Raw genomic sequence first — 144,179 nt, 5'->3', positions numbered from 1 at the left:
TGATCCTGGAGTTAGTTTGTATAATTAGGGGGGGGGGTGTGGGGGGGTGTAGCTCCCCACCTAGTTTGGATGTACATTGTCCCTTTTCTGTTAAGAGGGAAAATAAGTAGTTTTTTAAGTTCTGGAAATGGTTAGTTATTGGTGTTCTTAGTGTCTATGCTTTAAGATTTAGTATGTTGAGATTTAGCACTGTAAGCTTTCTGTGAAATGGGAGTCAATCCAATGAGTTGTCAGTCAAATGGAATTTAGGTCATTTGGGTGTTGGTCAAATGGGTGTCAGTCAAATGAGTTTTAGGTCATGTGAAGTAGATCCATATATATATATATATGTGTGTGTGTGTGTGTGTGTGTGCGTGTGTGTGTGTGTGTGTGTGTGTGTGTGTGTGTGTGTGTGTGTGTGTGTATTATATATATATATATATATATATATATATATATATATATATATATATATATATATCTAAGTTCAGGGAGTGTATGTAGGGCTACCCACCACTTGAGGTGGGGGTGCATGGGACCTTCACCCCTGTGAAAAACAAGAATAAGGTAGTATTTTATCCTTTTCATTTTGGGGGATTTGTTTTGTTCTGTTGAAGTGTTGACTTTTTGGAAGTTGATGTTTCATAGTAGAACCCTGCAGCATTTAAAGATTTGTTAAGCCAGTATTGATAAATAGTTTACTGGCTTAAACTGTTAATTTTATCTTCAGACATCCATTAAAAATGTTTAGAAAAAAAACAATATTATAGAAAGCATAGAAATTGTAAAATTCAAAATTATAGAAGCCATAGGACATTTTCTAGTGCAAAATGGTGTACACATCATGTCACTAGAAATCCAACTTATCAAACTTTAATGAAAATGGTATTGGTGTAAGAGAAAGAGATTGGTAGTGAACCTGGCATGCAAAATTTAACCAGGACTAGTAAATATATCATAGGCTTGAATGTCTCTTATAATTAGACTCTTGTGTCTCTCCGTCTGTTTTACATTTTTCAAGAAGGCATATGTCAGCATGTTACTCTGTCCTCATACATCATATACTAATCAGTGGCAGATTATAACAGGTGTTAACAATTCAGACAGCTGCCTGTTGCCCACAGCTACAGGAACCATGGATAGCTGCCAAATACACTATCTTTCTATGTAAAATGAAAAAAAAAAAATATATATATATATATATATATATATATATATATATATATATATATATTTTTTTTTTTTTTTTTTTTTTTTATGAAAAAGGCAACTTTAATACTAGGAACTGCTCAATACTAGAAACTGATCAATGCCAAAGGAAGGAGGTTGTCTCCAGTGAGACCCTATGTCAGGTACCACTCATCAGGAGGCCCAAATACTGCCTCTTTGTTCTGCTCATATCAGCAGGGTAATGACAGGCACTGCCAGTGATAGGTACAGCATGCATTTGCTATTTATTCTCAATTAGTAGTTTCCTGTGCATAAAGTGCTGAACTCTATTGAGTAGTGGTTCTCTGCTCCATGATTGTCATTAGTTGAAGAAAAGAAAACTGGACATTTTTTTCTCCATGGCAGGTGAGTTCAGAAGAGGAAGGACTTATTTCCAACAAATAAAAATGTGGAAATCCAAGCACATTTTGAGGAAATTCATATATCCTTTACCATCTAATTTTTAATTTTATAATGCCAGTGGAAATTCATGTAACAGCTTTCAATCAGAAAGTGAGCTAAGACCATTGTTGCTATTTATAAATCAAAAAAAGTCCTGAAATATTACTTGAAAAATCAAAACATAGTTAATCTATACTTCTGCAAAATGAACATGGCAAATTAATAGCACAGTCTCCAGAAGCATTATAAAAAGTAAATGTTTTAACAGTAATAGAATAATGATGATACATAGGAAAGCAGAATGTAAGAAAATACCGGTGCTGTTTGTGGGGTCTTGATGCAAAGAAATTATTTGACAGTGTAAGCTCGGATTTTATGAGTAGGGCAGTGTAAGCATTTGTATTCCCCAATAGAGTAATAAGGTTCTTTAGGAGGATATATGAATGATCAGAGGCAAAAATGAATATGAGAAGGTTTCTCTCTGATAAGTTATGTGCCTCACAGCAAGAGGTTCTCCGGTTCGATTCTCAGCTGGGGTGCCTTCTGTGCGGAGTCTGCATGTCCTCCCTGTGGTCGCATGGGTTTCCTCCGGGTGCTCCAGTTTCCTCCCACATCCCAAAGACATGCAGTAGGTGGATTGGACACTCTAAATTGGCCCTAGGTGTGAGTGTGTGCATGTGTGTGCCTTCTGTGGAAGGTTGGGTGCCGTGCTGGCAACTCAACACTGTAAAACTCCACTGCCAATCATGAGCAGACAGATGATCCGATGTGGCGACCCCTAACTGGGAAAAGCCGAAAGAAGAAGAAGATGTGCATTAAATTTAGAGCCACAGGGAAAGAAAATAAGGGACTCAGAAATTCAAGGATATAACTGGTATGGTAATTAAGAAAAGTTGGCTTTATCTGCAGACAATATTATTTTGTATTTGATAAAAAACAGAAAAGGGCATCTCAGTATTTCAAGCCTTTTCAGGATATAAAATTAATGAAGACAAAATAATGGCTATAGCTGTAATCTATGTAAACACATATGAATTGGTTCAGCAATAACCATATTTATGGGGACATGATGAAATGTAGTATTTAGAAATATGTTTTAAAAAGGATTCTGTTATGGCAGGTAAGGATATGTGGGAAGAGACTAAACAAAAGATAATGCTATAATGCAAAACTGGAAGCTCTTGTTTATAGATATGGATAGCAAGATACAAACAGTGAAAATGTTTATGGTCTCTTTAGTTTTATATACAGGTCAGGCAAATTTTTATCAACCAGAAAAGTTGTGGACAGTAATTAACAATGAGTCGAAGGATTTTGTCTAGGAGGAGAAGTGGACAGAGGGTTAAGTGGGATACGTCAATCCTTCCAATAGGGCAAGGTAGTTTTGGATTACCTGATCTGAAGAGACATTTTAGAGTTACACAGTTAAGGCTCATATACATAACACAAACAGAAAGATATAATTCAAAGTGGAAAGGGATAATGATGAATCAGGGGAAATTCAAAAATTAAGGAGAGAGTAGAATTCTGGATGCAGATTCTTCAGGAGAATAACAACAGCCATGAAGAATATTATATTTATAAAGTGACAGAATTTTAAGAGCTACACCAATGGATAAATGAGATTCTGCCAAGAGGGATGCCTGCAATTAAGGGTATAGAGATCAAATGACAAGAGACAGAAAGATAATAGAATGGGAATAGGGCAACAAGACTTTTGGACTGCAGGCTAGAGACTACCTTCCCTATCAGGGATTGATAACAGAGTAATGGCAAAGAGAAAGGTATAAGGGAGTCCTAAATGAAATAACTGCTCTGGTGAAAATTTTAGTTGAATCCAGAACAGAACCTGCTGTTAAAAGGGGGATAATTAGTAGGGCATATAAAATATTGCACAATAACTATAGGAATCAATCAGAGGAGCTTAGAGAAGATTGGGAAAAAAAGACCGGATAAGCAATTCACAAGGAAACCATGGGAGGGTGTATGTATGACTCCCAAATATGCAACAAAGTCTAGAAGATTCAGGATTTTTGCTTAGAAGTGTTTGCATACGTATTTGTATACCCCAAAGCAGATTCTAAAGGATTTTTCCTCAGGTAGATAGTAAATGTTGGAAGTGTGATGGGGAAGAAAGTGGTTACTGGAACCATATGTTTTTGGAATGTAATGAGTTGGCAGACTTCAAAAATTCTGTACAGAGGATTCTTTCAGATATTTTAGGTATGCAAATGGGTTTAACTAAGGAATTTTTTTTAAAACCTGGGATACAGGATCTGAATTGCCTAGACATTTAAGGCCTTTTTTCAGTTTACTTCTGGTGGCTGCAAAAAAAAAAAAAACAATTATCATCAAATGGAAATCAAAGTCTAAACCAACTGTATTTGAAGTAGAGAAGACTGTAAAAGAGATAAAAGAACTGGAAGTGGGATCTTCAGAAAAGGGTAGGAGCAAATGACATAGAAAATGGAAATTGTGGGAACAAGACATGCAGAATAATGTTTAGGAGGAGGAATGAGATTTAAGGAAAGGCAGGCACCGATTATTTTATTTAATGTTGTATTGACGATAATTGTAATAGTGTGAACTTGTTAACATGGTTTGTTTTCTTGTATAGAAATGTATGTTTGCCTGTGTCCTAAGTGATAATTCAGTAATGGTGTTAAAACATAGAAAGTAAACGTCCTTTATAAGACACTAATATGTTTAAGCTTGAACAATATGAGTTTACACTGGATAGCAAAAAATACACAGAAATCTAAAGTTGTCAGACTTGCTAACAGAATACTCAAAAGATATTCTAGGAATGAACTGCACTCTAAAGATTTAGCCCTGATATTTGTAACCTTCAACTGTACAGGTTGCATCACTGTGTAAATTGTTTGACTGGCGTGAAGCTCATAGATTAGACATAAAAACTAGATTGTTTTCTTCATTTTTTTTTCTCTAGCTGTTTCTGTGTCTTGTTAAAATGTCTGTCCCCTTTTGCCTACTTTTCTGTTCTTCCAATTACATTTATTTAATTTATAAACCTTTTAATGCAAAAAAGTGTATTATATGCACAAGTGTTTCCATTGTCCATCCCCAGGCTAATTTCTACAAGGGAAGTTATTTTATTATTTTTCACTACTTCCCTTAATTTAGCTGAAGTTTCTTCTTGACTCCACTTGAAGTAAATGGAACTATTGTCACAGGATCCTAATACCTAACTTTGCGATCTATGATTTCTCAAGAGTATCACATCAAAGAAAGCTTCTGTATAAAGAGCTTCACTTCTCCACTGCATTGAAGAAACACATATCCTACCTCTGTGTCATACATTACTGGCAGCTTGGATTAGAAGCTTAAGGGATGACCTACAAACTTCTGATTCCCAAGGCAGCAGTATGAATTTTTGTCAATAGACTGCTAGGATTGTCCAATTATATGTGAGAACACAAATTCTTAGCTTATTCCAGTTGGAAAAACTTCCCATTGCATGAATACTGCATCTGCATCTTTCAGCAATTCCTGAGGTGGGAGGTGAACTCATCCCACACAGAAGCATTGGATAGGTCTTCTCATGATACCCTCACTACAAGTCTGGGCTTCCAGTGTGTTTCCAACTAATGACCTGCCATCAAATATATGTAATCACCAACTGGTCATCTTGAAATCTGCAGAAAATATGGCCTCAGCTCTAATGATGGGACTGCAAGGTCAGTGGTTGTCATTTGACCTAAGATACTCCAGCACTAAGAACACTCACAAATATCCTTATGAATAACATTATGGCTGTTATGGACAATCCAGTAGTGGTACATCTTGTACCAATTCAGTTTACCACTCAAGTTTGGATCAGAAAAGCCATTCTTCCCACTCCTATTCTGGCAGGTATTACTCTCATTCCAATCATGATCCTTGAAGCCTCCAAACTGAATTGTGCAATAAGTGGGATGTGCTCTGTTGAATGTTGCACTTGCAATCTCTGACAATGCCAGATATATCAGTTGTTACATGCACATGATTAAACAGTGGAAAGTGTTTTTCCTTCTGCAACTTGTGACTCTTTGGAGTGAACCTCTTGCCTGCTGGTGCAACTCTAACTGTACATCATGCGGCCAGACACTTGTGAGCATCACTATACCCACTCTGGGGTCCCTTTAAGAATCAACTCTACATTACAAGATGTACTACCCCTGTTTGAGCAATGTATACCAAACAAAATCTATTTGTTACTTTTTACTTCCTCCCAAATGAGCTCCTGCTCGAAACAGTTGTGAGGTGCCATTCCATTTCCCATGAGTCAGCATACATTGCCAACATCAAGTCCATCTTAATTTATCCTGTTATGTCAGATCTACTTCAGAAGACCGAAAAACCAAAAGACTGAATCCCAAAAGACTGAAAATTCAAAATACTGAATGATGGAATTTGCTCCTTCTCCACTGTTGTGCTATCTTGGAGTTGGTATATATAGTTATCAGGGGCTATGGGGGGCACGGCCCCCCACATGAGGGGTGCAGGGGAGGCTTGCCCCCTCCATTAAAAATGTGTTCAGTATTTTGAATGTTCAATCTTTTGGGATTCAGTCTTTTGGTTTGTCAGTCTTCTGAAGTTGACCCATTATGTCCACCAGTTAATTGCCATTGCATCCACCCTCACCTTTCTATCTGCAGGTGCTGAACCCACACAGCACTCTTCACATGTTTGTTCGGTGGAGCCCAAGCCAAGATAAATAGGTTATACAGGCATCAGGCTCTTGATGGCAATTACCACCCTTTAGCTTGGTGTTGTGCTGCTGAGGTTGAGTCTCAGTATGCCAAATTCAAATTCCACTGAACTCCAAACACAAAAGCCAAAACAAAACAATCAAGCACAAACAAACAAAACAAAACACAAACAGGAAAAAAGGCCTTTATCAAAAAGTTAATGTATAAAGTTATTTATTTAAAAGTAATAAAACCAGACAAGCTTTCAGATAACACCACCAGAGATATGAGGATTACATATTTTAGTAACATAAAAATTGTCCCCTAGGTATATACATAGGATTACTCAGCTTTGTCATTCAGCGACAAACAGCAATAAAGTTGACCAATGAGATCAGTCAAATTCATTATTCCATATCTCCATTGACGTAGTTTCACAATGATAGCATCACTTCATACAAATATATGTAACATCTACTACATCTTGCATGCTGTTTTCAGAGTATAATAAGTCAATGTTACAATCTCCTTCCCTGTTATTTTTAATGACTGTTGTTGTTGTTGTTTGTCTTTTGGCTTTTCCTGGTTAGGGGTTGCCACAGCGGAACTCCAGTCTGCTAACGATTGGCAGTAGATTTTCACGAACGCCGAGGTGCCAGCTCAACGATCAACCTTCAACGAAGGCACACCCATTTACGCATGTCTTTCGAATGCCCACCCAACCGTAGAACATGAAATTATAGGAAGTTATACATTGCCTATCTCACATTTTTTCTAATCAAAGCACTGCTCATTTTATGATATTTTATATCACATAAATATTCTCATCAAAATGTTATTTATTTTTGCTTATATATAATGTTTTACATACACACCTTGCCAAATAAGCAACAGTCAGCATAACTAATAAAATGGTAACTGTTAAATGGTTCAGGATATACAAACCTGTTGGTTTCTGAGAAACTGTTATAGCTACTACAAAATGTACACCTAAATGTTCCATGTCTTAAAGAATGGGGAAGAATATTTGTACAATTATTTTAATAGCTGCAAAGATACAGCTGTATCTACCAGGAATAAGCACAGAACAAACTCAAAATACAAGCCACCCTGCTGGAATCCCAGTATCAACAGATTGTATAACAAAAGGAAGAAAACATGGAAAAATTAGGAAGTACAATGCCTAGAAAAATAAAAACTCTCTCATAAATCTAAACAAACAACTGAGAAAGTTAATCAAGACTACCAAAACCAAATTTGAGTTAAAAATAGCTTCCCAGGTCAAGGACAATTACAAGGCTTTCTTCAGCTATATCTGCAACCTCAAAGAGCCAATTAATATAGCAAATCTACTCGTCACCAAATTTAGCTTGAATTTTTACCTCCCTGCCCCCCAAGACTTCTCTCAGGAAATACCATTGAACACCATTCTTCTAACTAACACAAGGGAATAGGTCCTCAATGCATTCCAAAAAGCCAAGAACATCACATTGATTGGCACCAATAATATCTTAGGATGCCTCCTATATAGCATGAAACATGATGTATCTATTTAACGATGGTCTCCAGACAGCTGAGGACTGCAACCATCATCCCCTTGCACAAGGGCATTCCATCTACTGACCCCAGTAACTACAGACCCATACATCTGACTAGTGTCTTATGCAAAGCCATGGAAAAATTTATCATTGAATTGATAAACAATGACATAGGAAATGTTCTGACACTGGATCCAACCTAGTTTGATTTTGTCAAGGGCAGGTCATGACTAGTCATCTTAGTGGGCTTCTTCAAGAAGGTCACCAAAGCAATGGACAAGGACAAAATGATGCATGCCGCCTGCCTTGACCTGACCTCGGCCTTTGACACACTAACTCACTCAGATATTGTAGACAAACTAATGAAATTTGGTATAAGTCCTTATGTTACCTGTTGGACAGCCAGCTGTCTCACATGTATGATCGAAGAAGCTAGGTTAGGGAGTTCACCTCAAAAAGAGTCTGATCACCAATGGAATCCCTAAAGAACCCGTGCTGGGGCCACTCCTTTTTGGCATCTACTTCTCTGAAGTCAAGTCCAATGTCAGTGGCCTCTGGCTGACAAAGATTGCAGATAATTGCAAAGTAGGTAATTTATGGAATCCCTCTAAAATACTACTAACCGCCAAGAGGGCCTGACAGGCAAATAACACTTTCCAGAGCCACAGTCTAAAACTCAGTGCCAAGAAATTCACAATGCATCTTTTGAGAAGTAAGCTACTCATGGAAACTACCACATTGATAACACATCCCTGAGAGTAGAGGCCATAGTAAGGTTTTTGGGAATGTATGTAGGCAGTAACCTGGCATTCCACCATCATTTGTCTAAAGTAACAAGAAAATCATTCTATGCTGCACAACATATAAGCAAGGGCATGGTATCTAGGTACAAGGAAGTCATAGTTCTTCTCTACTCAGCCCTCATCAGACTAGTAATTGAGTAAAGCCCCCATTCAGTATATACCTGATCGGGCACATGCAACAACAGGAATGCCCACACAGGTGACTTACAAAAAGAAATTAGGGCATAAGCAACATGTCCTACATGGATCACCTCAAAGCTCTATCCCTGTACTCAGTCTCCTACAGACCACTGAGGAGGTGATGAATGCCTGCCCCAAAAGTCATCCTCAGATCCCAGTCTGATGGATCTTATACATATCTTCAAAACAAATAGCATCAGAATTAAACCTTGTCTGCGACATAAATAGGACATGAGGAGGGGCAAGTATGTATCTCAGAGGCTTCTACTTCCCTGGAACAGGCTTCATATCCATATGAAGCACAATTCTTCCCTAACCCTGTTCAAGCATAATTTGGACCAGTGGATAGGGAATCAGACATTCTCCTCTGGTATGGCACCTATGTGTTTAATAGACAGAGGCAGTGTATAAATGCTTGATGAACCAAGCGCTAGCCTTCATATACCTCATAAAATAACCATAGAGTACCAAAACTTGTGAGATATACTTGAGAGGCATGGCTATGTTTAAAAAGGCCCCTGGGGTCAATATCCTAGTGTATACCTATGAAGCTATGAACATAATTTAATCTATTTAAAATATCCTTTATATTTTAATTCCTTTAAAAAAAAAACTTAAAGTTGTCATCCACAATACTAGACACAGCAATAATGGATAACAAAACATTACAGTTCTTCTATATAACTTGTTTGATCATCGAATTAGTATATTTAAGTAAGTGGGTGTATGCAGCACATAGTCTCCCTGCAAAACTACTTACTGTATTTAGTTTTTCTGCAAATACAATGCAATGCAATGTAATGTCATTTAGTCAGTCTGGCAATTAGTGCAGAGAAGTAAGGCAATGAGCTGCTTCACGGAGTGCAGAAAGACTAGAGTTTGATTCCCTCCACCTTTATTTGCCTACTGTGTGACTTTGAGTAACTTACTTAACTAGACAGTATTCTGGGGAAATTGGACAAGGCTCCTCACTGGTCTTTTGTACTGCATGCCAAGTAAAATACTGGATGAGCAAGACTATCTCACAAAATCTATAAATAATAAATGTCAGTTTCATTTCCTTTTCTATTGTTATATGTCACTAACTATATCATTATTTTGTTAAAAAATAAGTATTTTCCCTTCATCTAGCTCGTTAAATACTCTTCTGCGAAATTTGAATTATGGCTGAAATATAATGTTTATACGTGAATTTTACTGTTTCTGCAAAAGGACCTGCTTGACTGTCATTGGTAGATTAGTTGTCACATAGGCATGTTAAGTTTAGTATGTCTTAGTTGATAAACAGTAAAGTGCAATAAATTATTCACACTCTAACTGCTTTTCTAAATAGCTTCATGTGTAATGTAACGGCATCAGTCATTGCAAAAATAACATCCAAGAACTGTATGTTCATTTCTTAATGGTGAATACCATCCTTTTAAGCTATTTATCAGTTCTATTAATTGAATCACCATTGCCATGCCATCTAAAAATGTAATTAGCTATATGTCTTTTAAAGAAGCAACTTTTGTTCAGAATTTAATTTAGAACTATTTATGACAAGTTTAAACTTGATTAGTGAAGAATTAAAATTCACATACAAAGTGGAATTAAATGAAATAGCTTATCTGGACACTCTCATTACTATAGACAATGGAAGTATTAAAAGTAAAATATACAGAAAGGAGACGTTTAGTAATAGCTATTTAGAATATAATAGTTCTCATCCCACAAAACAGAAAAGGAGTATAATTAAGGGACAGTGCATTAGGGCTGCAAGGATGACCTCCGAATATGAAGACTTTATCAGGGAACTGAAAATTATCGGGGACATGTTTATACAAAGAGGATACCCCAAATGGCTGGTGAATGATGTGACTAGGTATGTATCAAAGGAATGGGGCAACAAATTTGTACCCCTATTAGGTAAAGGACCCTTGACTAACACACAAAAGTCACGAGGAGACACTAGGGAGACAGATATTGAATACACCAGAGCTTGTATCCTGCAGCATACACCTTGGACCACGGACATAAAAAGAATTTTGCAAGAGAATTGGAACATCTTAAAGATAGACAAAAATATTACTGAAATAGTAGGAGACATCCCCCATTTTGTATCTAGGAATGGAAATAATTTAAAGGGGGAATTGGAAAGGAAAATAAAAGTAGACAACAATGGAAGAGAAAGGAGGGGCACCACCAAGTGTGGCACATGTAATCAATGTAAGTACATAAGTCAAGACTGCACTAAAAAATTAGAGAATGTCATGAAGACAGAAATACACTTTAGGAGAGGAAATTGTAGAACTACCCATTTAGTATACTTAGCTATGTGTGCCAATTGTCAATGTTACTATGTTGGAAAAACAGATAGGAGCTTAAGGGAGAGGATATATGATCATTATCACTGTATAAAAAAGAAGGACGCAAAAAATGCCCTGTGGAGACATTTGCAAGATAGTATTAGTTGCAAAATGTTTTATTTCGCCATACTAGATATAGCTACAGTAAACCCCAGAGGAGGAAACATTAGGAAAAAACTGGGGGAATTGGAGACTAGGTGGCAAATAAAACTAAATGCATCTACGCCACCAGGACTAAATGATCATGTATCAGTAAAACCTATCTTGGTTAATGATGAGTAGACTGGCAGTCAATACATTATCACATTATTACATTTCACTATGTAGTATAGTGATTTTAGTAACCCAAACTAGGGGTAAGGTAAATGTTAAACATAAGGTACCAGATATTTCTCCAACTGATTTTCACCTTCACTATATTTGTTACACTTGACATCAAGTTTTACATACAGTGGAAGTGCAAGGGTTCCCCATTAGGTATAAGATTTCATTAGAAATGAGTACTTATCAGAAATGAGTACTATAGAGAATATTAATATGCACTCATTTATCAATTCTTTTTAGAAATTATATTTATCATTAGTAGAGTTTATATAAGTATTTGAAAATATATAAATTATAGTATGAGGAAATGGAATGAATTATTTATATAATGTTATTATTTTTTAATTCTGAGCATGTATTTTAAACTTTTTAACAATATTATTAACATTGTCACCAAGGTTTTTATTGCACTAGCACTTTAAATGATGTGAATTAAATTGGTCAATCAAATAATTATCTAATCACACACCCTATATATATTGTAAGCCTAAAGGCAGTCATTTGTTCTGAGGAAATCTAGTTACTGTTAGATGAAAGCACTCAACAAATTATAATAAAAGTTTTTTGTTGTAAAGTTTAAAATAGAGTTCTGATACTTTGATTCCATCACCAGGGAAATAGATTTTGTGTCTTGGTTTCGTTGATAAACAGTAAAGTGCAATAAATTATTCACACTCTAACTGCTTTTCTAAATAGCTTCATGTGTAATGTAACGGCATCAGTCATTGCAAAAATAACATCCAAGAACTGTATGTTCATTTCTTAATGGTGAATACCATCCTTTTAAGCTATTTATCAGTTCTATTAATTGAATCACCATTGCCATGCCATCTAAAAATGTAATTAGCTATATGTCTTTTAAAGAAGCAACTTTTGTTCAGAATTTAATTTAAGATGTATACAAAAATCAGGGCTTAAGCATATAATGGAACCATGTTTTTACCCACGTCTGGTATACATGGCATGCAAAAAGTATCTTCCCTGGTACTGAGAAAAACTGTTGTGTATCACATACTAAGGCTGGATCCAAGAATATAAAATGTGTTATTTTTCTTAGATTCAAATGATAATATTCTCCTCCTACATAAATAATTAGGTAGACCTTTACTATGGTCTGCATTATACAATGAGCAATTGATCCATGCAATAAACCTATTAATATCTTTTAGTCTTACATCACAAAACTTCAACAGCAAACCATTTGTGTCTCAGATATACATCCAAGGTTGTTTTGCTAATGGCTTCAGTTTATAATCAACAAGATGCAACATCTGTAACATATCAAGAGCTGGACACTATGTGATGAAAGAGAGGGTTGTGAAGACTTACATATTTTTGGAATGGTATAAAGATGGACACTTGGACTTCTTAATCTGTAAGCAATTGTATAGGAGTTTAGATCTTATGCCATCACAGATCAAGTCATCCAACATAATTAGTATATCTCATCAATCTACTATGCATGAAATTAGATGACTCTACTCTATATATGTTAATATCATGAATACTCTCTGATTAATTTATAATTTACTTGAAATTAATTTTAATTGAAGCAAAAAATCTACCACTACAAAATATCACATTCCATACCTACACAACATCAAAGATATCACAAAACACAGAAAATTATTATTATTGCATGGTGGCGTCAATACCCATGTAAGTCCCACATATCTGCTTTCCATACATACTAACTTTGAGGTTGAATAAGTAGTGTTAAAAGGGAAACAGTACACAACAAACAAAAAACTCACATTTTCCCTCTTCTTTGAGTCCTGTACGACATCTGCAACTCAGCTAATTATGATATTCCCACACCTCGGTTACAGGAACACAAGGGGGGGAATTTAATAAAGCCTACATGGACTTAGTTGCCGTGTAGGCATATTGGCACTGTGCTTACATGGAAGTAAGTAGATGTGCGATCCAGTAAAGGGAGCAGAGGGGCATGCATGAGCGTGCAAACACGGAAGAGTCTGTGGCATGCAAATCACCTCATAAGCTGGTGAAATGCATGCAAATGAGGCAGGCAGAGTGATCCAGCAAGCAGATAGGCAGTCGTGCAGACCCCGTGTTGGTATCCATAATGTACATGGAAAAATTTCATGTAGAGGGAGTAAAAATGACACACACCAGAGGCTGTAAAAGTGGAGTTACAGTGGCAGAAATAGCAGAGTGGACACAGATATGTGCAAATGTAACTATTGTGTGTCCAAAACCATATGGAAAATAATATAAAATATTTTTTTTCAAATTCTGGATATGTTTGAGTGGCACACCACAGTGTGCAAACATGATGTCATGGAAACAGAAATAAAAAAATATAAAAACCAGAATTTGTGAGTATGTAACAGTAATGCATTAGAGGATCCTGTGTGGAGTTTGTACAATGTAGGACTGCTGTGGTTGCTAATGAGGCAGCACTTGAATCCATGTAGTTACCAGGCACTTTCCACGGATCTGTATGCAAATGAGCTGGGGTTACTGAATAGCACAAATGGGTATCTGTGTCCGCAGATCCCATCCATGTAGGCATAGAACCATGTTGGTGTCCACAGAAGAGGTAGCTGACATCAAAAGCGGGTGTGTCTGCAAACTTTTAAGCTCATTGGAGCTCAGCGGCACCTGTTTGTGCAGTGTGCAACTTTGCTCAGCAGGTGGGGGGAGTCAGTGACTGCTAAGCTTTGTTTACCTGAGGAGTGCTTGATTCACCGGGTTTGAGCATATATGTGCATGTTTGTGCTGTGCGCAGCCATGCTGAGTGTGATCTGCCATGGGGTGTGTTTTCTGACTGCTGAGCTTTGTTTATCTTTGCGGTGCAGGTTTGTGTGGTGTGGCACAGAGCTCAGCAAGGAAGGCTGTCAAAAAAAAAATTGGCTAAGAAAGCCAATGAGATATTAATGACTAGGGAGTCCTGTTTCACTTAAACTAGGGCCATTTAACTCCTTAATGATGTATTTGGCTGGTGGAATGCATCATACCTAGGCAATCACACAGAGGATACCTACAGCAGAGCACTATAAAGTATGTATACATCCTACAAAGTGATTTCCCCCTTGCTCTGCACCATTGGAGTACAGACTTAGGAATGTTAACCTAGAGAATGCTTGGGGCTGCTGTAGGTCTGCTACATATGTATGTGCTAGATGCTGAGGTCAATGCAGCTGCTGCTGATGCTAACCATAGGCCTAGACAGAGAAGGAGAAGTGTTCAGGCCCAGGGTAACCTTCCAGGAGCTACATGAGCTAGAGATTATAGAGTGCTACAGGGTAGACATGGACATACTTCAACAACTCAGTGAACACTGCCGACCTCAACTCAGACCTAGAGCCAACAGAGGGTAACCCACCCCAGTGGAAACAAAGCTATGTGTAGCCCTTAGGATACTAGATGCAGGTACTTTCCCAAGACCAACTGGGGGCATGATGGGGGTCTTACAGGCATCAGTATCCAGGGTACTCCACCAGTTCCTGGATGCCATGCTACCACATGCCAGTGAGCACATTTATCTTCCCCACACCCCTGAGGAGAGGGCTGGCAGTATGCGACTCTTCTACCATGTAGCACACTACCCTGAGGTACTGGGTGCCATAGATTGCACTCATGTACACATCAAGGTAGCACCCAGTGAAGAAGGTAGAATCTACATCAACTGCAAGGGGTATCACTCCAGCAACTCCCAGGTCATGTGCAATGCCCAGGGAATTATCCTGAATGTGTGTGCTGGCAGCTCTGACAGTTATTACAACTCCCATATCTGGCACGCATCACAGATGTACCAAATGTTTGCAAGGGGAGACATCCTAAACTGCCATTTACTTGGGGATGCTGGCTACAAACTGGAACCGTGGAGGATGACACTCATCAGAAATGCACACACCGACTGAAGAACACCATAATGAGGCACACGTACAAACCAGGAACATCATAGAGCATGTGTTTGGGCTGTTGAAGTCACAGTTCTGGTGCCTCGATATATCTGGTGGAGCCTTGTAGTACTCTCCAGCCACACGTGCACAGATAGTCACAGTATCTGCCATGCTACACAATATGATCCTGTGGAAACAGCTGCAGCAGGATCAGCAAAGGGAAGGGATACACAGCCCTCCACCAGTGCCTAGGTACCCACAGATGCACCCACAGGGAGGTTCGGAGGAGGAAGCCCATGAGACTAACCCTGTAGGCAGACATAGGTGTGCCCAATATGCTCCAGCCTTGGCCAAGAGACAACTCATAGCACATGCACTGACAACCTAGGGCCCTAGTGACTAACACTGTATGCCAACTCACATATACATCAGTAAAAATGATGTCAGCCAGGCCAAACAACCTGTACCTCACCATGTATTGGCTCTGGACTGCCTGCATCAGACAGAGTCAGCCCTAAACTACAGGTCTGTCAAATGCTGCATTCGCAAGGTAAGTCCCTCTCCTATACACCACTTCTAATGGGTACTATAATATTGTAGCATATGTATGGACCTGCCACATGTATGCAAGGGAATATAGTGGGCTATATACAGTGTGCTATTGGGTTACCTGCAGAGATCTATAGTGAGATACTGGGCTAGTTGTACAGATCTAACAAATACTTGCGACAGCAGGTACTCTGTCCACCAGTATGTGCCCCATAATAGCCACTAGGCCACATGGTTGGAAACTCCATGACAGTAGTCCAGGGAGATGCCAAACAGTGGGGGTCACAGGACAGTTGCACGACTGTCTATGACAGCAGAACATAGACTGGTTGTCCCCCACCCCAAACACATCAGTATTGCCATACAACTGCTGTAACAGTAAGTCTGCAATGATATACCACCAGACCAGAAAATTCCCCTATCTTGTTGAGAGTGTGAGGTAGGAAACCTGTCTATCTGGCAGCCAGTGTGGCTCAGTGGGCCAGGGACAGTAACATGAGTAATGGTGTTCGTTCAAATCCGGCAGCATCCAACATCTTTTGCATGTGAAGTACACATATGCTGGTAGTCCCATAGACTGTCAGAACTCCTCAATCTGTTACTGCAAGATAGCTGGACAAAGCCACAGTGAATGGGGGCAAAAAGGGCCATACCTACAGACAGACATTATATATGCCCTGAGTAACCTTGTAGTTGGCAAGTTTAACAGTAGCAAACAAAAAACTGGAACTGGAAGCAAAGCAAGGAACCTCTTCCAAGATTTGTTGTAAACGTTTAATCCACAGTAAAAGTTTAACAGTAGGCTACAATAGGTCAGATTATCTGCAAGATGTAAAGATCATTAGTTAAAGGTTTCAGTAGGTACAAGTCAGCAACTGATGTGCAGTATAGCACCGGGAAACCACAAATGTATGAGGAACACAGCAGAGACATGGGGTGAAATGCTGGACATTCTGCAAAAACATATACAGGGAGAGGTATGCAGACTTTCACCCTGTGTGTGGTGTTTCACCATGTACCCCAGTCACATCATACCTCTCAACCTCTGACAGCAGGAAATATGTAGAAATAAAGTGACTAAAAGTGGAACCAAGGCCCACAACTTGGGACAGGTTTTAAATAATTGCTCCTACAAGAGTAGAATGTGGATAGATGAACAGGTCCTGCATTCGCATGACTGTCCTGCTGTGGATGGAGTCTGAAACTCAAATATCTGTCAATATAATTTTATGTCAATTTTGACTGATTTGTCACTAATTTGTCAGAAAACAATGTTATGTGAAATGGACAAAAAGTATACGGCAAGAGTGTGGACATTCTGTGAAGTTCTCTACAGTTCTGAAGTTTGGGTCACATATTAAGGTCAGCAAACAGCCGGGGAATGTCTTGGACAGTATCAGGCAACTGCAGAACTGTGGTACCAGGTGCAGCAGCCAAGGGCCTGCAGCACAGAATAATCCCAGACTGGAGTACAGGTAGCTCCTGCTTGGAGTCATTTTGTATGTACTGACAATCACACTGGCCATGCTCCTACACTTAGATAACTTTAACACAAATCTGTTGCCTCTACCACCCAAAGACCTGCTATGTGGAAATATGTCTGCACAGACATACAGCTACATATACATATCTGTCTCTCCCTATCCCCCTCACACTTGATTAGTGTCTCTATCAATATGTTGCACATATGTATATGATAACAAGATGTATATATAGCTATATAAAGTACAGTGATACATAGACTCCCCACATACTTCTATAGAACATATTTACGTTACTAACATGCACAACTACATATAAGGAGACAACCCTGTTATACACATTTATATAGATATGGGCAGGGATGTATGAATGCTCCCACATACCCCTGAATGCTGGGGTTATCTGCACATACATATCACAACAGCTGTCCGATGGCACCAGACCAAGGCCACAACAGTACATAATCCACTCACCCACAGACACCTGAGCTTACAGGCGGTCACCCTGCAGACAGACATAGGTACACAGGTGTTGTAATATAGAATGGATGCAATGCAGTCCTTGGACAGGCCATATTGTCCCTTTCCACATGTCTGCCTATCAAACTGCAAACAGCCACATATGGCCAGACTGGTAAGTGTACACACATAGCAGGGATATTAATAGGTATCCCACCCCTAGGACACTAGATACAATAACAGTAACAAGCAGTATCACTCTGCAGGGCACACATGCTAGCTAACACAAGGCCACTTTTTGTGCACAGACATAACCTGTAGTGCATGCAATAGGTACTGTGAGCTGTAGTGTATAATACTAGTAAGGTAAGAGCTCTAATCTCACATCCTCCAACTCTGCGCGTGTGTATCAATATATCTGCTCCCAGCACTATGAACATGCTCATACTGTATGAGTTATCTCCTTGCAATGATATGCATTTTATGGTCCTGTGACTGGCTGCTGGCCTCTAAATTCCTTCCTCTACAAGGCCTGCGAATGTCATCCACCTTAAGAGCACTGGCTGACTATTTAACAGCAGACAACCTTCATGGCACATACGATAAATACTGCAAGCTGTAGTGTGCAATACTAGATAAATTGGAGTTCCAACTGTGTGTGTGTGTGTGTGTGTGTGTGTGTGTGTGTGTGTGTGTGTGTGTGTGTGTGTGTGTGTATGTGTGTGTGCGTGTGTGTGTGTGTGTGTGTGTGTGTGTGTATGTGGGTGTGTGTGGGTGTGTGTGGGTGTGTGTGTGTATGTCCCCAAGCAGCACATCAGACAAGCCCCTACTCTTTGCAATGGTTATGCATTTTGTGCCCAGTGACTAGCTGCTGGACTCAACATTGGTCTCTGTTACAAGACCTGCTGATGTCATCCACCTTAACAGCACTGGCTGACAGTGCATTGCCAGGTAAACAGTGTGGCATATGCAGCAAATAATGTGAGCTGTAGTGTGTAACACTAGATAGGTAGGGGTTCTAATCTCACTGCATCCCTTGTGCGTGTGTGTGTGTGTGTTTGTGTGTGTGTGTGTGTGTGTGTGTGTGTGTGTGTGTGTGTGTGTTTGTGTGTGTGTGTGTGTGTGTGTGTGTGTGTGTGTGTGTGTGTGTGTGTGTGTGTGTGTGTGTGTGTGTGTGTGTGTGTGTAAATATATCCCCATGCAGCTTGTCAGACAAGCCCTTTTGGGTTATCTCTGTGCAACGGTTATGCATTTTATGCCCACTCACTACCTGCTGGCCTCAACATTAGCCTTCATTACAATGCCTGTTGCTATCATTCACCTTAAGAGCACTGGCTGAGAGCATGTTATTAGATAAGCAGAGTGGCACATGCAATAAGCACTGTTACCTATAATGTGTAATACTACAGAGGTAGGGGTTTTAATCCAACAGCATCCAACTTGTGTGTGCATCTAAATATGTTCCCTGACAGAATTAAAGACATGCCCATGTGGTTTACCCTTGTGCATTGGTTATGCATTTTATGGCCCTGTGACTTGCTGCTGGCCCTAAATTGCCCTCTTGTACATTAGCACAATTGACGTCCACCACCATCTACAGCTGTATGTGTAGACTACCTATGTGATGTGACAAGTCATTCAATAACCCGTTAGAAAACTGGTTTGTTGGTTCCACTTTTTAATGAAATAAAAATAAAAATAAAAAATACAATAATGCGACAACAATTCTCCGTACTAAGCGCTTTCACCCACAATCATATAGGGCATCTTCAGAGTACAAATTCTTCGCTAAAAAGCCATCCTTTATATAGTTGGAATTAAATGAATAATTAATTAATTGGTTAATGATGTAATTGTATAATAACATAATTACTAGTTAGACACTGGAGAAACAGTATAAAAGAAACATCTAGAAAAACAGTGTAAAAACATTGAAAATTTTTCGGAGTCCCAAAACGTGTGTCCAATACTGTAAACCTTAAATAAAACATAACTTTCATTTTCTAGTAATTATTTGATAAACACTAAATATAAATAAAGATTAATCAAAGTTAACAGTGTTTGCCAGTATTTAACAGATGAAAATTATTTGACAGATAAAAAAGTTTAACAGATAAAAGCATAAAACAGCAGACATAAAAGCCGAAATTATAACATGCTGTTGATCTCACAAGATATAGATCTCACAGGTTCTACACATATTGTACACATATTTAAAATATAAAATTCATATAGATATACTAAAAATATAAATTATTAAATATATATTATGAATTATGAATTGTGAATTGTGAAATAAGTAGTGTTTAATACTTCCACGATCCATCTACATCAATAATATCTTGAATAAATTATACTTGTATTTAATTTATTTATAATGGAATAAATAAATAAATAAATAAATAAATATATAAATGTATGTGTATAAGTCCATTCTTCAATAACATGTTTTTCCAGTAATAATCAATCGTTAAAAAATTAAAAAATGGTCATAGATCAAAATTTATAATATTAAAAATGTTTAAATCATACTTAAATAAAATATGATTTTAATTTAAGTACACTAGAAATAGAAACAGAATCGTTGATGTCTGGCAGCATACAGGCATTAAGCCTAAGTTGCCAAAGGCATTCTTTGGCTTCCAAAATGACTTTTTCATCACCCCCCTTCTGTACATTGTGTGGAGTTCTGTCAATAATAAAGAATAGAAATCTCTTAAAATTTGCACATTTGACGCTATGATTGTATAAGGCACTGTTATTTTTTTGTTTTTGAATATGTCTGACGTGTTCTGCTATACGTACTCTGAGCTTTCTAATTGTTTTACCAACATAGAAAGCTTGACATGTGGAGCAAGTAGCAACATAAACCACCATAGTTGAATTACAATTACCGTGGCCCGGACATCTGATTGTTTTTCCAAAATTCATTATAGCAACGTAAGGGCCATCATTAATGTATTTGCAAAACTGACATGCTCCACATTTACTCATTCTTGACCTTTTGAAATTGCCACTATAGGTACTAGTTTCAAAAATATCTTTCAGACTTCTACCTCTACTATATGTGATCTTAGGATATGTGCCCACCACTTCCAATACTTCTCCATTGTTACTAATAACACTATTCCAAATTTCATGTATAATGCTCGCAATTTCAGGAGATGTTTCATTGTAAGGTAATATAAAGGTGTCCTGTCTAGACTTAGCTTTTTTATCTTTGATTGTGTTACTGACACCAAATATAATAATGGGTCTGTATAATGAATGTCTTTTAACATTAATCTCTTTCTTAACATTAAAAACTAAGTCATTTGGATAACCCCTGTCCAAAAACATCTTAGATAGTTTTTCCATCTCCAAATTAAATGCTTCATCATTGCTAATAATTCTGGACAGCCTCACCATCTGACCCTTAACTAAGTTTTTCTTTTGGTAATATGGATGACAGCTGTCAAAGTGTAAAAATGAGTTTGAGAAAGTCTTTTTCCTAAATATATTAGATTCTATGTTGTTATTCTGGAATGAAAAAAACTATATCCAAAAATGCACAATCATTGTTGTATATTTGATTGGTAAATTTAAGAAAACTAGATGTCTTACCTAAATATTCTACAAATTCAACAAATTCTTCCTTACTACCCTTCCAAACAATCAGTATATCATCCAAATACCTTAAATAAACAACAATTTTATTCCAAAACACAGATGTAAAAACATTCTCTGTCTCCCAGTGTGTTAAAACCAGGTTTGCATATAATGGGGCACACCTTGCCCCCATGGCCACACCAGTTTTTGTCTGTAATATTCTTCGTTCATATATAAAAAATTGTTTTCAAGAACTATTTCCATCAGTTCTGTCAAGAATCTACATTTCGGTCCTTCCATCCCACTAAATTTTAATAGGGTGGCCTTAAACATTTCCAAACCTTCTGTGTGTGGAATTACTGTGAATACATTCACTACATCAATGGTCACCATAAAAAAATTAGGCCCTATTTTTTCCTTATTTTGTCTTATTAATTCCAGACAATGCCATGAATCCTTTAACACATGTGGTAGTTTATTCAATGTCTCCTTACAATGAAAATCTATATATGCCCCAATGGCCTCTGTCTTGGATCCTCTAGCTGAAACAATAGGACAAAATGGGGGGTTCTGTGGATTCTTATGAATTTTAGGAATTCCGAAAATGGATGGAATAACTGGAAACTCAACTGATAAATAAGAAAACTCATCCTTATTAATAATGCCATCCATTAAATATTCGTATAACAACCAATCAATTTTTGTGTATGCTCTATACATTTCACTTTTACTTACTTTTTCGTAGGTGTTACTGTCATCCAACATATTAGTCATCTTATTGTAGTAATCTGTATTTGTCATTATAACTACACCCCCTCCTTTGTCCGGTTTCATGATTCTATAATTGCCTGTCGTAGTGAATTCTATCAGACAAAATACTTCTGCTGAAGTCAAGTTTTGCATGTTGTATGTTTTTTTATTTAGTAGTCTCCTAATCTGGCTTTAACATAATGCTTCAAAAATGTGAATCATGAAATTCTGTGGGGGTATAAATATGCTGCTGCATTTTAAAGTGAAGTTGCCAGAATCAGAAGTGTGATTCATGCTGTTTGAAAAAAAGATTTTTAAATTCAAAATTCTAGTGTATAGTTTTAAATTAATTAGTAGTTTGCCTATATCTAATTTAAATGAAGGCACAAAGGTAAAACCTCTTCTAAATAAAGCTAAAAAATCCTTGTCAAACTTTTTGTCCGTAAAGTTGTATATACTAAAACCCCCCTCAGTAACAATGGAACAATAATTGTCACTGTCAATACTACCGGAAATTGCTGTTGTATCATAGTCTAATGCTCGGTGACCATGTGACGTGTATAGGGTAGTAGACTCTGTCACAGGGTATGAAAGCACGATGACACTGACTGCCCCCATTCTACACATATGCACCTAGGGAGCTATGCACATATACTGGCATTCCTTGTTGACATCATATCTTTGCTGAGCTGCTTTACCATCCCATGCCACTCTATTGCCACCATGTGTCCATAGTTACACCACTCAGACTCCTGGGACAAAAACATACACAGCTCTATGACACACCTGTTGTTCTGTAACACTACTGCCAGTGTACCGTCAGGCAACAAAGATGCACAACATGTGATGTATTATCCTGACACATGCCAGCATATAGTACCTGTTGTGACCCACAACAACTGTCATGGCATAACACTACTGTACTACAGAAACACATGTAAAGGTATATAATCACCCTGCGCATCAGGCACATATATGCAGGTTATATGCAGGTCCCCGCATCGATGGCATGAATGACAGGGATGTGGCACAGGTATCATAACATGCACAGGGTGTGGTGTGGAGTTGCCAGAGGCCTAGGCTGTGCCAGCCAGTTGATAGCATGCATGTGAGCCAGGAATGGGTGCTGGTAACATGAACTATGGAGAGGTGCTGTGTGTGTGTCTGTAGGTGACCTATATGTGACAGTGGTATTGGAGTTTGTGTATGTACACAGTCGAGCTCAGTGCTAGCCCTACATGTGCGTATGGTGGACAGCTGTGGACTGTACATGGTAGAGTGGGCACTTCACCATCTCTGGTCATGAACACAGGAACTGGCTTCTCCATGAGTAGCACTGGCAGCACCATGCCCAAGATAGATGTGGTGCTAGTCCCTGACAGTGACTGCTGTCTTCTGGGCCTGTGTCCCCATTGGGACCACCCAGGACCACATGCCCATGGCCTGCCACATCATGGTATGGACAGTGCACCTCCCTCTGTAGTGCTGGATGTACTGCCAGGAACGTGAGTGTGCATGGCCATGTGGACTCCCAGCCTATGTCCACATGTCTATCACCGAACCACAACTATATATTCCAGCACAGACAATGTGCACTCAAAGACAGACACTATCTGAGCCCACCATCTGTTCACTGCATTAGTGAAATGTTCCATGGCATTACCAATGTGGTGTCGGCAATCATGGATGTCAGACTGTGCTGCATCCCTAACCCTAAGCCTCCATCTGGTGTTGGATTCAGCTTGTGCCTGTACCTCCATGGCAGCCCAAAACATGTGGCGAGTGACCCACGATGTGACACCTGCCACAGGAAGTGGATGGACAGCAGTACTCCTTTGAACACCTCCTGTCAATCTGCCTGTATGGGACCTCACCAGCTCTCTGGCTATGGCCAGTGTCTACACCCACTGACACCATAGTTCTCACACTGTCCTGTGCTATGTCACCACATTTTGACTGCCCAATATCTGTGGCTTTTGGTGACTGGATATGTGTGGGCATACCGATTGTGTATGGGGACAATGGGGACAAAAGAGGGATGTCAACCTCTGGGACAGATTCAGCCACCAACAACCCCACCTGCACCTCACAATGGCCACGATCATCATCAGATTCCAATGAGACACTGACATCAGGTTGTGAGGGAGACTGACTGCAACCCCCCATTCACCTGTGAGAAGCAAGACAACAGCAGTAATTACCACCTGCACTATTACGTATGGTAATCTACACAGACTCATACAAATGTGGATGCACAACTGCATTACATGTCCCACATTTTCTCATCTCCGATCCCATTCACAACACACACACACTCACAACAACATACACAGATAACCCAGGTTCTGTATAACATGCACTTCACCTACATCCAGGTAACATTGCCAGTTCAATACACCTGTGAGGTGTGCAATATGATAGTGTATGTGACAGAACTACATCTAATGCACATACTCTCCAAAAACATCCTCAACGTCCAGCCTCTTCAAACCCCTCTACCTAAGTTTCATAATGCCAAAACAATAGGTTCCGTCCTATATTTAAACAACAAAAAATAAATAACTATTCTCTGTACCTACATCCCTCCAGGAATCAACTCTCCTATAATTGAAGAAATCCTGCATTGGACTAGAGATAACCTTCCACAAGAAACCATCTTACTAGGTGACCTAAATACTGACTGACTAGCCCCACAACCCATATTAACTTATATGGATACTCTCAACTTATTCAAGAACCCACTAGAGTGGATAAAAAAAACATAAACAATCCATTCTTGATTGGACATTAGTGAACTGCCCAAAACAAAATTACCAAACAGGCTGTCTACCAGATAGTCTTAGCGACCACCTCCCAAGATTCCTCCTAAGAAAATGTACCAACATACCCAAACCCATAGTTTATAGACAAATCAGGGATGACTGCAATTTAAACCCACAAGATCTCAACTTACTTTTAAAACAAAGTAACTGGGATGGACTGAAAAGCCCAGGATTAGACCAGGCAGTCAACTACTACAATGATACTTTTATCAATATCCTCAACATAGTTGCTCCCATCAGAAAAATTAGAACTAAAGCAAACTATGCCCCATGGCTAACCAGGAATACAAGGGCCTTGCTAAAGTCCAGAGATAATGCCTGGAAAACCTGGAAAAAGTACAATACCACCCTAGCCAAACAAAACTACCAACAACTTAGGAACGAGGCAAAAAAAACAAACAAAAAAAAAAAAACAAGCAAAACATGACAAACAGAACTATATCCTAGGTATCCAAAGCAAGCACTCTAAAGACCCTCAAACATTTTGGCAAGCTATCAACTCCCTTCTAAAACTTGGAAAAACTACCATTCCAGCTCCAACAACAGCAAATGGTAATACTGACATTGCCTCACAATTTAACCAACACTTCACAGAATCAATCCAGACATTATATGCCCATTTATCCAAAAATAATTACACATCTACCACAACCTCTAACCCAACTAACACACTTTCCTTTACACTTTCTCCAGTTCATAGGTTCATAGGTTCATAGGTTCGTACTAGGCTGTCTGCCCTAAGGCATTTATAAGCCTAGTCAGAGTGTATGTGGCTTACACCACCCCTTAGGATGAGAATACTACGCCCTTTTAGGGTTTAGTTTACTATGCTTCTGCCTAGTAGTGACACAGAGATGACCCCCGGGGTAAACCTACAATCTCCCATCCATTCATCGAGATTTCTCTTGAATAGAGTCAGTGAGGGGCTCTGCCTAACATGGACTGGGATTCTGTTCCAGAGTGTAGGGAGCCTCTGGGTTATGAATCTGTCCCTCCAGCACGTCCTATTTATTTCTGTGTTGAGGTTTAAGTCACTTGTTCTCGTGGCTCTGATGGATTTGGATTTTATGAGGTGGAGCATGTCCATTAATTCAGGATTGGACATGGCCTTGTACGTCAGGCACAGATCACCTCTGAGTAGGCGGTATGCGACTGAATAGAGCTGGAGTTTTTTCAGTCGGGCATATGGCATATGTTTAAGACCCTTTATCCTCTTGGTGAGGAACTTTTGGGGTCTTTCCAACTGCTGCAGGTGTCGGGTGAGATACATCCCAAATGGGGCATTGTACTCAATCATTGGCCTGATAAGAGAAGAGTACAGGGGCACAATGACCTCTCTTGATCTAGATGTGAAACCCTTCATAATAAGGTGGGCAATATAGAAGGTCTTCCTAACCACTTTGGCAATGTGAGTGTCAAATGAGAGGTTACTGTCAACCTGGGTCCCTAGGTCCCTGATTACCTCTTCCGTGCTAATGGATTACCGCCTATGTGGTAATTTGTCGGTACCTTGTTTTTCCCAAAGGGTATGACTATACATTTTTGGCGTTCAGCTTAAGGCCATGGCTCTGGCACCAATTATCCATTTCTATGAGGCCTCTCTGAAGGATGTTTGTGTCCGCTGGAGTATCAATTATGGCACCCAGTTTGCAGTCATCTGCGAACTTTGTCAGCCACAATCCTCCTATGTTTGCCTGTACCTCAGAAAAATAAATGCCGAACAAGAGGGGTCCCAGGACTGAGCCCTGTGGGACACCGCTTGTGACTGGCTTAGAGTCTGACATAGCTCCAGCAACTCTGACCCTGTGGGTTCTGTCCTTGAGCCAGTTTGCAACCCATCTTGTGACATATGGGTTTGCATTTAAGCTGGTGAGTTTGTCTATGATGCGTGAGTGGGGTATTGTGTCAAAGGCTTTTGCAAGGTCAAGGTAGGCTGTGTGAACTGCCTTACCCTCATCAATGGCCTTAGTGACTGTTTCAAAAAAGTAGACCAAGTTCAAAAGGCAGGATCTGCCCTTGACAAAGCCAAATTGGGTAGGATCCAATGTCTGTAGGTCCCCAATGTCTTTGTTTATGAGTTCCATAATGATCCTCTCCATAGCTTTGCAGACCAGGCTCGTCAACCTTATGGGCGGTAATTTCAGGGTCCGTAGAAGCACTGCCTTTGTGAAGTGGGACCACTGTTGCCGTACGCCACTCTTTGGGTACGTATCCTGTAGTAAGGCTAAGATTAAACAGCAGCCTTATGTGTGGGTTTAGTTCCTCTTGGAGTTCATGTAGCACACAGCCTGGGACACCATCCGTCCCAATGATGCTGTGTTTTTAGCTTTAGAGAGGCGGCTCTCACCTGGGCATCTGAGATGTGAGGGGGGCTACACTCTGCTGGGATAGTTTTTTCTCCTTTTGGGGGGGAGGGGGAGGAGAAATTTGCACTGAACCTGTCTGCCAGAATGTTGGCAATGTCAGTGGGTTCGGTGTATTTTGTGTCATTTTGGACTAACTCTGAGCATATCTGGGAGTTTCCACCCAGGTTTCTAACATAGCTAAAGAAGGCCTTGTGATTGTCTTTTGTGTCTTTTGCGATTTTTCTCTCAAAGTTGGCCTTGGATGATTTTATGCCATCAAAAAGCTCCTCTCAAAACTAAAACCCACCACTCTTGCAGCTGATGGCCTACCTGCTAACTTCCCAAAAATAACTGCTGAGTCTGTGTCTTACCCTGTCTCAATCCTTATCAACCATTCTACACTTGAATCCTACATCCCTGGACTATGGAAAGTGTCATATATTATTCCTCTTTATAAATGTGGCAACTCCTATGATTTCTCAAACTGTCACTCCATTGCCATTTTATCTCCCTTATCTAAGATACTTGAGAGATGTATTCACTCTCAAGTTATGAACACATATAATCTTTCCCCCACACAACATGGGTTCCACCCACACTACAGCACAATGACTGCCCTTCTCTCTTTCACCAGTATGGTTAATTATCACAGAAAAAATAACAATTCTGTATCTGTAACATTCTTAGATCTTTCCAAAACATTTGACATGGTCTCACATCCTATCCTACTAGACACTCTCACCTCCCTATCCTTTGCTGCTTCCACTATTGCCTGGTTCAAAAGCTATCTATCTGACAGGCAACAGTCTGTTCAATGGCAAGGTGTGCTATCACCACTTCTTTCAACTATAATAGGAGTACCACAAGGCTCAATACTGGGCCCTCTTCTCTTCTCTATCTTCACCAATAAGCTATACACCTCATCCTAACATGCCTCACTTATACAGTATGCAGATGATTCGACTCTAATCTGTTCAAAATGTTCAGCCCTAACAATAACCACCTTACAGCAACTCACCCAGCAATCTTTTAGCTCCATGGAAATATGGATCACTGATAACCAGCTTATCCTTAACCCCAATAAGACTAAATTACTCCTAAAAATGGCACTGTGATATCTCCTTCTGCCCATACCAAACTCCTTGGTGTAGAAATAGACAGAAATCTTCACTTTGATGTCCACATTTCACAAACCATCAAAAAGTTTCATAAAAAAACGGGAACTCTATATAGACTTAAAAGCTCCCTAACTGCACAAGCAAGGATTGCCTTAGCCCAGTCTCACCTATTGTCCAACTATTGTATGCAGCACCAATCCTGACCCAGGTCAGAAAACAGGACCTTGACAAGCTAGAATCTTGCTACAATAAAATTGCAAAATTTGCAAACAACTCCACATTCAGATCCCATCATTGTTTAGCTCTAAAAGAGCTACAATGGTTAGAACTCCCACATTTATTTAGCTATCACCAACTAATCATCACCTACAACACTCTAAAATATCCAAGCAAAACCCCAGCATTAAAACAACTTCTAATCTACTACATGGCAAATCGACCTCTCCACTCTACCAACAAATCCCTCATTTGTATCTCTAGGGCAAATAACACTGTTGAAAAAGAATTATTCTCTCACATCATAGCAAGTAAATTGAATAACCTCCCACAATCTGTGACTTCTTTACCCACTATCATACAATTCAAAAATTCTCTTAAGTCACATCTTATGAACCCCTGGCTATGCCCATGTATTACATACATTTTCTTCTACCACTTTATACCTCTAGAATCTTTCTTCCTACACTTTGTTACTGTAAATTAGACTTGATTGAATTTTTAGCATAATTTCTTATGTTAAAATATGTTTGCTTGCAGCATACCCACTGTTGAAATGCATCTCTATGTTATATTGCATCTGCCTTACAAAAGATTTACAATAGTTGATTTATTTCTATGTAATAGTTGTTTTTGTAACCTATTTATGTTAAACTATTATTGTAAGTGAATGTGAAGCTTTTCTCCCCGGGCCTCCACTGTAAATGGACCTCGTCCAGTCAGACTATCCCAGTTAACAAATGTAAAATAAAATAAAACAAAATAAAAAATAAAATAAAAATAAAATAAAACCCAGTACACCTATCTTGACTATGATATGACAATCGTAGCAGCACTGCCTCAGGTATGTACCTTCTCTCTATTGTGTTTCAATGGGCATCTTGGAGTAATTGCCTCATGTATAGCAGGCTGCATAGTTGCTCATAACTATAAGTGCAAACATGTTTATGTTTGTAAAAATACACCCCTGTCATTCCCTAGGCTATGCACTGTAGTTAACTGCTCTGAAATGGAACATGCAATTATTCTAATTTAGCTAAGCTCAACAGTTGTGCAAAAGGCAAAATGGTAGCCCTTAACATTCATAGGGTATATCTGATCTGGCAAAACAACAGTATCACACTTACCGGGTACAGGACCGTGAACTCTGGCCACATCTGACTTACCTGTGAAAATGTGAGGGAGAGATATTGTCTGCAACACCAAATGTTGTAGTGTTACAGGTAATATGTGTGTATTTCCACATGCACAGTAGGTAATCTGATACTGGCTATATTGGTGACATTCTGAGTATGTGTGCACAACTATGGGTAAAAGCCACCCCCCCAACCCTGCAGATAGACCTGGCACCCATATACTGCTCTGTAGAGTCTGCCACAATAATGCTTATGTATTGTACTGGTGAACACAGTCAGCATACCTGGATGTTCCTCTGATGTGGATGCTGTGATACCCACCTCCAGGATGTATGGTTTGATGGTTGGCTGGGAACTGTGGGTTGATCCTAGGTTCACCAGGAATTCCTCTGTGGCTGAGAGTGGTTGTTATGTTGCAAGCCCTCCACCAGTGGCAGCATGATCCCTGGCAACAGCAGCTGTCCTTTGATGTGCGGCATTGACTATGTCTGTGGCCCGGTGTTGAACCTGCTCATAGGTCCTGTCCTGTTGACCAATATTATTAACATCCCTCACAAGGTTGGCATACAATGCTGCCCGCTGTTCATGATTGTGGTGACCCCTTGACAGCAGGATGTGATGGTTGAGTCTGAGGGCATCCAGTATAGTGTCATTTTCTGCAGATGAAAATGGAGGATGTCTCCTTCAGTACATCATTCCTGCAAGACAACAAGAGGGGAACACATTACAGGACCAGATATGTGGTTGTCCTCTATGTACAGACCTTACACAACCATAATTGTCTGCACTATCCACTGCCCCTCACATGTCATACCCCACAGTTTGGCGACATGCTACATGTCTGGCTATCACCAAGTTAGTAGCACTACTGGGTAATGTCCCTATGTGCTGTGATAGATTCTGCTATATGTCTCTACAGCCATCACTGCCATGTACTGTGGTGTATCCCATACATGCAAATTCCCACTAATATGTGACACAGCCACTGTTGGACAACTAGCACCGTGGTATTCCAACAACAATATGGGGACAGTCCAGCCACACCAGCGTGTCACAATGACAGGCAACAATGCAAACCTGCTGTCGTATATGTTCCCTGTAGGCATCATACCCTCAACTATGCAGATGTTTGCAGAATGTCACCATGTTTGCCTCAAAGCTGTGGTCCTTCTTTCACAAACTTGTGCATGTCTGACAAATGGTTGCCCACTGATTGTTGGTTGCTGCCAGGAAATTGATACAGAATCTGTCACACATCAAACCCCTTAGACAACACTTATGCTACAGTAATATCTGTTAGTCTAATCACATTCTTACTTTGTATAGCCAATAGGTACTGTATACTCTGTCACTGAGTTTGGACCTTTGTCCACCATTACATATGGCTTTGTCCTAATTTCTTACTGTTGGAGATTTAGTGGTATGTTATGCATAGCTCTCAGGTAGACAGGGAAGAATGTTCATGAAACAGGAACTTAGCCAGAGTACATCAGGGACATTCAGTGACACTTCTACAATGTTAGTACTATTTATGTGTGACATTGACAGACTGAGAGGAGGTGAATTACAGTATATCATTTGATGTTATGGAGTGTACACCCTTAGCTATTATCATTATATGTCTTACCTGTAATCCACTATCTTTACTACAACAGCCGACTGTTGCAGGAGGGATTTACAGAGACACAGCTGAGATGTGATTCAAAGCAGGGACAATTGAGATGCACACCTGTAGGTGCTGGACATAAGAGCATCACCGACATGTCATTATCATAGATCTAATACAAGCCTACTGTTTTAATCCCTATCCCCCATACCTCCATCCTCCCATTTGCATCCCTTTTTATGGGGAAATGTAGTACATACCTTGTAGAGTGATGTATTCCTTTTATTGAAGCATTCCTCTGCAAATGCTTTGCACATATGCTGTCTGTGTGAGTAAAACCACATACAGATCTGTGCCCCATAAGCAGTTGCTTGCCTTTTCTAGGTAATGCTCATTAACAGGTAATTGCCTGTGCACCAATCTGTGGCTCAGAATTTCTAGTTGCATACAAAACAGCTGACTTGCACTATCATTATCCAATGACATGGCACCACCGTGCAATATATAAGGCCTTCATGCAGGCCTTGGCCCCATTCTTAGTTGTTGTGATGGACAATACTGAGGTGTGGAGACTACACCATCGCATAGGGTAAGTACAAATACTATCCACTGTAGAGATGTATGAAGTATGTCCACAGCTTTGCCTCATATGTTTGGTAAGTGTCCCATGACAGTGTAGTCATCTGGCACGTCACTGGCAAACATTGTTGGTTGAGGTCAGAAGGGGGAGAGAAACATGTGAGTGTCACAATTCATAACCATCAGAATATGCATAGTAATGCAGTAGCTGCTATTCTATCAAATTACTATATTTGTAGGGGCAAACTGTGAAACATGTGCCTATCTCTGGGCCTTTGACCCCTTTTATGTATGGCTGCATCCAGATCCCTTGTTATATGAGGTTGAGAGGTATGGTCAGTCTGTAGCAGCTACCTGAACATACAGTTGTGTATGCTACATGATACAACTGATGCTATAGTCTAGGATGCAATGGGGGGGAGTGTGAAGACTTTGGAGGCCTACAAGCAGTATGTGTAACTGTGGCAGCTGTGGCAGCCCTGTCATTGCAGCAGAGCCAGAGTAAGTGTACCGATTACTGTCCAATCAAGGCATGTGCTTAAGGTGCATATGTTATGCAACAGTGCCAATAGAAGAGTAGTAGGCGAGATATAGTTAGGCTATACAAATATGGCTTGCAAAACTAGGTAGCTGATAATTCAGTAGCAGTAACCTATTGGGATTAAAATTGCATGCGTCAGTCATTACTTGTGTTCACAACAAAGTAATTGAAGTGCAACACACTGGTTTCAAACCCAGGACTGTGTGTGGCAAAATGCTCTGAATGCAAGGCATTTAACAGACTTAGCTACTGAGGTGGTGCTGCAGCAGCTGTATTTGCCAGATATGTGTGCTGACATACATGCTGTGATACACATCTGCATCCATCAATACATGCATGGCTTTCAAAGGCAGTTGTTCTGTATCAGGATCCCATTTGAGCATATGTACTCTGCCACTGATGCCTTAACAGGTGTGTTTGAAGATGTTGCAGGTAAAAGGGAACATTTATCCCAGACCTCACGTACTGCCATTATAATTTATTTGGCTGCCTACTGGTGTATGCCTGCATCAGAGTCCCAGGTACACTCCCATTTGCCACATTAGGTTCGATTTCACTCTGTCAGTGGCAATCACCATGTATTGCTGGAAACACATGCTTTAATTAATAACTGTGTGGCCTAGTGGGTTAGTGCAGTAGGTTGTAGTCGATAGGGGCCTAGGTTTGTGACTTGGAAGGGGTGATTGTCTTGTACATGTTCCTAACACTGTGAGAAATACATAAAATCATTAAGGCACTTTTAAACAGGGTTGCATGGTGAGCCACTTAGCTCCGCACAAACCTGTACTAAAAATTTAAAAAGAAAAAGGGGGTGATAGAACAGCTGTGAAATGGGGCAAGCAAGGGGAAAAACATAGTAAAAGGCAGGTAAGGACATGTAGGATGAGTGTAGGGAAGGACCATAGCTTTTCATTTCTTATAAAGTAACAGCTGTGTAGTTTGACAGATTTTGTGCATGAATTTGGGCTCTCAATCCCCAGAGAAAGGGGTGAGGACAACATAAATGTGTTGCCAAGCCAATTGAACCAAATTAGTTGCGTCCAGTGGACATGTGCATAATGGAGAGCTATGTATGGGGTTATATTTTTTGTGGGAGAGGTGACCATTTTTTTTGTTATAAGGAGAGAGTAGAATGTTGTGAAAGGGATATAGGTACATGTGGTGAGGTAAGTTGAGTAGGGAAGGATGCAATTGTAGACAGACAAGACAGCAGATGGAGCAGTGTGTGACACATGAGGAGTAAACACCTTGGATGGGGAGGGTGTTGTGGAATCCAAAGTGCATGTGCCTCCAGATGGCAGCAGTGTGACTGAGGTCTCCACCCATGGTCAGTTCACACTGCTCCTTCATTGCCCTGAAGGTGGCTGTGCTGGAAGCTGGACACCAGGGCCAGTGGGCCCCACCAGGTTGTCGAGTCTGCCCACAATCCAGCATAGGCGATGTTCTTAGCTCCAATGAATTATCCTGCACACCATGGCTGGTAATTGATCCTGGGTGACTACTGCCCTTCTGCCACTGCTTCCAGGGGGGATGGGCCCCATTCCCTGAAGCAGTTCCACCAGAAGGTGGTGCATGATCAGAAGAGAGGACTTTGCTGGCTTGGATCCCAGATGTGCTGGTACCTGGTGCCACAGCCATCTGAGGTAGGGTAGGTGGATCAGCAGGAACTGGCCTACCCTGACATGCTGTGGTTACGAAGGTGAAGCAATACATTTAGGTTGGTTATGAACAAAACCATTGTTAGTAATAACAGCATGCCAGAACTTTGGAAATAACCCCATTACATTTCAATGCATATTATGTAAAGCACAGCAATGAGTAACAGAACAGTCAGTATATTAACAGCATGCCAGTAACAGTTACAGCATATGGCCAACAGGATAGGTAATTCAATAAGATATGTTAATGTGCAACCATAGTAATACATAACAATAATAAAACACATGCACCAAAATAAAGTTTGTGGAACAACGTATGTTAATAGTAAACCATAACCAATGGATAACAATAATAAATATTTGAAGATGAGGGGTGGGGAGAGACAGAAATACCATCCATTAATACCATTATAGACTATATAATTGACAACAGTAGTGCTATCTACTTGACAGGTCTGTCCTTTATTTATGTGTAAAAGTGCCCTATAGCTGCTGTAGCACATGCATACCTCTCAAGCTAACCACATGGGACAGTATGGGCCAAGCAGTAACAGCTGCAGGTACACAACTACACAGAACACTTGCACATCAGTTGGACCGATATAACTACCAAGGTGTATTGTGGGCTGAAATACTGTGACTTTTCTATTTACATATATATGTGGATAATATATCTTTGTCAAAGGGATTATGCAATGGTAATTACATTTCGTGGCAGCGTGACACTTGAGAGACATGTATGTGTATAGTACAGACAGTAAACAACTATTATGCCTTGCTTGGCAGGCATGGGGATAGAACCCAATAGCAGTGACTGCTGCAGACATCTGCATCAAATGTAGTAATTGATTGCAGCAACCTTTAACACACACTCCAGGCATGCAGCCATACCAGAGCTTACACATTTTATTTCTTTTATTTTATTATAATTGCACTTATTTCCTGATTTCATTCTATAGCTTCACATTCCTGGTAATGATTGCATCAGTCTTTGACATGTAAACACACAATAATGTACTCATAATATAAGCTACCTCACCCATGTACCTGTAGTTCCTCAAGCAGTAGACCCATAACAAGTGGCATACCCCACAGTTTGGTCTTGGGGCCTCTGTTATTTGGGATATACTTTTCTGAGGTCCAGGCCAAAACCAGTGGGCTATGGCTGACCAAGTTTGCAGATGATTGCAAGTTGGGTACTGTCATCAATTCCCCTAGTGATGTGGCCGTCCTCCAAGAGGGTCTCACTCAGACAAATGACTGGTGCCAGAAAAATGGCCTCAAGCTGAATACCAAAAAATGCATCATCATCCCCTTTGGGGAGAGTGACGTCCCCACAAATTATCACATTAAAAATAACATCCTAAGCACTCAAGCAGTCATGAGGTATTTGGACACCCAGGTTGATAGCAACCTGACTTTTGACCATCATGTTGCTTCTGTGGTATGGAAAGCCTTCTACATGGCCTACCTCATAAGTAAGGGTATCTCATCCAGGGACAAGGAGGTCATAACATCCCTGTATTCTTCCCTTATAAGGCTCATTATTGAGTACAATGCAATTTTCAGCATATACCTCGTAAAGCACATGCAACAGCTGGAGAGACCACAGAGGCTCCTCACCTGGATAATCCAGGGCCTCAAACATCTACCATACACAGGCTAAAAGCCCTATCCCTCTACTCAGTTTCATACAGACTCCTCAGAGGTGACCTCTGTCTGAAATACAAGGCGATCATGGACCCCACCTTGATGGGACTGCTGCATATCTGCAAGTCTAGCGCCACTCAAGTAACCTGCACAAGTAGCCTCAACCTGGTCTGTGACATCAACAAGACTTGTTAGCGGGACAGATTTGTGTCATCTATGGAATATACTCCTTCTCCACATCAAGCAGAATACCTATTTACCCCTTTTTAAGCACAACCTGGATAACTGTATGGGAAACAGAAAATATACCCCAGGGAGTCCACCCATGTCCCTGCTGGACAGGGGCATTGGATGATGATTTGTCTAAACATGGAAGAAACTCTTGGCTAAGCTTATAAGGGCCTCAGGGCCAATAGCCTAGTAATCTCCTATAATCCTATGGGAGACTATCTGTAAACATTACGTGACTGATACTGTAATATTTACATCTATATAGCACTGGATTTGGACCCTGGTCTGTGTGAGGCAAAAATGCACTTCATGCACAGCATTTTGCAAATGGAGCTACTGAGTCACCACTGATTAGTGACTGACTGATAATTGCCTAGAGCTCACCTGGCACCAGAGTATAACCTGCTAATAGTGGTACAGCTTTATACTTGACTTCAGTGACAGTTGAACACAAATGCATGACATTCAGGCATGACAGATATACTAGGTAAAGTATATATTACCACTTAGAATTCAGGTGTACACATTACAATGTTAGTGTGTTGAAATATCTGTGAAGTCAACAACCAATATCCGATCATGGGTTATTTGCAGTGTACAACTAGTACACTGTTATACCTGACTGCAGCACCATACCTCACAGTCTGAATGCTTGTAGCTGACATGCAATGGTAAAAACAAGACAATCCTGCTGCACACAATTTACCTTGGTGTTATTGTTATTGCTCCATGTGTCATTGCAGACCAATTGTCATAAGTGATTTCTTACAAAACAACTCTGAACCTATACTTATAGCACAACAGACTTTATTAGACACACCTTCGTGCAGGTACTAATCGTATTTCATGTTTTTATTACAGAACAGTTATGATAAATTATTTCTTGCAAAACAGCCCTATTGCACAACAGACCTTTGGACATACCTTCATGCAGGTACTGATAGTATTTCATGTTTTTTATTGCAGAATAGTTGTAATAAATTATTTATTGCAAAATAGCCCTATTGCACACCAGACTTTTAGACATGCCTACATGAAGGTACTGATAATATTTCATGTTTTTATTGCAGAAAAGTTGTGATAATTTATTTGAAATTAGGTCTATTGCACAACAACCTTTATTAGACATTCTTTCATGCAGGTACTGATACCATTTCATGTTTTTATTACAGAACAGTTTTAATAATTGCTTTCTTGCAAAACAGCCTTATTTCCACAAGCATTGCACAACAGGCTTTATTAGGGTAACCTTCAATCACTTACTGCTATAATTTCATATTTTTCTTGCACAACAGTTGCCATTATGCAGGTGTTGCAACACAGCTGTAATTCCACAGTTATTGCACTACAAACTTTTATTGCATATACTTTATTGCTGTTAATGCTTTAGTCTTCCCTGCTTATAGCACTACAGTTGGCAGTATGCGCTTCTTGCAGTATAGATGTAAGTCCACATTCATTGCAATACAATCTTTACTGTATATACCTAATCACAGTTACTGCTTTACTCTTCCTTGCTTATTTGACTATAGAGAGCAAAATACATCTGTACTCACCACACTCACGGTGCAACCTGGCCAAGCACCCGGCATACACCTTGATGTTGTCAGCCCTCTCCTCTGCAACTGTTGGGAGAGAAGTACACAATTATGCATACCAGTTTAGCAGACATTCAAGATTAGATATCGGTAAGCCCAAGTAATGGTACTTACATACATGTGGGACATTCCCAGCCCAGAATTCTTTTACTCAGGTGTCCAAGAGAGCCCCCTTCCATCTTTAAAGGTCATCATAGTGGTGATGGCAATGTTCACTTGTGCAGGAGATACCAGTTCATAGGTTCATAGGTGTGTACTAGGCTAATGCCCCTGGAGCCTTTACAAGCCCAGCCCATAAATTTACCCTGGCATCTTGACACCCAACATTAGTTCCCAGTTCCTCTTTTGAGTAGAGCCACTGGAGTGATCCCTGGGGTGATTTTTCTATTTTCCATCCACACATAAATATTTCTCTTGGAGGGCCAGTGAGGTGCTCTGTCTGACATGTATGGGAAGTCTATTCCATAGCATGGGCAGTCTCTGGGTTATTCACCTGTCCCTCCAGCATGTTCTGTTGATTGTGGTAATGATGTAGAGTTCTATGGAGCATGTGGTGTGGAGGGATTGGGATTTCTTTAGATGTAGCATTTCTAACAGAGCTGGGTCAGACATGGATTTGTAAGTCAAGCAGAGAGCACCGCTAAGTAGGTGATATGAGACAGAGAATAGTTGGAGTTTTTTGACTCTATCCATATAGGACAAGTTTTTAAGGCCTAGAAACCTCTTTGTGAGCTACTTTTGCAGCCTCTCCAGTTGCTGTAGGTGTCTAGGGAGGTACATGCCAAATGGGGCATTGTACTTGATGATTGGCCTAATGAGGGAAGAGTAGAGGGAGACATTGACCTCTTTCTTCCTGGATGCAAAACCCCTAGTAATGAGATGTGCCATATAGAAGGACTTTGTGACCACGGTGGTAATGTTGTGGTCAAAAAAGAGGTTTCTGTCAACCTGTGTTCCCAGATCTCTTATAACGTCTTCTGTGTTCAGTGGACTACCATTGATGTGATAATTCATGGGAACCAGGTTTTTCCCAAAGGGGATGATGACACATTTTTTGGCATTGAGCTTAAAGCGATGGTTCTGACAACAGTCATTGGTCTCTGTGAGGCCTTTCTGTAGGATGTCAACATCACTTGGGGAGTTAATAATAACTCCCAACTTGCAATCATCTGCAACCCTTGTCAGCCAGAGTCCCTTTGTGTTGGCCTGGACTTCAGAGAAGTAGATACCAAACAGGAGAAGACCCAGGACCGAACCCTGTGAGACTGCACTCATGATTCATCATCAGTCTGATTTAGAATCAGCTATTTTCACACTGTGGGGTCTATCTGTGAGCCAGTTTGCAACCCACCTAGTGATACATGGGTTAATGCCTAGCTTAGTGAGTTTTCCAATGATTTCTGAGTGGGGAATGGTATCAAAGGCCTTGGCCCGATTAAGGTAGGCTGTATGAACCACCTTGCCTTCATCCACAGCTCTGGTGACTAACTCAAAGAAGTCGACCAGGTTGAGCAGGCATGATCTACCCTTCATAAAACCAAACTGTGTGGGATCCAGAGTTTGGAGATTCCCTATATCCCTTGTTTATTAGGTCCATAATGATGCATTCCCTAGCTTTGCATACCAGACTCGTCAAGCTAATGGGGCAATAGTTCCCAGGGTCTGTAATCACTCCTCTTTTGTGGAGAGGAATGACTGTAGTAGTGCATCACTTGTTAGGGACAAAGCCTGAGCTGAGGCTGTGGTTGAACAGGGCACACAGGTGAGGTGCCAGTTCACTCTATAATTCATGTAGAATACAGCCAGGGATATTATCAGGTTCATAGAAGCTATACTTTTGACCTTAGATGGTACTGTTTTAACCTGTGCAGCAGTAATACTGGGTGTCTGGCAATTTACTGGTATTGTGATTGGTCCTTTGGGGGGGGAGAGGGATAAAATTGGCACTGAATTTGTTGCCAGTATATTGTCAATATCTATTGGCTCAGTATAGGAGGTACCATTGTGCAGTATTTTAGAGCAAATCTGGGTATTTCCATGGAGATTCTTTACATAACTATAGAGGGCCTTGTGGTTGTCTTTACTATCTGCTGCAATCCTGTTTTTATAGCTAGCTTTAGAGGATTTGATGAGGGATCTCAACTTTTTTTAGAAGCTGATAAGAGAGGTTTTTCCATTCTTGGGACTTCACTTTATTCCACATCAGTTTCCCCCTTCTGTTGTAGAGTTTGTTTATGGCAGGGGACCACCAGAGTGTTTTCCTTTATTTGGAGGAGAGTGGCTTGGTTCTACTGGGTATGGAGAGATCCATGCATTTGTATACGTGTTTCTACACTACATTAGTGTATGATTTAGTGGTCATGCAACTATTCTCCATTTGCTTGGGTGCCATGAAGTTAGCCACCTCTGTTTTTAGGAGCCCAAAGTTAGGTTTGGAGAAGTTTTACATGGTGGTTACCTTTGCAGGGGGTGGGGGGGTGGGAAGAATGTGTATTTCCAAGGTGATTAGTTTTAGTCAGATCTAACCAGGGAGGAGTTGACTATTGGTGTAAAGCAATGGTCAACAATGTTTGTAATGAACAGGTCAAGGATGTTGCTACCTCTAGTGAGGGTGAGGTCCCTTGCCAGCTGGTCCATGGCCTCCATCTTATACTCTGAGCCTCGGTAACCTCCCTGCATCATCTGGCCCTCATGATATTTTACAAGGAGTCTGACCATGATCCTGGACTCATGAATGCCCCATCGCTGTGCCTGAAAGTGCAAACCCTCTGCAACACCTGCCATTGTATTCTTCAGAGACAGAACTCCAATGGATTATGCTGTGTTCCCATCTATTGGGCTTATTATTGCCTGTTTTCTCACCCTTACACACCACTGGGCAATATTTAAAAATGTGACTCATCGGTTAATAGTGAACAAACCAGCACAACTGAGCTGTGATAAAACCCATATGCGTAGCAGTGCTTAGCAGTGCACAAACCAGCCAAGCAATGCCAAGCAGTGCATAAACAATTTCAGCCATTATTGTGTTCATTCGGTGCTTAGCAGGGCTTAACAGGTCTTAGCAGAGCTTAGCTGAGTGCAGCAGGCCAGTATTTAGAAATAATTTGCATAATTTCTATTTTGAACAAAAGTGTTTACTTGCCCTCCCATGTATGCATTTGTGTATGTGTTTGGATTCGGCAGTAATGCAACTATTTTCCATTTACATGGGTGCCGTGAAGTTAACCCCTTCTGTTTTTAGGTGCCCAAAGTTAGCTTTGGAGAAGTTTTTCATGGTGGTTCCCTTTGTGGTGGGGTGGGGGTGGGGGTTGGGAGGGATGTGTATTTCCAAGTTGATTAGCTTGTGGTCGAATCTAACCAGGGAGGATTTGACTATTAGTGTAGAGCAATGGTCACCCATGTTAGTAATGACCAGGTCAAGGATGTTGCTATCTCTAGAGAGGGTGAGGTCCCTTGCCAGCTGGTCCCAGGATTCTGTCTTATACTCTGAGCCTGGTAACCTCCCTGCATCAGGTGGCTCTCATGATTTTTTTACAAAGAGTGTGACCATGATCCTGGACTCCTGAATGCCCCTCCACTGTTCCTGAAAGCATGAACCCTCTCCAAGACCTGCCATTGTATCCTTCAGAGACATAACCCCAATGGATTATGCTGTATTCCCACCTACTGTGCTTAATATAGCCTGTTTTCCCACCCTTACACACCTGTGGGCAATATTCAAAAATGTGAAGCATCGCTTAGTAGTGCACAAACCAGCACAGCTGAGCTGTGCTAAAACCCATATGCTTAGCAATGCTTAGCAGTGCACAAACCACCCAAGCAATGCCAAGCAGTGCATACACAATTTCAGCCATTATTGTGTTTATGCGGTGCTTAGCAGGGTTCAACAGGTCTTAGTAGAGCTTACTTGAGAGCAGCAGGCCAGTATTTAAAAATAATTTACATAATTTCTGTTTTGAACAAAAATATTTACTTACCCTCCCATGTATTCAGACCCTCGACCTACTGTACATGAGGCTGTAACTCTACTCATTTAACTACATGGGATATCTAGAATTTTGCTGTACCTTTACATATACCTCTGAGCTACCTTTAGGCAGTGCTGAGCACCAAAGTGCACTGTGAAAACACACTCAGCTATGCTTAAACTTGACCTTTACATAAATAATTAAAGACATACAGTTTCTGTTTTAGAAAATATGATAAAGAACGGTTTTGGATTATTACATTAGGTGCTTTATTCACCCCCAGGTTAAATGATGTACTTTGATTGGTGTGTGGTAGGGGTGTGTCTCTGATTTTTTTTGGATATATTCACATGTTTGGATGGGGTATTTTATTCTTTTTAGCTTTCTTGTGATTGTAATCTGCACTGAAGAAGGCTTGGGCCAAAACCGGTTTGCAGTTATCCTGCATTTATTTTGTTCCTTAAATAGTTATTGGATTCACTGTTCTTTTTGTGCTGGACATTTTTATTTTTTTTTGCATTTGGTATTTTCGCCTTGCACTTTTACCGTACATGCATATCATACAAGCATCCATACCATAGCTGATAATTGTATATGCCCCTAATGAGAATAACTGGAATCATACCATAGATAATTTGAGAGAGCACATGTATGAGATATATCATTTTGGAGCTTCCATCCATTAGTAGTACAGGGGGCATTCCTAGGGTAAATTTTCTGTTTTCCATTCATGGATGTAAGCTGTGCTTGAATATGGATAGGGATGAACTTTGTTTTATGTAGTGGGGGGGTCTGTTCCATTGCAGTGGTGTCATCTGAAAGATATACCTGTCCCTCCAAACTGTTCCGATGATGTTGAAGAAGAGGTTTATATCCCTAGACCAAGTATTCCTGATGCCATTTGACTTTCAGATGTGCAATAAATTCATTCATTATTGGGTCGGAGGATGCCTTGCATGCCAAGCACGGGATCACCTCTTTACATTCTGCAGGATATGAGTATAGTGTCAGGACTTTGAGTCGGTCCTTGTATGTACATTATCACTCTTGTCATTTCAGTTGTTGCATGATCTGAACATATACATGCCAAAGGCAGCATTATATTCAATGACTGGTCTAATGAGGTCTGAGTAAAGGGTAACAATGACATCCCTACATCTTGACACAATTACTTTGTTTATAAGTTCTGCAATATAGAAGGACTTTCTTACAACAATGGACACATGTTGGTCAAAAGTTAGGTCACTGTCCATATGTTTCCAAATCCAAAACAACTGGGTCAGCTCTCAGGGGTGTATTGTTAATGTGGTAGTTCCATGGGATAGATGACTTCCCAAAAGATGCAATAATGCACTTTTGACGTGTATTTTCTGTCCATGATTTTGGCACCATTTAGTTATTCAGGACAAGCCTTCCTGCAGGACAGCAAAGTCAGTTGTTGAAGTAGTGAATTACTGTTGATGTCGACTTCCAAAAGAATCGTGGGAATCACCTGCTGAAGGGTTACATTTGGTGGACTAAATAAGTAGCAACTGAGGACTCCAGTGATGATGACGTGTGGGAGCTGGGGAGTAATAGCCTGATGCTAATTGGGGGGGGGCACTAAATAAACAACATTTCAGTGGAATGAGAAGGATGTACTGAGTTGGGATAGGGAGGGAATGAAATCTCATTACTACTATCACACTGGAAATTTAACTTCAGGGTTTTGTTTCTTAGAGACAACTGTAGATCTTTTACTATGTCAGACATCTGACTACCAAGTGTGCATGCAAAAGAAAGGCCTCATTCAGATAACGATATCTGTGCAGTAGGCAGAACAGCACCTATAGCTATCTAATTTCTAGATGCATTCAGTTGTATGTCCCACAAAACCTTTTGATGCTGTAATGTGTCTTATCTACATACGTCGTTGCTGACATCCCTCAGCTGTTGTATTGTTACTGTAATGTGTCTTGTTGACATACTTCCTTGCCAACATCCCTTAGGTGTTGTACTGTTGCTGTAATGTGTCTTGTTGACATACGTCTTTGCTGACATCCCTCAGCTGTTGTTGCATTGTTGCTGTAATGTGTCTTGTAGACATACTTCCTTGCTGACATCCCTCAGCTGTTGTATTGTTGCTGTAATATGTCTAGTTGACATGCTTCTTTGCTGACATCCTTCAGCTGTTGATGTATTGTTGCTGTAATGTGGCTTGACTTGTCGACATACTTCCTTGCTGACATCCCTGAACTGTTGTTGCATTGTTGTGTAATGTGTCTTGTCGACATACTTCCTTGCTGACATCCCTCAGCTGTTGTTGTATTGCTGTGTAATGTGTGCTGACATCCTTCAGCTGTTGTTGTGTTGAAGCAGTAGCAGCGTTTTCCACAATGTCAACATCGAACCTTTTCCATCCTGGCTGATGTGATACTATAATAGGTTGAGGGTGGTTAGGTACTAAAGCATCTTGCACTATAAAAGGGTCATGTGCATTACATTTCATGGCACTGATTAACTGAATAAGTTAGGCATCACAAAATCATGGCTAATATTACTACTGCTTGCGTTTGGTGCACCGCAACTTTTGTTTTTCCTACTGCTGTTTTCCTCCCCCATATAACTTATATCAATTGCTGAAGTCTTTATTAGAATCTGAACTAGGACTTCACTTTAAATGCAGAAGCCAACGCTGAATCATTTGACACTGATACAAATTAACTGTCTTTTTGCCCCATTACTCTCACAGGTGCATTTACTTTGCAATTTACTAGCTAGCTTACAGGTAGATATTCACATTCACAAATTGGCATGGCATAATGGACAGTAATTTGCAGATTTTGGTTATTTCTGCGTAGACTGCACTGCAATAATGCCCTCTCAGTCAGCTTTTTTTTATACACAAAATATAATAAGGCCATTTTGAAATCATTACAGTCAAAGAAGAGCGTAAATGAAACATAATCATTATTTTTGCTTGCTTCTGTTTGTTTGCTTATTAAACAGACAAGAAATTTCTCCTTATTGGGCATTGCTCAATCACAACTCAGTCCTCAGGGGCAAGGCTGGATGCAATGAATATGGACTATGTTGAATACAAACTCAGCCAACATATTTTCAGGGGAGTGAGAGAGAATCTTCAGCATGTCACACTAAAATCATAAAATTGTGTGACAAAAATCCTCAAAAAGTCTAAAGCGCAATATCTCCCAAAATTATGTTGGGGGCTATCAGATAATCCTACTACTTAATTACTGAAATGTATTTTTACTAAATAGACATACTATCTCAGAGATTAGTATAAATATCAGGCTTGCCTGAAACTGGATACTGTACTAAATGTATGAGGTTGTGTGACCTTGAACTGAGACTAATTCTGTCACAGATTTATAGAGATTCTTACCCTTCCCCAAGCATGAACATTGGCATAAGGTTTTTAGTAGTGACAAAGTTAATATTCTAACTGCTTCATGTGAATGTTTCAGACTTAAGTAGTAGTCCATTTTGAATATTATACCTTCAGTATCTTCAGAGTTCTCATTTATATTACAGGATTTTGTGATTCATTAAGGTATACTGAGAGATTTTGTAGTGCATCGTGTTTATAGGAGATGTGACAAAAATGGAACACATAGAGATAACTGACACAGACATAAGGAAGGAGCGTAATGTCCATAAAGTGACCATAAGCCTGAAATGAACCACAGACTCAGAAATCATGATGGAAAATCCTTAACCAGTAAGACACATACCAAAAGTGTATGCATGGTGCATAAGCACAAAATCCAGCAAATTATAGAAATAAATTGGGCATTAATCTTTACTCAATAACTGTTTCATGCAATTAACTACTGTTTGTTTTATACTATTGCCTTTAATAGAACAATGTTCTTTTCTTCATGAGAGCTTTGTGTCAGTTGAGTTTACAATATATTTATTTTAATTTATTGCACTTTAACATTTTGCAGGACATCAATGTTGAAAGGTTTCTCTACTGAGAACATTTATTTCCTCACTTATAATAAGTTTCTTAATGTTTTGCTTACTTGTGCTACACAGTTAAACTAGTAAAACAATAACATAATAAACCATTTCACAAATTCTTCTGAACTCTACAAGTAGAAAAATTTAATGTGCATAATTTATTATGCATGTGTGTTCTGGGAAGTAGAGAATGCTGTAAGAAAAATCACTTCAAAGGTATTACATATATAGCAACTTTTAACAATTAATCCCAAATGCAATTTATGAGTGGAACAGAGAACTTAACTAGTTATGTGATTTTATGTTCTGAAAGGTTTCCATTACACACTTCATAAATATAACCAATCACCTCCTAAAACTTGAAACAGCCTGGTTAAGCATACTTAATGCTAATAATGAGGCAGATTGTCTGAAAATGGAAAAGGAAGCCAATAAGGTTGTGTAGTCTACTACAGTTTTATGCTATTGCATTAAAAATTATCCTTAAGGTATGAATTTGAGCCTACATAATTATGTAACGTAAACAACAAAACAAATATGACAAAATATCCAGCAGAGGTGGCCATTTAATATTTATTTACACTGTCATGCTTCTCATCACATTAATATGTTCATTAAATATAAACTAAGCATAAACTAAGCATAAATTCACATTTAATTCCTCAGGTAGAGATGTTTTTTCAGTGATGCATTCAGTGATCTCGGAGGAGTACTAAATGTAGAAGAAGTCAATAAAGAATCACTCACAGATTATTTTATTACCAAGTCATATTAATTTAAAATTAGGAAAACACAGCTGTCAGCAACAAATATTTATATAACTTGTAATAATCGCATTGTGACACACCACATTAGTGGTTTAAAGAATTCAGTCGCACTTTCTGTAATTCCTGAGAAACCAGTGCAGTAGATTACATTAAAATTGTTGTGCTTATTTAAAAATGCATAGAAGTGAACTGCTTCTGATTGGTGATTAATACTTTTATTTAAATGGTGCTAGGCAAACAGAACTCTTAAGTAAGTTTCTCTGCTAAAAATAAGCACTGAATTCTAATGCAGTATGTAGGATGTAGTACTCTGTGGTCAACTAAAGAATAGATAAAAGTGCTAGTCATTTCCTCATAGAAACCAGTCTGTGCATGATCACAATTGATGATTTCGTCATTTCATTTTTTAATTTTATTTAGTAGATAGATCTGCCACATAACGCATGCACTCAGGTCCCTCAACAACAGGTACAAATATAATTCTGTCATTGTACATGTGGGTGTGAATGACCTGAGATGTACCTACCTGGACTACATAAAAAGAGACATGGAGGAAATCTCGGATTATGTAGCCCAGGCGGGTATGACCCTAGCCCTGAGCAACATCCTACCATCTCCTAGAATGATACTACAGTACAAGCAGAAAATGATGGATTGATTTCAACAATTGGCTAAGTTTCTGGTGTCATTCTAAGGGGATCCAGTATCTGTCTGCCTGGGATGATATGACTGACAGACCTCAATGCTTTGCCAGAGATAGCCTGCATCTGTCACCTCTGTGCTTCCTGAGACTGGCCAAGGCTCTTGCCACCCCTATAGTGCCTTTTTTAGGTGGTGTTCCAAAGACCAAATTACCACCATAACAGCTACAAACAAATGCAATCTGTGGGTCATGCTGCTCAATGCTACAAGTCTAAATCTCAAAATGCACTCACGCGAAGCACTCCTTAAAATGGAGAGCATCAACCTTTGTGCTGTAACAGAGACCTGGTTCAAGGCAGCAGAAAGCAATCCTGCACTACCAGGCTATAACTCATTCCACACCTTTTAGCCCCAGAACTTGGACCGAAGCTCCAAAGGCGGTGGGGTTTCCATATTCATAAAGGATACGCACACCTCCAAACTGGTAGCCCAACATAACGCATCAGGGATACTTCAGGTACAGCTAATATTGGGTAAGACAGCGATTCAGGTCATAGTCTGCTCTAGGTCCCCAATCATGTCCCAAGACTCACACTCCATGTTCCTAAGCACCCTGGAGAATATAAGGGTCAAACCTAACACTCTCATACTGGATGACTTCAACTACCCTTCCATTAACTGGGAAAACTACTCATGTACTGATACACTTGACCAACATTTCCAGGAATTCGTTAATTCCAATGCCCTGAACCAGCTCATTCTTACCTCTACTAGAGGTAGCAACATCCTTGACCTGGTCATTACTAACATGGGCGACCATTGCTCTACACCAATAGTCATCTCCTCCCTGGTTAGATCCGACCACAAACTAATCACTTTGGAAATCCACATCCCTCCTACCCCCCCCCCCCCACCCACAAAGGTAACCACCATGAAAAACTTCTCCTAAAAACAGAGGTGGCTAACTTCACGGCATCCATGCAAAATAGAGAATAGTTGCATGACTGCCAAATCATACACCATCTCACTTGTACGAATATGTACCCAAATGCATGGATCTCGCCATACCCAAAAGAACCAAGATACTCTCCTCCAAAAAAATGAAGCCAAGCTGTTGGTCGCCTTCCATAAACAAGCTCTACAACAGAAGGAGGAAACTGATGCAGAATAAGGTGAAGTCCCAAGACTGGGAAAATTCCTTTATCAGCTTCAACAAAAAGTTGATATCCCTCATCAAATCCTCTAAAGCTAGCTATGAAAACAGAATTGCAGCAGATAGTAAAAACAACCACAAAGCCTTCTATAGTTATGTAAAGAATATCCACAGCAATACCCAGATTTTCTTTGACCTACTGCACAATGGTACCTCCTATACCAAGTCAACATTTATTGTCAATATAGTGGCCGACAGATTCAGTGCCAACTTCACCTCCCGCTCAAAGGACCAATCACAATACCAGTACATTGCCAGATACCCAGTATTACTGCTGCACAGGTTAAAACAGCACTGTCCAAGGCCAAGAATACAACTTCTATGGGACCTGACAATATCCCTGGCTGTGTTCTACATGAACTACAGAGTGAACTGTCACCTCACCTGTGTGCTCTGTTCAATGACAGCCTCACCTCAGGCTTTGTCCCTACCAAATGGAGCACTGCTGCAGTCATCTCTCTCCACAAAGAAGGTGTGACTACAGACCCTGGAAACTATCCCCCCATTAGCCTGATGAGTCTGATATGCAAAGTTATGGAATGCATCATCATGGACCTAATAAACAAGGGATATAGGGAATCTCCAAAGTCTGCATCCCACAGTTTGGTTTTGTGAAGGGTAGATCATGTCTGCGCAACCTGATCTACTTCTTTGAGTCAGTCACCAGAGCTGTAGAGGAAGGCAAGGTGGTTCATACAGCCTACCTTGATCTGGCCAAGGACTTTGATACCATTCTCCACCCAGAAATCACAGGAAAACTTACTAAGCTAGGCATCAACCCTTATATCACTAGGTGGATTGCAAACTGGCTCACAGATAGAACTCACAGTGTGAAAGTAGCCAACTCCAAGTCAGACTGCTGACCAGTCACGAGTGGAGTCCCACAGGGTTCAGTCCTGGGTCCTCTCCTGTTTGGTATCTACTTCTCTGAAGTCCAGGCCAACAGAAAGGGACCCTGGCTGACAAAGTTCACAGATGATTGCAAGTTGGGAGCTATTATTAACTCCCCAAGTGATGTTGACATCCTACAAAAAGGCCTCACTGTGACCAACGACTGGTGTCAGAACCATGGCCTTAAGCTCAATGCCAAAAAATGTGTCATCATCCCCTTTAGGTTCATAGGTTCATAGGTAGGTACTAGGCATTTATAAGCCTAGCCAGAATGTGTTGGCTTTCACCATCCCCTTAGATTAGTTCCCTGTGCCTCTGTCCAGCAGACCCACTGAAGTGATCCCCAGGGTAAATTTTCTGTTTCCCATCCACTTGTGAAAATTTCTTTTGAAGAGTGTTAGCAAGGAGCTCTGCCTGATGTAGATTGGAATCTTGTTCCAAAGTATGGGAAGTCTCTGGGACAGGAATCTATCCCTCCAGCATGTCCTATTTATTGTTGTGGTGAGGTTTAGATCCCTAGAGCATTTGGCTGGAAGGGATAAGGTTTTTTTTAGGTGGAGCATGTCCATCAATTCTGGGTTGGACATGGCCTTGTATGTCAGGCAGAGATCACCTCTGAGTAGGCGGTATGCAACTGACTACAGCTGAAGTTTCTTCAGTCGAGCTGCATAGGGAATCTGTTTGAGGACAGTGATCCTCTTGGTGATGTACTTCTGTGGTCTTTCCAGCTGCTGCAGGTGTCTTGTAAGGTACATCCCAAATGGGGCATTGTACTCTATGTTGGGTCTGATGAGTGATGAGTAGAGGGGCACAATGACCTCTTTTGATCTGGATGTGAACCCTTTTGTGATTAGGTGGGCCACGTAGAAGGATTTTCTAACCACTTTGGCAATTGATTATCAAAGGTGAGATTACTATCTACTTGGGTCCCCATATCCCTTACTACATCTTCCATATTTAGGGGACTGCCACCTATGTGGGTAGTCTGTGGGTACTTTGTTTTTTACAAAGGGGATGACTATATACTTTTTGGCATTTAGCTTGAGGCCATGATTTTGACACCAGGTATCCGTCTCAGTGAGACCCTTTTGGAGGATGTCTGAGTCAATTATAGCCCCTAGTTTGCAGTTGTCTGTGAACTTGGTCAGCCATAGTCCTCCTGTGCTTGCCTGTACCTTTGAGAAGTATATGCCGAACAGGAGGGTTCTATTACTGAGCTCTGGGGAACGCCACTTGTAACCGATTTAGAGTTGGACCTAGGTCCCGCAACTCTCACTTTGTGGGTTCTGTCCATGAGCCAGTTGGCAACCCATCTTGTGACGTAGGGGTTTATGTTCAGGCTGGTGAGCTTGTCTATAATAACAGAATAGGGAATGGTGTCGAAGGCATTTGCGAGGTCTAGGTAGGCTGTGTGTACCACCTTTCGCTCATCTATAACCTTGGTAACTGTCTCAAAGAAGTCCACCAGGTTTAGGAGGCATGATCTGCCCTTAATAAAGCTGAACTGGGTAGGGTCCAGTGTTTGGAGTTTCCTAGTGTCTCTGTTAATGAGTTCCATGAAGATGCGCTCCATAGCCTTGCAGACCAAGCTAGTCAGGCTTATAGGGTGATAGTTTCTGGGGTCTGCTGTGGCTCCACCTTTGTGGAGTGGAATAACCATTGCTGTGCACCACACTATGGGTGCATAGCCTGTGGAGAGGCTGAGTTTTAACAGAGTGTTTAGGTGAGGGGTTAGTTCATCTTTGAGCTCATGTAGGACGCAGTCTGGGACACCGTCAAGTCCAATTGATGCTGTGATTTTGGCTTTAGAGAGGGCTGTTTTAACCTGAGTGTCTGTGATTTCAGGGACTCTACATTCTTCTGGTATGGTTGTTGGCCCTTTTGAGGGTGAGAGCGGGGTGAAGTTTGCACTGAACCTGTCTGCCAGGATTTTGGCGATATCAGTCGGTTCAGTGTATTTTGTGCCATTCTGCACTAACTCAGCAGATCTGAGCATTGCCACTTAGATTCTTGACATAGCTAAAGAATGCCTTGTGGTTGTCTTTGGACTCCTTGGCAATTTTTCTTTCGAAGCTCGCCATGGATGATTTTATGGGGGATCGTAGTTTCTTGTTAATACTGATCAGGGATATCTTCCCTTCTTGGGATTTTACTCTTTTCTGTACTAGTTTCCTCCTTCTATTGTATAGCTTGTTTATGGCAGGAGTCCACCAGACTGGTTCCCTTTTCTTGGAGGAGTGAGTCTTGGTTTTGCTTGGGATAGCATGATCCATGCATTCTTGTAGGTGCCCGTAGAATGCATTAGTAAAGGATTTTGCAGTTTGGACAGCGTTATATTTTAGCATGGGGGCTTTGAAACGTTCCACCTTGGTCTTAAGTAACGTGAAGTTTGCTGTTGAAAAGTTTTTCATGGTGGTTTCCTTGTCTGGGGGTGGGGGGCATTAGCCTAGTACACACCTATGAACCTATGAGATTGCTGCAGACACAGGTGATAATCATGAAAGCCTTTGTATTATACCCATGACTAATTTATGTAAAATGTTGTCAGGTGAGAAAAAAAACAAAGATGTTTAGGAGATGATAGAATGAATGATTTATTCATTTAAGAGCATTTATGGAATTTGAAGTTATCTTTCTAAGAACTGCATTGGAGGTCTGCAAAGCTTGCTAGGTGCATAACTTAAATTCAAGTGGAAGTAACTGTAACAGCATTCTGTGGCTTTGTTGTTCAGAGATATATTACTGCATAACTCAGTCTATCTGTAAATGGGGTCCTTAAAAAGCTCATGAAGCTGGGTATATCAGCTGAAACATTTACCCATTGATCTTTCCATAAGAAGATGGGACACTGCTGTTGTAAAATCTTCTCCTTAAAATATGTACTGAAAAACATACATACTCAGCTAAAGATATCCAGTAACTTACAAAAAAAAAAAAGCATGACACTTCACCGCAAGGCCTATGATACTTTAAGTGTAAAATGTAAAGCACTTTCATCTGTATGTTATACTTCATCAGAACATAATATGTCACTAACCACTTCCATCTTATAAATAATTAATTAATATGCAAATCGGTCCTGTTACAGTCATATAATTCAATACAAAATGTTAAAATTCAAAGCAATGAAATAAAAATCAAAACAGTTAATTCTACATCTCATTTACCTGTTTAAAAACATTCACCAGTCTTAGTAAAATATTAATTCATGCCTCCTCCCGCTAAACTTCAGCACCTCAGTTTTTTTTTATATACTACTAATGGCGATCATTTAAATAAGCTTCTTTAACTATAGTTTGTTCTTCCAGCTGGCGTTTCTTTCTACCACAGTCAACTTTTTCCAGAACTGTAAATAAAAATTAACCATTACTAAAACAAATTATTATATGCCTTGCTAAAGTGTTTTTGATGTAATTTAGAAATACATGTTGATAAATTCTAGCTTTAAAACTATTTTGTATTTTATCTATATGAAAACCAGCAGAAATCTTACAACATGTAACATATACTACCCCGCTGGTGTTACAATTAAATCTACCTATTGTCAGTGTATCTATCAAACCTTATGGTGATTGTCCCTCCAAATTACTGAGGATGTTTTTGTATTGGTTACATCTCCCACATTTTCTTGTTCTTTTGCAACCTTGTTGTACACAAGATCTTTCCAAGTCTTTTTTTTTTAAGATTGCGTTTGTTTTTATGTACAAAAACTGCTTCTGTACCAATAGTTTTTAAATCCATTCCAAGGTAATTTTAACCATTTGCTTTTGAATAATATTCTTGATAACTTGTGACTCAGTGCAATAAGTAATAATAAATGCCTTGCTATATTGTTTAATGTTATGTGTATTGTTAGTTGTAGTTTTATTATACTGACCATTATGTTTTGAAATGAGAGAGTAATGGGTAGTATTCACTGCAGTGCAATTGTAAATCAGATCTTCAGGGTAACAGCTCTGGTGTAACATAGCTCTGCATTTATTCAATGTGTACTTAGAATATTGTTATCTGAGGCTAATTTTTATATTCTAATCATTTAATTTGTTAACCTATCTTCTCCTGTTATGTAGTGGGTTACAACTAATGTAATATAAAAACATATTTCTATATGATGGCTTTCTGTAAATAGCTGACTGCCAAAAATTCTTTTTAAAATCCTTAGTGATGGTGACATCCAAATAATTAATAAATTTGGTAGAACAATTGTGTGTAAATTTATAAAAATCAGGCAAAGTACCCAGATAATTAATGAAATGGTGTAGGGAGGTATTGTCACCATCCCATACCATAAAAATGTCATCCAAAAAACCTAAAATAGGCTTGACACTTCTTAAACATTTCAGTTTCAAACAAAATGTTAATTTCTCACTGCCATAATACAATATTAGTGAACACAGGTTACAAACATTGTCATACCTGTTTTCTGATGAAAATATTTATCAAAATAAATGTAGTTATTGTCAGTATTACTTCAATTAAACAACATTTTCTACAAATGTTGGTGTTAGTCAAACTTTCAAAACATGAAATCTGCTCCATAAACCACATCATCACTATATAATGTGGAATTGCTGAAAATATTTTCATATCAATAGTTATTAACATACCATAATTTGTAAAATCTGTATTTTTAATTGTGTCAAAAAATTCCAAGACTCTATTTAAATATATTTGTTATCCAAACACCCTTAAGTATCCTATCAATGAAATTTGCTTAAGGCTCTGCCTGGGATTCAATAAACTCCATGTAGGCCTCTCACAAAGCCTACACAGAGTTTACACAGTAATGTGCAGTGATCAGCAGTGTGCAATGCATATTCATGTCATACACCACATTTAAGTAAGGTTTTGTGAATGGCAATAGTGTTGCTGGCCAGGAAACCATGTAAGCAAACACAGATAGCACTCCTGTTTAAATCAAAGCACTGGTGGTCCACATTTGTGCAGAATACCACAGTGATCACCAGGGCTTCACAGATAGCTCTCAATCTCTTAGTGTAAGACATCTGGACAAAGGCCAACATAATGGTGGGACAAGGACCCATAACTAGGGACTTATTTGACATATTTGCCCTATAAAGCTGTGATAGAATAACCAGGTGTTTGTATTAAGATACACGTTCTGAAGGATTTAAAGTATGAAACTAAAATGTATGTATTATTGAGTCACATCTGTCCAGAGAGCATCCCAGTGATGTGGCATAAAGCTACAAATTTGATAAGGAGCACATCTGGACATTCTGTACAAATCAGGACAGTTGAGAGGTATGAATGCTAAGTATCTTGTCCAAACACAGTACAGACAGTGCATCTACAGTGCAGAGTATTGTAATATCCCAGTTCTGGTATTCTGTACTAAAGCTGTGCCAATGATCTGTAAGGATACATGTACTGCCATGTAAAATAAACACTCAAGGGAAGTGTGTGTATTGAATAGGAACACACAGATGAATTGTAGGCATGAACATGAGGAAAGAGGACAGGTGAAACAACCTAATGTACTGCAGATGAGGGCATGTCAATGGAAGATGGTTGTAGCAGCAACACCAATCACATATCTATATAGTATAGTAGGGACTGTACAGTGAAAATGTGTATTATGTGACTGTCACACAAGGTGACATAACAATGGAGAGGAAATATGTGTGTGATAAGTATCCTTACATGAATAATGCAGAGGACATCTATCAGGGATGTTATATACAATTGGGGTAGGGTGCATTTTGTGAAGCTGTGCAAACTAATTTGCCTGAATATGAGTGTAGTCTCAGTAGAGTTCTCCAGTAAGTGGGACACAGGTAAAGGCTCATGGACAACATTAAAAGAACCAACCACAATCATGGACAATATCACAATAATACCACCAATAGTCCCATGCCTCTGAAATAATATTTGTGATTTAGAGTAATAATGGATGATTCTGCATAAACACACTTGTACAACTACTATGATATATACACACTCTGAGGGTAATCATGCACAAGTTCCTGGCATTATAACATCTGCTGGAGGTGTTAGGAGAGACACTGCTATACCTTTATGCAGCATTACGAACAATACAGGCTATATCTATGCCAATAATAATACATAGGTATGGCCAATAAACTGTGCGACAGCTCACTGTGGAAAAGGTCATGCACCTCAGTTACACAGCAGTGAAAGATGTGTAGGGAGGTACCTGAAGAAAGGTGTATTGTACTTAGTTATTGCTGTGATGAAGGCTGGGAACTATGGAGGTATTATGGTCTCTGATGTGAATGTCCTTCATATACTCAGTAACTTGTGTTACATGCAAAGGATTAGTCAGCACTGTGACCACGTGCTGATGGATGCTCCACTGACCATCTACCATAGGACACAGATCACATACCTATTGATCTGATTACAGGGTGTGATGTCCACATTATACTTGGGTTGTGTGTTTGTTTCCCTGGTGTAACACATCCCCTCCATGCATTCCTGTCATTGCAGGTGTTGTCATGGCTATGGCAGCAAGCTTTGGTATGTGTTGATGCTGTCTATATTATACTAATATCACAGTTGGAGTCAATGATTGCCTACAATCTGTAGCCCTTCAGGCAGCTGTTTGGACACGGGATGTGTATGTCATCTGTGATGTCCACTATTTTAATAATGGACAAGGAAGGGCCTAACAAACAGCCCTGATGTATGGACCTGATCACTGGACTTGAGATATATGTCACTTCACACATTTAAAAATAGTGAGATGCTACGTATGTGATACACTGGTCTACCCACTTGGTGACATAGCTGTTTATGGCCGCATCTGACAGTTTTGATTGGATACATCAGTGTGAATTTGTGTCAAATGCCTTGGCCTGTTCAAGTTCCACAAGATAATAGTGTTGTCATCATTCATGCCCTCAAATACCTCTTTGAGGACATCTATCAGATGTTACAGATATGATGTAGCATTAACAACTCACACAGGCCTGTTGCACACAGCTGGGATATTACTAGTATCCATTTAGAAAAGGTCAATGATACATCTTGGTCTACCTCACAGCTGAGGAGAGTCAGGGTGTGGCTATACATGCATAGATCAGGTGCTGTCCCCCCAACTCAGATGGATGCATGCTGATGTACACCCTTCCACAGGAACATAGCCCTTGTAGGGGGTGTGTTGAAGTGTATATTCAACTGCATCAGGAAAGTGTATGTGCTGAGTCACTCCCCGTGTGATCTGTGATGTTATCACATCCCTTTGATTCTGTGTGATAGTCCTGGATGAAGGTAAGACAGTGCATACTACCTATTGTGATCTGGCCTAGGGTTTTGACACAATCCCCCATGCAGGTATAATTGAGAAACTCTCCCAGCTGGGGATTAACCCTTACATTATTAGATGGGCAACCAATTGGCTCACTGACAGAACACATACTGTGAAAGTTGATGAGTCAACCTGTATCAGTAGAGCTCTAACCTTTGGTAAACCCCAGGGATCTGTGCTTGTCCCTTTACTGTTTAGAATCTATTTCTTGACAGTTCAGATTAAAGTATATGGCCTTTGGCTTATCACGTTTGCTGACTATTGCAGTCATTCAGTCCACTAATGATGATAACATACTATAGGAGGAGCTAACACAGATAAATTATTGGTGACAAAGCCACATGATCTACAGATAAATGCAGAAATGTGTCTTTATGTTGTCCTTCTGAAAAGTGGATTTCCATTCTAATTACAGCATTAACAACAGTCCTGCTATACTGAAAACCCAGTGATACAAGCACTGGGAAAACATGTATCTAGCAATCTGAACTTTGACCACCAAGTGTCCACACTGGAATTGAAACCCCCTGTTGTACACACCATAAGTCATGCCATCATATTTATATCTTAGGATTGTATGACAGCACTGTACTTTAACCTCATCAGAACACTAATAGAGTATAATGCTCTGTTTTGCATGTATTTCACCAGATACATGCAGCAGCTAGAGAGACCACAGTCATCAAGAAAACACAGGGGCTACAAACCATGTCATGATGTATGTGGACAGACTGAATGCCATGTCACTGTAATCTGTATCATATAGGATGAGGTGACTTCTGCCTGGCATCCAGGTACGTCTCTGACCCTGCCCTGGTAGGAACAGTGCATATCCACATATCAGATATACCTGATTACATCAGCAGTATTTGTTGAGGAGAATATTGTGATAATAGTGTCCCATATGTTGGTCTAAAAGGCTTTGTGTAATGTCAAGCAAGAGCACACACACACACACACACACACACACACACACACACACACACACACACACACACACACACACACACACATTTGACTCCAGTGAGAATAGAACCCTCACCTGTTTAAGTACACAGACTACAGAACTCAGTACTTTATGCAAGCACCATGGCACAAGTCTGACTTTTAAAAGAATGCAGGTCAATGTATAGTGGATGACATCAGCAGGCCATGTTGAAGAGAAGATGTTGGGAAGCCTGCATGAAATTGATTTATAAGCATGTGCAACTATCAAAATATAGTCAATCCATGGCATTGGAGCAGTAACTGTACACATGTGCAACTATCAAAATAAAGTCAATCCATGGCACTGGAGCAGTAACTGTAGAACAGACACTTCCACTCTTCTGTTTAGACACACACGTACACACACACACACACACACACACACACACACACACACACACACACACACACATATATGGAGGCCTGCATAGGTTCACAGCTTCATAGGTTCATAGGAGGTTACTAGCCTAATGGTTCTAGGTTATTTACAAGCCTAGCTGTGTAGAACACAAGTACCCTTATTGAGCATAGTTGGATGTCTGTTGTTAGAGTGATTTTGTGATTAGCACTGACTGATCTTGTTCATGAGGGACATAGATAGCACCCCAGGGGTGAATTTATAATTACCCATCCAGTTGTCAAGGTTGTGCTTGAATGGGATCATTGAGGAGCACTGCTTCAAATTCATTGGGAGCCTATTACAGAGGAATGTCAATGGTCATGATCCCTGGAGCAAGTTATTCCTGTCCCATTTGATTTTCAGATGTCAAGCATTTCCAGTAGGACAGGGTCTGAGACTGCTCTGTAGGACAGGCATAGCTCATCTCTCAGCAACCTGCATGATACTGAGTACAGTGACAGGTCTTTCAGCCTTTCCTTGCATGTGATGTTTTGGAGGCCCTGGATTCTCCCGGTCACAAACCTCTGTGTTTTTTCCAGTTGCTGCAGGTGTCTGATGAGGTACAGACAGAAGGCAGCATTGTACTCAATTAGTGGTCTGATAAGGGCAGAGTACAGCAGAGCTATGACCTCCCTGGTCTTGGATGTGATAGCCTTATTTATGAAGTACACAATGTGGAATGTGTGTCTCACCACTATGAACACATAGTGATAGAAGTGTAGATTGCTATCAACGTATTCCCAAGTCTTAGAACACTGTTTGAGCTTAGAAGGGTGCTATGTATATCATAATTAGCCGGGGTACTTCATTGCCAAAGGGGACAATGAGACATTGTTTGCTGTCAGATTCAGTCCATGAGTTTGGCACCAATCATTTGTCTGTGTCAGCCCCTTCTGTAATATGTTACCATCATTGGGGGACTATATATGTCTGCGTCCAGTTGACAGTCGTCTGCAAACTTGGTAAACCACAGGGATTTTTACCTTTGCCTGGGTTTCAGAGAAATAATTTCCAGACAGTTGAGGATCCAGCTCTGATCTTTGTGGTAGTCCACTGGTAAATGGTCTAGTGGAGGAGGTGCAGTCCTCAACTTTGAGAATGTGTGTTCTGTCAGTGCACCAGTTGGCTATTCATCTAGTAATGCATGGGCTAATTCTCAGATGGGAGATTTTCTCTATGATACCTGAATGGTGGATGGTGTTAAATGCATTGTATAACTCAATATAAGCAGTATGCCCTGTTATCCCACATCCAGGTCTTTGGGGTTAGTATCTAAGGAGTCCACTAAGTTTAATAAGCAAGATCTACCCTTGACAAGACCAAAATGGATCAGATCAAGTGTGTTGAAGATCACCTCTGTCCCTGTGGATAAGGTACATGCTGATTCATTCCACAGACTTTCAGATAAGGCTTTTCAGGCTTATGGGTCAATAGTTCTAGTTCAGCATGTTACTGGATTGATATGCATTGCATATCACACTTTTTATATTAATTTCTATAGTTTAGGTGATATATGTGTGAAAAAGTATTGAGACACCAGGGTTGCAGTGCTTGGGGGGAGGCAACACATAGCTGTATTGTAAATATGTGACATATTGTTAGATAGGGCCTTTAGTTTGTTATATTTTCACATGTAATTTCATGTCATAGATAAGAAATGGACAGTAAACAGGAGTAATACATAATATTTACTTTTCTATATTGCGGATAGCATTGAGTTTGTGCAACAGCTGGCAAAGTGTTTGCACATGCGAGATACACATTTCCAGTACTAATCATGTTTGCACATAGCTAAGCATTGCACAAACATGAGCCGCATTGCTAAAGTCTGAGAGTTACTATTGACGCTATAAAACATAAAAAAGTAAAAGTAAAACCATCGACCACAAGACTAGTAGAACCCACAATAAGGCACAGACCAGGAACTGCAGCAAACGTGTTTAATCCAATAAAACAGAAAAGCACACCGACTGAGCGCTTTCTCCAGTATCACTGGCTTCTTCAGAGTCGTTAAAAAATACACCAAGCATACCTTCCTTTAAATACTACTCAGAAATTCAATTAATCAATAACTTAATCAATTAAGCAATTCATCAATTGATCTGTTTTAAAGGTGTAATTAACTTTTTAACTTTTTAACTTTTCTTACTATACATACTATCATTGCTAACTTAATAAAAATAAAAATGAAATATTCAATTTATATAGAAACATTTGTAAAATTAATACAATTTTCACTAAAAGTTCATTGTTAAAAAATATATATATATGTAATTTTTGCACAATGTCCATTCAATATTGGCCATACCCAGACAGATTTTTATGTAACAAAATTTTAAAGACATATCCTTTGTAGTAACAATGAAGAATTGAGTACTGATATACTCATTTCAAATGATTTGTGCCTTATATTTCAGCACAGGTTTTAAAGAAATACATTGATTAAGCCCTGGAAATTTCGTGGCATTCAATCTGATCTGCCACTCCATTTCAAGAAGGGCAACACTGTTGTTAATGTCACAATTGGTGACTGATTTTAATCTGTCAACTATAAAAAATAAAAACTTTTTAAATAGATGACAATCTTTGGAGTGCAGATAAAGGGCATTATGTTCATCTCTCCTTCTAATAGAACTACAATGTTCCCTTATTCTTTCTTTTAAGCCTCGCGTAGTCATGCCCACATAAAATGCCTCACATGACATACATGAAGCTACATATACAGTTTTTAGTTGTACAATTACAGACACCTGGGCAAGCGATGGTAATGCTTATAACCAGCAACACTCAAATAGGACCCTCCGCTTATGTACCTACATGTTTTACATCTACCACATTTGTTCATAAATGATCTTCTGTACCCGCTGCTGTTCCTCTCCAAAATATCCTTCAGGTTGTAACCCCTGGCATACGTTATAGCTGGAGCTTTACCCAATATTGCTCTTGTTTCCCTGTTCAAAAAATGTTCCCAAAGACTCCTAAAGTTGGCACTTAATTCAGATGTTTTGTCATTATATTTAAGTATAAATCTTGGGGTAACTTCATTTAAACTATTATTTTCCAACTCTTTATCTAAACCATCTGTTAATGTTTCAGCAATACTACTTTTCAAAATAGGTGTAAACTTATTCCTTCTTTTCCTGTAAACTTCCTTTTTAATCTTTGTTAACATTTCAAGAGGGTAACCTCTTTCCAAAAACATACCTATAAGTATGTAAATCTCAGCCCTAAATGTAACGTCGTCACTAATTAATCTTGATAAACGAACCATCTGGCCCTTAACTAAACCTTTCCTTTGATGTATCGGATGACAACTTTTAAAATGTAGCATTGAGTTGGCATAGCTTGGTTTCCTGTATATTGTGCTAGTTAACTCAGAACCATTTTTCAAAATTCTAATGTCCAAATAGTTGGTCATATCACTGTTCCAATTATAAGTAAATTTAAGAAAGTTAGATGTCCCATTTAAATATGAAACAAAATCCACAGCACTTTGTTCATTACCCTTCCATAAAATTAACAAATCATCCAGGAATCTGTTGTACAAAACAATACTATTGAAATATTTAGAACCAAAAATGTGCTCCTTTTCCCATGCCAGTAAAACCAAGTTTGCAAAACAGGCACAACGCGTGCCCATTGCCACTCCAGTTAACTGTTGGTACGTTTCTCCTTCAAACAAAATAAAATTGTTCTTCAGAATGAACTCCATCAAGTCCTTACAAAGCTCTAGTCTCTCTAGGTCAAAACTTGAACTAGTCAATAAGCTTTCATAAAATAATTCTAACCCTTGTTGGTGTGGTATCACTGAGAATAGGTTTATGACATCAATTGTCAAAAAGCCAAAATTATTCTCTTCCTTATAGTCAACTCCTCTTAACCTTTCTAGGCAGTGCCATGAATCTTTAAGGATATGGCCTGCACCGGCTAAAGCCTTCTTACAGTGCCTATCCACAAATGCTGCCAAGGGTTCGGTCTTAGACCCTTTGGCTGAAACTATAGGTCGAAATTGTAACTGTTCTGTGCCTTTGTGTACCTTTTGGTATCCCAAAAGGTTGGCATCTTAGGGTACTTAACCGAAAGGTACTCAAATTCTGTCTCATTAATCATCCCTTGGTACAAGGCATCGTATAAATATAAATCAATTTTGTGATAAGCTCTATTGACCTCGTTCAATGTGACCCTATTATATGTTTCTTCATTATTCAAGATCTTCACATATGACAACTGTAGTCTAAATTGCTCATTACCACCATCCCCCCACCCTTGTCAGGTCTCATAAACCTGTATTGTTTAGATGCAACGAGCTCATTAAGTAAATTTCTTTCAGTTTTAGTCAAATTGTCCTCATTGTTTGATTTTGAGAACAAATTTTCCTAAATTCATATTCCACTAAACGTTCAAAAGCACTAAGCTCATTATTGGGTGGTGGCATGAATGTACTTTTCCTTCTTAGTATCCTAGATTCCTGTTCACTGACCTGTAGTGCATCCCTTAGTTGCGTTGTGTTAAAATATAATTCTAAATTTAACCTTCTCATGTATAATTTTAAACTTATTAGTAGCTGTGTTACATCAATGTTAAATTTTGGTACAAATTTGTTACCTTTACTAAATAAGTCAAAATATACTTCATTAATCTCTAAATCCGTATAGTTGTAAATAATAAACCCTTTTTCTTTTTTGACCTCATATTTCATGTTTGATGCTGTCTCCAAAATGTTTCTAACCAATATGTCTGCTCCTAAACCATTAACACAACTGTGCAAATGTCCTTTTCCCCTCTCCTCATCATTTACCATATGTGATTCCCCATCTATTTCGTGTCGTGAAAAATGGCCATCTGAACCACAGGGTGTCTGAACAAAACTGCAAACAAAAACCTTCTCCGTATCATTAGATGTTAAAACATCTGTGTCACCTAGATTATCCACTTGCACCAATTCTTTTGAATGTATTAAACAACTATCTGTCATGTTTAAATTATTTTTGTGAACAATGTCATGTTGAATAAGTTGTGGTAATACTGTTGTAACATTTTCATTAACACATTCATTCCCATTTACAATATCAAGTGTGTTCTCCACATAACAGTCATTACTATTGTCTGTAAACAGTACTTCAATATCTTTATATAGCATGAAATCAACTAAGTAACCAAAACTCAACAGTTCTCCTGCTGATTTCTTCCCCTCCTCCTCAGGCTTACATATTGCATTCTGCCGCTTTTGCCCTTGCTCTGTATTCTTTCTGATCTGTAGTACTACTGGCGGATCTAAAAAAACTTCTTCTTCTTGATAATTGTCGTTAAATTCTTGTGGTAACATACTTGAATTCCTTCTATGACTAACCCTTGTCATAGGATGCAATTTGTAACGCCCCGGAGGGTATGCAGTCTTGTTTCTATAGTTCATTCTGTCTCTGTCAAGCTTTTTGTTTTTAAGAGCTATATTTTTATTAACAAACATTTCTACGTTCTTAGTTACTCTATCAAAGTGATTTTTTTGTTGGTAAAACAATAAATCCGTAGAAATACTAGTGTCGAGTTTAATAATTTCTTCACGCAAATTTTTGATTTTAATGTCATTGTTACGTAAAATGATGTCTAATAATTCCATACCTGTCCTTTGAAAAAGGTCCGTTAGTTCCTGGCAGGCCTCTACCAAGGTCTACACCCGCCGGAAGCTTCCAAATTCAAGACCTTTAGGTATTTGCTGTAAATCCTTAGATTTCTGTAAAATGCACTGTCCAACTGTATGGCCCTATATTTAATGCAAAGTTTTTCAGATTTAAAATCTGCTCTTTGAGCGAAAGTACTGGTTGATGTATCGCCTTTCTGACCCGCAGTAGTCAGGTCACCCTGCACGCCAATCACAGGAGCCCTGCCAAGAAGATAGATTTCGCCGCTGGGTTATGCTGGTGTTAGAAACTTGATCAGTGTTATCAGAAGTTCCCACATTAGGTCTACCACTTCCCACTGCTCCACTATATGTTTTGACATTATTTGCTCTCTGCCCTGGTGTGATACCATCGGGCGAGTGTAGAGTGTAAAGTTCCACTTGTGTATCACTGAGACTAATGTTGGATACTTCATTATTCACACGCTTTTCCTTATTGTAAGCCCGTACGAAGCTTACCCATAACTGTAGTAAGTTCCTTGAGGATGATTTCCATATTACTGGTCTCACCACGTCGGCTCCACCGGACACAGGGTCGAATCACTTCAAACAAAAATGGGAAACAGCTCCAATGTAGAAGCTCACAATTAAAAAAGTAAAAGTAAAACCATCGACCACAAGACTAGTAGAACCCACAATAAGCCACAGACCAGGAACTGCAGCAAACGTGTAATCCAATAAACAGAAAAGCACACCGACTGAGCACTTTCTCCAGTATCACTGGCTTCTTCAGAGTCGCTAACAAATACACCATACACGCTATAAAACCATCGACCACAAGACTAGTAGAACCCACAATAAGGCACAGACCAGGAACTGCAGCAAACGTGTTTAATCCAATAAAACAGAAAAGCACACCGACTGAGCGCTTTCTCCAGTATCACTGGCTTCTTCAGAGTCGTTAAAAAATACACCAAGCATACCTTCCTTTAAATACTACTCAGAAATTCAATTAATCAATAACTTAATCAATTAAGCAATTCATCAATTGATCTGTTTTAAAGGTGTAATTAACTTTTTAACTTTTTAACTTTTCTTACTATACATACTATCATTGCTAACTTAATAAAAATAAAAATGAAATATTCAATTTATATAGAAACATTTGTAAAATTAATACAATTTTCACTAAAAGTTCATTGTTAAAAAATATATATATATGTAATTTTTGCACAATGTCCATTCAATATTGGCCATACCCAGACAGATTTTTATGTAACAAAATTTAAAGACATATCCTTTGTAGTAACAATGAAGAATTGAGTACTGATATACTCATTTCAAATGATTTGTGCCTTATATTTCAGCACAGGTTTTAAAGAAATACATTCATTAAGCCCTGGAAATTTCGTGGCATTCAATCTGATCTGCCACTCCATTTCAAGAAGGGCAACACTGTTGTTAATGTCACAATTGGTGACTGATTTTAATCTGTCAACTATAAAAAATAAAAACTTTTTAAATAGATGACAATCTTTGGAGTGCAGATAAAGGGCATTATGTTCATCTCTCCTTCTAATAGAACTACAATGTTCCCTTATTCTTTCTTTTAAGCCTCGCGTAGTCATGCCCACATAAAATGCCTCACATGACATACATGAAGCTACATATACACAGTTTTTAGTTGTACAATTACAGACACCTGGGCAAGCGATGGTACGTTTATAACCAGCAACACTCAAATAGGACCCCTCCGCTATGTACCTACATGTTTTACATCTACCACATTTGTTCATAAATGATCTTCTGTACCCGCTGCTGTTCCTCTCCAAAATATCCTTCAGGTTGTAACCCCTGGCATACGTTATAGCTGGAGCTTTACCCAATATTGCTCTTGTTTCCCTGTTCAAAAATGTTCAAAGACTCCTAAAGTTGGCACTTAATTCAGATGTTTTGTCATTATATTTAAGTATAAATCTTGGGGTAACTTCATTTAAACTATTATTTTCCAACTCTTTATCTAAACCATCTGTTAATGTTTCAGCAATACTACTTTTCAAAATAGGTGTAAACTTATTCCTTCTTTTCCTGTAAACTTCCTTTTTAATCTTTGTTAACATTTCAAGAGGGTAACCTCTTTCCAAAAACATACCTATAAGTATGTAAATCTCAGCCCTAAATGTAACGTCGTCACTAATTAATCTTGATAAACGAACCATCTGGCCCTTAACTAAACCTTTCCTTTGATGTATCGGATGACAACTTTTAAAATGTAGCATTGAGTTGGCATAGCTTGGTTTCCTGTATATTGTGCTAGTTAACTCAGAACCATTTTTCAAAATTCTAATGTCCAAATAGTTGGTCATATCACTGTTCCAATTATAAGTAAATTTAAGAAAGTTAGATGTCCCATTTAAATATGAAACAAAATCCACAGCACTTTGTTCATTACCCTTCCATAAAATTAACAAATCATCCAGGAATCTGTTGTACAAAACAATACTATTGAAATATTTAGAACCAAAAATGTGCTCCTTTTCCCATGCCAGTAAAACCAAGTTTAGAAAACAGGGGCACAACGCCCCCATTGCCACTCCAGTTAACTGTTGGCACGCTTTCTCCTTCAAACAAAATAAAATTGTTCTTCAGAATGAACTCCATCAAGTCCTTACAAAGCTCTAGTCTCTAGGTCAAAACTTGAACTAGTCAATAAGCTTTCATAAAATAATTCTAACCCTTGTTGGTGTGGTATCACTGAGAATAGGTTTATGACATCAATTGTCAAAAAGCCAAAATTATTCTCTTCCTTATAGTCAACTCCTCTTAACCTTTCTAGGCAGTGCCATGAATCTTTAAGGATATGGCCTGCACCGGCTAAAGCCTTCTTACAGTGCCTATCCACAAATGCTGCCAAGGGTTCGGTCTTAGACCCTTTGGCTGAAACTATAGGTCGAAATTGTAACTGTTCTGTGCCTTTGTGTACCTTTGGTATCCCAAAAAAGGTTGGCATCTTAGGGTACTTAACCAAAAGGTACTCAAATTCTGTCTCATTAATCATCCCTTGGTACAAGGCATCGTATAAATATAAATCAATTTTGTGATAAGCTCTATTGACCTCGTTCAATGTGACCCTATTATATGTTTCTTCATTATTCAAGATCTTCGTCATATGACAACTGTAGTCTAAATTGCTCATTACCACCATCCCCCCACCCTTGTCAGGTCTCATAAACCTGTATTGTTTAGATGCAACGAGCTCATTAAGTAAATTTCTTTCAGTTTTAGTCAAATTGTCCTCATTGTTTGATTTTTGAGAACAAATTTTCCTAAATTCATATTCCACTAAACGTTCAAAAGCACTAAGCTCATTATTGGGTGGTGGCATGAATGTACTTTTCCTTCTTAGTATCCTAGATTCCTGTTCACTGACCTGTAGTGCATCCCTTAGTTGCGTTGTGTTAAAATATAATTCTAAATTTAACCTTCTCATGTATAATTTTAAACTTATTAGTAGCTGTGTTACATCAATGTTAAATTTTGGTACAAATTTGTTACCTTTACTAAATAAGTCAAAATATACTTCATTAATCTCTAAATCCGTATAGTTGTAAATAATAAACCCTTTTTTTTTGACCTCATATTTCATGTTTGATGCTGTCTCCAAAATGTTTCTAACCAATATGTCTGCTCCTAAACCATTAACACAACTGTGCAAATGTCCTTTTCCCTCTCCTCATCATTTACCATATGTGATTCCCCATCTATTTCGTGGTCGTGAAAATGGCCATCTGAACCACAGGGTGTCTGAACAAAACTGCAAACAAAAACCTTCTCCTCATCATTAGATGTTAAAACATCTGTGTCACCTAGATTATCCACTTGCACCAATTCTTTTGAATGTATTAAACAACTATCTGTCATGTTTAAATTATTTTTGTGAACAATGTCATGTTGAATAAGTTGTGGTAATACTGTTGTAACATTTTCATTAACACATTCATTCCCATTTACAATATCAAGTGTGTTCTCCACATAACAGTCATTACTATTGTCTGTAAACAGTACTTCAATATCTTTATATAGCATGAAATCAACTAAGTAACCAAACTCAACAGTTCTCCTGCTGATTTCTTCCCTCCTCCTCAGGCTTACATATTGCATTCTGCTTATGCCCCTTGCTCTGTATTCTTTCTGATCTGCAGTACTACTGGCGGATCTAAAAACTTCTTCTTCTTGATAATTGTCGTAATTCTTGTGGTAACATACTTGAATTCCTTCTATGACTAACCCTTGTCATAGGATGCAATTTGTAACGCCCCGGAGGGTATGCAGTCTTGTTTCTATAGTTCATTCTGTCTCTGTCAAGCTTTTTGTTTTAAGAGCTATATTTTTATTAACAAACATTTCTAATTCTTAGTTACTCTATCACCGTGATTTTTTTGTTGGTAAAACACTAAATCCGTAGAAATACTAGTGTCGAGTTTAATAATTTCTTCACGCAAATTTTTGATTTTAATGTCATTGTTACGTAAAATGATGTCTAATAATTCCATACCTGTCCTTTGAAAAAGGTCCGTTAGTTCCTGGCAGGCCTCCGACTCAAGGTCTACACCCGTCGGAAGCTTCCAAATTCGAAGACCTTTAGGTATTTGCTGTAAATCCTTAGATTTCTGTAAAAATGCACTGTCCAACTGTATGGCCCTATATTTAATGCAAAGTTTTTCGTATTTAAAAATCTGCTCTTTGAGCGAAAGTACTGGTTGATGTACGTTCCTTTTCTGACCCGCAGTAGTCAGGTCACCCTGCACGTCAATCACAGGAGCCTCAAGCCAAGAAGATAGATTTCGTCGCTGGGTTATGCTGGTGTTAGAAACTTGATCAGTGTTATCAGAAGTTCCCACATTAGGTCTACCACTTCCCACTGCTCCACTATATGTTTTGACATTATTTGCTCTCTGCCCTGGTGTGATACCATCGGGCGAGTGTAGAGTGTAAAGTTCCACTTGTGTATCACTGAGACTAATGTTGGATACTTCATTATTCACACGCTTTTCCTTATTGTAAGCCTGTACGAGCTTACCCATAACTGTAGTAAGTTCCTTGAGGATGATTTCCATATTACTGGTCTCACCACGTCGGCTCCACCGGACACAGGGTCGAATCACTTCAAACAAAAATGGGAAACAGCTCCAATGTAGAAGCTCACAATTAAAAAAGTAAAAGTAAAACCATCGACCACAAGACTAGTAGAACCCACAATAAGGCACAGACCAGGAACTGCAGCAAACGTGTTTAATCCAATAAAACAGAAAAGCACACCGACTGAGCACTTTCTCCAGTATCACTGGCTTCTTCAGAGTCGTTAACAAATACACCATACACGCTATAAAACATACCTGCTGTTTAACTGACTCTGTGGCAGCAGGCGTAATTACATTGATTCGGCTTGAATCCAGGTGTATCAAATGCTTTTAAATGAACATTGATAATGAAATGACATGAAATCTTTATAGCACATGTGTTGCTGTGTGTTGTCATAGTGCAGTGGGGTTAAGTGGTATTATGTGGAGGTAACCCTAGTATTTTGCCGCCATTCACCATTGATGGGCATTGGTGGGCAATGCACACCTCCGTGCAAACACACAGCCCAAAAAGTGAAAGGATTCATTGCTTTTTCTGCTGCTTATGTGTGTGTTGTGTGTGAGTCTATATTTTACTAGATTAAAGGTGTTAAAATGGGGTAGATAGGAAAATGGTGAAATGGGGAGAAAGCAGGGGGAAGAACAAAGGAAAAGCAGTCCAGGAATGTGCAAGAGGGAGGGAGGTAGGAAAAAACATAGCTATCCATTTCCTTAACAGTGTAAACTGAAAATATGTGTGGAATAGTAACTGAATTTGGACTGTCTCTTCCACAAAGAGGGGTGACCACGATGCAATCATGTTGTATAGCCAACTGGACCGAATCAAGTGTGTGAAGAAGACATGTGCAAAATGCAGAGTATTGTATAGAACACATTTTTTTTTGATAGGACAGGTGCACATTTTTTTTTTTATTTTAGTAAGAGAGAAATGCTGGGGAATGGACACAGGTATATCTGGGTTAGGTGAGTTGGTAGGTGAGGAAGCAATTGCAAACATACAAGACAAACAAATCAAGAGACAGGGATGGTAATGGACACAAAAGGTTGGGGGACACCATGATTGGGATGAGGTAGGGGACAACACAGGCTCATGCTCATCAAGCTTGAAGATGATGAGAATGGAGTCCTCATCCACTGGACTGTCATTACTGTCACCTTACTCTCCTATTGGGTGGAGTGCTTGACATCTCCTCCTATTCGTCTGAACCATGAGGAAGAGCAGTCTCTCCATCCAGCATAGGCATGCATCAATGGTGCATTGCATGACCCTATTCATCATCCCTGGCAATGCATTGAGGGTGATGAAATCACCTTCTTTGCCACTGTTCAGAGAGGTACCACCAGTTTCTGGGGCAGGACTACCTGAAGGTGCAGGTAATGCAGGGGCAGCAAAGGCAGTGCTATCAGGTTGCCTCCCAGATGTGCTGGGCATCAGTGCTGGAGTGGGTGGAGCCGGGGTAGGCTGATCCACTGGGGCTGGCCTACTTCACTGTGTTGTGGAGCAATTAGTGATGTGGTACACATTGGATGACATGGAGACATTTTAATGATACATAATAGAAAATAAAAAAGAGAGAGAAGGGTTTGGGTGAGAGTAAAAAAAAGAGATAAAATTAGTACTATCATATGTGCATTAATACAATTATGCAACTCTTTTATCTGAGGTATTACATTTAAGTATATCTCCTAACAGATACACACTGCACTACAGATTGCTAAAAGTAATCCTTGAAATGTGCATATATTGCACGTATCCATGTTCCAATTATACAGATTATAGTTTATAACATGGCATTTACGCCACTGGTATAGAGTTTTTAATTTAATGTAAATATTATTGAAGAAATAACAGTATTGTATAGTTGTGAAATGTGTTATTTGAACCCACAACCTCTGACTACATTCTAATATTGGACTCTTACAACTGGTTTGTGTTACAGACTAATGCATGCATACTTGCTTTTACAGTTGCAATATCCATGCTCAACTTGATACAATTCTATAAAATAGCAAACAGCCTATCTTTAACTTTTAATGCTACAATAATACTTATTTTCTGCTGCATACATACCACTTGCTTAACTTAGTCTTTCCGATCGTGCAGCATGAGCTTGCACATTGAACTTATGCTCGCTGGCAGCTGAGGGAAGAACAGAAAGGAACAGAAGAGCATTATGCATGCCAATCTTGCCTCTATTAATAATGTTTCTATTGCCAGCTCAGTGGAAATGGGCATTCTGAGACAATGCAGAAACTGTTTCATGTACACAGACAACCATTTAATCCTTAAGGAAATGATCACAGTATGTGAGAGATGTACATACACTACCTCCTTGGAGGTAAAAATGTTCCTTAAAAACAAGGTTTTTAAGAAAATAAACATTATATCCTTGACACATTCTTCATAACATACATTGACCTTCTTATGTTGAGGTACTTAAAAGAAACCTTTGAAAGTCTCAAAGACCTCCCAAACTGTCAAACAGCATCACCTATCCTCAACAGTCATTAAAGCACACACTAAAAACAACACCAAACACCACACATACGCCTATACCAAGTGGTCCTCAAAAACAAAGCACATAGGGCAAGCAAAAAGTTTTACCTTGCATTCTTGTCATAGGGGACTCCACTGTATGACACACAGATGCCCCTCTCACCAGGCTGGCAAAGAAAAGATAATAGCTAGTTGTCCATCTGGAGATAGGATCTGCAATATAATGCTCACAACTCAAGTCATTGCACCAAATGTTACCAGAATGAGTTTATCATAGTCATGTGCATATAACTGACATAAGGTATACCTCACTGGACTATAAGAAAACAGGGATTATGGATTTCTCTGAATATTTGTCACAGACAAGTATGTGGCTTACACTGAGCAGTATTCTGACTTCACCAAGGATAATGCCACAGTATGAACAGAAACTGTTTGATTTTAATATTTGGCTTAGTTTATGTTATCACTCCAGTATCTGGCAACATTTGAGGACATAGTCAATAGACTGTGTTACTTTGCCAAGGATGATCTGCATCTGACCCCCATAGGCTTTCAGATATTGGCTAAAACTTTATCCACCTCTTAGAGCCTTTTTTAGACAATGCCAAAATAACAAAACTACTAACATTGCAAAAAAAAAAAAAAATTCAAAGCAAACTTAAGGTGTTACTGCTCAGTGCTAGGAGCCAAAACAAGAAAGTTTACACCATAAAAGCTGCCCTTAATTTGGGCAATGTAGATATTTATACCATTTCTGAGACTTGGTTTAAAACCACAAGTATTCTGGCAGTGCAAGCAGAGCAAAGCTACAATGCCTTTTACATATTGAGACCAGCAACAGCAGAGACACAGACTGAAGGTGTAGGTTTCTTGATCTATATTAGCAACAAATATATTTCTATATTGGTGAACAAAAAAAAACTAATTAATATCGCACCACAAAGAACAAATGTGGAACTGTTCAAAATAAAATGAAAAAAATGAATAAAATATACAAGGGCAGTCCACGAACCAGGCAAGCAGCACAAAAGTCCAAGCATACAAAAAATAAATTTATTTGTTAAAATTGGTAAGCACCTTCACATGGAGCTTCATCAGACCATAAAGAACAAAGTGGTCACAATTCATTTAAATATATTGCATCAACTAATCAACTCACTCTGTCTTGATGCATCAATTTAAAATGAAATCACAAATTCATAAAGACATTTATGTCCATATTATAACCTTTCATATAAAAGCATTCAAATCATATGCAAACCCTAAACTTTCAAGAATATAATATTTACAAAGAATATATATATATATATATATATATATATATATATATATATATATAAACATTATAAAAATACAGAGCTACCATAAAATTAAAATGAAGTGTATCAACAATAGATATTGTGTATACAGAGAAAGTATATATATATATATATATATATATATATATATATATATATATATATATATATATAATGATGAAAGTAAACATATAAATATGCACACCACAATCACTATATAAAAATATTTGATATCTAATAATATATATTGTGCAGCATCAATTACGTAACTGAAAGTTTCCTCAACTTCAGTGTGGGTTTAATGGAAGCCCTCTCATTTAAGCCCTTCCCTCTATCAGCTCTAAGACTTAGTATCCATTTAACCTCCCTACTTTCTGTCATATTCCTAATATCACCCTCACGTATGGTAGGTGTTACCTCATCTATTACCAAAAATTTAAAAGAATGATTATACCCTTGAGTTATCACATGCTTAGAGGGGGCATTTGTCAGAGATCTAACCCTGATGCTATATATGTGTTCCCTTACTCTATCTCTAAACATATGGTCCATCTTGCCAACATAAAAGGACCCACATATTACACAGATGACAAGGTAGACCACATGTGGTGTCTTACAGTTGGCACTGATTTCAAATATAAAACGTTGACCTGTGTCTGGATGTACAAATGTCCCTGTGGTATCAATGTAACTACAAAAATTGCAATTACCACAGGGATGGGTACCTAATACATCATCAGTATGTCTACCATTATCTCCTGGTGAACATAATAGCCTTTTCAAATTATGTTTGTTCTTAAACAGAAATGTAGGGTAATCCCCCACCATGCCCCTCACATCTGGATCTTTAGTCAGTACTCATCAGTTCTTCTTAATAATATCTGTAATAGGTCTAACATCTGTGATAAAGAACATTGGTACCTTCAAATTGTTCTGTGGAGTTGCTCTCATTAGATGGTCATCCATATAAATTCTGGATGAATAATATGGCATTGCCCTATCTTTTCTAAATGTATTATGTCATTGGAGAATCTCTTCTATTTCAGAGTGGCTATAGCCTCTAATGGCTAACCTACCTTTCAAATTTTCCAATTCCTGATAGAATCCTTCCTCGGAGGCATTCATCCCAGAGGCTCTCATCCCTTGTCCCCCTAGCCACGTTCTTGAAAATATACTGGGGGTGCATACTGCTTCTATGTAACAAGGTATTTCTATAGCAGTGTTTTAAATATACCCCTGTATTAATTAATCCATTACTAAGTCTGTCCACATATACGTCTAAGTACTCTATCTTAATTTGGGAGAAATTCATAGTAAATTTCAAATAATCATACTTCTCATTCAATTCAAATAAGAATCTGTCCAAGTCACTAGAAGTACCTGTCCATACAAGGAAAAGATCAACAAAACATCGGTAGAAGGTGACATACCTCAAGTATAATTCAGTCTTATGCAATGTCTCTTCCTCCCATAAGGCCATAAACAGGTTGGCCTAGTTATTGGCACACAAAGTGCCCATAGCTACGCCATCATGCTGCAGATAGATGTGGTTATCAAATGTGAAAGCATTATTCTCCAGTACTGTTTCAAGAAATAAACATATTAGGTCTATCTGTTCATTACTATATTCACTATGGCCATGCTGATATCTCTGTATAGACTGAACACCTATAACATTGGGAATAATGGTAAAGAGAGACTGTGCATCCAGGGTGACAAAGTAAAATTCAGATTCCAAAGACATAGAATTACTATATTGATATGTCAACCAAATATTGCTTCGTATCTCTTAGAATATAACTATTATTATCTAGAATGGGTTGTAGCCACTTCTCTACATATAAAGAGAAGGGTTCAGTGATCCATTCCCTTCCAGCAACAATGGGTCTTAGTGGGGGGTTTTGGCCATCTTTATGGATTTTGGGCAGGCCTTGTACATAGGGTAGCATTGGGAAATCAACTTTCAGAAATCTGTGTAAACATATATCTATCAATTCACTCTTTAAAAGGTCCTCCAACATAAATAGAAGTCTCCTATGTAAAAGGTGTATCCTATCTAAATCAACTCGACAATAAAAATAACAAGCCTCAGCCATCACAATAAAAATATTCATAATTTAACATTGCATTCATACTCCTGACATAATCACATTTATCCATGAGTACATTTGGGCCCCTCTTGTCTGCAGGTCTGAACACAATGGAATCATCAGTCTGTAAATTTTTAAAGGCAAGTCGTTCCTTATAACTCAAATTATATTTAACCCTATTATTAACACTGCATATTCGTTTGTTGTCATAAAACTTATACAAATCATCCTCCACCATCTTATCGAAGGCTTCAACCAAAGGGTGTGGATTCGGCATGTATATACTAGGTTTCCTAAACACATTCATATCATCATTAGATATGCTACTAAATTCAAGTTTAAGCATCACATTTCTGCTAAAACATTTAACATCTATCATGCTAATTCATCAATATTTAAAGTACGTCTGGAAAGATTCCAGACTAATGAGTCCCCACTTGGCTCCACATTTTCTTCAGGGACTGATTGGACTGTCCCTCTGTTGATAATTTCCATTTTTGCCTCACCTGACTTTTGGACTGTGTCCTTAAAGGCCCTTTTTCCACATTTATGGGAAGTGAAAAATGGGGAAATGCAGCTACAGCAGACGTAGATGGTATTACAGGGAGTATAACATTCATACCCAACACTGTCTTAGGTTGTACATCTCCAGTTTCTACTGACCCTTGTCCTTCAGTTAGTACATTATCGACAGTATTCATAATGCATTCTGTCATAATATCATTGTGCTGTAATAAAATCTGAGGTAGACTGGAAGGGTTATGGACATCAGCCACTGTCCCAGTCATTCCCCCTTCCCCTTGTAGGATAGTAGAGGCAACATTAGTATTTTCATTAACTGAATGTTCTTCTCATATTTGTAGCCTCATTGCTCCTTCCTGAATGAGCCACCTCAACTCTAGGCCAAGTACAGACATGCCCCCTTTGGAAATCGCAAGTATCCCTATCTATTTTTTTCTTTCTTTTGCTGAAGGAGCCTCCTTTCATAAACCATGACCCCATCTAGCATTCCTTCCAAGATGCAATCCACTAAAACATTGGGAAACCTAATATACAATCTAGACTGTTGTTCCTTAATAGAGCCCCTTAGAAGGTCCTCTTTGGGCTTAAAATAGTCAATAAGGAAGGCCATATATTTGACGCTTACAGCCAAGTTGTTTTGTTGCCAGCTTGCCAATAAATTGGGGTGTTCTACACCATAAGTTAGCATCTTTAAAACTCTTAATTCCCTCAGCACGATCATCTAGATAAACACACTTTGAAGGGTTGACTTTGCGTCTGGAGTCGTTTTAATTTCAGAAAATCTTTTTCAAGATTCTCAACTGCTTGCTTCAAGCCTTCAGAATCCACTGCAGTTACCGTCGTGGTCACATCATCGGATAGTGATATAGTGATTGTTGTGTGTATATTTATACGTTTACTTTCATCTTTATATATATGTAAAGGTATAGTATGATAGTGGAGCTTTTCTCCTCGGGCCTCTGCTGAAAATGGACATGTATCCAGCCAGACTAGCCCGGTTAACAAATGTAAAATAAAAATAAATAATATATATATATATATATATATATATATATATATATATATATATATATATATATATACTTTCCTGTATACGCAATATCTATTTTTGATACACTTCATTTTATTCTTATGGTACATCAGTATTTTTATAATTTTTATATATATATTCTTTGTAAATATTATATTCTTGAAAGTTTAGGGTTTGTGTATGATTTGAATGCTTTTATATGAAAAGTTATGATATGGACATAAATGTCTTAAAATTTGTGATTTTGCTTTAAACTGATGCATCAAGACAGAGTGAGTTGATTGATTGATGCAATATATTTAAATGAATTGTGACCACTTCGTTCTTTATGGTCAGATGAAGCTCCATGTGAAAGCGCTTACGGATTTTAACAAATACAATATTTTGTGTATGTATGCTTGGACTTTTGTGCTGCTTGCCTGGTTCGTGGACTGCCCTTGTATATTTTATTAGTTTTTTTCATTTTATTATGGACAGTTCCACGTTTGTCCTTTGCGGTGCAATATTTAGTTTGTTTTTTTGTTCACTTATATATTATTTTTTTTCACCAAGAAGGAACATGGCTGAAGGAAGTCTACCTGATGTAGAACTGGATTATAGACCTGCAAGACCTGTAGAGGTGATTAGGAGTATTCTGGACAGGTTTTTAGCCTCCATCAGGTCGGAAGGTAATCCTCTAATGACTCATGACATCATGTCTGATGACACAAGCACAATGGTAACTGCAGCAGATTCTGAAGCCTTGAAGCAAGCAGTTGAGAACCTTGAAAAAAATTTTCTGAAATTAAAATGACTCCAGACACAAAGACAACACTTCGATGTGTGTTCATCTAGGCGAATCGTGCCAAGGGGATTAAGAGTTTTAAAGATGCCAACTTATGGCGTACAGCACCCCAATTTATTGGCAAGCTGGCAACAACTCAATTTGGAGATAAGTGCCAAATATATGGCCCTCCTTATTGACTATTTTAAGCCTGAAGAGGACCATCTAAGGGCCTCTATTAAGGAACAACAGTCTAGATTGTATGCTAGGTTTTCCAATGTTTTAGTGGATCGCATCTTTGAAGGAATGCTAGATAGGGGAGATTCTTATTTGAATTGAATGAGAAGTATGATTATTTGAAATTTACTATGAATTTACCCCAAATTAAAATAGAGTACTTAGATGTATATGTGGACAGACTTAGTAATGGATTAATTAATACAGGGGTATATTGAAAACACTGCTATAGAAATACCTTGTTACATAGAAGCAGTATGCACCCCCAGTATATTTTCAAGAACGTGGCTAGGGGACAAGGGATGAGAGCCTCTAGGATGAATGCCTCCGAGGAAGGATTTTATCAGGAATTGGAAAATTTGAAAGGTACGTTAGCCATTAGATGCTATAGCCACTCTGAAATAGAAGACAATCTCCAAGGACTTAATACACTTCGACAAGACAGGGCAAGGACATATTATTCACCCAGAGTTGATGTGGATAACCATCTAATGAGAGCAATTCCCCAGAACAGTTTGAAGGTACCAATGTTCTTTACCACATATATTAGACCTATTACAGATATTATTAAGAAGAACTGGCGAGTATTGACTACAGATCCAGATGTGAGGAGCATGGTGGGGGATTACCCTACATTTCTGTTTAAGAACAAATGTAATTTGAAAAGGCTATTATGTTACCCAGGAGATAATGGTAGACATACTGATGGTGTATTAGGTACCCATCCCTGTGGTAATTGCAATTTTTGTAGTTACCTTGATACCACAGGGACATTTGTACATCCAGACACAGGTCAACGTTTTATATTTGAGATCAGTGCCAACTGTAAGACACCACATGTGGTCTACCTTGCTACCTCTGTAATATGTGGGTCCTTTTATGTTGGCAAGACCGACCATATGTTTAGAGATAGAGTAAGGGAACACATATATAGCATCAGGGTTAGATCTCTGACAAATGCCCCCTCTAAGCATGTGATAACACAAGGGTATAATCATTCTTTTAAATTTTTGGTAATAGATGAGGTGACACCTACCATAAGTGAGGGTGATATTAGGAATATGAAATCAAGTAGGGAGGTTAAATGTATACTAAGTCTTAGAACCGATAGAGGGAAGGGCTTAAATGAGAGGGCTTCCATTAAACCCACACTGAAGTTGAGGAAACTTTCAGTTACGTAATTGATGCTGCACAATATATATTATTAGATATCAAATATTTTTATATAGTGATTGTGGTGTGCATATTTATATGTTTACTTTCATCTTTATATATATATATATATATATATATATATATATATATATATATATATACACACATATATATACACACACACACACACATATATATATATATATATATATATATATATATATATATATATATATATATATACTTTCTGTGTATACACAATATCTATTGTTGATACACTTAACTTTATTTTTATGGTAGCTCAGTATTTTTCTAATTTTTATATGCATATTCTTTGCAAATATATTCTTGAAAGTTTAGGGTTTGCATATGATTTGAATGCTTTTATATGAAAGGTTATAATATGGACATAAATGTCTTTTTGAATTTGTGATTTTACTTTAAATTGATGCATCAAGACAGAGTGAGTTGATTGGTTGATCAATATATTTAAATTAATTGTGATCACTTTGTTCTTTATGGTCTGATGAAGCTCCATGTAAAAGCGCTTACCGATTTTAACAAATACATTTATTTTTTGTATGCTTGGACTTTTGTGCTGCTTGTCTGGTTCGTGGACTACCCTTGTATATTTTATTACACTTCTATATTGGTTAAAGAAGACTATACTCTGGAGTTCATCCATAACCAAATCACCATTGGCAAGGTTCCTAAGCTTATCCTAGCTAGCTATAGGTCACCCCACACTTTATAATCCAGTGGTCTCACAACTTGTACCTAGACCTACTAAAGATGCTCATCATCTGATCAAATACCCAACTCATGGGTGATTTTAACTACCCCCTTATAGACTGGGAAATGTATGTTGCTTAATACTCATAGGCACAGTGTGTCCTGGACTTTGTAAACATGAAGACCTTGGACCAGGTAGTGTGTGCTCCATTGAGAGGATCTAATATACTGTACCTAGTACTCACCAACATGGGAGACTACTGCACCACTCCATTTCACCTCCTCACTGGTAAGACTGGATTACAAAGCTGTCTCCTTTGAAATAAAAATCAACTTGGAACACCAAACTAAAGCCATAACAGGAACCATTCAAAAGGAAACTGCATCCTATTAATGTGCAGTTTGCCAAAATTCAGGACTTCCTCAAACCTTGAGAACACAGCTACCTATTCAGAACTATTCACTGAAAACTTATACAAACGTAAATGGCTGCATTGAGGCTGCCATATTGGGTCTATATCATTACGTCATAAGCTTAAAAGAGCTAACTCTCTTTTATCAAGCTGTAAACATCAAAACCACTAAATAGCAAAAACATGGAACAGCGATTTTTTTCCCAGGGAAAAAAAATCACTGGGTCATTTTCAGGACTTTGTCATTTTCTCCACTGTGGTGCGATCTCAGAGTTGGTATATTTAAGTAATGGGGGGGGCACAGCCCCCCACATTGGGAGGTGTGGGGGGAGCGAAGTCCCCCACTTTATTTTGTGGATTTTTTTTTTTTTTTTTTTTTTGCGGAACAGCGATTTGTTTCCCCTGGGAAAAAATCTCTGTTCCATGTTTTCACTATTTAGTGGTGTCAATGTTTATAGCTCGATAAAAGAGTGTTCGTTGTTTTAAGCTTTCGAGCTTATAATATAGACCCACCATATATCCCAGAAGTAAGCTCAAAACTAATACAAAAATGACCCCCACTTGCAGAATCCTTACCTCAACAGGGTATAACAACAGAAAAAGTCATGGCCAAAATCAGAAAGAGCAACTCTTATGAAGACAAGTGCTTGCTGACTCAACTAAATAAGAAACTAAGAGGTCTAATTAAGTCCAACAAGGCTGGTTATGAGGTAAGAATAGTCCCTCAGGCTAAGGGCAATCACAAGGCCTTCTTCAGCTATGTCAGGAACCTTTAAGGCAACATTCAACAGCATGCTGAACTGGTGGTACGTGGCACCACCTTCACGGACCAGGGTGACATAAATCTAATGCTGACAAATGTAGCTCCTTCACCCCCCATGTCCCCCACTACCCCATGAAATCCCTACTAACATATCCTGCCAAAATAGCTACATAGAGCAAATCCTGTTAGAGTTCACTAAGACCAAAAGCACAGCCTCACTGGGTCTCTACAATATTCCTGGTTGCCTCCTAAATAGTCCTAAACTTGATATATCAGGATAACTTGAGGCACTCTTCAACTACAGCAGCAAAACAGGTTACATACCAAGTAAATTCAGGACCACCGTGGTCATCTGTCTTCATAAGGGTGGACCATCAACTGATCCCAGGAACTACAGACTCATCAGTCTGACAAGTCTAATGTACAAAGCCATGGATGAATTAACATGGAAATGGTCAATTAAGGACATTGGCCACCTACAGAGACTGAACCCAACCCAGTTTGGCTTTGTTAATGGAAGGTCTTGCCTACCTAACCTAGTAGATGTCTTTGGGAGTGTCACCATGACAACGGATGAAGGGAAGATTGGTGCAAAACACCTACCTTGACCTGGTCAAGACATTCAGTATAATACCCCACTCAGGCATTGTTGACAAGGTCTCTGAACATGGCTTAAATTCCTTCTTGACTCACTGGATTGCTGTCTGGCTCACAGATAGGACCCAAAAAGTCAGGACTGGTGAGACCACTTACACCAAAAGACAGTAGTGGAGTACCTCAGGGCTCCATGCTAGGACCGCTCATGTTTGGCATCTACTTTTCGAAAGTCAAGACTAATGTCAAAGGCTGGCTCACCAAGTTCACAGATGATTGTAAAGTGAGATCTGTCATAGATTCCCCATGTCACTAACATCCTGCTAAAGGATCTAACAAAGACAAATGACTGATGCCAAAGCCATGAAGTAAAACTCAGTGCATTATAGTGCACATTGGGAAATTGTCTACTCAAATTAATTACTCCATCAGTAAAACATCCCTTAGAGTTGACCCAGTTGTTAGGGATCTGGGAACATATGTAGACAGTAAACTACTCCGCCATAACCCTTAGCTACCACCTTACTAACATAGCTCACTGAATGGATACCCAAGGTAGATGGGACAAAACTGGGTTGGGTTGGGTGACTCAGCAAAGCTTATAAAGACTCTGGTGGCCATTAGCCAAGTAAAAAACTTTGAACTTATGAACTTATAAAACTACATTTTTAGCATGATTAAAGGATTAGGTTTTCCATGATTTTTTGGGAGAACCACCAATTATGATATCTAGTCATATGGGACCTGAATTTTTAATTTTCTTATTGTAGCCCTTATTTTATCTTTGGTTATATAAAGGATATATTGCCTTATCTCTGTGCACTCTTACAGATTTACTTACTTATTGTGAGGTTAGTGCAACATTTTATGCAGGAACATTCATTATGCCCTCTAGATGAGAGATGACTTGATTTTTTATTGATAACATGATACATTTGCACATTTCCTTTTCATTTTTTTTATTTCATTAAAGATACTTAATTTATACTTTCACCCCTTAAGGCCAAGCCAAGTTCATAATTAGATCTAGAAGTGTTGGTAAGAAAGGAAAGTAGTGTTTGTACTTTTTTTAGTATGGAGTTTTTAATGATTAGGGCTATTTTTGAAAGATAAGTAGTACTTTACTGTTGTATACATTATTTGTTTTGATTCTATCAAAGGTTTTTGTGAATTTACTTACTTATCTGATCAGTAGACATTCATATATTTAGAAGTAAAAAACTCCCCCTAACCCATTGACAATATCCAACAGTGCACAGTGTTTTCATAAGCATTTAATTTACTGCATCATAGTTTCCATTTGCAAAGTCTAACAAAAGTGATGTGAATGACTGGGACAGATTTTGCTATTAAGTTAAAGACAAAGGTGTCATGATCTGAGCTAATTGCAGAGGCCATCTTCATGAGTGAGGAACAGAAATAGCATCACTTTCAGTGGTTAATATTCTGTAAGCAAAGTCACTTCACTGGGGATGCATTTTGGTTTAATTGCTATGGCTTGACATACCCTCATGGACAATTTAGAGAAACATTTTTTCTTTGGGCTAATGAGGTGCTATTTATACCTAAAGAGCTCGATTCAGTTTTGAACACTGCCCTTACTCAACAAGGCCTGCCCATGTGGGTGTAATCTTCTTATTCTTTTAGAATTAAGTGGACAGCTGATTTAGCCCATACTGCTAATATGTTGAAGAGGACAGAAAGATGATCTTCTATCACCTATTTGAAATATATGAATAAGTACCATTTGGGCTTGCTTGTTTCTTTTTCTTTCATGGAAAAGATGAATTATTATCTTGGGACACTCCTTTATTTCACAAGTGTCACTTGTCCGTCTCTATTATAGATGACGAATAGATGGAGTAGTTCATTTATATGCTTTATTACATAGAAACATATCAGGATAGATAGCAGTTTTACAAAATATAAATGAGAATATTAACTGGCAGACTATACAGACATAAATGCTTACATCTCAACAGCTAATTACAAAATGGCAGTCAGGCTCACACATGCTCAGTATTTATACACTTGTGAGAGCCCCTAGAAAACATCTTAAATCTGTACACACACACTGATCTACATCCTCCCTCTTAAAGAATTGTGTCCTATGAAATTACATTAGAATAAGACATGAAATAATATATAGACATCAGAAACAAACACAATGTTCATGTTCAAGTTGCTATGTATCTGTAACATGGTCTGGAAATATGACCTGATCTAGTAACATAGTATTCTGAATTGGGTTTAGCAACAGGGACAGTCTTCAGTGAACAACTCGTAGCAGGAACTTTGGGATTCATGTTAGGAACAGGGATAGTCACTGGAACGTCTTCAGGAATTGAAACGCTGGACAACTCACTCTGAGATATAGAGTCTTTCTCACAGGCTAGGTGATGTGGTACAGGCTCAGATACCACCATCAAATTTTTCCGACTCCACCTAAACTCTGCCCTTTGCAATTCCACAATGTATGATTTTGGCTCTGGGCAAATACTTTTTACGACTCCAATTTGATCATAACCTTTGCACATTTGCATTCTCATTGAGTCTCCTTCACATAATGGATTGAGCGGTTTTCTGGATTTATCGTAATAAGACTTCTGGGATAGGCATTTCTTTAACAGATGGGCTTTCACAAATCTGTTATTCTTATCACTTGGAACCATCAAACCACTGCTTTTTGGTAATGTAGTTTTGGTTTGTCTCGACAGAAGTGTCTGGCAGGTGAACCAATATGTTTATCACAAGGAACATTTCTGAGATTCAAGAGATTGAGGAAAGCATCACTATTTTCTAATTTCGACTTCTTATGTAATTGTTTCACACTTTAAACTGCACGTTCTACCAAACCATTTGACTGTGGATACTCAGGACTACTTGTGACATGAGTGAAGTCTCACTCATTGGTGATTCTTTTGAATTGCTGGCTAGTAAACCGTGTACCATTGTCAGAAAAAACTTTTGTAGACTACCATGAACTGCAAAAATGACACTTCATCTTAGTAATGACAGTACTGAAAGCTAGATTAGGAAGTAGGTCAATCTCAAACCAGTTGGAATAAGAGTCTACTAACACCAAGCAATGTTAACCATTCCACTTGAAAATATCAGTAGCTACTGTTGACCAAGGTAGTTCAGGAATCTGCTTTAGCTGAAGTGGATCCTTCTGTTGATGTGGTTTTGTACTATTACATAGAGAACAAGATGAAAGTACTCTTTCAATGTCTTGTGACATAGAAGGTTAAAACACTAGTCCTCTCGCCCTCCTTTTTTGTAGAATCATTTCCTGGGTGGCCAGGATGTAAGATAGTGATGTACTCTTGTTGCAAGGACTTTGCAACAATGACTTTTGAACCTTTCATGACAATACCAATAACAGACAAAATCTCATCTCTGTAAGGAAAATAAGGCTGCACTTCTTGAGGTAAACTAGATTGCTTTTATGGCCATCCTCGATTGATAAAGTGGTTGAGTTTTTATAAAACAGGATCTGAGGCTATATGATTTCTAAGCTCATCTAGATGTGTGGAAGAAAAAAATTCTCACTTCCAAGACTTCAAAATCAAGTTTCTTAGGCTCATGCTGCTCAGTGGTATTTATGGGTGATCTGGATAAAGTATCAGCAAGATAAAAAGTTTGCCTTTCATGTAGACTTGATTGAAATTGTAGTTCTGCAATCTCATCTTAGTATCTAAGAGTTGGTGGACTGGCAATTCTCTGTTTCAGGACATCAAATGCTCTCTAGTGTTGTTCCAACCATGACCAGGATACATCTTTACATGTCAGCTCTCTAAGCAGTGCTGCTAGTTGGCTTAAATCTGGAATGAACTTTCCTAGATAGTTAACCATGCCAAGAAAGCATTGAAGGGCTTGAACATTGTCTGGAGCTGGCATCTATAGAATGGCTGTTTGATTGGAATGGTTTGGTCATAAGTCTGAGCTGGTAAACAAATGACCTACATAAGTAAATTCTCATAAAGTGAACTTGCACTTCTGTGGATTCAGCTTAAGATTCACTTGACAAGCTCTCTCCAGAACGTACTTGAGGTTTTGGTCACGCTCAGCTTCACCATTACCGCCTACTAGAATATCATCTACTATAGTAGCACAGGAGTACCCAAAAATATTTGCTCCATTGCACATTGAAAGACTTCACTGTCAGAATTTATGCCAAATGGCATTCTCAAAAATCTGTACCTGACAAAAGGAGTACTGAATGTAATGAGCAACGATTTCTTGTCAAGCAAAATTTGCCAAAATTAACTCTTTGCATCCAAGACAGAAAAAACAGTGGCATTTGGCATCTGAGCTGTGACTACTTCAACTGTGTGCATTGCATGATGAGGTATTTTTAGTGCCTTGTTTAAATCTTGTGGATCAATACATATTCTGATATAATCTGAGCTTTTCTTATGAGCAACCACCTTGGAAGACACCCATTCAGTCGGTTCATCAACGGGGCAAATTACACCTTGCTGCACCATTTTGTCTAGCTCAGCTTTGACTCTGTACTGCATAGCTACTGGAACTCTCTGGACTGGTCTGACAACAGGGCTGACATTTGGGTCTAACTTCATAGAGTACACATATGGAAGCTTGCCTAGTTTGTCTTCGAAAAGATCAGATTATGTTGAAAAAATATACGGGTGAAATTAGAGCAGTGGCCTTTTCAACTAACATGATGGACTTCCTTATTAAATGAAAGAAATCACATTTTCAAACTGTCCCTGAGCCCTAATAATGACTGGATGTGCCTTTTGACCACATAAAATAACAAGTTGTAGTTTCTCCCAGCAGAATAACATCAAAGTACTACTGAGTCCTCAGTTTGAATCTTTTCTCCACCATAAGCAACAAGCTTCACACACTTTGCCAAATTAAGCTTGTCACCAGCACATACTCTAGCAAATGTTTCTACAGACATAACATTGCACTTTGAACCTGTGTCACCTTTAAGCTCTATGGGTCTCCCATTTATCTGAACAGTACATAATACTTAATTATTTGCTCTTAAATCTGCTGCATTGACTGTTTCATGAAGCAATGACACACCATCAACATAAAGAGTAGGGCTGCAGCTTTCTAATTGATCAACTTGTTTCTTTGAGTGTTCACTTTTAATAAAAGAACGTGTGCCCTTTGATTTACAAAACCTTTTGAAATGATTTCACTTATTGCATTTGTGACATTGCTAACCAAAAGCTAAACATTTTTTTTCCTTTTAGGCTCTTGACTTACTCCACAATTACGATAGTTGGCTATGGAACTGGGTATAGGCACATGATTTAAGTTTGCTGACTCACTCTTATACTTCACTGAGACTGTACAGTTTCCAGAGCACACCTTAGAACCTGCTAGAAAGCTACTACAGGGTTTCTTTGTGAGTGTTGCAGGGTTTACAGTTGCAGCCATGTGCTTGGGCCTATTTCTTTTAACCACATGCTGCATACTATCAACATGGGCTCTGGAAGTTACTGGAAGCATGCATCTCTCATTTGTAAGCATATTTGTGTGCTTTTTTGCAAGCTTATACATCTGACAAATCTCAATGGCCTTATTCAAAGTTAAATCACTGTCATAAAGCAAAACCTATCTCACAGCATCATCTTTAATACCACACACATGTCTGTTATCAACATATCTCTTAAATCACTAAATCTGTACGTTTTAGCCTTATTTATCAAGTCTGTTATACACGCTGCAAAAGTTTCACCAGGCTTTTGATCCCTTGTGTAAAGTAAGTGCCTTTCCATTGTAACATTTGTTTGGGGGTTACACATTTCTCTAAATTTACATTTTAAGCACTCCTTGTCTTCTCTTGATTCAGCCAGTAGAACTATATGATGCTTTTTCCCCCTAACCTGCAAAAGCAGCATGTGCATACACAAATGAACGCTCCCTTTCTGTGGCTTCTGAACCAACTAAATTAAGCAGAATAAATGCCTTTGTATGGTCATCTTTATCAGAAAATGCAGCCTGTATGAAAATATTATGCTCTTTCTCAAGCACTCTCCTGTTCTCTGCAATATTATTCTCTAACACAAGTGGAGTTGGTTTCAGAAATCCGTCTGCCATTCCAACAAATTATGCCAAAACACACTGAAAAATATGGCCCTTGTAATTATATATGAAAATGCACACAGCCAGCACTTGTAACAACATTCAAGTGCACAATAAACTCTTCAAAATGCTTTACTTTGCGAAATATGCTCTGTAATGGCTGCAGTTTGTGAAATAACTGTACTGTAATATTGAATAAACATGCAAACACTTCATACACTTCAGACAAATTGAACAGCTTTGAGTAATACAAAAAAGTAGTTCTAAGTGAAATAAAATGTGGCTGTTTCCTTTATTTTATTCATTTTATGCAATTCAGACTTTATTTCAAAAATTTCCAAAGATATTTAGAATATTTCTATTAATATATCATAATATCGGATATTTCTGTTACTTAGAAATTAGTTTAGAGTGTTCTGAATATCTCATTTGATATTTTGCGAATAAGAAATAGCTTGAGCAAGTTTTAATACCTGAAATTTGTTTCTGACCTGTTTTGCGAATTATATGCGTAGTGGGGATGATTCACTCCTATATATTCCTCCAATGTTAACTGAGTACTGCTTGGTCTTGACCTGAAGAATCTGGCTTCCCTTCTGGCCCCATATCTGTTTTTAGACATGCTTCTTCTGACACCATGTCCTTTTTAGACATGGCACTTCTGACACCATGTCGCTTGTCTCTCTCTATTATAGATTATGAACAGGCAGGGTAGTTTGTTTATATGCTTTGTTACATACAAACACATCAGGATGAATAGAAGCTTTACAAAATATAAACAAACAGATTAACTGACAGACTATGCAGATGTGCATGCTTACATCTCAACAGCTAACTACAAAATGGCAGTCAGGCTTGCACATGCTCAGTATACATAAACTTGTCAAATCCCCTAGAAAGCTTCTTAAAGCTGTACATACACACACACACACACACACACACACACACACACACACACACACACACACACACACACACACACACACACACACACACACACAAATACACACACAAATACACACACACTGATCTACAACAAGCTTCTCAGCAAGGAAGAATCCATGAGTGGATAATATTTCAATTTGGACCAATAGTAGACAGGAGTTCATGATTCAGAATAGAAGGTCTTATTGTCATCATTGTTTGAATTATTACAGGCAGTTGGTTTGTGCCATGTACCATAATTCATCCAGGGAGTAATGACTTGGGTTTTTTGCAACACAAAAGTTTTTTTTTTTTTTTAAAGATCTCTTAGTCTGTCATTGAACACGCATTTTCTGGTTTATGTTTGACATGGTCAGCCATTGTGCCTTAATTATTTAGGCTTTGTGCTTCAATCCATTGTCTTCTGAAAAGGAAAGGAGATGTGTTAGTCATAGAGTGGCACATGTAGCACTATTTTTGAATAGTTCAACTGTAGAACACCAAGACCTTTATGACAGAGTCTCTGCACAGTTTAACAATGATGGGATGCATTTAACTGTCTTTGTCTTTGATTTTTTAAATCTCCATTATACTATACTACTTTAAATGATGTAATATTATGGAGAATATATAAATATATATCTATGTGCACATATATATATATATATATATATATATATATATATATATATATATATATAGATATAGATTAGATACAGATATAGATAGAGAGAGAAATATTATATATGTATGCATATATTTATATATATATTATTTTTATTAGTATATATATCTACGCACACACACACACACACACACACACACACACACACACACACACACACACACACACACACACACACACACACACACACACTCCTATAGATAAATGTCAGTACATCTTGTCGTGTTTGTTACTTTAATAGTTTAGGGAAGGAAACTGTTGCATCAAACTGCCAATTCATCACAGGATAAAGACATTTGCCTTGAAAGATTGCTACACAGTGTGAAATTGAATTTTGCTGTTTCCTCACTGTTTTCCAATATCAGAGTTGTTATATATAATTAACAGGTGGTGTGGGGAGTAGGGGCTTGCTCCCCTATACAAAGTGGTGTTTGTCTCTTTTATTTTTCTGTTGTTGAATGATAAACATTTCTGGCTGATATAGTATATGTCAATGTAGTGATATAGTGGGTCAGCGATTTTGTGAAATATGTTTTTATTTATAAGTATATAAATAAATATATCTCTATATCTGTCTATATCTATGTCTATATAGCTATATAGCTATTTCTCTCTCTCTCTCTCTCTCTCTATATATATATATATATATATATATTATTATTATTTGGGCTATTTATTTAAGCAAAGATTGTGTTTTGATTGTTATTCTTAGGTTTTATATCACAATTACAAATATGCTATAGAATTATAATATATTAAAATAAATGAGTCAGTATAGTTATGGTGTTATATGGTTAAGAATTTGGGGGGAACATGCTGTTCAGTTTTGTGAACAGTTGCTGTGGGCCTTTACCAATTTGTATTCCTTCTTCCTCTTGTTTTCCTGGGTCTGAACAAAATCAAATAAGCATTACACTAGTAACGGTACCACAACTGCAATAGCCAGTTTTGACAACGAGGTATGCTCTTTCCACCACTTGGTGGCAAGTAGAAGCAACTGGGAAGGCTTCGTATTATGCCTCTTGCAAAATATACCTGTGGTTAATGATGCAAATATGATATGTAAAGTTACACGGTTAATGTTGTAATTCTGGATATTTTACAGTTGTTGTGTGGTTTGTGAACAAGTAAAGTGAAAATGTTTACCTAAGCTGTCATTCAATAATCATGGTTGCAGCTGCAATAATACTTTGCGTCATTTTGGGAGTGGGACGTGAACTATACTTATTCTGTACTAGATTATTGATAATCAGTTATTTGTAAAACTACACAGCATATCAGTTTATAAGCCTTTGTTTTGCCAAATGAAATATTTCTCCTTATACAATCTGCATCATATAAACTAATCTGCAGTGGGCTCAGTTTTGTATATAAACTAAATAGTTGAAACTATGCATCCCTGTTGTTGACATTTCATATAGCAAACTGTGAATGCAATAATTTTGTGCATGGTGTTGGCAGTTCAAGAACAGATTAAGGGTAAGTAAACAGAGAAAAGAGGGATGGCAGTTCAGTAACTGAAGATTTAGTTACAAGATACAATGCAGAATTTTATTTGCAGTATGTGCAGCTTACTGACTGTCGATATTAAGATTTTTTCTTGGACATTTTTAAAAGTCACAAACAATATAATAGTGTTTAAAACCTCGACAATGAAAATGCGATAGACACTATAAGGTGCCTGAAGGAAGACACGCACTCTATAAGCTATAATACGACTTGTTTAATTACAGAAACAACTCCAAACAAATGGACAGTTCAGAATAAAATACGAATCCAAACGGACAGTTCAAAATAAAATACGGATCAAGCACTTTCATCCACCCTATATGTGGACTTTATCAGAATCAATTATGCAATTAACAAAAACTAATTTATACTTTTTTGGCACCAAAATAGTAAAACCATTTAAAAAGATACTACCATATTAATACAAGAATGTTAAATTGTACATGTTCAAATCTGTTACACTAACATAACTCCATTCATAGGTAATATTAAAATAATAGTGCCTTTTTTAGGCAAGGCTCAAAAGACAAACCCACCTCCATAGGTATCACAAGGGATAAGAAACTAAGAGTAATGCTACTCAATGCCAGAAGTCTAAACCTCAAGATGCACGCACTCAAAACTCTCCTTAGCATGGAGAACATCGATATCTGTGCAGTAACAGAAACCTGGTTCAAGGCTCCCGAGAGCACCCCAGTACTACCAGGTTATACCTCATACCATGCTTTTCGGCCCCAAAACTTGGACCGAACCACAAAAGGAGGGGGAGTATCAATATTCGTCAAAGATACCCACACCTCCAGGTTGGTGGCACAGCACAAAGCATCAGAGACTATCCATGTGCAACTAACTGTGGGTAAAACTGCCTTCCAGTTTATAGCCTGCTACAGACCACCCTGCCAAACACAGGAACCCCACTTGGCCTTCCTGAGAATACTGGAAAATATGAAGGTCTCTCCAAACACCATTATATTGGGCGACTTCAACTACCCAAACATAGACTGGGAACATTACTCTAGCTCCATCACCCTAGCCCAAAGGTTCCTAGAATTTATAAACTCAAATGCTATGGAACAACTTGTTACCACTCCCACAAGAGGGGAAAACATACTGGACCTGATCATCACCAACATGGGGACACTATGCTCCAGACCAGAAGTGTATCCCTCACTGGTAAGATCAGACCATAAACTAATCTCACTGGATATTCACATCCCGATCCCACCCCCTGCCCAGAAAACCACAGTGAAAAACTTCTCTAAAGCAAATTTCACACACCTCAAAACCGAGGCGAAATCATTCAAAGCCCCCTGGCCTGTGGAAAATACGGCCCAGACCTCAGAATCCTTTATAAACGCATTCTATGAACACCTTCAGGAATGCATGGATCATGCAATCAAAAATAAAACCAAGACCCAATCCTCCAAAGGCAGACGTCCTGTCTGGTGGACCCCAGCCATAAACAAACTATACAATAGAAGGAGGAAGCTACTACATGATAGAGCAAAATCCCAAAAAGGGAAGGCATCTCTGATCAGTATTAGCAAAAAACTATGGGCACTCATAAAAACGTCTAAGGCCAGCTTCGAGAGAAAAATTGCACAGGACACTAAAGATAATCACAAGGCTTTCTTTAGTTATGTTAGGAACCTGGGTGGGAATTCCCAGATATGCTCAGAATTAGTCCAAAATGACAAAAAATACACCGAGCCCACAGACATTGCCAACATCCTAGCTGACAGGTTCAGTGCAAACTTCTCCCTCTCCCCACCAAAAGGGCAAATATCTATCCCAACAGAGTGCTGCCCCTGACATCTCAGATGCTCAGGTAAGAGCCGCCTCTCCAAAGCAAAAACACAGCATCAATGGGACCAGATGGTGTCCCGGCTGTGTCCTACATGAACTCCAAGAAGAGCTAAACCCAAACATAAAACTACTGTTCAATCTTAGCCTTACTACAGGATATGTACCCAAAGAGTGGCATACAGCAACAGTGGTCCCTCTCCACAAAGGTGGTGCCTCAACGGATCCTGGAAACTATCGCCCCATAAGCCTGACTAGCTTGGTCTGCAAAGCTATGGAAAGGATCATCATGGACCTCATAAATAAAGATATTGGGGACCTACAGACACTGGATCCTACCCAGTTTGGCTTTGTTAAGGGCAGATCCTGCCTCTTAAACCTGGTCGATTTCTTTGAAACAGTCACCAAGGCCATTGACGAGGGGAAGGTGGTCCACACAGCCTACCTGGACCTCGCAAAAGCCTTTGATACAATACCCCACTCGGGCATTATAGATAAGCTCACCAGCTTAAATATAAACCCCTATGTCACTAGATGGGTTGCAAATTGGCTCAAGGACAGAACCCACATGGTTAGAATTGCTGGAGCCATGTCAGACTCCAAAGCAGTTACAAGTGGCATCCCACAAGGCTCAGTCCTGGGACCTCTCTTGTTCAGTATATATTTCTCGGCTGTACAGGCCAACACGGAAGGACTGTGGCTGACCAAGTTCGCAGATGACTGCAAACTAGGCGTCATAATCAACTCTCTAGCCGACACAAGCATCCTCCAAAAGGGCCTCATAGAAACAGACAACTGGTGCCAGAGCCATGGCCTCAAGCTAAACGCCAAAAAGTGTATAGTCATTCCCTTTGGCAAAAACAAAGTGCCCACAAATTACCACATAGGTGGTAATCCATTAAGTACAGAAGAAGTCATTAGGGACCTGGGGACCCAAGTTGATAGCAATCTCTCATTTGACAACCACGTGGCCAAAGTGGTTAGAAAAACATTTTATATAGCCCACCTAATCATGAAGGGATTCACATCTAGATCAGGGAGGTCATCGCCTCTTTACTCATCCCTCATCAGGCCCATAATTGAGTACAATGCCCCTTTTGGGATGTACCTTACCAGACACCTGCAGCAACTGGAAAGACCCCAAAAGTACCTCACCAAGAGGATCAAAGGGCTCAAACAGATGCCATATGCTGCTCGGTTAAAGAAACTCCAGCTCTACTCAGTGGCATACCGCCTGCTCAGAGGCGATCTGTGCCTGACGTATAAAGCCAGGTCCAACCCAGAATTAATGGACATGCTGCACCTCAGAAAATCCAAATCCCATCGAGCTACGCGCTCGAGAGACTTGAACCTCAGCACTGAAATAAATAGGACATGCTGGAGGGGCAGATTCATAACCCAGAGGCTCCCTTCACTCTGGAATAAAATCCCAGTCCAGGTTAGGCAGAGTCCCACATTGACTCTCTTCAAGAGGAATCTTGATGAGTGGATGGGAGATCGTAGGTTTACCCCGGCTATCACTTCTGTGTCACTGTTAGACAGAGGCACAGTATACTAACCTCAAAAAAAGGCATAGCAAAATTAATTTAAAATGGGTGGCGAAAGCCAAACACACTCTGGCTAGGCTTATAAATGCCCTAGGGCAGATAGCCTAGTATGTACCTATGAACCTATGAACCTATGAATACAATATAATTGTAAACATTGTCCTTTCCTACATATCCATTAATATTGAATTACATGAAAATAAAGTACATAAATATATAAAATGTATGTAGATTGTATGTATATATAAACCATTAATATATTTTTGTATTTTTATAATTTTACATTGTACTTAAAATCCTATGGGAAATAATTATATACATAAACTGACCATGAAATTGAAATATCAAATATATACCAATTAGGAGGCCTCTGAATAGTCAAAATTCTTATTACAAATTAAATCTAAAACAATTTAAGTATATGTACAGGTTATATTTCTAAATCCATTCTCTACTGTGATAAAGTACATAATGTCACATATCCAAATTCATACTTTCTGCACCTATCAATTGTGTCTATCGTACTAGTATGAAAAACTATACCCTTTCACTTAAAATTCTTTCACATTATAAAAATAATGTGTGTATGTGAAACCATATAAATAACTATCTCCTATTGTAACTTTTGTAGAATGGGTTTAATAGTGATGTAATCATTTAATCCCGGTGTGGTGGATGCATCAGTTAATATTTGCCATCTCACTTCTTTCTCAGCCAAGTGTACTTTTATATTTCCTCCTTGACTATTCATATTTACTTGTTCTAAGATGGCAAATTTAAATCTGTGACTATTACCTTTAGCAGCTATATGTCTATGCAGTGCATTCATGCTGTCATTTTTCCTAGTTGCATATAGATGGTCATAAATTCTTCTCTTGAACATTTGTTCAGTTTTCCCAATATAAAAACCTGTACATGTTAAACATTTAGCCATGTATATAATATTTTTAGTGTTGCAATTGCCATTACTAAAGGTAATTCTCGTCCTATTAATATTCTCTAAAGTAATCCCTTCATCTTCTAAAATAATGTGACATTGTCTACAGCATCCACATTTTCTAGTTCCCTTGTGCTGCGTACTCATGCGATCTACCTTATTATTCCTCTCAAAAATAGACTTCATATTGATTCCCATTTTGCATACAAATATAGGAGCATCCCCTACTATTTCTTTTAATTCACTATCTACTGTAAATATATTCCAATATCTACTGAAATTTTTTTTATTTGTGTGACCTGAGGGGTATATTCCAGTATACATGCTCGTTTGTATTCAATTGCACATCCATTCTCTATGGTCCTGTTGGTAAGGGATTTACCCAGCACTGGGGAGAATTTTTCCCCCATTCCCCTATCACATAAGTTTTTATCTCATTCATTAGTTTAAGGGGGTATCCCCTATTACTAAATAAGCTACATATGAAGTCAATTTCATCGATCATATCTTTGAAAATAGAGGTCATTATGGCTGCGCAAATGCTCTGCCCCTTAAAAATACTCTTCTTAATTTTATATGGGTGATTGCTTGAGTACTCCAAATAATTATTAAAAAAGGTATATTTCCTATAAATACGGGATTTAAAATCATCATTATCAATAGAAATAAATGTGTCTAAGTAAGCAATTCCCTCTCTACTATAATTGTAAGTAAATAGTGATTAGTACTGTTCAAATAATTGATGAATTCCTCTATTTTAATTTTGGGTCCATCCCATAATATAAAAATATCGTCCAAGAATCTCGTGTAATGTCTAATAAACTTAAAATATTCACTCTTAAACAATTTCTCAGTTTCCCAATCCAACATGACCAAATTTGCATATATGGGGGCACATGCAGCCCCCATAGCCACTCCCTGAGTCTTCTTATAATATTCGCCTTCAAAATAAATATAATTGTACTCAAGAATTATTGACATAAGTGCCATGATTAAATTAATGTGATCCCATTTCAGATTGGAATGTTGTCTAATACTATTACAAAAACCGTCTAGACCCTCTTGCTTTGGAATACATGAAAATAGATCAATTACATCCACTGTAATAAATATAATTCCTTCTTTCCAAAGTCGTGGTGTTAGATTCCCAAGGAAGATCCAAGAGTCCTTAATCAAATGTGGTATTTTATCATAAATATGTTTTAGCCATGTGTCAATGGCTACTCCCATGGGAAAAGTTTTCGATCGACTACCTGAAATTATTGGTCGAAATGGTGGATCACATATATTTTTATGTACTTTCAGAACTCCCACTATAGTAGCCAACGTAGGATATTCTACAGTCAAAAATTTATAAATATCTAAATTTATTCTCCCATCTAGTAAAAATTCCTCCAGGAACATGTCAATGCGTCTGTACCCAATATTTATTTCATTCAGAGATACAGACGTGTAGTTTCCAGACTCTACTAAAATTTCAAACATCTTGTTATTTTATTCATTTTGGTCATATAATACAACTCCACCCCCTTTGTCCAGCTTCATAATTCTTACTTTATTGTCATTTTTTAGCCATTGAAGTAATGAAAATTCTTCCTTTTACTTTTTACCCTTTTAAAGTTAATTTCATTCTTTAATTGATATATATCCTTAGTAACTAATTTCTCATACATTGCAACATTGGGGTGGGTGGGTGGTATATAGGTACTTTTTTTCTTTAGTTTTTCTTTATCAGCCACATCTAACTTATTCTTAAAGTGAATAGTTAAGTTGATTTTCCTGAGAAATTTATTAATTTCAGTAATGCAGTCCACTACTTGGAATTTTTTTCTGGGGACAAATTTCATTCCCTTTGAAAAAAGTGTAAAAAATTAACTCCTTTCCGGTGTAGTTAAAATGTTAAATTCATTCTTACTAACTACTATGCCTTCAATATCTGCTGTTTTGACAATAGTACTGCTGTTTGCTTCTAATGAAATATTATTAATAATCTGTTCACCATTATTCTTTACTAGTAATGTTCCCTCCATTCCTGATTGTAAAACTGTCTCTGTCCCCATCCCTGTCTGTTTTTTCTCCATTTCCAATTCCTTTGCCAATTTGTTCCTACATATCAGTTCCTTCCCCCATAAAACATTTTCATTCTCTCTATTGAATTGATAATTTCCATTGTATCTCTCTGGACCCGAACTATCACTCATTTCGTCAGTATTCCATATTCTCTTTTTCCAAGGGTATGCTTTATTGTTTCTATAATCTGTTGTATCCCTATTTATCTTCTTGTATTTCTTTTGTACTACATTCTGTGCTTTTCTGTCTGCCTCCATAAATTGTTTATAATATAGTCTCTCCCATTGTTCAAACAATAAATCGTCAACTATTAGTTTGTTTAGTTTTTCTACTTTTTCAATTCATTTACATCATTTCTCATCATTCTTCCTTATCAAAAGTTTCATAAATTCATAACCAAACTGATTAAATAATACATCAAATTCTTCACATGTTTGGTCATTCAATAAAATTCCCATAGGTTGTTTAAAAAATCTTAGTCCCTTAGGGACTATTTTTAATGCCAAACATTTATTTAAATATGCATTATCAATTTTAATTCCCCTGATCATACTAAGGTTTTTCCCAAAAGCATAAATTAATTCATGTAAAGTGCCAGAAAATGTTTCACTTAATACATCTTTTGAGTTAGCTGTCTGGCTTACTTTATCAAAGCATACATCAGCTGAAATAAAATTGTCCAGTTTTATCAGCTTTATAACTCAATTTCTTATTGTTGTCATTAATCATAGTGACACTAGCTCTAGGACTAAAGCTGTGTCATACAGTACCTTGCTCATTGTGCCCTTGGAACACGGCTGAAGAATACATTTTCCCAGCCATAAAGCGTTTCGGTTTAGTCCCTATGCACCTAGATTCATCGTCAATGTTGTACAATGAAAAATCAAAAGTAAACTCCTTGTCAGTACATTGTATTATTTTAATATTACCTATGAATGGAGTTATGTTAGTGTAACAGATTTGAACATGTACAATTTAACATTGTTGTATTAAAATGGTAGTATCTTTTTAAATGGTTTTACTATTTTAGCGCCAAAAAAAGTATAAATTAGTTTTTGTTAATTGCATAATTGATTCTGATGAAGTCTACATATAGGTTGGATGAAAGCACTTGATCCGTATTTTATTTTGAACTGTCCATTTGGATTCGTATTTTATTCTGAACTGTCCGTTTGTTTGGAGTTGTTTCTGTAATTAAACAGGTCGTATTATAGCTTATAGAGTGCGTGTCTTCCTTCAGGCACCTTATAATGTTTATCGCATTTTCGTTGTCGACATTTTTAAAAGTGCTATCTTGTCCCTTGCCTCCTTTGCCTCACTAATCAGCACTAACTTGTGTTAGAAGTGTTTGTTGTTGTTTTTCCATGAACAGTCAGCATTGTTAGATAAAATTAACCATGGTTTAATTTTAATATTAATAGTGAACAATACATAGCATGGAAATGTAAATGAAATCTAAGGTGAAATTAGTAGAGAAATGAATGCATTTTGTTGTCTATATTGCTACATCAACAAGCATTACCTTAATTAGAATATTTCTAGATCTTTTTAACAGTCTGTAGGGTCATGTAATAGAACCTGAGAAAATGCACATGTGCACACACACACACACACACACACACACACACACACACACACACACACACACACACACACACACTAAAGTAATGAATGAAAGGAAGTTTTAACTTACTTCCAGATCAACCTTCATTACACAAAATATATTTAGTGTTACAGATGGATACAGTGCATATATGTCATGACAATAATGTGTGACTTGATAATTTTCTGCTTAATAAGTTTAAACATATATGAGGATTGTGTAGAAATGTGTATAAAAGTAATATAACTGGTCATCTCTCCCTAAACTATGTGTTGTTTTTTCTCCTGATATTGTAATCTCTACCCTCCTCCTGCGACCACAAGATTAGCTACACTGTGGTGCCTGGTTGAGTTCAGTCACCTTGTATGTGCAGTTAATATTGTGGGAGAAATTACTATTTTATACAAATATTTTCTGACCTACACAAACAAATTGATTTCTTTACAATGCAATTTGTTGTTGGTTGTGTATAAATACATACATAAATGTGTATATACAAAGTATTTTAAGTGTACTCATGCAGGCATATGTATATTTGTATTTTATAATATATATATATATATATATATATATATATATATATATATATATATATATATATATACACACACACACACACACACACACACACACACACACACACATACACACACATGCATTTAAATATATTTTTTACTTATAAATGCACATTTGTATTTATACACAGAAGTATGCCATCGCATAAACATTCCATAAGCAGATACAGTTCTATATACAGATATGTTTCTGCTCTATTATATATTATAACTACACACAGATACATGTTTGCTGTTACACATATATTTCTTCTAACATATACCCAAACTTATGCAACATTTTTATAGTTTATTTTTTAAAATGTATGTTTGATAAAAACAATATGTGCTACAGATTTCTGACTTTCTTATGATCACCTAACCTACACACTCAGCCAGCTGGTCAGGCCTACATTTCTTTAGTTCATCGTACCAGTGTTGGCACTGGGGGCCAAAGTGGGTGATCCCCCTCAGGGTTAACAGATAGAGCCCAACTCCTGCCTGATGTCAAACTTTTTCCACTCTAACCCTCTAACATAGTATTCAGTCTTTCCAGGTATAAAGCCCTATGAAAGTAGAGCATTATGTCAGTTTACTTGTTAGACCAGCTAGGACCATGGCTGGGTGCCTTCACAGGTGTTGTCACCATTAGAACTGTCAGTATTAGAATGAAAAATGTATGAGCAGGGCTGTGTTTCACAGGTTTAAAACCAGCGACGTTGCTAGCCCAACTAGTGTCCTCTGCCAGTTCCATAAACTAGCATCCCACTGTATCCAATCCACAGACACACACACACACACACACACACACACACACACACACACACACACACACACACACACACACACAGAGTTCTTCAAGTGAAAAGTGAAAAAAATGTCATTGGACCATCACATTACTTTAGGGAAAAAAGAATGTCTTTTATTACTGTAGGAAGCTGATTGCTAGTCATGGCACACCAAATCCATGCCCCTACCGGCCCTCAAAAAAAAAAAAAATGGAAAATTTATTTTTACAAAAACTGCTTTGTCACCTACATGTATTTTTTTTTTTTAAGGAAAGCATTCATATTTCATTTGTATGGTGAATAAAAGGCACAAATAACATCATCATTTTTTTATCTGCTTACAACTATTAATGCTTGTTTGCCTTGCTGTTGCTACCTTTTTGGAGTATTATGTCAGAATATCAGGAAGCAATAACTTCTTTATACATTCCTTCTGCAGTGTAGTGAAGTATTAATATTTTTAGTTTTTTGTTTATTTCTGTTGAAATAAATCTTACTGAGTGTGTCAGTATCAAATTTAAGTACATGTTGATTGATTTGAGGTGATAAAGTGCAACAGATGTTGTTAAATGGGCGTGGATTATGCTTCATGGATATATAAACTGACATGTATAAGATTTAATTTTTTCTTTTCTAAAGATTGTCATCTAACAGAAATAAGGTTATCTGCAAGATTCTGGAGATTGCTGGGAACAGCTGCAGACTGCACCACCATCCTCAGCACATTAATGAGTATACAAGGCCATATTCATAACTACTCAAGGCCTGGTTAATTTGATAAGTTGCCTTACACTTTCACATATTACTTTGATTCATAGAGATTGGCATAAAAGAGGCTTATTTGCATACAAAACATGTAAATGACCTTGATCTTATACAAGTGAGTTCAACCCCACCATATTAACTTGTGATTACTCTAGTCAGGTGCAAATGGTTTAGGAAACTGTGGACTTTTTGAAGTAAGCAATGTATATTTGAAATATAAATTAATATCAAACAGTTTTAAATGATGTTAGATTATTGGATTTACATGAAGGAATGTTTGCTTCACTGGTACGATAGACAGATTTGGATGACTACATGGCATGCTAAAATCAGGTGTGCATTGTACCACAAAATGCACATGATATGCCAATTTGTATTCAATAACACAATGTGTAGAGCTGTGCAAACACAGTATACATCATGGCATGTTGATTACTACATAAGTAGCTGAACTGTATGATAATTAACAAATTCAAGTTGGCTGAGCTATTCAGCATGCTATAAAGCAATTGTGTACACTTAGTCTAGCTTTCTGCCTTGTATTATATTACAAATACTGGAATACATCCATGGAAACTAAGCTGAAGGGAAAGAATGTTAAGGGCTGCTGTCGCTCTTCTATATATGTATGTGCAACAGGCTCAAGTCTATGCTGCTGCTGCCTGTAATAGGCCTCAGACAAGGAGAAGAAGGGTATTTAGATCCTGTTTAACTTTTCATGGTCTGCATGAGGAGGAAATAGTACAGATCTACAGGGTGGAGCGATACACACTCCAGGAACTTTGCAACCTCTGTAGTCCTCATCTGAGACCAAGGGCAAACTGAGGGGAACCAGCACCTTTGGAAACCAAGGTATATGTAGCACTTAGTGTATTAGCTACAGGATCCTTTCAATGACCCACAGGGGATGCTAGGGTTATCACAGGCATCAGCATCCAGGTTCCTACACCAGTTCCTTAATGCTATGCTACAGCATGCCAGTGACTATATATAGACTATCTATATATATATATATATATATATATATATATATATATATATATATATATATATATATATATATATATATTTTCCCCTACTCTTGAGAAAAGAGCTAGACTAGAACTACGCAGGGGTTTTACCCTATAGCACAATTTTTTGAAGTCCTGAGTGCCATAGACTGCATGCACATTGAGATCAAAGCATCACCACCCCTGGGGAAGAGGGAAGGATTTACATCAGCAGAAAGGGGTTCCACTCCATTAACTGCCAGGTTGTGGGTAATGCAAGGGGAATCATCCTGAACATACCTCTCAACTGTCCCTGATTTTCAGGGACGTCCCTAATTTTGACTCAGATTTTAACTCTGTCCTTCTTAATCCCTCCTACAACTAGTGACTTTTGGAGGAAAGGTGGTGAATTACACTTAATGAATAATGACAATAATTAAGAGTTATAAACTTCTTTTACTTAAAAAAATGTGTATTAATTAATTTGCTCTGATTCTGTCAATGTTTCAAGTTAATAGCATTAATATTTTAAAAGTGTCCCTGATTGTCCCTGATTTTTTCTTGACTTATCCCTAATTCTGTTGAAATTTGTCCCCAATTGGTTGAGAGGTCTGATCCTGAATGTGTGTGCTGGCAACCCTGGCAGTTGTTACGACTTCCACATCTAGCACACTTCACAGCTGTAGCTCTACCAGAGGTTTTTCAGGGGTGATATCCCACAAGGGCATTTACTGGGGGATGGCAGGTATGCACTCATAGTATGTCTGATGATGCTCATCAGAAATATGCACACACCCACAGAGGAGCACTTTAATGAGGCACATGCTTAAATAAGAAATATCATAGGATGTGTGTTTCAGCACCAAGATACATCAGGGGGGGCTCTGCAATATGATCCCAGTACTTGTTCTGAAATTATTACATTCTGTGCTATCTTACACAATATATTCCTGTGAGAACACCAAGGGCTAGGAGCAAATGTTCCACTATCACTGGCAGGGTCATCACATCCACACATAGGTAAGGAGTCAGAGTGGGAACCCCCAGCTGCTGTAGGTATAGTTAGATGTAAGCGTGCACAATATGCCCTCATTATGGCCTACAGGCAATGGATAGCACACTTGCTGCCCACCTAAGGAGTATACTTTTCATCCAATGCACATACATACAGTAAATTTGATGTCAGGCAATGCTCATAACCTTTACTTCCAAATGTAATGGCTGTGTACTGAGTATCAGACAGACTCAGCCCTGAATGACAGCAGCTGTAGTAACTGCAGGACTATCTTGGTAAGCGTTGAAACTGTAATATGCCGTTATCCTATTTTTATCCTATTATGCCTTTTTCCCTATATATACTTCGTCTTTTACCTCAAATAATTTCAAGTATTCATCAAAAATATACTGTGCTTTCTAATATATATATATATATATATATATATATATATATATATATATATATATATATATATATATATATGCTAGTCTAGTTTGTATAATACCATGTACTCTTTGCTGTACAAGTTTTGTTAAAATTGCTAAGGTGTCATCTCTTTTGGTTATCTATATTTGCAATGTATACTTTCATTGTTGACCTATACTCTGTCATTTTCTTGTGGTATAATGTTTGTTTTTCATATTGTTGGAGCTTTCCTCCCTGAGCCTCCACTGAAAATGGACCTGTGTCTAGTTGGACTTTCCCGGTAAACAAATGTTAAATAAATAAATAGAAAAATAAATGTGTAAGAACATGAATGAATAGCAGACATCTGCCTAACTGATACTTGTAAATGTAGCTAAGTAGAATGTGCCTAAGTTGTCCAGCAATAGCATCATTATCTGACATGACTGGCATCTGTAATATATATTTATGCAGTTTACCAAATAACTTGACCCATGTAACTGAAATAAACACTATAGAAAAAGCATTCCAAAAAGTGTACTTATCCCTACAGTCCCACAAGTGCAGCAATAAGCATGACTGACAACAGTCTCCTCCCCTTCAGGTTCCCTAGCTACACATTTACCTTTGTAGATTTAACCCTATGAGCACTCTGAAGATGTAAATGAGTCATGAACTCCTTAGAATTGTTGAATACCAAACTTTTGACTTTGTGTAGCAGATGTAAGCACGGTGTAGCCTCTACACCATTGTTAGGTGCTAATGGCTTGCAAGTCTGAACAATTAATTTGACTGAAGCAAAACACAGTAATGCACAGACACCATTCACTGAAGTGGGTGTGTCAGTGATGATATAATTATAAACTGTGGAACTAACTGCAGTGAGCTGTTAAACAAAACCAAACACCCTATGTGTATATTTCCTTGGCATAATAGCACAGCTTCCTGCCTTTGCTGAAAATTGTTGACTGCCATATATTTGTTTCATACCTTGAAATAAATATAACAGAATATGCACTATAGATTGCAGTGTGATAGTAAAACAGAGATAAGGGAATGGTTTTCAGAATACAAAGAGAAGTTAGAGCTGCAGTTTTGCCAACATATTCATAAATAATGTGTGATCCATCATTCCACTAAATATGTTACATACACATTTATAATCAACTGAGAATGATCGACAGTATGAGCTGCTTATTACTGGGTATGAAATGTTAATTAGTAGTGTGCACATTACTTGTTTAATGTTGCAAAGCTGTGACTGTGGCAAATAGAGATAACCCCCTACAACTGTGTTGTGCAAGTGCAGTACTCTGATAGTTCAAATCCAGAGCTGTGTAATTGCTTGACCTTAGTTTCCTTTTCTTTTTATCTTTATTATTTTTATGCTTTTATTTCTTTTTCTTTTTTCTTTTTCCATGTGCACAGTGTGGCATAGCTAAAACATGGTTAGCTGCTTAAAACTGAAAAATTAATGTCATTTTCCATCGACAGCACAAACACGCTTATCAGCATTGTGTGGCTGTCAGCAACACAGACTGTAATGACTGCAGAAATTCCAACTGTTACCTGATTGTCTCTGTGGCAGAAGGTGTAAATATGTTGTGCTAAAAAAGACAGAAAATAAGTAAAGAGGGTTGGAGTCCCACATTAGTTATTTTTCCAGGGGAAGGATTGTAAATAGTATTTACACAAGTAATATATGTTCACGATTGCCTTTTACATTTGCACATTGCCTACCTATGCACAAACAATGCTACTTAAGGAAAAAGTGAAAATTTAATTTGGTTTGCCTTCTGTTGCACAAACATGCTTAGCAGTGATGTGTGGCCATTAGAAATGTATGCAACCTCTTTTTCATAGGTTTGAATCCCCATTGTACTAATTACTTTTAAAAGGGCGCAAGTCTTCACACAACATGTGCAAAGTCATTCCATTTATCCCTCTTAAGTCATGGCTTGAAATCAAAGTCATCTAGCATTTCAGTGTTGACCACTGGACAAAGTGTGACCAGGTAAAGCAGCACACATGCCATAAATCAATGTCAAGTCTCAGATCAACATTGCTGATTCATAAACTCCCTTCCTCTTTGTTTGGCAAAGTGTCTCTTCACTTACCATTGCTTAAACTCAGTTTGCATGGTTGTCCATGTTTGTGCACTGGTCATAAGACATGATATCACAAATTGCCATGAAAACATTACAACTGTTGGAGGACCTTTGCAGAAATGGCAGGAGATGGGAAGTATGGTGCCAAATTCAGGGCAGAGAGGTGGGGTGTGGAGGAGTCAAAAATCTTTGTTGCACACCTTGTGAAGCTCTACAGTCACAAGCTGCTGTGGGGGAACTATACTGGGTCTCAGTATAATGCTTAGGCTTGGAACAGCCTGGCCAAGGCTGTCTCCAGTGTGACTGACATACCACGCATTGAGGAGTAGTGTAGGAAACACTACAGCAACCTAAATATGCACAAGCAGGTACAATGTGGCCAGTAACTGGATGAGTTTAGAACTACTGACACCCCCAGCTGTATAAGGAGACAGACCAAGCAACTTTAAATGTTATGGAATGCTATATATAGCCAAGACTGGTATGCAAAATGCTTTCTTGTCTCTTCTTTCAATTTCTATTTTACAGCTATGGATGAAGTCTTGGTAAACAGGGAGGCACATGCTAAGAAGCTGGAATGACTCAGAGAGGCAAGGGATATGTATGCAGCACACTAACCCTGATTGTAATAAATATATTGTGATTCCTTAGATCAGTATCAACTTCAGCATGCATATCTTAACTGTAACAGCAAGCATGCATGTTTTCTTCTGTAGTTTTTGGTAATTGTGTTAGACAAGTATAATATTGTATTCAAATTATATGGGTTCAGTTCCGACAAGTAGGTTACAGAATGACATTCAGCAAGTGACATTTCTACATTTAAATTGCAATAATATTGGCTATAATGGCATGTTATGGTAATCTGTGTTATCGTTTAAAGCATATATCAAATATATGCATATTCCAAGGATTACTTTTAACAATTAACAGTTATATTTTTTGATTGTGAAAGCTCTTTAACTACTATAATAATAAAAGGATATTTATTGTAATAAAGCATGAATGTGACATATCTTAATTCTGATCAAATCTTTTGTCTCACCCCACCCCTAATCTCTCTCTTTTTTTTTGTGGCTTACCTGGAATTACACCATTTTGATGTCATATCTTTCTAACGACTAACCAAATGTTTTTCAGCACAAGTGAGTAGCCAACCAATGTTGCTTGGCCTGCCAACCCTCCACCAGCTACCACATCAACACCCAGTACCTCTGGGATGCAACCTAGCAGCATACCTCTCAACCTCTTAGTGCAAGAAATCTGGACAAAGCCCAACAAAATGGGGGACAAAGGCCAAAAAACAGGGAAATATTTTAAATATTGTTGTTATAAACTGAGAAAGTTGCTAGAGTAACAGGGTTTGTGTTAACATACATGTTCTAAAAGATGTGAAGTCTGAAACTCAAATGTTTGCCATTATTTAGTGACTTCAATCCTCAGCTCATCCCAGTGATTTGTTAATAAATCACAAATTTTATGAGGAACAGACCAAAAATATGAGTCAATAATCTGGACAGTCTGTGAACATCTGGATAGTTGAGAGTTATGCCTGGCAGTACTGCCTCCACAGTCCCTGCATTACCTGGTCCATCCACATCAGGTAGCATTGCCACAGCTGCTAGTGCAATGGTAGCCTCTGGGAGTATTGCTGAAGGCGGTGATTTTGTCACCTACCAGGAGCTGCCAGGGATTGTATGTGATGTAATACAGACTGGCCTTGGTGCCTGCAGCAGCTACCTGGAGAGGTTGCTCAATAAAATAGAAAAGAAATTCCAACGTCAAGCAGTCTCACAGGAAAAGGAGAAAGGGGGCCGTAATGATAGTTCTGAGGTTGATGATTAGATTCTCACTGTTCCCATACTTGATGGGTATGTGCCTCTGATGTCCCTTCCCTATCCCCAATCATGATGAATCCCATCTATTTGTGTCCATCACCATTCCTGTGTCTGTCTTGCTTTTCCTGTTTGTCTGCACCTGCTTTTTCACCTACCCTACCTACCTGACCCTCACATTCCCATGTCCATTCCCCAACATTCCTCTCTTTTTGAAAGACAAAAGAAAAAAATGGCACCTGTCCCACAAAAAAAAAATGCCCCATACTTAGCTCTCCACTTTGCATATGTGTTTTCTTGACACACTTGCTTTGGTCCAATTGGCTATACATCATCATCATTGCATTATTGTCACCCATCTGTTTTGTGGTGACAGTCCAAGTTCATTAAATTTTCTCTACATGTGCACATTACTGTGTTGCACAAGTGGAAATCTATGGTTCTGTCCTAATTCCCTCCTGCCAGTTCCTTTATTGCTTCTCCTTCGCCCCCCCCACTTCTCCCCATTTCACCACTTTCCTATGTACTTCATTTTCACACTTTTACATTAGTCAAAAAATAGAATCACACATTGCACACAAAAGGCCAGAACTGGCCTATAAAAAGCCTTCACTTTTTGTCTTCTGTATCTGAACATAGTTTGGCATTGCACACCAAGACCAAGTGGAGCTGAATGGCTTTTCATGTCCTGTGGCAAACCTGATGAGTTTTTGCCATCGGCAGCACTAGTTCAGTTATCTCCATGCAATGGAACTTAAACATGCTGCACTATAGAACTACAGAGTTACTGGAGAGTGGAGCCACTACTGTGAAACAGTCTGAAGTTCTGTATATTGCTGACTGTAGCAAAGTGTAACTTCCTATGTGGAGTGCTGACATAATTTACTTGACTAAGGATTTTGTTTTGACCATAGCATCAAGGGTTTAATTTAAGATGATTCTTACATAATTTCTTACTGTATGTCTACAATATTTTCAATCACCCGCATCTTAACATTTGTTCTAGTTATGAGTTCTCAAGGAGATATATTTCATAGTGGCCAAAACAAATTATTTGCTTTGACCTCCATCCCCACAACTATTACATATTTACCTAACTTTGTTCGGCTTTTCATAAGCCCGGTATCCCTCTACTTGCCCTTCTGTACCCCATGTTAGTCATTTCATGCTATAAAACATGGCAGCTTAATAATGAGAACAGACCAAAACATGTCCATGAATGTTACATGACACAAAACATTATGTGTATGTTCATCCCTCCTTGTATGCACCCCTTCACTCCCACTCCTGCTTGCAGGTGAATATCTGTTAGGCTGATAGATGTACATGTCACCTCAGGGTGGCTGCATACTGGCATGACTCTGCTAATGGATAATACAAATATGTTACCTTGATCCAGTAGGTGATCAGTGTTCCTCTAGTGTGCAAGGTTTCAATATCTGCTGTAGGATTCCATTGTGTTATATCCAGGTGATGTTTGATGAAATGTTCAATTCATATGATGTGGAAACTGTCCTTACTGTGAAGAAGCATACTGCACACACTTTTATGGATATGCTGCCCTATACAAATAGTTAACATATCTGGTCAGTCATAATAATCATTTCAAAAGATATACCACCATTTGCCATTTGTAGAACTCTATGCATACAATTAACTTGTGATTTACAGCGAGGTCTGCAAAATAGCTACTAGTTGTACAAATGTATTGAGGTAGGCATCACTGATACAATTTGGGAAGACACACACTTTAGTTTTGTCATTGACAGACACATTTGCAGATTGGCAGTTCTGATCACAGTTATTTTGATAATGACATCCTGACACCATTTGTAAAAAAAAAACAACAGAATCATCTGAATTTGAATCCTGGCTCATCTGTGCTCTCACCCAGAATTCATTGCTCTTACACCTTGTGCTACAGAGACAGCTAGGCTGCAGGTGTATTTTCCACACAGTACTGCTCAGAGTGCTGATGGCAATGTAACACTGCTGAGCCTGTTTGCATGAAGGAAAGTGAGCCAAATTAAATTTTATACTTTTTCCTTAAGCAGAGAGCCATGTTTGCTTGTCACTTAACATCATACAAACAGGAAAGGCACAGCCAACAGTTGTTTCTGAAATAAAACTTTGGCCCAACATTTCAAACACAGACTATAACATGCACATTATAGCATCAGCCAGCAATTTCTCTGATAACATATCTTGCAAGCATGACACATGAAACATTAACAAACAGATGTATTTTGCAATTAACACCAAGCAGGTCAGTAGATCAGTTACTGTATGTCCCTATTTGTGTACAGTTTGGAAATGAGCACCAGTTGGCACTGCTACTTCACAAGTCCAAGTTGAATTCCTGCAATTCGACTCATGCACATGCTAATAGTTTGCCATCATCCACTTCTCGGCAATGCACTATGTTAAGAGGTGTTCAGCATGTCTAACTCTGGTTGCTGGGCTATAATTCTCAAATACATGGTAATGCATTCATAAATAAAAAAAAAGGGAAGTGACATGTGCTTCACTAAACACATACTTTCTGATATTCATTTGTGCCCTGCAACAATTCACTTTCAAATGATATATCGGGACTTGGATCATTGTCAAACAGACTCCAGCATTATAGAGCATAACTGCATTGTTACATTTGTCATGTGTTTATACTGTCACTGGACATTGGATATTCATGATCATATCACATAGATGTTGTCAGTAACCTGTATTAATGTGAACATACTGTCATCTGAATATGAAGACAAGTAACTCCATCATTGCACTACTGCTGTTTCCACAGTGTGTGTTTGTGAGTGCATGTCATCTACAGAGCATCCTGAGAAACAGGTACATGTCTGTCTCACCTCTACAATAAGCATTTATGATAGCTTATTTCACCTAGTTTGCCAGGCTTTATTTATATGTACTTTTGCAATCTGTACTTACACAATCATATCACAAGTCCTGGCTTTGCAAAGAAGTCTTATAACAGCATATCTTACCTCTGACACTCTGATGCTGTCATGCCCTATAAAGTGCACTCTGACAGCCTTTAAACTCGACTTCTGTGGTGGTGCAAGCATTAAGTACTATGTGTGTTAGCTTACGTGACCTAGATTGGTAGGGGTTTGCACCTCACAGCAGTCAACTTGTATGTGTGTAAAGAGAAGAGCATAAGTCCAGGTCCTGTTGCCTAAGTAGCATTCAGACAATATTTTTCCACTGCTACATGACTCCACAGCAATTTCTTACAGCCCTCCCAACATCCAGATGATGTCATTCTTTATAAAGTGCACTCTGACACTACTCTCACAGCAGTCAACTTGAATGTCTGTGCTTGTTCATTCAGCTCTCAGTCTGGTAATAATTTTACACCAGGATATGAGTGCACATCTGTGTCAGACACTCCTACCCAAACATCTTATTTTCAGCATACACTGATGATGCCATTCCCTATAAACTGCTGTCTTAACAGTAACAAAGTTAGACATCTGTTGTGGTACTAGTCTTACATTGTATGGAATACAGGTTTTTCACCTATGCAGGTGTGGTGTTCAAATCTGATGTCAGGCAACTGGTGTGTATGAGTGATGGTATATTATGGTCATTGTGTGATGTTTTTAATCTATTTTCATTTGACTCTCACTTAGGAGAACCTTTTACATAGGCCATTGAATCCATCATCTCATTTTTCACTTTCTCCACATAACATGTGATCTGTGGAACACTGAGAATGTCATCATTTTAAAGATAAATACACACATTGTGAAGTAGAGCCCCTTCAGGACCCTCTGCAAGCCATCCCCAGACCACTGGATGTGTGATTGCTAATTCTATCATGGGGTTGTGCACATGTCACATATGGTCAGAGGCAGTATGTAATACAAACACATACACACATATCCCTAATATCTTCCATCACATACATTTAGTGATTTGTGTTTAAATGGACTATTAATGGCTAGGATTTTAACCTAGTAATGTCCTATGGCCCTCTGAGCATTGCACACATCAATGGTGTTATCATCCACTTGTGCTATGTTGAGGTGTTGATGCACTGTATCCCTTCAACAACCAGCTATACTGGAAGTAGTGAATATAGTAATATAGATAAAACAACTGGAACTGAGATTTTTAGAAAGGGGTAGGAGCAAACTATATAGGAAAGAATGTGAATTGTGGGAACAATACATACAAGGGAGGAATGAGATTTAAAAGGTGGAGGACTTAAATGATCTATATAATGTCTGAGTGAGAAAAATTGGTTAGATTAATGGTGTATAATGCTTCAACTAGGATTGTGTCGGTGTGGTTTGTTTTCATTTAAATAAATGTATGATTGCCTGTGTAGTAAGTGATGATTTAATAAAGATGTTTCTTGTTTAAAATAGGTAGGAATTGAATAATTTATATAATATTGCTTAGGTTACATGATGTATAGCAATATATGTGAAGTAGAATGTCTGTATGTTAATATAGTTTGATAACTTTTATATGAATGTAAATTTGCCTATGTTACAAGTGATAATTTAATAAAGGTGTTTGAAAAAAAAAAAACAATATATCCCAATGTGTGATTTGAGCTACTGCATTGATGGCCACTGCTGCCATTTGGTTACATGTTCCTTCCATAACAGCTGCAGTAATATGCCTCCGGAGGACTACTGACATCATATGATGCTATGTATATTGTTGTCTTACTAAGGCATGTGTTTTTCTACGGAAATATATCAACATTTTACACAATTTCCATACAACCATCATAGTGACAGATGTGGTATGGCACAGGTGTGCATGTGTGTATCTAGCATCTAGAAATGTTATCTGACATTCAGGAATATTAAATCATACTGGTTACACAGGCACACACACCTGGGTTCAACTACATGTTGTAATGCTGTATAGACATGCATATGACATTTTGGGATTTACTTGAACCTTGGGGAATTCACTGTATGCACTATTGTGTTGTGATTCACAAGGACTATACAGGTGTTCCCCAGCAGCATTGTGTGACTTGTCAGCATTTGTGTCGTCAACTGTTCTGCATGAAACACATCCACATTAGTTGTCATGTGGTTTCAGGGACCTCACTCACACATTTCCACTGTTAAACATTTAGGCATATGATGTACAACTGATGTAATGACATGAAATAGGTAGAGTTATACAAATGTGTTAACATTTTCACTGTGTTGCATATGATTCAGACCAAATGTTTTATTTGGAGGTGATATAGAGCCTGATGTCCAATTGTAGCTTGGGTACAGCTGTAGCGTGACTGTACTGTGTCAAGGATCTACCACTACATCACATTAGTATTACCACTTGATAGTTTCCATGAAGACATATACATGCATGTCAGGATTTCATGGCAGTATAAAAATTTCAATGGCAATGTCAGGGGGATGGTGATTGTGTGGCATGTCTGGAGGTTTGACATGCACTTATACAGGGTATTCAATGTAGTGTTTGGTATGTGAATGATATCACAGTGACAGCTTCCATGCTCATTGACACTTGACTTTGCACTGCTGTACTTTCTGTGCAAATGGGTATAGTTGATGCATTGCCATTAGTCTCATATACTGTTGTAACATTCATTATAACAGATCATTTCTTAATTCACACATCAATTGCAGATGATTTAGATAATATCCATTGGTATTACATGTGGCAGATGCATACAATACACATCTGTGTGTAGGGAATCTACTCATTATAGTGTGTGGTTTGTAACTGCTGTTATCATTATGGTTGATACCTATGTCAACCAGAGATGCTTTAGTCAAGTGTATCACATTTGGAACAGTGAGCTCCCACAATTCTTGTCAGCCATACAGAACTATTCTTTGGGATGCATACTCATTAGGATTTGACAGCACAGACTTCCCTTCAAGGTGTTATACAAGATGCTTGTGTGACATATCTTTCTGTGCTGCACCCAGTAAATACAGAACTCAGTGACAACATTGATGGCATAGGTTTGATTCTTGCAGGTGGGATTGTGGCTTGTCATACAAACCTCTCAACTGGCCAGGTTTGTCCCAGATTTCAGCTCCACGTTTAACACTATCTGTCTTAACCCCTCCAGAAAGAGGTAATTTGGGGGAACGGGTAGTGAATTCCTCTTATAGTATACTGACAGTCATTACCGTTATACATGTCTCTTCCTGCAGAACATGTTTAAGTTACACTCGCATATTTTGTCAATGCCACAGATTAATGGTCATAATATTTTAAAATTGTCCCTTATTGTATCAGTTTTGTCTAAATTTGTCCAGGAGTCTGTTGCTACATGTCCATGATTGGTATGCTGGCATGTCAGTCATATTCAAGAAAGTCATTTTGCAGATCTACACACTATGCACATACCCTCTATTGGATATACCATCCTTGCTAAATGCCCTCTCCAGTGAGCATGTCAGCATGTTTATATCACAACCATTCATCTCCACTAACATGCAACTGTGTATGACTGATACATATATACTATCATTTGTGATGATATACTCGCACAGAAGGTGTTGACAGCAGTACGTACTGTGCTGTCTACATACGTGCTTATTATAATGCTACTGACTTGCCTTGGATGTGTACATAAATTGACATATCATATCTTGGAGACATTGCCATATTTACCATACATTCCTCTACTTTCCTCATTTTTCTCATACATGTCTGTGCCCATATTCATCAGCATGCTTTCCCTGCCTAATGAATGTTTCACTGCTCTTGCTGCTTCACCTCAATTATTTCATTCTGTAAATACTTGTTTTATTTTACACTGCACTCAGTACACTTTTCTTTTCTGTGTTAATACTACTGTTATTGCAGTATTTTCACTCCTGGTGGTCATTGTGGCTGTCTGCGCTATCTCGCCGCATAGGTTTGCTTGTAAACAAACTTGAGTGCTTCTTGTTTCTGTGCCTGTGCTGCTCTGCTCTGCTTGGTTTCCTAATGGCAACACTGTTGCTGGCCATAAAACCATACTTGTATACATGTAAGCACAATGAGCAGTATGAATACGCGATTAACACTGCTGCTCATTGCACTATAATGTAAACTCTGTGTAGGCTTCAAACAAGGACTACACAGAGCCTAACAAATTTCCAAGATCATAAAATTGTCACTTCTAAATACAAATGCATTACAGTAACAGTGGAAATGCATAGTTATCACTGAAAAAGCTACATATATTTTGCTGTCAGTGAATAAGCACACATGGTAAAATTAAATACTTTGCAGTGATACAATTGTAAAGTGCTAATGTGTCAAGGATGTTTTATTGGTATAAAATATATGTGTCTTTACTGGGAGATATACACAAAGGTGGTAGGGTGGGATAGAGTCTGTTAACAGCCTGATTGTCTTACTATGCACAATATATATATATATATATATATATATATATATATATAGTTATATGGATATAAATGTTGTTGGTAGAAGGAAATGCATGTTAAAACAATGTAAGAACAGGTGAAATTACATGGTAGGACATGCCAGAACCAAGGCAAGGCAGAATGCAATTGCTGATATCAGTACTGAGGGAGGGGGGAATCTCCTTCACCTATCTCCATTTGTTGGGATGACTGTTGTCACTCGTCTGGTCAGGATAAAACAGACAAACATCTGCAGACTCTGTTCAAGCAGCTTTATTATGTATAAACACATCAGGCTTGAGGCCTAATAAACTTAACTTAGATAAACTTATAAACAAACTAGTCATCACACTCATACATACTTACTCTCTGGCTGTACTCTCAAAATGGCACTGAAGCTACCACGTGCTTGCTATTTATATGCACTTGCTGTTCTTGAAATACTTCTTAAAGGTACAGCACACACACACTATTCTACAACTGTGATACAGAAGATCATGGGACTGGAATAATTAGAGATGGTGTTGACTCCGACTGTTACCAATATCTGCAGTAAAAACACACATCTGCACAGGACAGTTGGTTTAAAAACAGTAACATATATTTATATAGAGAATTAAATGTTGACATGGAATGATTATATTTAACACATGGCAATAACTATTAACAGGGGACCCATCCACTTACATAATAACAATGAAGGCAGAGTGCATGGTAAGTGTCCTCCATAATGTATTCATTTAATTTTTTGCAGGGTCAGCAGTGGAAACTAACAGACCTATTATACCAATACATTTGGATTATATCAGCAGCAGAGTGATAGCATAGTTACATTTATGAGGCAGTGTCAGGAAAGTCGCACACAATACCCATGTTTAATGTCAGGATTTCACATCCCACAAAACTTTAGCAACTCTGCAGGGAGTGGCAGTGCAGCACAAAGTCAAGCACACGCTCCCATTACACAAATTCTTATAGGGAGAAAGCCCTGCACCTCTACACCACTATCTCCAAACCCAGATGAACCCTTTTAGGATGATGGCAGAAATTCAGTCATAAAAGTCTCCATAGTGTCACCATTACAAAGGGATGCCAGGCAGAGGAAGTTGTCACTGCTACCCCATGAAAATCATAAGCATTGATTACCAAGTAGGAAATGTGCTGTGACATTGTTAGGGCTCAGAGCCCTGCCACATAGAGTCAGATAGAAATGGTCACAATCCTCTATGGTATATGTGAGAATTTCCAGCACTACTTGGAAATGGCACAAATTAGGGATAATGCCACAATCACACTGAAGCATAGCATGGTGGCACATCAAGCATCCGTGGCCACCTCCATTTATACGCTAGTTAGGACATACCTGACTCAAGTGAGAGTCAGACTTGGAAGGGGACGGAGACAGGGTACTGTCCCGACAAATGGGGCCAAATCACATGAGACTATAAGTGCATCCCAAAAAAGTATTGGAATTAGTTGGGGGGAACAAGCACAAGAGATTTCATATAGGCCACAAAAGGCTGCACCTTCCGGAACCTCACGTTTAAGGTCCTGGTCCCACAGCACTGTCAGATTAGTGTTTGCAGAATCACCTGCATCAAATAGGTCATGACAACAGACCAACTAATCATCCAGCTCTCATGACAGTGCCTCTTCAAAATGACTTGCACCATCACCTAGCCTGTCTTTAGAAGATGTATTTGAAACATTTGATCTTGATCCACTGTGATTCAAGTGTGACATTTCTGTTACTTACAATTTGAATTTCACATAGAAATGTTAATGTTTTACTCAAATGGAAATAAGTTAATAAATAAAATAAAAAAATGTGTACACTTAAGACACTTTAGAACTGCATGCATTTCATTTCTATACTATTGTTTACTACTTTATGGAAATTTGTAAAAATAGCTGAAATTCACGAAATAAGAGTGCAGTGATTGTAATCATCAATGCTCTGTACATTACCATTGTTATAACTGGACATTACCTACAGCTTAATAGACATAATAAACAAGTATTCAGAGAAACACAAATAAAAAATGAACAAAGACTAAAATGAATATCAACAAACACTGACTGCTGCCACTTCACCCTCATCACTATACAAAGGATGATATTTTTGTGTCTTAGGACACAAATGATTGTGTATGACAAAATTAAATAATTTGACATGCAGGGCCTTAACAGAGAAGATTAACTCAGTTAAAATATGTAATACTTAAAACTGAGAAAATTTTGCATAATATATAAAAAAGCAGTGCAATATGTTTGTGTTCAATTGCAAGGTATAACACTCATGTTAAATACTGACATATCACTTTTTTTATTAATTGTACCACGACTGCATTCTGTATCTGCATTTTTAGGAACAACACCTCAGCTGAATATAAATTGTGCAAAACAGTTAAAATGTAATTGTTTCTTATATAATGCCTAATAACATCAGTGAGCACTCAGTTATGACTTTTACAAACAATAATATGAGTACCTATCCTAAAATAAAAAATACTTAAAGATGATAGTGCATGTCTAATGAGCAGTGATGGTAGGACATACATAACACAGCACAGCCTACACATATTACTGTATGCATCAGTTATACTGTATGTGCTTTTACAAAAAAGGAAACACAAATCCGAATGTCATGGTCCATAGTTCTGGTCTGGTCTAGATGCTAGCTCTTTACATATATTGCCATTTGCTGTGCACAAGCCTGCTACATGGGGGTAACTTAAAACAGCCACTAGTTGGTCATCTTTACTCGTATTTCGAGACAAACTTGGGGCTGCAGTAACAGCAAAGGTCACTTCACTATCAGACTGATGCATGATCATGCTATCATGCTATCAGCCAGCCATCCAAGGATCTGAATTTGGACTTTAACATTCCAAGCACCCTCTTGATGTCAATACAGGTCTGCTTCAGGTGTGCATTTTAACTGTCTTCTGCAACTCCACTTGGATTTCTCACTACTGTCATACGCCATGGCTCCATGTGGATTTCCAGCATCAACTGAAAAAAGAAGAGAGGAAATGAACAAAGAAAAGAAAAAAAGTGGTTTAGTATTAAGGGATGCATTTTACCATAAATAACTGCTTATATTAACAATGTATTTTTCCACATACCAACAAGATGATCACTGGTCATCCTACCATGCAGGAAGAGGTGGCACAGTGAGTTAGTGTGTTATATATAGGCATCACGGGCACTGCCAGGATGCTGGGCAGAGACATAGATGATGCACCTTTAATGTATTTCACACTACATGGCAGGTGATGGAATGGTAGCCCTTCCAATTACAGTACCACTCACCCTGTGGATTAGATAGGGCCCTAGTTGTAACATAGGTGCAATCTATCACACTAAGTACCTCAGAGAAATGTACCACCCTATAAAAGGCAGAGCTATTTATTCTAGAACTACTTAAGTGTGATCCCTAAACCTGAGTACCATGTAATTCAATTGTACACCTAATTGTTGTTACCATGGGATCCAAAGCTAGAGTGCATAGAATTCAAAAAATAAGTCTCTTAATGCTTTGCTATATCTAAGTAGTTTCACCTACAGAGCAAAACACAAAAAAAGTTGGAATAACAAGACAAGAAAATTAGTTATAATTGCAGATCCTTAAAAAGACTTGCTCCATGAACTCTGAACACACCATAAATATTTCTACCAGTAACAAGACAGATACTATAGTTGTGAAAACCCATTGCTTTGCAGGAGCTCTTGTACATGGGGAAGTATTGCGCATATTATAATTACTGGTGTTGTAACAACAGCATAATTTCATAAACACCTGAACTGTATGTAAACTAAATCCTTAAGGTAAAAACAACAAGGTAAAAAGTCCAAACACACCAGAGTCTGGTGGCCAATAGCACTGACAATAACTGCCCGGCTCGAACAGGTGACAAGAAGTTTATTGTCAAGAACGAAACAAACAATATATATTTAAATTTCACCAAAATATGTAATAAAAACCTCAAGGTTAAGCGCTTTCATCTGGTAAAACAGACTTCATCAGAACAATGTATTGTGATTCACAATCATTTAAAAACCCTTTTAGGTGCCAAAATTTTTTTAAAAACTTTTTTAAAAACCAGTACTTGTAATTTAAAGAAATAGTACTTGTTATTTCAAGAGTTATAACTTATGTTTGAAACTTCACATACTACTTACGAGCATCTAAGTCAAACAAACTAACAAAATATTGCCCTATAGACTATCATAGCCTCTGTAAAATTTGTATGTGTATTAATATGTATATATGTGTGTGCACACAAAAAATGTACACAATAAAAAAAAAATATATATATATATATATATATATATATATATATATACCCTTCAAATATAACCACATCATCAATACATACTAGCATGTAAACATATAACACAGCCAAATGTAAACACATAAATGAATAAATTGATCAGTAATAAGGTATCAAATTGCAGTATGGCATTATGCCATAACCAAAAATGGTTTAATACTAATGTAATCATTAATACCCGGTAACTTAGTAGAATCTGTGAAAATCTGCCATCTACTCTCCTTCATGGCTAAAAGGGCCTTCATATTACCTCCAGAAGGTGGTATACCTACATGATCAATGATAGCAAATTTAAAGTGGTGTGTATCTCCACTTTTAAGTACATGTCGATATAAGGCATTATTTTTATCATTGCGCCTAATACTGTACAAGTGATCGTATATGCATTGCTTGAACTGTCTCTCTGTTTTTTCTATATAAAATGCAGAGCATGTCATACATGTTGCCAAATACACCACATTTTTGGTATTACAATTACCTGTCCTGTACGTAATATATAGGTCTTGTTGTAATTGTCTAATTTACAGCAATCAGCCTCGTTCACTGCGTGGCATTGCTTACATGATCCACATTTTTTAGCCCCTGATGTTCTCTTATTCTTGTCATGTTTATCTGTCATTCTTTCCAATATTCTCTTGATGTTAAATCCAGTTTTATAAACAAAACAGGGGTATTTGCCTAATGTCTTTGCTATTTCTTCATCCGCAGCTATCAAATTCCAATGTCCCTTAATGATGTTTGTGATGTACTGCACCACCGGCGAATACATCAACACACAAACACAGTTACTATGTCCTAAATTTGATGTTTTACCATCATTATTTGTGATTATACTCATTGAATTACCAATCAAGGGTAGATATTTCTTGCCCCATTCTTTACTTACATAGTTAACTACATCACACAATAGGGAACTGGGATAACCCCTATCTATGAACATAGACTTAATAAAGTTCAATTCTTTATGCATAATTTCAGGGGTCGATGACATGCGGGCTGCCCTAATGCACTGCCCCTTAAAAGCATTTTTGAAAACATACTGTGGGTGATTACTACTGAATTCCAAGTAAACATTAGAAAAAGTATCCTTTCTATGAATTTGCGATACAAACCCACCATCACAATGACTAATATACGTATGTAAATATGCAATGCCACTATCGCTGATGTTATGAGTAAATTTTAAAAAATCTGTGGTATGATTAATATAATCAATGAAAGAATTGATCTTATCAATAGGGCCTTTCCATAACAAAAACAAATCATCCAAGAATCTCGTATAGTAAACAATGTATTGATAGTATTCACAATTAAACAAAAAGGAGAGTAGATGACAGTTTTTCACAGACGCTACTAAGTTACTGGGTATTAATGATTACGTTAGTATTAAACCATTTTTGGTTATGGCATAACGCCATACCGCCATTTGATACCTTATTAGTGATCAATTTATTAATTTATGTGTTTTCATTCGGCTGTGTTATATGTTTACATGCTAGCATGTATTGATGATGTGGTTATATTTGAAGGATGTATATATATATATATATATATTTTTTTTTTTTATTGTGTACATTTTTTGTGTGCACACACATATATACATATTAATACACATACACATTTTACAGAGGCTATGATAGTCTATAGGGCAATATTTTGTTAGTTTGTTTGCGTTAGATGCTCGTAAGTAGTATGTGAAGTTTCAAACATAAGTTATAACTCTTGAAATAACAAGTACTATCTCTTTAAATTACAAGTACTGGTTTTTAAAAAAGTTTGTAAAATATTTTTGGCGCCTAAAAGGGTTTTTAAACGATTGTGAATCACAATACATTGTTCTGATGAAGTCTGTTTTACCAGATGAAAGCGCTTAACCTGGAGGTTTTTATTACATATTTTGGTGAATTTTAAATATATATTGTTTGTTTCGTTCTTGACAATAAACTTCTTGTCACCTGTTCGAGCCGGGCAGTTATTGTCAGTGCTACTGGCCACCAGACTGTGGTGTGTTTGGACTTTAAATCCTTAAGGTGAATCATGGAACACTGAGGTTTGGGAACATAATTTTCTTGATATTACGTTAAGTCTAAATCTATACTAGTGCATTATGCTTAAAATTTGCAGCAGGTTACAGTTTATAATCAGCATACTGTGTGCATTCTTTAAACAGAAGACCAAAAAAAAAAAAGAATTCACTGCTACTTACTGAAGAAAGTGGTATATAACTGTCCCAGAAGCAACTCATTCAAAAAACAGAAAACTGCTGTCAGGAAAAGGCATTTAGGTGAGCACGGCACATGCTCTGCACTTACAGTATATTATAAGAGTGAATAATAAGCAACTTCAAACATGGTTGTGAGAACTGCAGATTTTATATAGTGACTAGGTTAGAGTAAAGGTTACAGAGTACATTACGAGAGGATTCTTGTAGCATTATAGGAGGCAGCATCTCCTGAAATTAACTTGCTCATCTCATGTATTGTTCTGCATCTCAGCTGTATTTTTTGCATATTGTCTAGAAATGGACTCATGCTGCTGTGTATACATAATGCTTTCCTCAGCCCAACACACAGCATGCATTTTTCCAAATGTTAAACATAGAGAAAATGTTATGAAACTCTTTATCAATAAACGTATAAACATATTGCACTTTTCTTTTTCATTCCTTTGGAAAGAACTGGTGTTGAACTTCACAAGCATGCATGATTACCATTCATAAAATACACCGCCACTGCCTGATTTGATGACATGTAAAAAAAACAACACCTGGATATTGGCAAAGTCTAAGAACAATATTCTTCTTCTTGGAGTAAATCTCTCCTAGCCTTGATGCAGAAAAATTCACTCTGTGTATAATTACTTATTCATTAATAAGGTAAGCCTATTTGGTTCAAGCGTCTCTTTTCAGCGGTTGACCTGGGACACTGTCTGGTTAAATGACTTGCTCTGAATCACATAGTAGGCAGATATAGGCTTAAGGATTCGAACCCTTGACTACAGGATTCAGCTCACTAAGGGTTCATTGCCTTAGTCTTCTGCGCTCATTGCAAGACAAGATTAACTATTTTGCCTGTAATGTTGTCACTTGTTTCGGATAGTAAAATCATCTGGTGCATCAGACACTATCATAAAATGCTGTATCACTATATGTAGTTCAAAAAGGGAAATCGAAAGCAGGTACAAAACAGTGCTCTGTAATCTATGTTCTATAAATGATTTATGCACTTACTAACGCAAGCCGACTAAGATCCACATTAGTCCACTGCAGTATCTACAATCTGAATATGCGGCAAAGCACTACCTTTGAAATGCTGGCTGGAGTTTTTCATGTAAACATCAATATAGTTAGCCTGCCAGTGGCGTTTGACAAAATATGCTGATTTATGAGGTACTGCTTAATTTCTGGCAGCAGTTCTAGCCCACTGCTTTATTGGCAATGTTTTCATATCCTGTTTTTGCAAACCTGGCTTTTATCCAGGCTTTAGCTGCCCCTCACCACTATTGTTCATTGTACGGTAAGGATGTGTCAGTTGAATCCTTTAGGGTGTCTCCCAGCTATCTGGAAGGAGCTACTTTGCAGTTGCATCAGTAGGACTGGCCTTGTCAAATGTCATTAGTGATAAAAAACATCCTCTTACTCATACTGAAGAATTTTTAGCCGATGTAGGGAACTTAGACACACATTCTTTACAGTGCAGATTTTTTGCTGTTCTTTTATTTTGCAAACATTACTTCAGAATCAATAGGAAAATGGACTTGGGCCATCAAAGCATGCAGGGATGGTTATCAGTTACATACAAGTTGTGTGCCTTGCAAGATGAAGACAGTGATATTTTTATCTAATGAGTCATTTTATGTAATTAGATAAATTAATGTTTTTTGAAACAGAATAATACAGAATATCCTCTTCACTCTAGAAGGCAGATTTAGGATAATTGTCTGCTTAACTAAAATAGTACAAAACTAATGCTGAGTCTGCCTTAAACAGAATGAATACGAGCATAACAAAACAACAGAAAGGATTATAAGGTGGTCTTGTATGACTGGGAAAGGAACAGTAGAAATAGAAAAACAATGTTTAAAATAAAATTAGTTCAGTTCAACTACTACCTGCTAATATGTCACTGGAGATGTTATTGCACTATAATTGCAATCTCACCAGAATTTAAAAGAGTCTTAGCTATTCTAATGAAAGTCAAATAATATTTTGATATGTTCATATTGATCACCACTGCAGTAACCTTAGCTATATAGGGTTATATTGTGCTAAGGATATAACAGCTGGCAAGCTTCCAAAGCTTCAAGCTACCTTCCACATGCCCAAACTGTCAGGCAGCTCTTGCTGAGCTGACTAAAAAAAACATTTGAACATGAAGCCGTTCGGAGCTTTACTGCTGCCAAAGACTGTGCTTCTCTGAGGCTTTTGAGGCTTGACAGTCCGCTTGTGTCTTTCTTTGCTATGAGAATAAGTTCCCTGAGGGGAAAAAAACTTCCATTTTCTTAAATTTTGTTAATGTTTTATTACTTTCCTCTTTAGGAAGGTTATTTTAAAACTAGGACTGCTGTTATTCAATGGACTGTCTTGAGACAGTAATGTTCTTTTAAATGCAGCACCCGTTTCTTTCTGTCAGTCTAAAAGTAGTGTAAACTAACTGAAAGCATACATTTTGTGGAGAAGTTGTATTTATTTTTCTGTTATAGGGCTGCCATAGTGTTTTAAAATGTTTTTTACTATGTTTTACTGTCAAAAAATTCATCTTTGTGGACTGGTAGTTCTACTGACATTTGTTGCTTGTCTTCCATGGGAACGAGACAAGAGGCACAATTTTCAACTTGATTATGGGACAGAATACTAGTCCCAAGGTCAGTCCTTCTTTCAGCCACAAAAAAAAAAAAAAAGATAAGTAAACAGTATTTACCACCACAGGAGGCTAACAGTTTGCCTCATTTGCATGTGGGTGACTGCTGGGGCCATTTGTTGTACCTCAGATTACTCATCTTTTACCCCAGATCCCTCTGATGTAATTCCTATGGTCACTATGGACAGGGACTTAGCCATCTGCGTTCATTGGAGTCCCCTCAGTGGGCAATGGAGAGCCACTCTTGTCAGCCTGGGAGATGGAACAAGGAAGGTTTCCCTGTTATGTCCAAATATGGGGCTAATACCTGGAGAAGCAGCTGCTACCATTAGTAACATGGTTGCACCCATTTCACTGTAAAAAAAAAAAAAGCAGAAAGTCAAGCACATATCTACAGCTCCTCAAATTTCTTTAGAATGGAGTAATTCACTGGAACTGGCTCTGTGCTTATTTCAGGCTATTTATCCTTCTTGTAAAGTAGTTCCTGCCAAATGAAAGGGGGATTCCTCTTTTCCTGAAAAGATTCAAGATTCTGAATCTGAACAGGAAGATGCAGGGATGTATTCAGGGTATTCTCCTTACATTTTTGATTCAGACTCAGAGGACAGCTCAGTTTTTGATTCTCCCTGTGGGGGTTTCTCTTTCTCTGAGACTATTTCCAGAATGTCCCAGTTTTCAGTGGGAGAACTCTAAGGTTTCTCTTTCCTTCAGAAAATACTAAGAGTTGTTACAGAAGAATTTTCCAGAACCTACCACCATTCCTCCTGTCCTTTCTGCTTTAAAGGATGTGTGTCTTCCAGCCTAAAATTTTCCTGATAGTCAGCCGGCTGTCCCTAAAAAAGCAGATAGGATTGATAAAGTTCCGCAGTCTTTTAAAGTTTCATAGAGTATTCCCAGACCCAATCCAGCATCTATAGCCTCAGTTGATTCCACTGATGCTACGCACTTGATTAATTCCAATCCTACTCTTTCTAATAAGGATGCGAAAATTATTAATGGGTATGGGCAAAAGTGTATTGTTTTGAAACTTTGATTTTCAGAATTTTGAATTGTCAGGTTTATTTGTTAAAGTTTGTTCTGACAAATTGTGAAGGAATGAGGAATGTTTTATCTACAGTTTCTTCTTGAGAAGAAAAAGTATGCTTTAAATAACTTAGATTTTTCCTATGGTGCAGGTCATTACTCATAACTGTTGATACTTCTTCCAGAGCAATGACCACTGGTGCTCTTTTAAGGAGGTATGCTTAGCTGCATTATCAGAACATCCCAGATGTTGTTAAAAATCAGATTTAGTTCTCCCTTTGATAGAGATTTACTAGTTGGGCCCTGTGCTACAGAGGTGATCAAAAAGTGTGATAAAGTTGGCAAGTTGATCTAGGGAATCTGTAAAATGTTTCAATTGCCATTTCTAAATCGTCCAAGGGATTTTCTTTCTCCTCATTCAGTTTGGCAAAAAAGAGAATAAACAGCCTCAACAGAATTTGGGTAAACAGATGTTTCCAAAAAGAAGTCTCAAATCACCCTAAAACCAAGGATAGTCCCAACAAGTCTGAATGACTACTCAAGAGACCTTGTGACTCCCTCCACCCTGACCACTTTTCTCTTTTAGAATGTCTGAATCTCCATTTGTCTCTTTGGAAACAGATTGTTTCAGACAAATGAGTTCTGAAAATCATTCATCAAGATTACAGATGGCAGTGGGAGGAAATTCCTCTTTTCCAGGGGTTATTCCTCATCCTGTAGATCAGACTGTTTTGTTTCCACCTTTTCTTCATCACATGCTGTCCCATGGAGTGACAGAACCAATTCCTCCTTCCCAGGTGGGAAAGGGCTTTTATTCAAAGATGGCCTTATTTTATTCAAAGTGGCCTTCACCTGTCATCCCTGGGATTCCGGATACTGGCTAAGGTTCTTGCTGCTCCTAGGCAAGGTTCAAATGACAAATTCACCACCATAACAGGAACAGGCAAGCAAAAACTGAGGGTGATGCTACTCAATGCTAGAAGCCTAAATCTCAAAATGCACTCACTCAAGGCACTCCTTTAAATGGAGAACATCGATATCTGTGCAGTGACTGATACCTGGTTCAAGGCTCCAGAGAGCACCCCTGCACTACCAGGCTATAACTCATACCATACTTTTCGGCCATGTAACCTGGACCGGAACACCAAAGGTGGAGGTGTGTCCATATTCATTAAGGATATCTACACCTCCAGGCTAGTTGCTCAGCATAATGCAGCCGGGGTTATCCAAGTGCAACTAACACTGGGAAAAACTGCAATCCAAATTGTAGCTTGCTACAGATCACCCACCATGCCCCAGGATTCCCACTCCTCTTTTCTTGATGTACTAGAAAATATTAGGGTTCAACCAAACACCCTAATAATGGGTGATTTCAACTATCACACCATTAACTGGGAAAACTACTCATGTACCAACTCCTTCACTCACCCCGTTCTAGAATTCATAAACTCCAATGCCCTAGATCAACTTATCCACACCCCCACCAGGGGCAACAATATCCTAGATCTAGTCATTACCAACATGAGTGACCGGTGTTCCACACCTGAAGTCAATGCCTCATTGGTCCTATCCGACCATAAGCTAATTACCCTAGATATCCACATCCTGCCCCCACCCCCATTAAGGAAACCATGGTAAAAAATTTCTCCAAAGCCAACTTCATACTTCTTAAGACAGAAGTGGTGAACTTCATGACACCCATGCAGATGGACAATACAGTTACAACTACTAAATCCTACACAATTGCACTTTATAAGCACTTACATGAGTGCATGGATCATGCCATCCCAAATAGAACTAAGATGCTATCCTCCAAAAAAAGGGAGCCAATCTGGTGGTCCCCTGCCATAAACAAACTGTACAACAGAAGGAAGAAACTGTTGCAAAAGAGAGGAAACTCCCATGAGTGGAGGAGCTCCCTGGTCAGCCTCAGTAAGAAGCTGCGATCACTGATAAAATCCTCCAAAGCTAGTTATGAAAACAAAATTGCCACTGATTCTAAAGACAACCACAAAGCATTCTATAGCTATGTCAAGAATCTCAATGGCAGCACTCAGATCTGCTCTGAGTTACAGCACAATGGCACTAAATATACAGACCCAACTGATATTGCCAACATCCTGTCAGATAGGCTCAGTGCTAACTTTACCCCCCTCTCACCCCCTAAACAGCCCATCTCTATACTGGAAGAATGCAAAGTTCCTGTAATCATGGCTGCACAGGTAAAAACCACACTCTTCAAAGACAAGAACACAGCATCCATGGGACCAGACAACATCCCAGGCTGCGTTCTACATGAACTACAGAACAAACTGGCACCCCACCTAAGTACAATGTTCAATCATAGCCTCACCTCAGGCTTTGTGCCTGCTGAATGGCACACAGGGATGGTTATCCCACTCCACAAGGGGGGAGCAACCACGGACCCCAGGAACTACTGCCTCATTAGCCTGATGAGCCTGGTCTGCAAGGCCATGGAATGTATCATCATGGAACTTATAAACAAAGACATTGGTAATCTCCAAACTCTGGACCCCACCCAGGTCGGGTTTGTAAAAGGCAGATCATGTCTCCTAAACCTGATAGACTTCTTTGAAGCAGTCACCAAAGCCGTAGACAAGGGTAAGGTGGTTCACACAGCCTATCTAGATCTTGCCAAGGCTTTTGACACCATCCCCCACTCTGGAATTATAGATAAACTCACTAAACTAGGTATAAATCCCTATGTCACTAGATGGGTTGCCAACTGGCTCACTGACAGAACCCATACTGTGAAAGTAGCAGACTCCAAATCCGACTTCAGACCAGTGACAAGTGGAGTACCACAGGGTTCAGTCCTTGGTCCTCTCCTGTTTGGCATCTACTTCTCTGAAGTACAGGCTAACACAGAAGGTCTTTGGCTAATGAAGTTCACAGATGACTGCAAACTAGGAGCCATAATTGAAACTCCTAATGATGTGGACATCCTACAAAAGGGCCTCACTGAGACAGATGCCTGGTGTCAAAGCCATGGCCTCAAGCTCAATGCCAAAAAGTGCATTGTCATCCCATTTGGTAAAAACTCTGTACCCATGAACTACAACATAGGTGGTAGTATACTTAATACCGAAAGTGTGATAAGAGACCTTGGGACACAGGTGGACAGTAGTCTCTCCTTTGATAATCACATCACAACAGTAGTCAGGAATTCCTTCTAAATGGCACACCTCATCACAAAAGGTTTCTCATCCAGAAAAAAAGAGGTCATTGTCCCCCTCTACTCATCACCCATTAGACCTATTATAGAGTACAACACCTCTTTTGGTATGTACCTCACAAGACATCTACAACAACTAGAAAGGCCACAGAAATACCTCACAAAGAGGATTACTGGCCTCAAACAGATGTACTATGCAGACCGTCTTAAAAAACTCCAGCTTTACTCCATTGCATATTGCCTACTTAGAGGTGATCTTTGCCTAACATAAAAAGCTATGTCAAACCCAGAGCTGTTGGACATGCTACACCTAAAGAAATCCCAATCCCTCCGAGCTACATGCTCTAGGGACCTAAACCTTGTCACCACAATAAACAGGACATGCTGGAGGGATAGATTCCTGTCCCAGAGACTTACCATACTCTGGAACAGACTACCCATCTATGTCAAGCAAAGATCTTCATTAGTACTCTTCAAGAAAAATCTTGATGAGTGGATGGGAAATAGGAAATACACCCCGGGGATCACTTCTGTGTCTCTGCTCGACAGTGGCACAGGAAAATAACTTTCTTGGGTGGCATAAGCTAGGGAACCTTGTTGGCTAGGCTTATGTAGGCCCTTGGGCCAATAGCCTAGTACCTACCTATGAACCTATGAACCTATGATACTCCTGACAAGATTCCACATGAAAAAGATACAGTGGTATCCGAAATCTCTTTGGTCCCAGCATCAACACCCTTTATCTTTTCACATCTTAGTGCTGAGTTTTGTCAGAAGAGAAATCATTTGGTGGAGACAATAAATATCCTTAAATCCAGGTCTCCCTATCTCCTACCATACTTCAAAGTGTCAGTCATCACAAACATTTCAGACTTTGCTTGGAGATCAGTTTCTGGAGGGATAAAAGTGCAGGGTTGTGGGGCACCAAGGACACATGCAAGCACATAAATATTAAGGAGATTCAGCCTGATCAAGGCCCTCAACTCTCTGACTAATATTTGTCTCTGGGGACTTCTTCAAGTGGTTACAGTCGATACCACATTCATTTGGTTCTTCAACAGGCAAGAGGAAACAAAGTTGTACACCCTTTGTTGACTACCCATGTTAACTTGGGATATAATTTTACAGTACACTCTTCAGGCATCCTACATTCCGTCAGAGCAAAATTGTGTGGCAGATAAGCTGAGAAGGACCAGGGAAGACCCTTGCAAATGGAAGCTATATCAGGTGGTTTTACAAGATTTCCTCTATAAACAATCAACTGGCAAAATTCTGTTCCAGGGCCCCATGCACTTAGGAGACAGATACCTTTTCTTTTCTTTTCTTTGGAAAGGAATGTTCCTGTATGCCTTTCCACTCTTTCCACTAATATCTAGGGCACTTCTAAAGATTCAGAAGGAATTCCCCAAGATCATTGTAGTGACTCTCTTCTGGTCCTGGCAACCATGGTTCTTACTTTTTTCAGAAATGGTCAGGGGAAATTACCACAAGCTTCCTCACAGACCAATCTATTCATATAAGACCAGGTTTTTTGATGGACACTGACATCAGTCATCTTCTGTTGACTGCCTGGATGATGGGGTCTTAATTCCTTCAGGCACCTATTTTCTGAGGATGCAGGTAGTAATGGAGGCAAGAAAGCCAATAACATAACCAGCACCCATTTCAGGGTTAGTTGTTTTCTTGTTTTATAATATTTGTGTGAGTTACTATACTATGGCCTTTCTTATTCTTTCATCAAGGTTAATTTATCTTCAATTTCAGCATGTCTGCCCATAGATGTTCCTCTTTCAATGCAGTCTCATGTCAAAATGGTCTTGAAAGGTGTTTTGCATAAGAGGCCTCATAGAAAACTGGAGGCCCCTCCTTTGAATATTAGTTTTGTGTTAGAGAAGTTAACAATTGCTCCATTAGAACCACTAATCTGGCTGACTTGAGGTTCTCAACATGGAAAACAGTTTTATAGATTGCTCTGATCTCTACAAGAAGGGTATCTGAGTTTCAAGCTCTTGTGATGAGTCAACCCAATCTCATTTTCTACAGGGACAGGGCTTCATTGAGAACTAATCCTTCTTTTATGCCTAAAGCAGTGTCCAAGTTTATTGTAAGAAAAACTATCCATCTCTCTATTTTCTTTCCTGATCCTAAAAATGAGGGAGAATAAATACTCCATACCTTGGGTGTCCAGAGACATCTCAGGTACTATTTTGACAAAACTAAATCTTTCAGATCTTTGGATCAATTGTTCATTTCTTGTGAAGGTAAGAAGAAGGGACAACTTGTGTCAAAGTAAACTATTTCCATATGGTTGTCTAAGGCTATTACATTTTGATCTACTCACCATAACAAATCTATTCCAGGTAGAGTCAAAAGACCTCTTGACCAAGGCCTTGGCTGTATCTATGTCTTTTTGGAAAGGGTTGGATTCTAGAAGTATTCTAGCAGCTGCTACTTGGTCCTCGGTACATACTTGTGCAAAGCACTATAAGCTTTATTCCTTCCCTAGGTCTAGATCAAGCTTTGCTAGAACCATTCTCCAGAGGCTCCTGGACACTTCTCCTGCCACCTCCCAAATATAGTTTGCTATGGTAATCTACCCATATAGCTAAGGGCACTGTAGCAGTGATTAATATGAAGAACATAGAGTAACAGTAGATGCTTGAATGATCACTGTTGCAGTAGTTCCACCCTCTGTTCCTCCACTGCCCCTTATTTTTTGTGTGTTTTTATGCTACAGAATGGCCATCGAATTTTTGTTGTTCCTAGGATTGTCCTTTGAGGGCTTAGCCTCCCTCTTTCTTGTGGTAGGAAAGCTCCGAAGGGCTTTGTGCCCAAACTTGTCTTTTAGTCAGCTCAGCTCAAGAGGCTTGACAGTGTGGGCATGTGGAATGTACCCTCAAGCTTTGGAACTGAACGGCAGTTATATCCTATGCAGAATATAACCCATATAGCTTAGGCTACTGTAGCAGTGATAATTCAAACATCTACTGTTGTGGTAAGCTTACTTATATGACTGTACATTCCAAGAGATTTAAGGCATGTTTATGCTATTTTTAAAAGACAGAAAAGAAACATCTAGGTTCTAGAGTAATATTACAATCTCAGGTGTAACTGTTAGCAAAGCTGCATAATACTACTACTGCACCCAACACCATATAAAGCTAATACAGCCAAAACATTGCGAGTACAATACATAATTTATTCAATTTCATCTCTGGAAAGGCATTGATAGAATAATTGATGAGCAAACATGAAACAATGATATAGGCTGGCATTCATTGTCACATTACAAGTATCTACAATGCCCATGAGTGAACATAGCTAAGCGGTCATTCATTGAGGCCATTTACTTTAATGTGTGATGTCCATGGTTACCTGTAAGCAAATTAACTATAATGAGATGTAAACAAAAAATTGTTTAAATCGGCTTATGCTAATGAAGTGTTCATGCAATTCATAGTCATGTGTTCACACTCCATGCACATCCCTTGCAAAAAGTGTTGCTGTGTGTATTATATCTACTTTGCATTTCATGAAACACACAACTCCTATGATAATATATAAGTGCAGAGTCCAGCCAGTTGATGAAAGCAGTGAAACAACACCTGCCATCCTTAGAAAAGACAGTTATGTGACACAACTCCCATTATATACACATGCAGATTCCAGCAAAGTGAAAAAAACAACTAACAAAATATCCTTTGCCATTTCACTAGTTTCACTAAATAACACTAAAATAAAGTGCCTCAGTGTTCACATTTCCACTTTTGGTACTGCAATGATTTTCCATTTAAAAATGACAGGTTTACAATATTCACTAAAGCCACATTGTTTTATGCTCACTGTATGACTAGAACAAGCATTTCTTGAAATGAAGTCAATAATATTATCTTATTTTGAACAGTTTCATATTAATCTCCCATATATGTTTCCATCCATTAAAAAAGTTAACAGTCTCCGAATCAATTTGCCACCCATCTTTATTAATCAAAATATTCCAAAGAAAGACCATCCAACACCACCAGAGTGAAGGAAATGTCTATAAATTTAAAATCTTTGTTGCAAAAGGTAAGTGCTTTCATGCCATACAAGCGCTTCTTCAGACCATATAAAACCACATACTCAACACACATATAAAAACTCACCAGCAATTACAGCCAACATCAGATAAGTAAATCATGTGATTTCAAAATTGGTTTTAGAGGAACAATGTAATTGAGACCCTGAGCTTTTATCAGCTCGCAACTCTAAAATCCATGTTAGCTCAAAACATTCTATCTCGTTCACATTTTCACCTCCTCTCAGACCAAGACTTAATTGTAGAACCATAAACTTAAAAACATTTCTATTGCCTAAACAGCTGTTATGCTTAGCTAACGTACTAGATTTTATTCTTATTAATATCATTCAAATGTTCCAGAATGCATTCCTTAAAGGGGATTTTGTGACATACAAACATGAACATGTGGTACATACTGCCAAATAAACCAAGTTAGTAGTTGTACAATCAGGACTGATATTAAACTTACAGAGTTTATTAGTATTTGGATGCATAAAGCTAGATGCAGATGAAATATATCTACAGGCATTACAATTATTATGTGGAAATGTGCCTTAACATTTCAGATCTGCATCACATTGTCTGTTATGTCTGTGACATAAATGCCATTAACCAATTTTGAAATCACACAATTTACCTCATTGATATTGGCTGTAATTGCTGATGAGCTTTTATATAAGTGTAATGAGGAAGTGGTTTTATATGGTCTGAAGAAGGTCCTTGTATGACATGAAGGTGCTTACCTTTTACAGTAAAGATTTTATATTCATAAATATTTCTTTGTCTCTGGTCACATTGGATGGTCTTTCTTTGGAATATTTGTCTTGTTTTTGTTAGGCCATCCTTTTACTCATTGTGGTTAAATTTTGGGATTATCTTGATTAATCCCCTGGTAATATGTTACTGTCACATAAATTTAGTTTTGTATGCAAATGAGGGGCTTTTATGTTCATCTCTAAGAATTGCAGTGATACACCAATGTCTAAGGTGCCTTACCTTTTAATAGCTTTCCCCTTAATGATTATCCCTTAAATACTTGAACCAAATTGAGACCAACGTAGCAACCAAAAAACTCAAAGCACACTCAGAAGTAATCCAGGCAGCAAAACAGTATTCAACTCAGGTTTTAGCGCTTTCATCCACTCAATTTATTTGTGAACTTCCTCAGAAAACAAACACACATTCCCAAGTTCCCTTAAATACTTAAATGATAGGAAATGACATCACAATATCAATTCACTTATTTTTCTAAAAATGCTTCAAATTTTGTATTTTTATACAAACTAATTAAAATACTTTCTTTACATTAAACAAATATTTTAAAAAATCTTTTAAAAAATCTTTATCTTTTTATAATGTATACTTTTCTAAAAAATGCTTTCTTTAAAAAAGTTCATTTATTAAAACTATATTCTTCTTTGTTATATATGTATCGCTAACATTAATACCCATTTATTAAAAAATGTTTAATTATGTATTTACACACTCACAATATTTATGTATGTGTATATGTAATCCAGATCAATTACCAGGTTTAAACGAAACCATCAATTTGAAATGTTTTTTATTAAATAGATAGGAAATTGTGAGGGCATATACATGGATTACAAACAAAGAAGAATATAGTTTTAATAAATTAACTTTTTTAAAGAAAGCATTTTTTAGAAAAGTATACATTATAAAAAGATAAAGATTTTTTAAAAGATTTTTTAAAATATTTGTTTAATGTAAAGAAAGTATTTTAATTAGTTTGTATAAAAATACAAAATTTGAAGCATTTTTAGAAAAATAAGTGAATTGATATTGTGATGTCATTTCCTATCATTTAAGTATTTAAGGGAACTTGGGAATGTGTGTTTGTTTTCTGAGGAAGTTCACAAATAAATTGAGTGGATGAAAGCGCTAAAACCTGAGTTGAATACTGTTTTGCTGCCTGGATTACTTCTGAGTGTGCCTTTTGAGTTTTTTGGTTATCCCTTAAATACGTTACACTTTTGCTGTAGGGAGGCATAGTCAGCATGAATGACCTCCACTGACCTGACATTATTTGCATAATTATGTAACGCAGCTCTTCGCAGATTAACACCATGAATGCACAGAGGTCACCACTATGAACACCACCCATACTGTTATATGATCAATGTGAGAAAGCATACAAAGGAAGAGACAGAGACTACAGGAACTGAGAAATGGGCTTAACTGCAAAATAGGCATGACTGATTCTTCTGCATTAAGTGATGCATAGCAGTACAGACAGAGATTAAATCAGCATATATTTTGAGTAATCCTGCCTCTAAGCTCACGTGACAATAAAAAATTGAGAAAGGAGCCACACTCCCATTCGCTAAGTGGCATTTTAACACTTGAAGTATTAATACAACCTTTGTGCTCACTGTGTATAAACAATCTACGTTAACTCCTGACCCATTTCTGACAATTCCAATTTCAGGTTGGAAATCCCGTAGCAGTGGGATGCTAAATATCCTAAGTTTATGTTGCTTGTCTGTTTAGTGCACTCATCAAGACACAAACACGCTTGCTTCTACCCTTCAGCTCAGCTGCTGACATATCCGATTAGCTAGTCTACAGTTCGTGTTCATATCTTTGGTATTTGATCAACAGGAGATAGGGTCCAGTAAATCTGAACTAGGCATATAAAGTAACAAACACTCCTTTTTCATTAACATGAAGTTGATAACAATAGCACTGGTGCTGTTTGCCACATGCTTAAGAAACAACAATGGAACTGATCCCCAAAGTTTAATATGACAATACATGACTCAGTACTCTAACAATAAATGAATTTATATTAAAGAATGGGCAAACTGTACATCAGCACCCTGACTTGAGAATGAAGGTTCTCCAGCAGGGTATTAGTGTACAAGTAATGCCCGCTGAAAAACAAGGCCACCGTTTCACTGCAGCATATCAAGCTACCGTGGAGCTTGGACTGCTAAAAAACTAACAGATGCCATTACTTTTACACTTGTTAAGCAACACTTTTGCTGTTTCATGAGTGTAAAAAAAAAAAAAAACAACCAGAAAGACGTGTATGTGTGTGTGCATGCATGTCTATATGTCTGTATATTTTTCTGACGATGTGTGTGAGTGAACAAGTATGAAAGCAGAGGAGACTGTATGTGTGAGAGACAGCTTGAGAGAGACAGAGTGATCTTGTGTCAGTGAATGCGTGTCTGAAAACAGGAGTGGCAGTGTGTGTGAGAGAGAAACATCGAGAGAGACTGAGAGCGATCATTTATTTTACATTTGTTAACTGGGTTAATCCAGCTGAGCGATAAGCTCGTTTTCAGTGGAGACCCGAGGAGAAAAGCTCCGCAATCATATTTGCATTTTACTTACAATTAGTAAGACATTTTCATTTGCAGATGAACAAATAGTTAGAGAGATAACCTTTACAATAAATCATACAGAAAATAGTTGGGTACAATGTCAGAAATCATACCAGAAAAAACATTTACTATAAATCATACAGAAAGCAGTTGGGTATGATGACAGAAGTCATATCACAGAAACTTAGGTACAATGTCATGAAAGGAATACAGTGATCATAATTGGTTATATACAGTATAGGTACAGGAGTAGTAGTAAGGGGATAAAGTGGTTAAGCATAGAGACAGAGGGGAAGATGATTATTAAGTGAGACAGTGAAAGAGAATGGAGGGAGGAGGAACAGAAGCTAAGGTTGGGTAGTTTCAGGGAGGATGACTACAGTGGCAGGACCATTTATTTGTTAGGTATCTCCGAGTGGCTAGTTTGAAATGCTTAGTTTGTTCAAGTGACCTAATTTCTAGGGGTAGTTGGTTCCAAGTTGTAGCAGGGTTATAGTTATAGAGTAAACACCCTGTTTTGGTTTTGGGTTTATAGATCTGTAGGAAGTCCTGGTCTGAGCTACGTAGTGTCCTGGTTGGGGAATATTTAGATATAATAGATAGAAGGCTAGGGCAGAAAGATGAAACTTTCTGAGACTCATGTCTGAGTGAATGCATGTATGAAGGGTCTATGTTAAATCAATGAACGCTTAAAATAGCGAACGCTGATTTATTGACCCTTTAATAGCTAAAGCTGACAATCTCGAAGACACAGAATCGCTGTTTCACAAAAAAAAAAATAAGTTCAAAACACAAAATAAAGTGAGAGGCTTCGCAGCCACACCCCTCAATGTGAGGGGCTGTGCCCCACACCCCCCTACTTAAATATACCAACTCCAAGATCACACCACAGTGGAAGAAATGGCAAAGTTCTGAAAACAGCCCAGAGATTTTTTTTCCCTGGGAAAAAAATCGCTGTTCCGTGTCTTTGGGATTGTCAGCTTTCACTCATAGGGTCGATAAATTAGCGTTCGCTATTTTAAGCATTCAGTGATTTAATATAGACCCTGTATGAAACCAGAATTGATTGTGTGTATATGAGACACATTGAGAGAGTGAGAGAGATCTTGTGTGAGTGAATGTGTGTATGAAAGCAGAAGTGACTGTGTATGAGAGAGAGAGAGAGAATGGGCCATCTGTAAAACTGTTGTATTTTACTTACTTCTTTTTTTAAGTACTATATTATTTTCTCATATATTTTTGATGTAAAATGCTTTTTCAACCACCATTAACATATAATACAGAAAGTTTGAAACATTAAGGAACTATTTTACATTAAAATATAGAAAAAATAATATAGTATTAAAAAAATAATAAGTAAAACACGGCAATTTTACAAAGACCCCATTCTCTAAGTGTAATAATGCCCTCCAGGGTGTGTGTTAATGTGCAATTAATGCCCTACCTGGGGTTCAGAGGCCCTGTGCCTGTGGCGTCGGCCCTCATAATACCACTGGGTGGCGTTAATTACACATTAACACACACCCTGTCAAGCATTATTGCTTACAAAGTAAATCTTTAAGCAGAGTTCCATTACTATTTTGTTTTATTTATTAAAGGTGTGTAACAGTATTTTTTTAGTCAGAAATATTAACATTTCTGCTCATGTTCATGATGTAGAAGCCCTGACTATGATGCAGACACCCCAGTTTCGATTAACAGCCTGGGTAGTGAGGGAGCAGCTGAGAGATAGTGGGAGTGAGCAGTCTGCATTGACTCATTTGCCCTGAGAAGGGAAATGATCTGCTTCATTGCAACACAGGCTGTCACTGTGAAGTGGGAATACAGCGTACTGCATATGAGATGGGGACATGAGCTTGGCTCTGCCAAGGATAGCTATACAGTAGCCTACTGGCATCAGAACATGGGAGTGCACACATTGCCACTCAACGAAAAGACATAGCAGGCCATCACACAAGTGAACAGGTATATCAGTTGCAAGTACAACATGGGATCATCAGTCATAGCAGGGCTATTAAGCTACTTCATTAACTACCTGCTACTGATGGGGCTTCTGTGTTTTCTTTTCTTTTTTTTATTTTTGGTTACTAGCTATTCAATGTATTAAAATATAATGTCTGGCTATAATAGCCAAACTTTCTTTCAGGAACAAGCTGACACATTAAGTTATAGTCAGGATGATAATATCCAACTTATCTGACCTCTCTTCAAAAGTACTACAAGAGAAAAAGCTTTCTAACAGCTAAGACCTGACAATTGGAACCATCTCCACAAAGAAAATAGCACACTGTCTACATTAAATGATTTTAACTCATTACAGCTGAGAAACACCTCCAGGTGTTTCTGGGGTTACATCCTACTGATGTCTCTAAGCATCACATATTGCTTGCTACATACAATCTATTAGAAGATTTCATCATAAAGCTTAAACAATGGCAAACAAAACTGTATGGATATTTGACCTTTGTCTAGTGCAGTTAGAGAAATAATAATTATTGTTTATATAATATTTACTTAAATTGACATAAATGTCATGTTTTTCTAAATATCTCAACAACCAAGTAGCACAAACAGAACTGCTTAGCCTCATATGAAAGCTCTCAGCAGGATGAATAAAATGCTAAATACATTATCCCCCAGTTTCAGCATGCCATGCATCGTGTGCAGGCATAGGCACCGGAAGCTGTTAAAGACTGGGGGCGGGGGTGACAGGGGCATTTAGTGAACTAAAAAGTGTAATTCTTTTTAATTTTTTGCTACCACAACATAGGTTCACTTGGAGGACATTTTAAGCTTAGCCAATTCCCTTTTGGTGCTTGAATTAACATTTTCTGATTGGTCTTAGCTATCCCCATGGCTGATAATTGTATATTAGCCCTAGTGAGAACAACTGTGATCATACCATAGATAATTTGAGGGGGCATGTAACGGATGCAGCAATTAGGAACTGCCTCTATCCATTAGTGTCATGAGGGGAAATCCTGGAGTACATTCACTATTACCCATCCTTAGAGCCAAGTTGCATTTGAATATGGATGGATGAACTTTGCTTTATTTTTATGGATAGTCTGTTCTGGAACAGTGGTAGCCTCTGTGATATATATCCATATCTCCACAACATTCAGTTTAGATACCTGGACTGAGTATTTCTGATGCCATTTGACTTGCTGATGTTCAGTAGGTCCATCTGTATTATGTCGGAGGATGCTTTGTATGCCAGACATGTCACCTCTAAGCACTCTGTAGGATACTGAGTATAGTATTAAATCTTTGAGGTGATCCATGCAAGACCTATTGTTTAGGAATTGTATCCTTTTAGTAAGGTATCTCTGAAGGTATTCCAATTGTTGCATGGGGCTGGACAGATGCATGCCAATGTGGGCATTATACAAAATGATTGACATAATGAGAGCTTTGTAAAGGGGGACAACAACATCTCTAGATCTAGTCACAATCACTTTGTTTATAAGCTGTGCAATATAGAAAGGTTTTCTTATGACTCTGGGCACATGCTGGTCAAACGTTAGGTCACTGTACACACAAGTTCCCAAATGCCAAACAATTGGATCAAGTTCTCAAAGGGATTGTCATGATTTTGACACCAGTTATTATTTGGGACAAACCTTCCTGCATGATAATTAAGTCATTTGGGGATTCAATAACTTCTCCTTGCTTGCAGTCATCTCAAACACAGCTGGCCAAAGCTCTTTGGTATTTCCTTTTACTTTTGAGATGTATATGCCAAACAGAAAAAGTCTCAGCACCAAACCCTGGGGGACTCCATTGGTGACTGGTCTCTTCCCCTATTTTGATCTCCTGCATCCTGTGAGCCAAGGTGGCAATGCAGCTGGTGATGTAAGTGTTTGCTCCTACATTATTCATCTTTTGTACTACACCTGAGTAGGGGATTGTGTCAAAAGGCTTGGCCAGGTCAAGGTAATGTGGTGTGAACTGTTTTACCTTCATCCATTGCTTTGGTAACAAGAGTAAAGCTTAAAATTTGCCCATGATTTTGAGCTTTTCACACTTTCCTCTGGGCTGTTTTCAAACACATTTTTAGGGCCATGCATACATGTATGTATTCCTTGATTCACCTTCCTGACTGTATTAAATTATATTCCTTGTATAATACAGCACACTTGTTAGACTTAAGTTAGAGCGCATTTTAAATTTATTGTTTAAACATTTTCCAGTAGGCAATAAAACAAAAATGCATTAACCAATAACTCCTGATTGAGTACTTTACCCCTATTGAGAGAGAGCTGACCGATAAGGTGGAGGCTCTGAACAGAGATCTATCTACTCGCTTTTAAAGTGAAGTCTTTTATAATATGTTGTCAACTTTATATGTTGATGTCACTTCATATAGTAATAGATTGCAACATACTAAACAGCAGAAAATCCTACGTGATTTTTCGGGATTTTTCAGCAGGCAATGTCTTTGTATGTCCCAGGTTTGCCGCTAATCATAGTGGCAATGATACTAGATCTGCACGCTCTAGTCATGCAGTTAGTGCCGTTTCGGCTGCTACAGCAGTCCCTTCTAGCAGCTCTATAGTGTCAGGGACCCCTGGTGATGGGGATGGCTTAACTGATGGTACTATGACTGCCATAATTACACCTTCCATCATCTTTTGATTCCATGGGAGTGCCACCTCTTTTAATTTCTGGGCAAACACCACCACCTAATCAACTTGGTTTCCATGCTGCTATGAATGTGGATATGGGAGCAAAATCTAAACATATGGCTCCACTTAATTTGGACAATTTTTTACCTCTACCCACAAGAAATTGGACAAGGTCACCGACAAGAAGACCCAGTTGGGGACGACAAAAGAGAAAGTTTTCTGGAGATGACAACAGTGTGGATCGATGGACCAGAAAGTGAATGGACTTGTTTTTAACTTGTCTAACTTTGTTCTTACTACAGCACAATATACTTTGTGAACAATAGTCTTTCTTACATTCCCTCAGCAGGTACAAACTTAACAGATTTACTTTTAGACCTTAGACTCTTTGGCAGGAATATAGCTTTGAAATGAATGTATTCTAATGAAGATTCTCTTAATAATATTGAGAATGGTTCTAGGTTAAGAAGGAAGAGTGTTTTTTGTCCTGGAATGTGAATATGATTTTTATGAATTGTTCTCAGGTGAAAATCGTTGTAAAAATACACTATCATCTTACCTACACCTTTCCCTCTGATAAAAAAATGAAACAACTAACCCCTCTTAAAAGTAATCTCACACCCAGACCTAATACTCCAACCCTACAAGATGGTGATATTCACCCCAATCCAGGCCCATCAAATCCCTCCCCTCAAGTATCTAAGCCTAACCTCAATAACACCCTTCTCATAGGTCATCTAAATATACGAAGTATAAATAACAAAGTACCCTATTTACATGCCCTGTTAGATATTCATCACTTTGACATTCTGTGCCTCTCAGAGACCTGGCTAAAACCAGCCACCAAAGACACGGAAATTATACCCCAAGGCTATAATATACATAGGCTTGAATTACTAAAGCGTAAAGGTGGTGGTGTGGCTATTCTATTTAAGAACCATCTTAGCATCTCCACCCTCCCAGCCTGCCCAACCCAAGATCCTAATGTTGAAGCCATCATCACTAAACTTCAGTTAAATGCTCAAAAAGCCCTGTACATCATCTGTATGTACATACCTCCAGGCAACAACATACCAATCTTAGAAAACTTCCTTAGTTGGACTTCACAAACTTCCCCCAAGAAACTATAATTCTGGGCGACTTTAATATAGACTGGAATACTATTAGTAGCAACAATCCCTCCTGTCATATAAACCTATATAGTTTTACCCAATCCATTACCACCACTACTAGGTTTAATAAACCAAATAAGAAACAGAGTATCTTAGACTGGATACTCATAAACAAAGTTAATGTCTCTACAAAGTAGGAACTATGCCCGATGACCTCAGTGACCACTGCCTAACCTATATCTCCAGAGTCAAGACCACTATCTAAACCTTCCTAACACTAGAATAATACGCCTACCAAAAACTTTAACAGTGATTTGTTTCAAAAGGATCTCAAACATGTAACTGGAAACTCTTAAAATCACTTCCTCTTAATGAAGCAGTATCATTCTTTAACTCAACCTTCCTTTCCATTTTGGATAAACATGCCCTATTAGAATGAAGTCTAATACAGCCCCATGGCTCTCTAAGGAAACAAAGAAACTAATTCACAGTAAAAATAAAATTTGGGCCAAATGGAGACACCACAGAATCACCTCTGATTTTCATCATTTTTGCAAACTTAGAAATCTCAAAAAGCAATTATCTCTGACAAAAGAACTATTACTGTGATCTTCAAACAACCCAATTATACAAGCCAAAACAATTCTGGTCCTCAATCAATAAACTCCTTTCTCCTGGTTCAGCTAAAACTCCCTCCCCTATAAACGCAAACCCAGACAACCCTAGCCATACTGCTAACGCCTTCAACACCTTTTTTATTGAAACCATTCAATCTCTTGCTAGACAACTGAACACCAATAACTTTTACCCTCCAAATAATCTTATGGATTCATCCCAAAACTTCACTCTTCATCCAATCCCTACCTCCTTCATCTATAAGCTTATTCTTAAACTTAAACCCTGTACCCCTCTGCTGACAAACTCCCTCTCTTTCTTCAAAAGGCTGCTAAACAGATTGCATACCCTATATCTTTACTCATTAATAGGACTATCCAAGAAGGAACCATACCAGATATATGGAAAATCTCTCATATCATCCCACTACACAAAGGTGGAAACTCTATTGACTTTACTAACTTTAGACCTATTGCTCTTCTCTCTCCTCTTGCTAAGATTATGGAGAAATGCATTCATCAGCAACTCATACATTATCTCTTCTCACAACATAATTGCCAACTGTCAACATGGCTTTAGGCCCCACCATAGCACCTCCACTGCCCTCCTTTCTTTCATGGATACTATCAACAACTATCGAAACTCCAACATCTTCTCATCTGCTCTATTTATTGACCTCTCCAAAGCATTTGACATGGTGAACCACTCTTCCCTTATTAATATACTTAAATCCCTCTCATTTGATAACCTGGCTTTAAAATGGTTTACCTCCTATCTTAACAACAGACATCAAGCCGTCCTTTGGGACAATCATATCTCTTCTCTATTGCCTGTTTCAATTGGAGTCCCACAGGGCTCTATCCTAGGTCCACTTCTCTTCTCCCTATACATAAACGATCTCAACACAGTCATCCCTCAAGCTACCTGCATCCAATATGCCGACGACTCAACAATCATTTGCTCAGCATCCACCCCCACAGAACTACTGTCTCTAACTCAAACTACCTTTAACACTGTAGAAACTTGGTTTACTAGACGATACCTCCTCCTTAATGCTAAAACAAAACTTCTCCTTTTTCTCCTACCACTGAGCCTCCCCATTAAACTTCAACATTTTGTCTAATGACTCTACTGTTATTTCTCCTGACACAACAACTAAACTGCTAGGAATTACCATCGACAACAATCTGACTTTTGATCAACACATCAATAACACCATCAAAACTGTTAAAAAAATAGGATCATTATACCGTATCAAACCTTTTCTCACACCTTCTACCAGAGCTACCATTGCCCACTCCCATCTTATATCTACTCTCTTCTACGCCTCACCAATCTTCACTAACCTTAAGAAGGCCAACCTAAATAAACTTGCAACTTGTTATAATAGCATTGCCCGATTTGCCACCAGCAACCCTTTCAAAACACACCACTGTCACAACCTAAAACTCCTAGGCTGGCTTGAGCTACAAAACTGTCTTTTGATCTCACAACTTACCATTGCTCACAAGATACTGTACCAAACTTATAACACCCCTATACTTTCTCAACTCTTAATCCCTTACAATAATCTTACCTCCCTTCGATCTTCTTCCAAACTCATGACTAAATCAGTAAAGTCCCATAACCTAGCTGGTGACTCTCTTTCACTAATACTATAGGAAGGATATGGAATCAGCTACCCACTGATATCACTCTAACTTCCTCCTTACCTCTGTTCAAACAAAAAATCAAACTGTATTTCCAAAATCACTGGCTCTGTTCCTGTTGGACTCCTGACTAATTTCTTCCTTCACCTCCACCACTAGAACTCTACACTTTACTTAGTAAATATACTTACTCCTACTTCTTATTGCCCTGTTACTATCCTCTCATGCTCTAACCTACTCTTCCTTTCTCTCTCCCTGTCCTCTTATACACATTCTAACCTTCTCCTCCAGACTATTTCTTCTTTCCCTCTTCCTCCTTTTTATTCCCTTCTTATCTCCTGTTTTACTTCTCTTCTTCTTATTTCTTTTGAAACCTTCTTGCTAATCCTAATTTTTCATAATGCTTTATACTGAACAACGACTTTTGTAGTGCTTTTACTTAACAACAATTTTTTTTATAGTATGTTCCTTAGATACTTCATGTATATTTATTTTTTGTTTATTCATGTTACTAAATGATAATTCACTTTGTACTTAATTATGTACTCTGTAAATTGTCCCATTGAAATATAGTATGAGTGGAGCTTTTCTCCTCGGGCCTCTACTGAAAATGGACATATATCCAGCTAGACTAGCCCGGTTAACAAATGTAAAATAAAAAATAAATAATAAATAATATGTCTAAGGATGAACATAAAGCGCTTCTTTCCTTGTGTGAAAATGATGCTCTAACCATTAGACCCACTGATAAGGGCGGTGGTATTGTCCTTTTAAACTCTTCTAGTTATATCGAGGCTATGTTAACTATGTTGCAAGACCCTCAGACTTACTAAATGATTGACACCCCATTTCTGGACAAGGTTATTAGAGGAATTTGGGATAATTTATATGATCTCCTAATGTGTAGGCAGATTGATTACCAACTTTACTCCTACTTATGTGTTGAACAGCCACTAGTTCCTTTAATAAAAGGTCTGCCTAAGATACGTAAGTCTTTGACATCTCCCCAATGAGACCTATTGTATCTGGCGGTGGCTGGGTGACTGAGACCATGTCGGTTTATGTTGAACATCAGTTAGGTCCATTAGTTAAAAAGATTCCTACCATACTTAAAGACACTCTCCAACTGTTGGATGACATTGAGGTCTATAATTGTGATCCAACATGCTCAAAATGTGTTTTGGTTACATTAGATGTTACGAACCTATTTACATCCATTCCTAATGATTTTGGACTTGAAGCTGTTAGAGAGGTTCTTACTAGTTGTGAAAGTATGTCTAATGAGAAGACCATGCTTATTACCACACTTTTAGACATGGTGTTGACTAATAATATATTTATTTTTAATGGGTAGTTATATTTACAGCGTTGGGGTGTTGCAATGGGTACCCCCTGTGCAAACTTCTATGCTAATCTTACCATGTTTTAGTGGGAGAAGGCTTTTTTGTTTGACCATTTGTAGTTTTTGAATATTCTCCTTTATCAGCGTTTTGTCAATGATATTTTATTTCTATGGAAAGGTGATGAAGGAGCCTTGAATGATTTTGTTGCCTACTTGAACTCCACAACTCATTTCTTAGAGTTCAGTATGACCTCTTCTTGTGTTTCTGTAGATTTTCTTGATATCACCATTCATCAAGATTCTGCTGGACTACTGAGTACTAAATTATACCGGAATCCCTGCTGGACGAATGCTTTATTGCATTTTAATAGCATGCATCCTAGGATGA

Source organism: Protopterus annectens, chromosome 4.part0 (assembly GCF_019279795.1).
Source record: "Protopterus annectens isolate FY-2018-M chromosome 4.part0, PAN1.0, whole genome shotgun sequence".
In the NCBI taxonomy this organism is placed as follows: Eukaryota; Metazoa; Chordata; order Ceratodontiformes; family Protopteridae; genus Protopterus; species Protopterus annectens.
The sequence above is the reverse complement of the archived record's forward strand: the minus strand, read 5'-3'. Positions refer to the sequence as shown.